The 108409-nt window shown below is 43.4% G+C and overlaps 2 protein-coding genes across 3 annotated transcripts; one reads left to right on the forward strand and one right to left on the reverse strand.

Moving 5' to 3' along the window:
• Positions 1–13962: 13962 nt before the first annotated feature.
• cux1b (cut-like homeobox 1b) lies at positions 13963–95490 on the reverse strand. Of its 2 annotated transcripts, none has more exons than XM_080732114.1 (22): positions 95423–95490; positions 72186–72296; positions 65486–65533; positions 60111–60189; positions 53155–53292; positions 51157–51280; positions 48723–48799; positions 48191–48257; positions 42724–42772; positions 40854–40958; positions 40072–40260; positions 39798–39856; positions 38340–38382; positions 37948–38044; positions 19645–19848; positions 18609–18721; positions 18400–18516; positions 17693–17776; positions 16802–16858; positions 16370–16450; positions 15515–15579; positions 13963–14916 (listed from the first exon to the last, which is right to left on the reverse strand). In XM_080732114.1, the coding sequence occupies exons 1-22, from the start codon at positions 95483–95485 to the stop codon at positions 14868–14870; spliced, it is 2019 nt and encodes a 672-aa protein (XP_080588240.1). In that variant the 5' UTR covers positions 95486–95490; the 3' UTR covers positions 13963–14867. The 2 variants fall into 2 exon arrangements, with proteins under 2 accessions (XP_080588240.1, XP_080588239.1); XM_080732113.1 differs by lacking the exons at positions 13963–14916; positions 15515–15579; positions 16370–16450; ... (3 more) ...; positions 18609–18721; positions 19645–19848 and adding exons at positions 25740–26852; positions 27344–27608; positions 29273–29461; ... (3 more) ...; positions 34185–34286; positions 35476–36270.
• Positions 95491–103429: 7939 nt separating this feature from the next.
• Positions 103430–104585, forward strand: LOC308290039 (alpha-(1,3)-fucosyltransferase 4-like; the record flags this gene model as incomplete). Its single annotated transcript, XM_080731815.1, has 2 exons — positions 103430–103562; positions 103609–104585. 2 exons carry the CDS (start codon positions 103430–103432, stop codon positions 104583–104585), a joined length of 1110 nt encoding a protein of 369 aa, XP_080587941.1.
• Positions 104586–108409: the final 3824 nt, after the last annotated feature.

Raw genomic sequence — 108409 nt, forward strand, 5'->3', positions numbered from 1 at the left:
GGATGAGGTGAAAGTAACAGGGGGTCAGAAATAGTAGAGCATCTGCAACCACTGACAGCCTCGTCCCCACCGTCTTTCCTCGACAACAGACTAATCACTGTTCAAGTTCCAACTGTGATCATAAATGGTCAAAATGAACATGGATAATGATAGACCAGTGTCAAAAAGGTGCCCAGCAGGCCAGCACAGACCTGACAGTAGGAGATGTATACAAAACAAGAGGACACACTCAAGGAAAACTGAGTCACGGAACTGATAACTATGGCTGCCTGTGTAGAGACAGACAGATGCCAGCAGTGATAGGAAGCCAGACATGAGGAAAATGGGCTTTCCTGAATCCGGACGACCATGAGTCATTATTTTTAACCCATCATACAAAGGCACGCACGCACGCGCACACACACACACACACACACACACACACACACACACACACACACACACACACACACACACACACACACACACACACCTGAGCACATTGATAAGTGCTACATACCCACCTGCCTCTTAAGACAGTTATTTAGGTCTAGAGCTTATTATCCATATTTAACACACACACACACTATGTCTACTCGCTCAGGCAAACAGCGCTCATGTAAATATTGAGCGAGGTTAGGCTTCCATATGGCTGCCAGTGATAAAGGATGAAGCGCGTGGGAGATGCACATTCCACGACTCAGTTCCATTTCCTGTCTCTTACCCACTAGGTCTAATTAATTTCACAGATGACCATGGATAAGCTACTGTGTCAAATGCAGAGGCCTCCTGAAAATAGAGCAACGAAATGGATGGTTTGTTGATGACCTCGATTAGTAATGAATGTCAATATCCTACTGTAAGTTAGCCTAGGCATAACATTGAAGACATTATTCAAACTGTTCTTTGTTCATATAACGCTGAAATCTATAGCCACCCATCACTCTCCGCTGACAGTTGACATTGTGTTCTGCATTGGGCAAAAAAAAAAGACAGAAGAGCAATCAGTAGGTCTGTTCTGCTGGCCTATGTTGGGGCCCAAATATGTTTACAGCCAACAATAACATTAGATTTTCCAGATAAAGTCAATAACATGTCTATAGGCCAAGGTGGGCTAGACTAGAGGGTAGGCCTGTGGAGTGGTGGCCTGGCCAGGCAGGAAGACCACATAAAACACTATGAACATTGTATGAATTCATGAATGGAAGCAGCAGCCTCCAATGGTGAATGGATCTGTGCTCCTCTGCTGCTGCTGCTGCTGCTGCTACTGCTGCGGCGGCCAAAATAATAGATAGGCTATTCAGCTAGATGATGAAAGAGGCCGCTTAAAGGCTCGCATCAGCCCCGCAAACTAAAGCAACGAACGACACACGAACGACCCCCGAAACAACACGAAAACATAGCGTGCGACGGTGTATAGTGACCAAACTTTAACCCTTGAAGTCTATTAAATGGATTATGGTAAAAGCCCCTTACCACGACCCCCAATCCTAGCAGGCGTAGCTTCCAAGAGCATCTCTCACAGCGCACCCAACGAACCCGTTTTCCCTGCCTTCAACGTTCAGCCTATAATAGGCCTATACGATGATCCAGTTAAGGGCCGATTTAACTTTTCGGACAATATTCGTATAGTCTTTTTTATTTGCCCATGTTCTTAATGCATTTTCGCACCGAGCTGACGAGTCAATCGGGATGGATACCAAAAACACACAACACCAGCTTTCCTTCAGCACCAGTTATCCTGGAGGCTGCGAACGAGGTCGTTATCCTATCCTTACCTTAAATCACGATGCTGGTGTTTTCCAGCACCAAGCACGTTTCATAATCATTACCAGCTCCACTTGCTTGTAAATAAGGGTAAACAACTGAAATAGTTTAGTATTAGCTCTGGTCCATAGCGTTAGGAGTTCTCATTAACGATATTATGTCACCGTTGAGCCCTGGCTTGCGCTCACACCCGTGGTAGCCCAGGTTGCATGCTCAGCCTCTCGTCTGTAGTAAAAAATAAAAAATACACTTTCGCTACTCGCCAAAACAAAGACGGTTCTAACATGTTGAAAGCCTACTTTCCTTAGTGGGAACACTCGGATCCCCCCACCTCACGTCTAAAATACGCTTTTTGACCAGAAAAGAAAATATTTCACCGGAGGTTTTCGCTACTCCACACCGCCCTCTACAGGTCTTGTCAATAGACAATTCAATTGACCAGATTTTGCATTCCGGTGAAATTCTTTTTTCTGGCTAAAAAGTGTATTTTAGACATGAGGTGGGGGGCTCAGAGTGCTCCCACTGAGGAAAGTGGGCTTTCAACATCTTAGAACAGTCTTCGTTTTGGTGAGTAGCAAAACTATATTTTTTATTTTTACTACAGACGAGAGGGTGCGCAGCGCCGCAGCCTTTCTTGAGGCTCAAGGGCTCATCGGTGACATAGCTAATATGGACCGCAGCTAGTTTAGACTACACACCCAAACAATAAAGACATAAAAGCAGGCTCACCTCACTCAGTACAGGATTCCTTTCATCATCATGACGATGATGATGTCGGTGAGACGACTAGCTTTGCCTTTGATGTACTGGCTATTGAAGATAACAAGCGGTATTCCAATGTGTCATTTCTTGTTATCCAGATGGTTCAGATTCAGATTGCTGCGGGTCTCCATCTCCCTGCTCGACGCACTGTGCTGTGCTGCTGCTGCTGCACCGTTGGCTTGGCTGATGGTGTGTGTGAGTGCTTCCACGAACACTTACTTCCCCTTCTTTGGGGGGGGGGGGGGGGGGCGGCGGCGCGGGCCCGTGTGTGTGTGTGTGTGAGTGTGTGTGTGTGTGTGTGTGTGTGTGTGTGTGTGTGTGTGTGTGTGTGTGTGTGTGTGTGTGTGTGTGTGTGTGTGTGTGTGTGTGTGTGTGCGTGTGCCTGTGTGAGTGTGTGTGCGTGTATGTGTGTGATCTATTTAACAGCCACCGCCGATGGCCCTTAAAGGGCCAGTTCACCTCTGGGACAACCAGATCTTATTTTATTGTTGTTTGGGACACGATCAACACACTCCTGAGTTATTTTTTGTGTTCAATCTGTGTTTTGAGATATTTTAGTATTTCAGCATGAAGGATGATGCATTTTGCATCATATGATGCAGCATGATGACTCATATGATGCAAAATGCATCATCATTCATGCTGAAATACTAAAATATCTCAAAACAGATTGAACACAAACAATTACTTAGGATTGTGTTGATCGTGTCCCAAACAACAATAAAATAAGATCTGGTTGTCCCAGAGGTGAACTGGCCCTTTAAAGGGGCCGCTCCGATAGTACGATGGATGCGACGGCACATGGGCTTGTATATCTGTTATTTTTGGCAAGTGACACACTGACTTGCAGCGATGGGATAAGGTATTTGTCGCCACACTGACTGACACTTGCTACCTCAGATGAGCAAAAGTAGCCTATAGGCTTGGCCTACTTGACACAGAGGTGTGTGTGTGTGTGTGTGTGTGTGTGTGTGTGTGTGTGTGTGTGTGTGTGTGTGTGTGTGTGTGTGTGTGTGTGTGTGTGTGTGTGTGTGTGACACTTGCTTTGGCAATGTAAACGTATGTTTTCTCATGCCAATAAAGCTCCTTTGAATTGAAAAATTGTGTGTGTGTGTGTGTGTGTGTGTGTGTGTGTGTGTGTGTGTGTGTGTGTGTGTGTGTGTGTGTGTGTGTGTGTGTGTGTGTGTGTGTGTGTGTGTGTGAGAGAGAGAGAGAGAGAGGGCTAGAGGTTGATTTACATTACTAGATAACATTAACTGCTTTAATGGTCCTGAATGAGTTCTAGGGTTAAAGAACAGACAACATTTGGTCATAACTAATAAGGGACAGGGTTACAAACATTCCAAACAAACACTGACTCTCAACACAATCACACAGGGCCCATACATACAGTACAGACTATAGCCTACTGTGTACATTCATGTGGAGGCGGCAGCTGGCAGCTGCATGGTCACTACAGTATAACATTATTGACTGCCTGCTGAATGAACTAGCAAGATTCCTCCTCTTGTGTTCTCATAATAATTGTTCTTTCAGAACATCCCCCCAAAATGACTAACTGGGGGCTTGCTTGCGCGCACACACACACACACACACACACACACACACACACACACACACACACACACACACACACACACACACACACACACACACACACACACACACACACACACACACACACACACACACAGACAGATGTGTTGGGGGTATTGTTAAGCAAACTAGAAGTGTAATTGGTTCAGTGTCAGTGACCTCATAAGCTTTATGCTGTTAAAGGTCTTACACAAAGTGTAAGTGGTTGACACAGGATTAAAGAAAAATCTCTGATTTAAGATTGAGTTTGCATATAGACTTCTTCTTAAACACAGCCTACCCCGTCCCACTATTTAACCCTTATCTATTTCCACCCTTGCATTGTCAGGGCCTCGGGTGGTGCAGTGGTTAATTCCCTGACCACCAGGATGGAGGCTGTGGGTTCGAATCCACGGTGGTGCAGCCGGCTTTATCTGGTGTGAACACAATTCTGGGCGGTAGGGGGATATTTGTCACTGCATGTGTTCCTACGGGCTGGGGCGGCACCTGTGTGGGGAGGAATTAGTTGTCATAATGACTAAATTGGGGCGAAAAAAGGGGTACAAATAATTGGCTGCTCTAATTTTTTATTTATTCCGGAATGGACCTTTACGACATTAAAGTTCTCAGATCTAATGATAGACATTAATCAGGTTATGATTTCTACAGAAAGGTCTGTTATTTTAAACAGCATAGGAATGTGTACGGATTAGAAAGACATGGTTACGCATGTGTTGTCCATATCATTACTTAACACGCTTTCTCGTGTCACTCGGTGATGTTTACGGTTTGGCTACACACTAATCTATTCTTCTCTAATCTTCTCTGAGAGGATTGGCTCTGGCTCTCTCTCTTCATGATGGGGTGGAAGACTAAATATACCTGGTAAGAGTTAGGACAGGTGGTATAATAATTAGATGGAGACAAGCTGCTCTGGAAAGTAGGAACATAACAAGAGTATTCATCACGTCTGACCCCTGCCACCTTTGAGCTGTGCAGGGGGCAGACAGAGACAGACTCCATTGTTTACCACATTGCATTACATACTATACATTAATAACCAGATGATGATTACCACATCTTCTAAATCAGTTTTCTGAAAAACGTATGTTTCTATATCAGTGGTGCTCAAACTGTCAAGGACCCCTAGAATTTTCCTTGGCCAATCGCTTTGTATATTGTTAACATTGTGATTTCTGTGATACATATCATCGAATTGATATAATATAGGCAAAAACAGTTACTCTTTGAGAAGAAACTGCATTGAGAAGAGAAATAGCAATCATGAAAGCAGAAAATGACTGCTATGGTTGAAAGTGGGGAAAGAAAATGGGCAGAAAAACAGGGAAGGAAATGCTACATCTGGATGATAATTCAGTGATAGACAGAGCCCAAAGAGCTATCCAGAGATGCCCAGGCCGGGGTATAATGAGCCACCGTGACATTTGGTTCTGAAAGTACATTACTGCCATGCTGTTGAGGAAATACTGGATAAGGTAGCATCCAACAGGAATTTAACAATTCAAGGACAGTGGATCCAAATCTTCAGAGATTTGTATACAAAGCTAGTAGGCCAACATTGATTCAACAAGGGTCACCATGCCGTTTCTCTGGACTGGGACATATAAAATAACAATACTGCAGGCGTCCAAAGTCACCTTGTTAATCTCTTTTTTATGTTGAGGACATTGGCTAAGGATAACGATGATCATGATGATGGTGATGACTGATTGTTTCATTCAGACCTGCAATAGAGCTGGGGCCAGTTAATTTAAAAAAAGGCCTATGCTGGGCGAGGGCTCCCTGTCTCTCTTTCTGTTCAGAGACCTCCGCTTCGTATTGATCCTTAGACACTTCCTGCCGGAAGGATGAATCAACAAGATCCCCCAGGGAGATGGGAGCCGCTCCAAACTCCTGTTCACCAACTCTACATACAGCAAAATCCCGAGTGTTAATTTAACAGAGTGTAAAATGGACCCTAACATTATGCGTTGCAATAATTAGTCTTGTTGCTATAGGCAACACTATTGTTCTAGGTCTGAGATTTGTTTGCCAGCAAAGTGAACCTGCTTTTTGTTGTCATTTGCACAACAGAAAAGTGAAGCTTTTGGTCATGCTTCACTTGACATCACAATATATAATATAAATGGTAAGACGGAATTCATTTCCCAGTGGGTTCCTCGCGACTCACGTCAGTGCAACCACACTTGCAATTTCCCAGAATTGAACCTTTCTAGTTCACTTTATCCTCATTCCACTAACAAGCCATATCAGACTCACTATTTCACATTTTCTCACCATTCAGGTTAGAATTGAACCTTTCTAGTTCACTTTATCCTCATTCCACTAATAAGCCATATCAGGCTCACTATTTCACATTTTCTCACCATCCAGGTTGAGTTACTAAAGTTTTACATTATTTTAACTACTAAATAAATAAAATAAATAACAATCTGCTTCAATTCCAAAAGCATAACAGACTGCACAAAAGATGAGGTTATAGAGGTGGTGGGTGTCATCGATCAGGACTTGAGATTTGTGTCACATATAGACTGTAGTGGTGAGAGAGCGGTGGGCGGACCGATGAAACGGAGATGGAGAGAGGGTGGCTTTTGAGTAGATTTTTCTGTGAAAGTGTCTAAAGCGGTTGAAATGGAGATTAGTCTCCTGGGGGTTGTTTTGAGGATGTTTGAGGATCAATGTGCAGCAAGAACGGAAAGTGTCATGCGTCAAAGTTAACCTTTAATAAGCCCAACACCTCACTGTATCCAGCCACTGTATTCAACAAGCGCTAGATCTAACCCCAATAATAACTTACTATTGCGACCGTAGGTTACAGTTTATTATGAAACCTGGCAGATCTTGTCCGTCAATGAGTCAGTGAGTAGGTAACGCCTCGATGTCTATAGCTGACCTGTTGTGACATCACATTGTTGACTCAAAGACCAAGACAGCCTGTTCTGGTAATCATACTGTATATGGAGATCCCTGATGTCGTCACTATTCAGCCCATAGGTTCTATTTGGCAATGAATGCCCATATATGGACGCTCCATATGGCCAAGACAGAATTCATTTGCAAATCAAGACTGCTGATCACCTGGATATCCATATATGAAGATCACGACATTGACCTCATCAAACCTTGGATATCCATACATGGATCATCACTTAGATCTCCGTATATGGAGCTGACCTCTGCATCTGATTCCCAGATGATGCCCTGTTAGTTCAACCACACTAATAGAATCCATTTTATGCCCAGCAATATTAAGCCCATATCTGGGAATGCCCATACATGGACATATTGTGTCAGTCTAACCAGTGTGGTTGACGCGACACGAGTCACACTTGCAAATTAATTCCGTCCTTGTCCCTTTTATGCCCATATGGAGATCCCTGTCCCAATGTCACCTATAATAAGCGCATATCTGGGAATGCCCATATTTGGCAATGCCCATATATGGATGCTCCATATATGGCCAAGACGGAATTCATTTGCAAGTCAAGACTGCTGACTATCATCACCTGGATCTCCATATGTGAAGATCACAACACTGACCGAATCAAACCCTGGATATCCATACATGGAGACGACTGGATCATCACCTAGATCTCCATATATGGAGCTGGTCAATACCTCTACATCTGACCTCACAGACTCCATAGCTGACTTGTTCTGACATCACAGTGATGACTCGACCAGCTCAGCAGAAGGGTATACATGCCAAAGCAGCCATATGCACGACCTCGATTCTCGCCCTTAGAGCGGACTAGAAGACTCTTAGCGTCCTTCTGCTCGGGAAGACAAAAGCTGTTTTCAGGGCCTGTGGGAGCCATCTGAGAGAAGATAATGGTTTCACAATTTGTAGAAGATCTGAGGCAATTGGAAACATTAATGACATTTATATTATTTATACTGTTGGAACAATATGATGAAGGAAGCAGGAGGAGGATTGCAGGTGTTTTATGATGTCCTCCAAGTTTTCATGATCGAACAGATTAAATTGCATCATGGTATTTGAATTAGTTTTAGTTGGACAAATACAATATATATCATGCACCCGACGTGGATTTGCACATCCAAAAAATTGATTGCACATCCAAAACGATGTGGATTTGCACATTCAAAACATTGATTGCACATCCAAAACGATGTGGATTTGCACATCCAAAACATTAGACAAATAGCACTTATCAATATTGATGAGTGCTACTAATGTTTTGGATTTTATTGTTGAAGGAGGGGGCAATTTCATTGCAGGCTCTGGTGCTTAAAATTCAGAGGCTACTGTGCAGTGGGGTTGTTAGCATTTCGAGGGTAGAGCAAACAAAGCACATTCATTATTCTTGTTGTCTCCGCCAGGCCTTAGACATTTTTCACACTGGCCTGTTCTAGCACCATCATGAAAAAAAAAAATTTGGACAGTACTTCTACAGATCTTGTCCAAAAATCACGCAAATCGGTAGACAGTATCTCTACAGTCATGTGACCAGTAAGACTCCCTAATCGGGAGATAAGCGACCGTAGGTGGCTTATCTCCACAAATAGGGCAAAAATGTGTTTTTCCCAAATCTTCCTGATCCATGTTGATGACATGAGTGTAGACATGCTGTGTAGTGATATTCGTGATTTTAGGGCAAAAACTGTAGGAGCAGTGTCCAAAAATGTGTTTTAAAAATCGGCCTGAAGGTGGCGCTAGAATAGGGCCATGTGAGAAATGAGGGGTGGGGTCTCCGCGTTGCCTTGGCGGACGAATAGGTACCGGCCCCGGCTCTCCCGGACGCTCCTAGCCCGAGTTACGGCATTTTATGTGCGCTGCAGTGGCAGGGGGTCCTCCACTGGGGGCGCCACCACTTTTGCATCCGTTCTGGAGCAGCAGGAGTCGGTGGTCCCCGGGAATTCCCCGTGAGCAGCCCCGTTGGGATGGTCATTTTGTCATTTTTGCACATTTGGTCATTTTTTACATCTGGGGGTCCCCCAGGGACCTGGGGGTCCCTGGGGCTCCGGGGGTCCTTGGAGGTTGTAGTTTGGCAGGCAAGGAGTGTGTGTGTAAAATCTGGCATGGATCGGGTCAACGGGTGCGGAGATATAAGCAGGGAAAAAGTGTGACGTGTGACGTGTGAGCACATTTGGTCATTTTTTACATCTGGGGGTCCCTGGGGCTCCGGGGGTCCTTGGAGTTTGTAGTTTGGCAGTGAAGGAGTGTGTGTGCAGAATTTGGCATGGATGGGGGCAACGGTTGTGGAGATATGAGCAGGGCAAAAGTGTGACGGACTGACTCACTGACTGACTGACGCACAGACAGCCCGTGGAGGTTTTGGTAGTAAATGCGACCTACGGTCACAATCAACATGAGTCTGTCCAATTTACCATATTCTATCCAGGAATGCTGGTCCCTCATTGGCTGTTAATGATGACGTTGCCAGAAATGCTGGTCCCTCATTGGGCTACAGGCTTAACACACACAGACACCGACATACATGAACATACACAGCCGAATGCAGTACTTGCACGCTTTGCTGGCGCAAGTAATTATGTACAAACTCATTGACTGAGCCCAGAGAGTGTTGAAGAGAAAGGCTGAACCAGTAAGACTCCCTAATCGGGAGATAAGCGACCGTAGGTCACTTATCTCCACAAATAGGGCAAAAATGTGTTTTTCCAAAATCTGCCTGAGCCATGTTGATGACATGAGTGTAGACATACTGTGTAGTGATTTTCGTGATTTTAGGGCAACATCTGTAGGAGCAGTGTCCAAAAATGTGTTTTTAAAAATGGGCCTGAAGGTGGCGCTATATGGGACAGATTCATGTTGATGGGATGAGTGTAGACATATTGTGTAGCAATTTGCGTGATTTTAGGGCCAAAACTGTAGGAGTAGTGGGCAAAAATGTGTTGTAAAAATCGGCCTGAAGGTGGCGCTAGAAGAGGGCCATGTGAGAAATGAGGGGTGGGGTCTCCGCGTTGCCTTGGCGGACGAATAGGTACCGGCCCCGGCTCTCCCGGACGCTCCTAGGCCGAGTTACGGCATTTTATGTGAGCTGCAGTGGAGGGGGTCCTCCACTGGGGGCGTCACCACTTTTGCATCCGTTCTGGAGCACCAGGAGTGGGTGGTCCCCAGGAATTCCCCGTGAGCAGCCCCGTTGGGGTGGTCATTTGGTAATTTTTGCACATGTGCTCATTTTTTACACTTGGGGGTCCCCGAGGGAGCTGGGGGTCCCTGGAGCTCCGGGGGTCCTTGGAGGTTGTAGTTTGGCAGGTAAGGAGTGTGTGTGCAAAATCTGGCATGGATCGGGGCAACGGTTGCGGAGATATGAGCAGGGCAAAAGTGTGACGTCTGACGTGTGACGGACGGACTGACTGACGCACGGACACCTGGTGGAGCTTTCTGTAGCGCAATAAATCTTCACTGGTGTTTTCAGTGATATACCGTTTTCATGTGACCACATTCTGAGTTAAATCCAGTTATCAAGAACACACATGACAATAGGGACATATTGGGTGCCATTTATAGTCTTTGGTATGACTCAGCCGGCGATTGAACTCCCAACCGACCAGTCTGAGGGCAGACAGCTACAGACACTCTAACCCCAAGGCCACTGAGCTGTACTGTACAATGGTGTTTCTCTCTGAAAATAAATGATTTCCTGTTTGTTCCTGTGTGTGTGTGTGTGTGTGTGTGTGTGTGTGTGTGCGCGTGTGTGTGTGTGTGTGTGTGTGTGTGTGTGTGTGTGTGTGTGTGTGTGTGTGTGTGTGTGTGTGTGTGTTTGTGTCACCCTGTACCTGATGCTTGAACTCCCACAGAGCTGGCAAGAGACTCTGCAAGATATTTATGATGATGTTATCTGAGCCCCCCTGAGGCAGGGCCCAAAATAGAACTGCATAAGCATCACTGTAAACAACACATGGAGAGGCTGGGGACAGATTAAGTGTTTGCATACAAATGTGAGTTGACAAAGTAAACTCAAACGAGAGACTAGTATGCTCATTATTAATATATATCAGACGCCACAAGGAAGATACCTATCCATAATAATTACCAAAGAATCAGCCTCATTCACAAATAACACATTTTGATGATGTCAAAACAAGTGTTTGTGTCTGCAGTGACAATGCAGCAAAGCTTGACACTTGTGAATGAATAGATCCATGATGCAGAATGGCACTCACCTCCCATCACCTTTTCTCAGAGAGACAGACAGACAGAGAGACAGACAGACAGAGAGACAGACAGACAGACAGACAGACAGACAGAGAGATGGCGAGTCTCTCCTTCTCCAAGAGTGGTGGATGTGGTGGGCATCAGCATGTCCAGGGGGCCTTTTGGGAAGGGGTAGAGATGCACTGTGTTTCTATGAGGAAACTGGATTGGCTGAGCTGGAATCACGTTTGACTGATTCAACCAGACGCTGTCAGAGCGAATCAGAGTGCAGGAAAGCATCCAGTATAGAGCCACCTGACAGAGGAGGTCTGTTTCCATGGCAACCTCCCAGCGAGCAAAGCAAATGCAGACAGAATGGAGGAGTGGTGTGTGTGTATGTTGCGTGTGTGTGTGTGTGTGTGTGTGTGTGTGTGTGTGTGTGTGTGTGTATATGTGTTGTTTGTATGTTGTGTGTGTGTGTTAGGCAGGGGCAGACAAACAGTTCTAAAGGGAACTTGGGAGCAGAAAATGATGATTTTGATGTATGTGAATAAGATTGACCTCATTATTACCACCCAGCACCCACCCACCCACACACCAACACACATCTTATAGGCTGAGGTGCTTAGCAACACAAAGGAAGAGATCTTGAATGGAGGTTTAGTTCAGTGAATGAGATTTTTCGCAGCCAGTGAGAGATTCATGATGCTTCTGAATGGGAAGGACCTATGGAGAGAAATTCTTACCTGCCACGTTCACAGAGCCTTGATCTAAACAGGATTCATATAGAGCTTTACATAACTCTTCTCTTAACAAAAGCCCAGAAGCTCCATTGAAAAACAACTCAGTCTCTCATTTCATTCATTCAGCAAAAATAATCTGCATGAATGATTCCAACACTGGCGATACTGTCAGCAGAGGCTGAGGGAGGGAAGTCAACAAGACTCCAGTTAATAATTCATATTTATAATAAAACATAACTCTAGTGCCCTCTACTGAATATGTGATGAAAATGAATAACATCACACTGTGGCATGACCATGGTAGAAACTCGGTTGACCTCTTTAGTCAGAAACAACTGCAAAAATTCAAGATAGCTCTTTTTCTTTAGGAACAATATCAAATAAGGCTAACCTGGCAGATACTCTCAGTTAAAGGTATGACTAATGATCAGGGGATGATGATACACGAAAGAAGAAGAAGAAGGGGTCATCGCCATGTGGACATTTTGTAAAAATATATATTTTTTTTACCACAGACATAAAAATTAGAAGACAATAATATTACCAGAAACACAAAGAGATAGCCCCGAATGACTATAACAGATATGTAACACTGTTATGGGGGTCCTTGCAAATAAAACATTTGAGAACCACTAGTACTAATGGACTCCTAATATGCCATAGTGTAGTAGTAAATAAGTGTCATACATATTCTGAAAGAAAGGAAGAAAACCTGGAGACTTGACATTCAGTAATTGGGACTTATGATGAAAATAATAATGGTGAGAAAAATGTATAATGGTGTTTAAAACAGAAAATCGAGAATTTGCCACGGGCAAGACCAAGTCTCGCCATGGACATATTTGTCTGTGTATGGACATGTTGATGACCCCTGCTAATGATATCTAAGGTCTCACCCATCACCTTTATCCTCGGATGAACCCATCCACTGCAGTGAAAAGAGGGGGGAAAAAACATCAAGCCATTACACTCAATTAGGATCTTTGTTGATTTCTCCTGATGGAAGTTGTTAATATTTATGGTCTATCTGTAGACAGCAGCAGGGGGAGGAGCTGGGACTGATGATATTCAAAAAGAAAGGAAAGAAAGGAGGAAGCTCATAGATGGAGACAAGAGAGAAGAGAAGAGAAGCGCGAGGTGTTGTGAGCTTGTAGATCTGCTATTTTTGGCTAAAGTTCTCAGAATATGGACACTAGGGTTCAAGTGGTTAAGATAAAAAAGGAGATAAAAAGTTTCTATCACACAAAGATTTGAAGGACCCCCTGTAGTAATTCTGGGGACCCCCTAGGGGTCCCGGACCCCCTGTTGAAGACCCCCGGCCTAGAGGGTCTGTTCTGACTGTAGGATAAATGGGATTAGGGTGCGGCTAACTGAAGGAGGAAGTGTATGAGAGAGAGAGAGAGAGAGAGAGAGAGAGAGCGAGAGAGAGAGAGAGAGAGCGAGAGAGAGAGAGAGAGTGTGTGTGTGTGTGTGTGTGTGTGTGTGTGTGTGTGTGTGTGTGTGTGTGTACTTGTGGTCTGCCTCTGTCTCGTTACTTTTTAATGGCTGACTGAGAGGCTATGCACTGAGGAGTTCTTTAAGGGGAGTCCACTCATGAATAATACAGTCTAATTCAGTCATACTCAGACACAGCCAGCCAGCACTGGGACCACCATGACGTGCCTCAGTAATAATCGCATTCTTTACCACTATCTGCTTCTCAATCCAGACATTAGTCAGACATGCCACCGTCTACATATTGGGTCAGCAATTGATCAGACCCTTTCTGTGCTTTGCATCCACACTGATATGACAATAAATGTGCTTATCACATACTACATCCTGAGTCAGTCAATATCGAACTTTGTCTAGTATTATGTATAATAGTACAATAGAATCTGGAAAGAAAAAGTAAACGAGAGGAAATGATGCATAGATTTTATTTGGAATATATTTAAAATGCCAGTAAATAGGATTAAGGGAACATGTAAGCATAGTAATTTTGCATGGTCATAAACAGAGCTGTTGTAAGGATGACCATTAGTATCATTTACTACTGTTAAACCCATCTTAAGCTTAAGATGGCTCATCTGTCTGGAGACCAAATGGATGTTTACGCACCACCACAACTAACTACATTGTTCCTATGCCAACCGCCACAAATAATATGCAAACATTAGGAATATAATAAAGGACATACTAGTATGTATTTTATGTCTGTACAGGGACTGTCGATCATAACATTGCCATTAATCTCTTTAAATGTTTAAGTCTCCTGTAATTAACTGTACATATATGCTTTCACAGTAAACTGTTCAGTCAAACTATGTTAACCATACCACCGACAATCTCATTATTATTTCTCCTTCATTAAAGATTCCAGTATAGGCCTAGAACAGACATTTCTATCAAGGCCAGAGTAATGGTCTCTTTACTGTGTAAGAAATTGACATTGAAACTAAATATAAATCAAGTTCTCCTTCAACAGCACGCCCCCAACACCTACAGTTTATATGATTGCCTCTCAAGGAAATTAATCTAAGAGTATAAATGGTCAAGATTTATAATAATAGCTCTGCATTAAAGATCAAAATCAAGCTCAACCAGGGAATGAATGACATCAAAACCATTTTCAAGGTGAATCCACTTTTTGATTAGCAACTGAAAGGCCAAATACTGCCCACTAGTGGAATACATTAGCTACTGCAGAACACCCAGGAAAACTCAATCTGAATAACCTTAATACAGAACCCAAACCACGCTTCACCCTCTGGGAAAGAGGGTTGTGTTTCTGCTCTAATCATAAAAGGTGGGTTATAATAGCAATGTCATCCTCTTTCTTCTGTTTACCCAGAGATGACTCAGAGACTCAGAATCCTGTATCATTGGGACCCGATAACGTCACAGTCGGAGGCAGGTTAGAGGTGGTCATCTTTCTCATGGAAACGGTGCAGGTGATCCTGATATCTGGAGATGGGCAGAAAATAGAAAGAGAAAAGCAAAGTTTGAGACAATTATTTGTTTTCAAAATGGTATAGTACGTCACATTACACAGATAATAAGGTTGACTAATGTCAACTAAGCCAGGGGTCTTCAACAGGGGGTCCGGGACCCCTAGGGGGTCCTCAGAGTTACTACAGCGGGGCAGCCAAATCCTTGTGTGATAGGATAATTATTTTAAATGAACAACTTGAACCCTTACATCCCTATTCTGAGGAGAACTTTAGCCAAAAATAGCAGATCTACAAGCTTAGCTCTCAACACCTCGCGCTGCGAGGCAAATAGGTTTGGTGTAGAGGTAAAAAAAGAGCAGACCAAATAGTGAAAGGTCAGGTTTACAAAATATTAACGATTTAAGTGGTTAAATGTCTGAAATCCAACATAGACTTATGACAGTGCTGTCAAACAAGTCTATGAATCTATCTATGAAATCGATGAAGATCTGCATCACACATTTATACAATAATGTAGTGGGGGTCCCTGCTTCATCTCTCTCTCAGCTACGGGTTCCTTGGACTGAAAACGTTGAAGACCCCTGAACTAGGCAAATGATTTGCCAACTCACTTCTTGGCACAGAATGCAGTGCAGTCCCTGCCGATGCTCTCGCTCCAAGCAGTCTTATACAACACCTGAGAGTTATATGAAGGCAAAAGAAATGGAATAAGAAAACAACGGTTAAAAGAATATGCATTTGGCCTGGTCCGGCCAAGCGGTCCTGGCACCTAGGCCAGGGGTTTCCAAAGTGGGTGACGGGGCACCCTGGGGTGCCGCGACGGCAGTCCAGGGGTGCCGCGAGATAATTTGATAATATTTGGAATTTATTTGGACACTTGAAAGTATCATTTTAAACTTGAAGTACACGGTTATTTTCAGTCAATTCTAACCAAATAGGCTATCATCTCCTTTTCCTCGCAACATAATCACTAAAATATCATTACTGTCAGACAGAAACCTCTGTCGCACAAAACTAGTGAAAACAGCCGATCTACTAGCACTGCGAGGCGTTGTGTGCTTGTAGATCTGCTGTTTTCACTAGTTTAGTACATTTTATAGATGATAAATACAAAACGAACGGTTTTGGACATACAAGGTTTCATCCCGACAACGATGATATGCTATAAATATAAGGTGCTGGGAGTGAAAGTTATAATAGGGGTGCCTCGGATTAAAAAAATATTTATGGGGTGCCCTGAGACAAAAAAGTTGGGGAAGCCCTGACCTAGGCTACTAACGCGGGTTCGAGTCCCGTTCCCGACGAACTTTGCTGTATGTCACTCCCGTCTTTCTGTCTCCACTTACTCTATTGCTGAAGACAAAAAGCCTCAAAATTATCTTAAAAAAATATATGAATATATTAATTTATGCTAAGAGCACATTGAAGCCCAAGTACGTACAAATGGTCTTAAAAAGGAGACCTACCAAGAACACCAAGCAATGCAGGAACAGAGTGTAGAAGAAAGCAATGGTCCTCGCCATCTTATTGGACAGAATGCCACGACCCTGAAATCCAAACGTGGGTGGATTACAGAAGTAAGAACATTGATAAATATCGTCACTGTCGGGCAGAAACCTCATATCTCCAAGTTTCAAATTTGTACGTTTTTTTCGCGAAGTAAAGCCCTGCTTCATCAGACAAGGCCGTCACAAAAAAGTAATGAAAACAGCAGATCTATGTGTGCTTGTAGATCGTAGACCGTTTTCACTAGTTTCATATTATTATTTTTTTGGACAGTTTTGGACATACAAGGTTTCCACCCGACAACGACGATATGGTGTTCTGTTCTGAGTGTGTGTGTGTGTGTGTGTGTGTGTGTGTGTGTGTGTGTGTGTGTGTGTGTGTGTGTTGCCTACCAGGCTAAGAGTGGCCTTATCCCAGGGACTGAGGCTCAAGTATCTGCGCTGACGTTCCTGTAGATGAGCAGATACAATCTCAATAAAACACAAGTTGTGTACTCACATTCTTTACTTAAGTAAAAGTATCAATACTACAAAGTAGAAATACTCTGTTATTACTATATTGTTAGTAAAAGTACAGAACTCAACTGAGTAAAAGCACAAAAGTATTGGTATAAAAATGTACTTAAAGTACCAAAAGTATAAAGCAGTTGTGCAGAATGTCCCATTTCAAGTTTTCAAATGTATACATTTTTTTTGAAAATGGCACATCTACAAGCTCACAATGCATTGTGAGCTTGCCGATGGGTTATTTTTCAAATGGCCGAAATCTATATAGGGCTGAAGGGGTAATGTATGTTTTGTAATAATAATACAAATCTACAAAGTAACAAGTAACTAAAGATTTGAAATAGTGGAGTAAAAGTACAATATTTGTCTCTGAGATGTAGTGGAAATTGGAAATACAAGTACAAATACCTCATAATTATACTTAGTTAAGTAGAGTACTTAAATAGATAAACATAGTTACTTTACACCACTGGCTGGCAGCATTGTGCCAGAGCATGTCAGTAATCACATTTTTTAAATCACAAATCAACATGAATCCAAAAAACACTGATGATTGTGCTGTCAAACGATGAAACTATGGAATCTATGAAAAGTTTGTGGGAGTCCCTGCTTTATCCCTCTCTCAACTAAGGGGTCCTTGCCCTGAAAACATTGAAGACCCCTGTTATAATTTGTTGTATGACAGAGTTGCATTATAAGTCTGGCAATTCATCATTATTATTTTTGCTGTATCAAAATGTGTTGCTTTGAGCTGTGTGCAATAGAAATGGTCCTCACCCGCTTGCTGAAGGAAGCAAAAGGATCCAGCCTCTCCTCGTACTGTGAGGAGTAGCGCATCACTGTGTCATCGCTACCTCCAGACTGCAGCACACAGGACCATCAAAGAGACAAAGGTTTTGGTTAACCATTTTGGCTTCTTACAGATCACAAACACAACACACAACCAGTGTTGATTTCGTCGACTAAAACTATGCCGAAAACTGTTTGTCGACTGTGTTTTTTTCACTGACGAAAACAAAATAAAAACGAAATAAAAACTAAGCTGTGATGACTAAAACTAAGACTAAATATATTGACAATTTCGTCAACAAAATAAAAACTAGACTAAAACGTTAGGGAGGGACTAGTGGAGAAGAGAGTAATTTTATGTTTGGTTGCTCTCAGGTGTTGCGTAATGAAAATAGCCGATCTACAAGCTCACAACGCGTCGCATCTACTATTTTCAGCACGCAACCAAGTGTAAAATCATTCATTACGCTGCCATCAAGGCATGCCAAAATACATTTTAGTTGACTAAATCAACAGTAGATTTAGTCGCCTAAAAACGTATGATATTTAGTCGACTAAAATTAGACTAAAACTTTTCAGGTGACTAAATTATGACTAAAACTAAATGACATTTTATTCAAAAGACTATGACTAAAACTAAATCAAAATTCGCTGTCAAAAACAACATTGCACACAACGCAGAGATGTTCACTCACTCTGCCGGGGTAGCTCTGCAGAAACTTGATCTTCTCGAAGAGTTTGATGTTGTCTGCCCTCAGGCTGTCCAACTCACTCTGAAGGGCCTGCATGGTCTGCTGCACGGAGCGACTCTCCTGTGAGGGAACAAACACAGTGAAGGACACGTGCAACATGACAACGTCTGTCTGACGTTATGGCTAAGGCAACATGCGTGTGTGTGACTCACGGCCTCCAACTCCTGGTTGCGGGAACGGAACCTCTCCCTCTGGCTGGAAATGATGGACAGCAGGGAGTCCATCTGACCTTGGGGCAGCTCAGGATTAGAAGCTACCGCTGCAGCTGAAGCAAATATTAAGAGCACACACTGAGATCTTGTGGAAATGTCTTCCTTAAAGATGACCTTCATAGGGCAGGTAGGTAGTTGAGACCCTGATGAAGGCAACTTGCTGCCTAGGCTTTATCGTTACATTTCTTATCAACTTTTCAGAGGTAGGAATGTGCAGCAGTATATACTGTACTGAATATTATTGAGTACAGTTACAAGCTCCAACATTTGGCTTTGTCCGGGACGTGAAGCGTGGCCTACATCTTGGCACAAAGCGCTCAAAGTTTGTTGTAGGAGTGATTTTGTTTTATTCGCCTGTTTCCGTGGGAATTTACTGTAGAATGATGTGTGGGACACATCCGGTATTGGTAAGCGGTAGTGTGTTTTTGCAGGTCTTTCAGTCCGAGTGTATCAAAAAAGCAACTGGGTTAAGCACCGTTGGTCCGACCAGTTTAACATTCACCAGGTTAGCATTCACCAGTGTCGGCAGGTTAGCATTTCACCAGCATTAGTTTTACTGAGGTTAGGGTTATGGTTAGGTTTAGGTGTATCTCCGTCCCCCGACTTTCGTCATCTCCGCGCAGCCAATCACAAGCTTCCGCTGCCTTAACCCAGTTTTTTTTTTATACACTCGGACTGAAAAAAAAAGAAAACTCGCCCATTGGTAAGCGTGTAGACAACAGCTGACATACAAGCTCGCGTTGCAGATGCGACAGTTTGTGATCTAACAAACACCATCCACCTAAGCTTCTTTTCTCCCCCCCACACTTGTTCATGTCCTATAGCAGTGGTTCTCAAGTGCAAGTGCATCTAAATTGACCCATACAAGTCTGTAACTCTGACAGTGTGCAAACGGAACCATTTGTACACTGTCGGAGTTAAGGGGAGACCTTGAAATGTGAAAGTTTGAGAACCACGGCCCTATAGCAGCACCCACCGGTGAACATAGCAGTGGCTTCTTTAATGGGCTCAGGGATGCCAACCATATTGCTCAGGTCTGAGCCCTCAGCATCGGGGCGTGGCAGGGAGGACATGGACTGGACGGTGCTCAGGTCATGCTCCAGCTTCAGGATCAGCTCTTTCTGCTCGGCACTGGTCCGCACCGCAGACGAGAACTCCAACTGCAGCTCCGCATAACGGCCTGCCAAGGGAGAGGAGAGGGGTTACAGACACTTGTGTTCATTTTGACAGCAAATTCTGATTTAGTCTCAAGTCTTTTGAATAACACACATTTAGTTTTAGTCTTCTGAAATGGTTTGGTCTTAGTCTAGTCTTATTCGACTGAATATCAAAATCTTAAGTCTTTTAGTCTTAGTCTTAATGCAGCGTTAGATTTAGTCTTGTCTTTTGAATAACATACCATTAGTCTTAGTCCTCTGACATCGTTTAGTCTTAGTCGACTAAATATCTAAATATTTTAGTCTTAGTCAACAGAATTAACACTGGCAGACACCATCCAAAGATACAGTAAATTCCTTGACAGATGAAGCCAATTGCATTTATTACCCACCCAATTAACGTACCTGTAAGAGCCGTAAACAACACTGGTCCAACATCGTCCCCAGAAGGCTGATTCACTCTGTCACAACTACCATCAATCCCTATAAATATCCCTGCTCGTCAACCTCCACTTCTCTCTTTCTCTGAGAAAACGTATCTTTATGTAGCATATCTTAAAAAACTCTTTGCATTAAAAAGGACAATAAAGAAAGAATCAAAGAAATGTACCACACCACACTATTAGTATTTGTATAAAAGAGATTTACTTCAATTATCACACCTAGGGTGCAAGTGAATAATAATGATGATGAATCAAATGTCAATTATAACAAATACATAGTGAACGTTTTCATACAGTGATATTGCTTTTGAATGTTGTAGAGGGGACTGTTTTACAGTGCTGAGAACAAACAACAATGATACGCTTAGTAAATAGAAAGATAAAGAAACAATGATACATAAGGGAAATGAAACAGGGAACCCCCAAGGAGAAACATTATCTCAGGAGTGACAGAAGTGCTGGGGAAACAACTTTCAAAAAAACAACGTAACCATCCCTTTATGGTCATGCAGCCTTTTGTACTACAACACACACATACACGCACACTCGCGCAAATCTGTGGGAGAAGTTATGAGAATTATTACTTCCACATTGTTGACTGGTTTGAACTTATCTCAACACACTCTGAACTTGCTAAAGCCTCAACAAGCATTATTTAAAGCTTTCCAAGGGGACAAATATCTCCCCAAGTCATTTGGTTGTCAGACTACACTGTGGTAATAAGCTATGGATGAAAAACTGTGTGGTGGTGCTAGGTAGCAACGGGAGAAAAAACCATTAGAGATCTTGCAACTTAAGTGGGTAACTATTCTTCTCTATTTGGCTTTTCACCTCCCTCTTAAAAGTAACTATTTGATTTTATTTTTCATTTCATTTTTTTTGTTCTAAGATTTGATCTCTTTTTATCTAATCACATACTGAACTACCCTAAGGATAGCTATGTAGAATAACAGAAGTCAAGGGATCCAAGGAATGAGTTTAAGACTTAATGATGTAGGTAATATGAGATAAGAGGGAAATGTTAAAATAAGCCAAGAGCACACACAGGGGCATTTAAAGGATGAGTACATTGTGCTGTATATTACGTGTGTGTGTATGTATTACTGAGTGTGCATACAGCACCATTGATTCAGAAAGTGTTTCCTTACAAAACCCACTTCATAAGATAAATTCTAAAGGTATTACAAAAAACATCTGAGGTTTTTTTCTTATTTTTTCTTTTTTCCCGTTTCCTGAATATGGTGACCAGTGCTGCTGTTCGGGCTCCATTAACGTACAACTAACACGTCCAAATGAATAACCACTACTTCAACAGATCATACAGTAAAGCTTTACAACTTCAGAAAAACATTGATATGATATACAGCATCTGTTACACCTTTACAATGTTATTCAACAGTGTATAGAATCATCTGATTTAAATTTGTAGAAAAATATCTGTGGATCATGGAAAAGTCCTGAATCGTCCCTTCTCCTCCTCCTGCCTTCAGACAAAAGCAAAGCATTCTCTGTGACAGTATTGAATCGATAGCTACTCGACCAGCTGTATTTACAGGTATCGTTTTTCAGATAGCCATAGTAAATTGGCACACAACCCGAATCAAGACCTGTAGTGCCACTTAACGTCACAGCAAACATGATGCAAACAGAAAAATACAAAATGCCCTATGAATAAATTCAGTGTTCTTACAGTGTACACCCTTGTCTGCATGCTTCCTCCTTCATTTTAATGCACTGGCCTTTCACTGCTAGTTAGCCAAGTATGACATAAGAAATGCACCATGGGGGGTGAAGAGGACAAAACAAACAAATGAAATATATATATATATATATGCAACTAAACAAAAAAAACATACAAAGTTTTCATGAATTATGACCAAGACCAAACATGGCTGCGAGTCCATCATAAGATTATGCTTGTTCAAAAGGCTATAGATCTATTATCTGCACCCTTTTGCCATCATACCGACTCCCTGTACTCTAGCAGTACACTAACCTCTCTTAGAGGAGCACGTTATGGGCTGTGACCTTTTAAGTACCATCATGTGGGGGTAGATGAACTAACTTTGGAACGCTCGCCTCAACATGGGACAGAAACAACTTGGATGCTTTAATTTAAATCTATTCCTAATGACATCACTAGTTTGGTGCCCTGCTTGGCAGTTAAAGGCACAAATGTGATGATCTCACATGGTCAAAGTGAGCTGATCTACAGACTATAAAATGGATAATGGGATAAGTGCTATTTTTCTGTACAGCAGCTATTAATCACAACAAAACACACCGTTGTCCATTCCAAACAGTCCAAAATGAGAGCGAGATGATTTCAGTACTCTGCAGACAACCAATGTTTGACATCAGCCATCAACAACAGGATGAACAAAATCCTAATCTGGGAAACTTTCATTCGAGATGCAATCGGATTTAATCTGATTTCATATTTTAGTCAATGTGGTGAAATGACAATCTTTGTATGTGTTGTCAATGTACCTGGATGTGAATGGAAGGGTAAAATAGAGACTTATTGGGGCTTAAGGGTGGGCTATGATAGCCTTAATATGTCATACAGTTCCCTGTGGCACTGCTATGAAAAGGCATGAATAGGAGCTGTTGGATAAAAGATCAGGTACAGTATAAAAACATGGGCGCAGCCATTTTGTCATTGTATTCTTAGTGTTAGGATGGGATAAGAGTCTGTGCTTGGTTCAGAACCACATTTAAAGGCATACATTTCCCAGAGATCCTGGGAGCGTACTCTAGTGTAGTGTTTACAGACCCTGTCCTGGGTTAAGTCTTCAATAACGATCCTCATAAGTGCTTTATCATGGACTGCTATATAGATTATGCATAATCATAGACTGGCTATCTCCATACGATCTGGCATAGCACACGCGCTAGCTGGTATACTTCTCTAATCTCAATTTGGCAGATATGACCGCTTTCAAGTTAACTTGTGATCTCAAGTTTAGATAATTTCATTTGACCTATTTGACAAAGTGTACAAGCTTTCTGATAATGGTGCTAAGGGAAACACATTGAACTAATATGAATATGATTCTTCTACAGGCAAACTACCGGTATGTCCAGAAAAGTAAGCTGCACAAGTTCATTTCAGTTACAATTAACAATTGGCCTGCCCAAGAAAATCCCCTAAAACACATAAGAGCAGGAAAAGCAGGTTCGGCTACTGGATGAGAGCTATGCTCTCAGATATTCAGTGATGTTGCTTCTTGATATGTCCTTTGAATTCTCCAGCTAGCAACTTGCTAGTCGGGATAAATGTGGTGGTAAAAGCGTGATGCCTCTGGGAGCATGTACTGTAGCAAACACATTTTACAAACACTATTTGAAATGACACTAAACTTTAGGATCCATGAATATACAAACAAATGAGAACTAGTACATCTCTGTAAATATTAACCAATACTGCCGGCAGTCTATAAGTCTAATAAAAATGTTACTTGCCCTCAGGTACAGTATAATCCCTTACAAAATAAACAACTCAAATGATAAGACATTAAATGAAAAATACAGCACCTATAAATAAGCAGAATAAAATCCAAACTATAAATGCAACATAGCAATAAAACCAAGCTACAGTAAATCATAGTATTACACTACTCTGTGAGAAGATTAATGATAATGGGTAACGCATCATACAGCTTAAAGAAGTGGGTGGCAGTTGTGCACTAGTAGTGTGTGCAAGTAGATACGAAATATGACCCCACTCATCTGAAACTCTTAGACACTCCTCAATCACATACTCTTATGCACATGCATATGGACATGTCCATGTGCACACACACACACACACACACACACACACGCGCGCGCGCACACACGCGCACACACACACACACACACACACACACACACACACACACACACACACACACACACACACACACACATATATAGAGGGGAGGCAGTGGGCTGACAGGCACTGAGGGCTCGTGTGGGAGAGGGAGGAGGTGATATGCCTTATGTTTTTTTTGTGTGTGTGTGTGTATACAGTAGAACTTAATGCAGAAGACCTAGATCCCTGGATACAGGAAAGACTGGAGAGTTGTAACTACTCACACTAAGGTTGGGGGTGAATTCACCTTCCAGGCAATCCATTTAAAAATGTGTACTGAAAACGCAATTCAGCATTGACTAAAAAATAAGACTGCTTTTCAATAACATCACAAGAGATCAGAATCACATCACAGCCGAGGGTTTCTCGACCGCCGTGCTTCTGAGCCCTAAATTGATTGATGGTAAAGTGAATTGACCTCGACCCGGATGCACACGTACACGTATGCAGATGCATACACGTTTTTTGCATGCACGTACCCACAAAAGAAATAAAAATACACACACATATGCATACGGTCTTCCTGATTTGGCCTATAAAAGATGTGTTGCGTGAACAACAGAGACACTATGTCGGCGACACAAATAGTCCCAGCAGGTCCGATGCCGGGCCAAGCTGTGCACGCGCACGAACTGAAACAACAAAGAGACACGTACAGAATCATCACCATGTCAGACAGCTACAGCACTACGTGGTTTTCATTGAATTAATCGTATCGTATTTGAACAACGCAATATTATTCTTTTTTTTTTCTTCTTTTTACCGTAACTCATCATTATTTGTTATTTTCTGTTCTTATTTTGTACTAATCAAAAAAATGCATCCTAAAATTCCCTATTTTGTACTCTTTAGAGTCAATAGACTGTGCAATCTCTTATTGGCAACCGAATTGCTATATATATTCTTTTTCGTTTAAAAAACAGAGAAGAGATCATCCTTCATCCTTTAAGGAAGTGCTTGAGGAGACAGAAAAAGAGGGTTCCTTCCTTGGGTCCTTCCTCGGCAGATGAGTGCGAGTGTTGTGAGGAGTTTACACATCCTTCTGGCCATCACATGGCTGTCAGCAGGATAGGATACAGGAAACAACGGGTCAAAGTTCAGCATTCTTACATCAGTAACCATGGCAGCATAGCTGACAAGGTTTTTTCCAACCACTCTTGAGTGTAGGAGTGTGATATATGTAAATATATATAAAGTATATACTGTATATATATATATATATATATATATATATATATATATATATGTATATATATATATATATATATATATATATATATACACTGTATATACTGTATATACATATGTATATATACATACATATACTGTATATATATATATACACACACATATATATATATAAAGAAATTATGCTGCCACTGAGAAGAAATCATACACGCCGACTCGGGAGCGTGCACGCTGACACGGCCCCAAACACACGCACACACAACACACACACACACACACACACACACACACACTACCACACACACACACGCAGTGAGTGAAAAAGGCAAAGGGTTTGTAACAGTCACTCTACAGTGTGAAAAATGAGGCATCTCACTGAGTGAGGGGAGGTCTGTGGACACTTGGGATGTGAGAAGGAGAGCGGGAGAGGAAAAACAGATCATCTCCGTCCGAGGAAGAGACGTCTTGCCAAGAGAGTTCCTGTCTCTATTGATCATCGATCAGTGTCTAATCACTGTTGACAGCTGCTGCGTCAGCCAGGCCTTTGCCTGCGTTACTGAGTCCATGTTTCAGCGCCCAGCCGTGGGTCAGACCCCCAGCTCAGGACCCACCAGACGGAGCAGTCTGGTGCACCAGTGGCTGGTGATAGGAGGAGATACAGCAGGGCCAGAGGCCAGCAGGACGGCCAAGTGCTTTTTCTTAGTACAAAAAAAAACTAAACTCAGTTTTTTTTTTAAAAAGAAGAAAAAAAGAGAGAGAATACTTTCATTCTCTTATTTTTGTTCTTCTTAGTATTCAGTATTATCTTCTTTCCGTATGGGTTCATCAACCACTCTTTGTTTTTTTTCCTTTCCTCTTTTTATTTGGGGGAAAGCTTCTGTGTAACAAAAATGGCTGTTGAGCTTGACTTTGGCTGTGCTCCGCTCTCTAAACGGAGCCGAGCAGGAGGGGTCCAAGGTTAAGAGGTCGTGAGGTTATGAGAAGTTGGGAGTCAAGGGGGATTAAGGAGTGAGAGGTGCATCCGAAGGGGAGCTAGAATTCCCATTCTGAAGGATCCTCCTTGCTGGCAGCCTTCTCCAGCCTGTGGATGATGTTATTGAGGTTGGCTGCTTTCTTCTTCCGCAGGTGGTTGTCCCTGGGGTTCCTCGCAGGCCCAGAGGCCGGGATGCTGTTATTGGGGGCGGGGCCAGAGGAGGAGGACGCCTCGGCGAGGCTAAAGAGCCCCAGTCCACCCTGCCCACCGCTGGAGCCTGGCCCAGCCGAGCCTGAGGTGGTGCAGTCTTCCGGGGCAGGGGAGTGGAGCGAGGCCCCCGCTTCAGACTCGGCCTCCATCATGTCCTGGTCTTTGTGTTCCTCCAGGCCGCTGGACAGCCCGTGGCGGATTTCCACCGTGCCGTCGGATTCCGTGCCATCGCAGCTATCCGCCTCTCCGGATTTGGAGCCGCGGAGGGACGGGGAGCCCCCCTCGCTGCCAGGCCCCCCTTCACGGCCTGCTGCTGCCTGGATCTCTTCTATGAAGAGCTCTCGTCGGATACGTGACCTGTGTAATGATAAGACGACTACATTAACCCAACTTTATTCCAAACTAAGCAAACAGTCTGCAGACGCTAGTGACTGAGAAATCACTGATGTTTCACTCTTTACAACAAAGAGTTGTGTGGTGGTGAAGATAAAAATCATTCTAAAAAGGAGGGACTAAGATACAATAATTTTAATAAACGATTGTGTCAGTAGTATCTATTGCAGCCTGCAAACTGTGGAATATTGAATATTTATCTAGCAAAGGAATATCTATCGGGTATAATTCCATTTACAGTGTAATAGACTTCTTGTTCAAATTCCTTTGGAAAGGTTATGTCATTTTCCCAAAGAACTTTGAACACTACAAACTGAAGACAACATGAGAATTCTGTGCCATTACCCCATAGCCAGTAAGAGTAGGCTATCTACAGTAGGCCTGACTACAAAAGATCAAATTCACATTGTAAAATGTCATTGACGTGCGTGTAGCTGATGTACTCTATACCGTACCTGTAATTGTGGAACCAGTTGATGACGGTGCTGGTTTTCAGGTTGAGCTGGGAAGCCAGCTCCTCTATGGTCTTTGGGGAAGGGTAGGGCTTCTGCTGGTAGGCCCTCTTCAACGCCTCCTTCTCCTCGGGGCCCAACACCACCCGGGCCTTCTTCAGGTGCTGCTGTCCAGGACTCTGGGAGCCCAGCAGGAAGTCTGGCCCCGCTAGGCTGCCGTCCACAGAATGGCTGTCACTCAATGAACTTAGCCGCCTCTTCATGTACGCTGAGGAGTGACAAAAGACAAAACAACAGGCCAAGTCAGCAATGAATAAAATAAATCTCTATCAGACAATCGTGATGTGGAAAATAAACCATTCATGCTAAAGGTTGCTAATGCAAGAAGGTCAAAAACTGTAGGGGGCAAACATTGTGTGAAAGTCTTTGTACTGAATAGCCACTAGGTGGAGCTGTAGGCTCACTTTAGCATTTCCTCTGTTAACAATGGAAGATGCACACCATTCATTCACTCTGGGCACCAGCAGTTGGAAAGTGAACAGTTCATGGCATCCTTTCATGTGGTTGACATTCTCTAAATCCCAATAAACGCCGCTAGACACACTAATATTACCGGAGAATAGGAGGCGCTCAGAGCAAGGTTAGGCCACAGTGAAAGTTGTGTGCTGCCTTCCAGGGTTAGACCTCGTGGGTAAGAGTTCAAATACATTTTCGCAAATTTCGCTAGCCTGGATCCATGCCTTTCCTCCAGGCTCTGCTACTGGCCAGGACTGTTCCCAGTGCTCTTTGGATTAATTACTTTGGGGTCAACGAACACAAATTAAGCTGAATGGAGAACGAGTGCCCCCTAGACAGTGGTGTAAGGTCAGAGTTATGCTTTTTCACCCTTGTGCCTCGTTTGGGATATCAAGAGTGTAAACGGATCCTGGATGCTAGTGCCTATTAGTACACGCAATCATGTGCATTCCATCCGTGCTCTCGACATGCTTCAACAGGGACAGAGGTCACACTGTAAGGCAGCTGGGAAGATGAGACCACCTGGTTTTACCAATTCTTAATCCCCCACATACTACACACGCACAGCTGAAAGACATTTCAGCAACGGAGTGGATATAGGGCTAGTGGCTAACAAAGAGAGATATATCCATGCTTATGGACAGTGATTATAATGATGAGTAGGTCGATGGTGACGATGATGAAGAGGAGTCCTGATGACTGCCGAGTAAACACACCCCTGGCGGCCCTCTAGCTGTCACATCCGATACAGCCTGTGATGTCTGTGGCTGTGATTGGTACCGACATCTTTATGAGGATGACTGGGATTTGCACAACATGTTAGCCCGTTCTGCAAAGGATATTGTGTTTGTACGTGCACATGCAATTCAAAAAGGGCTTGTTGTGCTTTATGTTACAAAATGGCTGTTTCGTTTTAGTGCCATCGCTATGCACCTGTATTCTCCAGGTATGTTTCTCCAAGGACAACTTTGTTTTTTTTACAACAAGGGTTCATATTTTAGATTGTAATTGGAAAGATGAGTGTTAGGCATTTTAACGATTTTGATTTCAGTGGGTGGGGGCATGCGTACAAGACACAATAAGCTCATTCCCAAGATGCGCCACACTCTTTCATGGGCAGATGTGACTTATGGGGGCTAGTAGTGTTACTGTAAATAGTAATAAAGAAATTGCGGTCTAAATTGTGTCTAAAAATACATGCTGTATTTAGCCACTTGTACGCATGCCCCCACGCACTGAAATCAAAATCGATAAAATCACTAAAACGATAGAAAGCAGTAAATGAAAACATTTGAACACTCATCTTTATATTCTACAATCTAAAATATAAACCTGTGTTGTAAAAAAACAAAGTTGTCCTTTAAGTACTTTAGCAAGCTGGGTTGTATTCTCTAATCATTTTGAAGTCACACATACCTTTCTTCTCCAGGCGTTTCATGTCCATGAGTTTCTCCACGCTGTGTGGGTCCTGAAGCCAGAGCTTCATGCGGACGAAGGGCTCCCTGCCCTTCAGGCTGAGCTTGTGCCAGGGTTTGGGCCTGGCCAGCAGGTCTGACACAGAACCCTGGGTCAGACCCAGGATGCTCTCACCAAACAGACGCTGGCCTGGAGAGAGACAGAGAGAGAGAGGTGGTGTAAAGGTCAACACGAAGTACTGATTCAAGAACAGAATAACTGGCACAGTAACTGTAAAATACAGTGACGGAGACACTATGAGAAATGAGTGAACCAAAATATCTAGTATAGGATAGGGCATTCACCAAATATTCAAATATTCGAATATCAAAGTCACTATAAGATGTTGTTCACCGAAATAGAATATTCACTTTTTAAATATATCTATTTCTTCATGGTTTATAAAGCTTGGCTAGATAGGAAGTCATAAAAACCCTGACAAGCACTTGGAATTGTAGGTATTACATTTAATGTGACTCGGTTCCGCAGATAAATATTGTGAAAATAGCAGATCTACATGCTCACAACGCCTCGCGTTGCGAGGCGTTGTGAGCATGTAGATCGCTGTTTTCACAATGTTCGCCTCTTGCTTACTTAATATTTGACAGTTTGGCCAGTCCTGTCGAATATTCGACTATTCCAATACTTTGAGGTCGAATAATTCGAATACTAAAAATCGCTATTCGTGAATGCCCTAGTATAGGATAAAAAAAAGAAAACAACACCCCCCAAAAAAGGATACGCAGAAAATATGAAATCCTTACCGAGGTTGTTGTCGGTCAGCACCTCTTTGACTTTCTTGGTGATGACGTAAGTGTCCAGCTCGGGAGATATGGCCACCATCTCCTGGATGCTGAGGCCCGAGTGGGGAGCGGGTAGCACGGGTTGAGGTAGGGGCGTGCCAGGATGAGACTCCCCACCCGAAGGCTCTTCAAAGTGGGTCTTGAGACCAGAGGACAGAGAGGTGAGTGGATCTCCCGCCAGGCCGTTGATGGACTCCTCCGCCGAGCTCAGGGGGGATTCTGGAGCAGGGCTGCAGCTTGCCGAGGTCTTGGGGGTACCTTCTGCTGCGGAAGACAAAGACAAAGACAAAACAACAAAATGTAATTCAAAAACTCACAACAGCTAACCAAGCATGCCACATGCCTATGATGTTATCTCTTTAGGGCGCGTGGTGATTTTCCGATGGCCTTAAAGTCCGAGAGACTTAAAATCCGAAAGGCTGTTCAACTATGAGAGCAGAGACACACACACAATCACACGCACAAAAACAATCAATCAATCAATCAAAAAAGCCGTAAAAGTAGGCCAAACCAATTAGTGCACAGAGCCACAGCTCGCTAATAACTGACCAGATCTGCTCTCCTCCAACACTCCAAGTTACATTAAACCATAACTTATGGTTCTCACTCTCAGCAAATGTATGATTAAGCCTGTGCATTCTCCATATGTTTCCACCTCAAAATGCTGGATTATAATTCTCCATGTTTCCATCTCAAAAAGCTGGATTATAATTCTCCATGTTTCCATCTCAAAATGCTGGATTATAATGGACCCGACCGGACCCCTCTCTCTCTCTCTGGGTTTGGATCTCCGTGCTGTCGGATTTTCAGGCCGTCGGAATATCAAGATTTAGCCATCTCTTTAAACTAGCTCTCTCTCTGTGTGTGTGTGTGTGTGTGTGTGTGTGTGTGTGTGTGTGTGTGTGTGTGTGTGTGTGTGTGTGTGTGTGTGTGTGTGTGTGTGTGTGTGTGTGTGTGTGTGCGTGCGTGCGCACGTGCGCGCACGCACGCACGCACACGAGTGCAGGGGGGCTCGTACTAATTCATAACAAATTTGCTTCCTATTATACTGCAAATGGACTAAAAGGAGCCGAGGCCTTGAGTTTGTGGAGTGAAAGCCTCTCTTTGGCTCAGCTCTGGCATCCCTTCACCTCCCTCTCTCTGTCTACACAGTAGTTGTACAGCTCAGCAGGCTGGAAGAGAGCAGTCATGAGGAGCTGTCAGTGTACATTAGCTGCTGTTTACACCCCCAGAGAGAAAGAGAGAGGGACTCACACACACACACACACACACACAGAGACACACACACACACACACACATGCATAGCTGCCATCTGGCACCGCAACACTAGCTTGTCTATGACATGACAAACCAGCAGCTTGCTGGCTGACATGGCCACAGCGTTGGGGATGGGGGATGGGGGTAAAGGGAGGAGGGGGTTGCGGGATGGGAAAGCGGATGAGAGGAGGAGGAGAGAGGGGGGGCTGTGTGACATGGTGACAGAGGCGACTAGCCGACAGCCGCGCTCAAAGTATCAGCCAGGGGTTATGTGTATGTTTACGGCTCGCATCAAATCCAACTTTTATCCGCTGCATTCATGCTGGGTATTGGATTGTTCTTTTTCCCTCATAAATACCACCTACATGATGCAAGTCTGACAACTTTTATTCCCCCCGCAATTAAAGCTAATTTATTCATTCATTTGTTCGTTGGAAATTATTCAAGCATATTCTCAAAGGCAATCGGCAGGTAAAATCTATTTTTTTTATTTTGTTAATTAAGTCAGTGTTTCTCCTTGTCAATTAGCATACCAAAGGGAGCATCTGTGTATTTCGGCGTTACAACCTAAGAAGTACACAAGGTTTGAATCACCTTTTATCATAACAAAAAGGTCAAATACAAAAAGAGAAAAATCAAAACAACTTGTGAAATGCTTGAAAATATAGTTCCATGTGTATTGCTGTGTCAAAGTGAGGTGTTTTGGGAAATCATATCAGATTGAAAGTCTTTAATGGTTTGATGGTGTTTTTTATGTGGCTCAGTATTATCCTAGGACATTATGTGCACTTACTAGCAGGTTTGGATGGGATGATTGAGTTTCCCTACCTTGGTTCTGGTTCTGCGCTTGTTGTATGGGAGTGTTTTGTCCCTGGTCTCCGTTGAGCCACATCTGCATGCGGAGGTATGGCTCTCTGCTTCTCTGGTTCAACTTGTTCCATGGTTTGGGCCGAGACAGGCTGTCAGACAAGATTCCCTGAAACCCACATGAACGGCAAAGAGTATAGTTCAGATATTGCTGAAAATAGAGCCATGAGCAAATATGAATACCTAAAGCGCCTTTTCGACTGCAGCTTTAGCACCACACCACACCAGACTACACCACACCACACCGCACCACATAAAAATATCTACATTTTCCATTACACAAAAGTACCCCTATCGGTAAGAAACAAACTGAACCTTTTAACTGTGATTATAATACAATATAACCTTTATTACAAATAGCCTAAATTATAATACACTATATTGGATTATAACTGTGATTATAATACACTACAAAGTATTAATGTATTACTATGATAACTATAATACACTATAATAAATTATAATAGTGGTTATAACACAATAGAATCTATTATCATGTATTACAACTATATCCTGGTGGTCTAAATGAAAAGTCAGTGAGTGATCAGTCATTATGAAGTGTTTGACCCTGTTTGGCCTAGCTCAGACCTACTCTAGATTGGATACTTTTTAGTACCACGTTTAGTACCACTTTCACACCATTCTACCCAGGTCCTTGTAGTGGAAAACCTGGCACAAGTGGGCGGTGTGGTGTGGAGTGGTGTGGAGTTGGGCCAGTGGAAAATGGGCCTAAGTAAACTTTAGTGGTTAGAATTTATCTTATTCTATTGTTATTTATCTTATTCTATTATTTAGATTAGCCCGTCTTTTTTACCCCCTTTTTCTTCCCAATTCAGTCGGCCTACCCAGCCCGTAGGAGTATGTGCAATCACCAATATCACCCTACATGTCCGGCTTCCCTCTCCTGAACATGGGCCAATTGTGTTCGCATAGACACCCGAAAAAGCTGGATGCACCACGGTGGAATCGAAAAACCCACAGTCTCTGTGGTGGTGGGCAGGGACCTTACCACTGCGCCACCAGAACGCTGCATGCTTGTTTTTTACAGTAAAGTCAAGCTTTCTTGTGTAAAGGGCCATTCACACTGAGCACTACAACTATAACTATGAAAATATAAAAAAAAAGATCGTTGTAAGCCAAGTGGATGGTAGTGTTCACACCAACTATAAAAATATACAATGGTGAACAATTTAGTTATTTTATAGCTCGGCCCTCTGCTCACCTCCTTGGAATCCTCCGGGGTGTGGTTCTCCTCACGTTCTCCTGCGCTGGTGTGCATGGGTATCGTTCTGCGGGGCTCCTGGTGCATGTTGCTCCACCACTGCTCCCTCCAGTGACCCACTCCGCCACCCGAACGGGCCGACCCCTCGGAGCTCCGACCCAGCCTCAGAGTGCCGTCGGAGTACTCCATCCCGGACGCCGGCCTGCCTTCTCTTTTCACACCGGAGCTGAAGTCCAGGATGGGTGATGGGGATGAGGGCGAGGACTGCAGGAGGGCGGAGGTGTGGGGCTTCTTCAGGGATAGGGCCAAGGGATTGTAAGGGGGAAGCGGGGCAGTGAGCGGCGAACCCAGGAGGTCCCTCTGGGAGAAGGTTGATGAGGACAAGGAGGACGAGGAGGATGTTTTGAGGAGGGGCTCCAGGGACGCATGCTGGGCCTCCATCTCTCTGCGAGCCTGCTCCAGAATGGAACGGATTGCTTCATCCGAACCGCTGCCCATTACCCCTCCTCCTCCGCCTCCTCCTCCGCCACCTCCACCCATAACCCCACCACCGCCTGCGCCTCCTTTAAGTCCTCCATACGAGGAGGGAGTGTGGGACAAGTCTGTTGAGGGAGGAAGAGAATGGCATCATCGGATGCATTGGCCACAACATATCATCTTCAATACTTTGAGAATTATTACTTTTAATTGGTCAAATCGATCAGAGAGAGTACAGCAACTCACCAGCTTTCTGAACCTGCAACTCTCTCTTGGCCTGCTCCAGAATAGACTTAATGGCCTCGTCTGAACCCGACTCTGGGGTGCGGACACGTGCTGTGATGTTTCCTGGAGAGAGGGGAAGAGAGAAAGAGAAAGGGGGAGATGACGTGTCTGGCCAGATGAAAAGGTTGAAAAACTAGCTACTTTGCAGGTAAAGGTAGGACAGCAATAAAGGAATATGGACATAAGATTATTGCAGCACTGCATAGTACAAAGAAAGCATCTCCACTCTCCACCATTGAGCTACACAAGGCAGCTACAGTAAGACCAAAGAGTAGCATCATTTCCCTGGTGCATTTGGATTTCACACATGCACACAAGCTACAGAGTTCATACAGTAAAAAGGCTCCCCGCAGAATAACAACTAGCAATAAACTCCCTAAATACACACGCTGGCTTTCCTTTGACGTAAGCCACTGTGACTGTGGTATGAGCGGTTGCCTTCTAGACACATTTATACTGTAACTGTATGCCTGCGCGCAAATTAATAACACACACACACACACACGCGTATACATTTCACCCCGACACAAACATGCCACACAGACAGAACGTGCTAGAGTCTCTGTGTGTGAAGGGGACAGACCTGTGTGCGAGGTTGTATCAGAGAGGGTTCTCCGCTTCGGAACATCCTGAAACACTCGGCTAAGCTGGGGCTGGCCTGAGCCCTCTGTTAAAAACAATATAAACACACACTATGTTACTGCCTTTGTGTGTTTTTCTCTATAACTAGTCTACATGGCACCAGGTTGTATTCTGTAGTCTACAGTGAGTTAACAAAGAACACGGGCCATCTGACTGTGGCTTTCCAGTCTTTATACACAAATCGTGGTTACTTGGCGGAGTATGCCATGTTGTTTTCAGAGGACACACCACTGAGACCTTCTTCCCTCAGACATGCACTGGTGCATTAACAAAAGCGGGCCCAGTGTAATCGAATCTACCCGTAGTTAACAGTACCCCTGCCTTTCTCCCAGTTCCCATGAGTCAATACTATTGATCTGTGAAAGGTTTCTGTATTGATCACTGATGACTAAGAAAGGCTCTTGGGGGGTCAGTGCGTGACTAGGAACTCACTCAAACACACAGGTGTGGCACAGGATGGGATTTGAGGGAGGAGAAAAGGAAAATAAAAAGCTAGTCTGTATCGACAAGCTAATCAATAGCCTGCCGTACACAGGGCTATAATCACACATGCACGCATACAGGCACACACAGCCCCCATCACCATACACATTAACATGCATGCACTCACCTCTCTGACGTCCCTGGATGCTGCGCAGCGCAAGGATGTTCTGCTCATCGGCCAGGAACTGCCTCATCTTATGGAACGGCTCCTTCCCACGGATGGTGAGCTTGCTCCAGGGTTTGGGCCTGGCCAGAATCTCGCTGACCGAGCCCTGGGACAGTCCAAGCACGTAGTGGCCAAACACACGCTGGCCGATGTTGTGCTTTATCAGGTTCTCCTTCACCTGGCGTGCAATCTCGGAGGTGTCCATGTCCTCACCATCCAAGACGCTGCCAGTGGTGGCGTCAGAGTGGCTGGGAGACGGAGACGGGGCACTGCCCACGGTGCTGCTCCCATTGACAGTAGCTATGTCCGGGCTGGCCGGAGGTGGCTGGGGGCTGCTGGCGGCCAAAGGGACCGCTGCCGAGCCAGAGCCGGGGGTGGAGGTAGGGATGGAGCCGAGGGTGGGTGTGAAGGGGGCAAAGAGCAGCGCACCGCTGGGGATGCCGGACGACTCCTGCAGGGCTTTGGAGTAGAAGGTCTGCAGCAGCTGTCGCTGGAGCAGGGAGCTCAAGGCCATCTTACTGCCCACCAAGGGGAAGGCGGGGGAATAGAAGTCCTGGCCGATGCCCGTTGGGGTGAAGGGGTGCGTTTCGTTGGCCGTGTTGGTGGGATTGAGGGGATCCGTGTGGGCATGAGACAGAGGGAGCTGGGAAGAGGAGGGGAGAGAAGGAAGAGGCGGAGGGGGAGAAGAAGCGGGGTCGCTGGGCATGGTCTCCTCCTTGGGTGTGGACGCTTCTGCCCCTTTCCGCCCGGCTGACCCTACAAGAAAGGTCAAACACACCATGCATTATGGGGGAGTCAACAAAAAAAGGGGTTCGCAAATGAAAACTTAAAAAAAAAGAAAATGTTTTCTCAAAAGTCTTTTCCAAATTAATGATTTCTTTTTTGCTTTCCTTTTTTTTTTTTTTTGCTAACCCCCCCCAGACAATATGCCCATGCATTTGTGATTTGTACCTTTCTTGTAAGGAACAGCCTGGAAGAAAACAAAAGCAAAGAAAACAATAGCCACTCCTCAGGCAGCTATGCCCAGCGGTCAGTCTGTCTCCAGCAGAATGAGGGTAATAGGACATACAGTAGGTAGCAGGAAGGTGATGACTGTCCACAGATAACCAGAGCACACTGCGAGTCCTCTTCCATGCTGCTGCAGTGCATTGCTAGCCATTGCATCATTCCATTGCAAAAGTTACATTACCATAAGTCTTTGGTCAATTCAAAATACAAAAACCACAATTGGAAAAAAGATAATGGCAGAAACCAAACCCAACACAGTTGTTTGAAAATAACAAAAAACGCCCATCTGTTTTCCATGTGGGCAAAACACACATTTATTCCACCAATAATAGAGACCGTACAGCTCTGTTGTCTGAAACCTGATGACAAACACTTTTCCTGAACCGAGTTAGGATAATCAAATTCTTACTGTCACCAGAGTAAATGTAAAATAAACAACAAGTTTCCTGGTAACGGTCTGTGGTAAACATCGCGATGATGTAGGTAATTCAGTCCAGGATAAAAAAATATTATTCTAATGCATAACCAGTTGCCGATTTTACATGATCGAGTTAGACAGTACCCCCCTCCACCTCTTACTGTTAATGTTAATCAATTCATAGCTATTCAACTATTCAAGCCTAAAGCAATTGGCCATGACATTTCAAACTCATAAATGCTGGTGCAAAGTGGAGGAGTGCTCAAGGAGAGGGCATGCTATGGTACGGTATGGTGCCCTCATTTTCATGCACTCCAGCTCTGATGTAGTTCACCATGAACTCCCATTGTGGGGCTTTATAAAGACAACACAGAAGCCTCTTTTTGTTCTGTGAAGCGTGTTAACAAGCAGCAACCGAATATAGCCACAAATACCTTATATTTGTACCACATTGTTGATCAAGGTTTTAAAGTCCTGCAATGAGTTTTAGCGATATTATCAATCATTCTGATAAATATTCCCAGAGAAAGAGAGAATACCTGGCTGTACTCTGACCCTAACATGATCTCAAGGCCTGTCTTTGCAGTCTTACCTTAGTCCTCCTGCAGACATTCACAGAGTGAGGTCGCTGTCGTCAGGGCTATTGTTCTGTCCTTCTGAGTTAAGGCTTTGTGCCAACCCACACAGTGGCCATCCATTATTAAAACATCTAGCCACCACTATATCGCCACTGTTGGGCAGAAACCTTACATGTCCACAACCGTTACTTTTCAGGAAATGGAAAAGAGATCCCGGGTTCCAATCGAGTCAACGTAGTTATTTAGTCACAAGCTCTTCTTAATTAACTTTCGTTAATTAAAATAGCTGATCTATGAGCTCGCAACTCGTTGCAGTGTGACATGTTGTGAGCTTCGGCATTAATTTATGACAAAGCATGAAATAATTAAATAGAGAGACACAAGGTTTCTGCCTGGCAGCAGCGACAGTCAAACCCAGGGCAGACTTACCGCTCAGCTCAGTGTTTGCGATCCGCAGAGAGGCGCTCTCCGACTGAAGACTGCGATTCTTCTCCAGTAGCAGCACCTCCAGGGGTTTGGATGAGTTCTGTGTCCGGTAAAAGAAAAGAAAAAGAAAACACCAGCAGAGAAAGGGGAGATTAAAATTACACCTTATGTAACATGCTCCCCTGCAACTGACAGGCGTATTTGTGTGCCTCTGCAGCTGTGCTATTCCCTTGTGTTTTGTTGTGCCTTGAATTACATTTTCTTATTGTCTCATTGTGTTGTCAGGTTTGAAAGGTACTTTCAAATGCAGTTTTATTATTACAACTACTACTACACCGTCTGTGCTGTATATTAACCCTGATCTATAGACAGTTCATTCGTTCTGCAGATTTTACCTGTGCTGAGTCCGAAGGCCCAAACTCCATAGACTTGAGGATACTGTGAGGGTGAAGGGAAATACACTTTGCATTAACATATGTATAAAGACACAGACATTGCTGGTTTGTTTGAGAGTGTGACAGATGGGGAGAAAGAAAAGAGACCTATACTATCTATGCATAACAACAGTGACACACACACACACACACACGCGCGCGCGCGCGCACACACACACACACACACACACACACAAACAGTAAGAACCAGTAAGACTCCCTAATCGGGAGATAAGCGACCGTAGGTCACTTATCTCCACAAATAGGGCAAAAATTTGTTTTTCCAAAATCTTCCTGAGCCATGTTGATGACATGAGTGTAGACATACTGTGTAGTGATTTTCGTGATTTTAGGGCAACATCTGTAGGAGCAGTGTCCAAAAATGTGTTTTTAAAAATCGGCCTGAAGGTGGCGCTATATGGGACAGATTCATGTTGATGGGATGAGTGGAGACATATTGTGTAGCAATTTGCGTGATTTTAGGGCCAAAACTGTAGGAGTAGTGGGCAAAAATGTGTTGTGAAAATCGGCCTGAAGGTGGCGCTAGAAGAGGGCCATGTGAGAAATGAGGGGTGGGGTCTCCGAGTTGCCTTGGCGGACGAATAGGTACCGGCCGCGGCTCTCCCGGACGCTCCTAGGCCGAGTTACGGCATTTTATGTGAGCTGCAGTGGAGGGGGTCCTCCACTGGGGGCGTCACCACTTTTGCATCCGTTCTGGAGCACCAGGAGTGGGTGGTCCCCAGGAATTCCCCGTGAGCAGCCCCGTTGGGGTGGTCATTTGGTAATTTTTGCACATGTGCTCATTTTTTACACTTGGGGGTCCCCGAGGGAGCTGGGGGTCCCTGGAGCTCCGGGGGTCCTTGGAGGTTGTAGTTTGGCAGGTAAGGAGTGTGTGTGCAAAATCTGGCATGGATCGGGGCAACGGTTGCGGAGATATGAGCAGGGCAAAAGTGTGACGTCTGACGTGTGACGGACTGACTGACGGACGCACGGACACCTGGTGGAGCTTTCTGTAGTAAGTGCGACCTACGGTCGCAATGAATCACAGCAGAAGTAGAGTTAAGAGTAAAGGCCTGTCCACACCAAGCACAAACATGTAACTATATCGTTGTTATACTGTCGCTGTTATAGTTGCGGTGTGGAGTCAAGAACCAGACCAAAAGGATGAAAACACTGAACTTATGGGGCAACGGCATGAGTAAAGACAAAATGAACATTTGAATGAATGAATATACCGTACACATCTATTTAAGTCTCACACAATAAGTACAGAGAGGCTTCTGCTCGAACATTAAACATTAAAAACAGAAAAAGCTTGCATTAAATAGATCACTGCCAGGAACCCCCCCCCCCCCCCCCCCCCACACACACACACACACACCCCCAAACAGGCACTTATCAGCATGTGAGCATCATTACCTCAACTCCTTCTTCACCTCGTCATAATCAGCCTGCTTCTGCAGTTTATCCTCCAGTTCCTGCAATGAGCCATGAAATGTCATGTAACTTCACTCAAAGATTCATAGATTCCAGTGACTTCAATCAAAATGTAAAAGGAATCACTGATGTGATCCGGGACAGGGGATATAGGCAGGAAAACAATGGTAATCTCCAATAAAAAATGAACGGATGTTTGTCTCCAAAATCTGAAATCAAAACAAATCAAATCGCCAAATTCCATGCCGGTTTTTACCTTGAGAATGGCAGTCTTTGTGCTGAGCTGCTGCTCCAGTTGTGTGATTTGTGAGCTGGAGGACTCTCTGAGTTTGGTCAGGCTGGCCTGCAGTCTCTGGACATCCTCCACCAGCTGGGCGGTCTCCCTGTCTTTGGCCCCTAGCTCCGCCTCCAGACTGGAGCGGGACACCCCCTCCACCGCCTGCTCCTATAGGCCAGGACAACAAGGCACTTCAAGCTATTGTTGGCTTATCCATTGCTATAAGGTCAATACAGCCATACAGGCGATCAATGAGCCAATCATATTCTTGAGTCAGATCAGCGAATCAATAAAGCTAGCCACTGCACTCAGAAAATAACGACGGCTAATCAATATGTCATTGATCATCTCAAAGTCCTGCACCTCCTATATGGATCAATGAATGGGCAATCAATCACAAGCATCTGCCAATCAGCTGATCAATAAACTGATCAATCGATAAGGCAATCAAGCGCCCCTCCCCTCAACCACCCAGCTCCTGCCGGGCCTAAGTAATCAATAGTAACAATCAATGAGCCAATCACGTACTACTACCTCTGGCTCTTGCCGGATACCATTACAGTAGTCAACCAATCAATGAATCAATCAATGGTCCCCTGGATGACCTTAAACATCAAACAGATGGGGCAATCAATAAAGCATTGTTTTAATCAACTTATCTGTTCCTGCACCTGGCTAAACCAAGCAAAAACACTCCCCCATCAATCATTACTTGGACATCAGCTGACCAGCTTATCAATGAGTCAATGGAAACATGGTACCGTGTCTGGGTCGGCCTGGATGTGGCTGGCTTGCTGCAGGGATTGGTTGGTCAAGGACAGCTGCTCTCTCAGTGAATCTGCCTCCCTTTGGGCTACCTCTGCTCTCTGGAAGGAGGGAATGAAAAAAAAGGAAAGAATATTCAGAGGAGAGTTAACCACCCAAGTCCTATTTTAGACTTCGTCACACAATGGTGTAGTGTAAGGGAAATAGCCGATCTACGAGCTCAGTCAGCTCACAATGCGCCATGGTGCGTTATGAGCTTGTAGCTCTGTTATTTTCGCTAGCCTATAAAAGCTGAGAGGCTGGGATGAAAGCATTTAATACTTAAAAGTCCACGTCCAAGCAGTAGCGATGCTGTTGGGACTGATGGGAGATGTTGCCAACTTTCTTTTGTTAAGAGTTACAGGGAGCTGTGGCCAAAGTATTCCTAATTGCAACCATATTGAAGCTTATTGAGTGGGTTGGAGTACAGCTTGCTAGTCAAAAAAATAAAAACAACAACCCTGTTTTCCATTTTCTCCTAATAAAAGCATTATAAAAAGTCTGTGTGACCCAACTGGAGGGCATGCTGTCATCCTGAGTAAACTTCACAATAGTGTGTGTGTGTGTGTGTGTGTGTGTGTGTGTGTGTGTGTGTGTGTGTGTGTGTGTGTGTGTGTGTGTGTGTGTGTGTGTGTGTGTGTGGTATTATAGTCTAACCTTTAGGCCAACATTAGCATTGCATGTCTATGTTGCCCCTTCAGCCACAAATGCTACTCTTTGGCTAATAATGAAATTTAACAACAATGACATTAACAGATACCACAGGAGTATTTCCAACTGCAGAGTCTATATAGGCTGGAGGGGTTGGGTATGTGTCAAACCAGCAAGTCAAGCCAGTAGCACCCCTACAGCGATAATCATTATTTATAAATGCAAGCTACACTTCTCCCATTCTGTATGGATAACAACAACTATTGGCCATGTTTATATTATCATCTGCTCTTAACTCATTATGGCGATGCTGCCAATAGTGATTTTCATGTGAACACCTTAACCTGATTATCTTAATCAAATCATAATGGGGGGTCTATGTAACCTTGCTGAGATATCATGGAGAGAGTTGACCCAGATTTAGTGGTGGTATGCTCGTTAACAAAAAACAACAATATGGCAGTGTAGTAGTAGTGAAAACCAGCATGTTTTAACTGTGAAACTATCTTCAACATAGGACATTGAAATGATCAAAACCAAAAGTTATTTTGTCATTTGCTGTTTTAGCTCTGCCATTATTAGAGTCACACATCATAGCCATCTGTAGCTTAAATACTTTAAATACAGAACTGTATAATCTGGGTTACATAGGGTCACTGTTACTTTCTCACCATAAACTGAATTTGAAGCAAACGGTGATGTACCCATATCCAAATACTAGGCAGTTTAAGCTACTAGGCAGTTTAAGCTTGGTGATTTTCAGGACGGCAATGCCAGGCGGAGTACGGCTGCTATGATATAATCGCCGTAGCAGTCAAAATCGTTGAGCAAACAGCCGTCGGCGATGGGGTCCCACCCCTTTTACTGAACGCCTTGGTTCCCATGGTGACGCGTCTATACAGCAGACGTTTTAGGCGCAACATGCAAAGGGAGCTTCTGGCGTAGTACAGGCGGCTGCGACGGCGGCAGGTTGATCTATCGAGCGCTGATCATTTCCGGTTACCGTTGCCATCTGCCGTAGCCGTCATTTGCTTAAAGTCGCTAATATTTTATAATAAGTACTGCCTAAAGACTACATATAAGACGACTTTAAATTGGCCCAATGAGGAGGCACACTTTTAATGGTGCCATGCAATAAGCCAGTCTGAGGATGATTCAAAGAGGTGTAGCCTTTACCTGATTGGCTCTCTCCAGGTCTGTCATCACCATCTCGATCTCATCGGCCCTAAGGAGGAGGAGGAAGTACATGTATCACACCCATGTGCAGGACAGAGTATATGACGATCAGTGGTGTAAAGTAACCAAGTATTTTTCTCCACTACAATTGTTTGAAAACTTTGGTTACTAGTTACTTTGTCGACTTGGATTATTATTACAAAACATACATTCACCACTTCAGCCCTACAGTATATACATCGATCTACAAGCTCACAATGCATCACGATTCCACGCACTGTGAGCTTGTAGATCTGCTATTTTCAAGTATCAATACATTGCCGTATTGATACTTTTTCTTGAGTAAAATATCTGAGTACTTCTTCCACCACTGATGACAAAGCTTAATCAACACCAATGTACAACGCACAATATGTCCCATTCTAAAACGTACAGATGTAAAAATAGCAGATAAGAGATTCTCTTCGAGGCGGGTACATTGTGGTGGGGTCACTGTGTGTGTTATGTGTGTGTCCATATAGAACACATGAGCAACATGCGTGTGCCGTGCTGTAATGCACGACCAATGCCGTGTCCATTAAGCTCTCGTCTAAATTTCACCTTAATCCTTTGATTGTGAACTCTGTAACCCTAGCAGCTTGTATGTGTGCATGCATACAACCGTTTGGTGCGTGCGTGTGTGTGAATATGTGTGTGAGTGTGCGTGCGCGTTTACACATGTAAGCCCCTAAACCCGGGCCACACTAAAACAGAGGGATTACACTAATAGAGCTCTAAGTCCTAATACAGCAGACTAATCTGCTATGAAGCTGTGTGATTGTGTCTGACTAATGGTCTGAATGGGGGCCATGGTTCACCTCTCGCCCACTGGATGTCAGAGAGCGAGGACACATTCCCCGTAATACCCCATTTACCGGTCTTGAGGAAAACAATTTTAATAACACTCTTTCATGGATGATATCAACCCGCTGTTCAAATGATGTAGATAGGTAGTGTGGTGACAAGACAACAATATACAGTAGGTGCACTGCACGCACGTGCACACACTTTTTTAATTTTAATTGCACACATTTAATTGTAGGTTCTACAGCACAAACTTTCTAATTACCTCAATTATGATGCCCTATCTGTTAATTAATTGTTCGTGCGCATGTTAGCATAAATATAGAATGCTTGTAACAATGTGTGAGGGAGAATTTAATAGACATTATAATAAAAGCAAACAATGTGAAAAGATGTATTAAAAATGCTAATAAAACAACATGGGTGGCATCGCGCGCAAGTGGGGCAAGAATACAGCCTGTGTGTGTGTGTGTGTGTGTGTGTGTGTGTGTGTGTGTGTGTGTGTGTGTGTGTGTGTGTGTGTGTGTGTGTGCAGGCATGCGTACCATATCTTCATTGCTGTTACTTAGAATGCTGATTAAACCTTATGGCTATAGTGTCTAGTGAGAACGTATGGTGTCCATTAAGATCTTTAGATTTTTCATTTCATTGTAATCTTTTGATAGTGAACCCACACAGGCTTTGTATGTGTCATTGCGTGAAAAATAAAAGAGTATTCTCTGTCCCATCGGCATATGAGCGCAACTGATTTGAATGTTTAACAAAACAGACACGGTTGATATTAGGTCAACACTGTGCCATGGGCAATGCAGCAAAAAAGAATCAGATGTGGGTGGGAGGGCTTTTCACTCTCTGCTTTTTATTCCTTCCTGAACATTTGAAAGGATCGACTATGCATTTAAGAGGCACAATAGCAGACGACCTCAGCAGCTTTTATCCCGTCTTAAACCGTAGTGTGCGGGACGTACCCGTGCACATGCGCGCACATTTAAGGTCAGAGAGAGAACAAGCCAGAAAAGCCAGTAATGGAGAGTGTTATGGGTAGTAATGCAACCCAAATACACCACTGCTCCATTCCAAATGTGATCATCATTTAATCAAAGTACAGATGTACAAAGTCGTCTTAAATAACCTTTGGATTTGGCTGTGTTTGGGAATTATAAAGGCAAAGTGGTCTAACCAAAGCAGATCACAGGCAAAGGATTTTCTGGGTATCGTGATACAGTCAGTTGACTGTCAGAACAGTATCTATGCGTGGCACTGCCAACGGAACAATCCATCAAAGCCTAGGAATGTTTGAGGGACAATTCTACATCTTGCTTGGCATTGTGTTTTGCCATTAGAAGGTGAAGATAAAACTATGCCCAGAGCAGCCACAGGGAGGAGCCAGAGAGGACGACGGAGCAGAATTCAATGAAAACACACACACACACACACACACACACACACACACACACACACACACACACACACACACACACACACACACACACACACACACACACACACACACACACACACACACACACACACACACACACACACACACACACACACACACACACACACACACACACACAGTACTGTAGGACTTCTGAAACAAGCTCACAGCCTATTAAGCCCATACTGTATGTCCTCCTTCTCAGCCAGAGCCTTTCATCTCTTATCTTCTTCTCTATGACTCCTTTTTGCTGTTCTCGTTCTACCTCTATCCCTTACCTTCAACTTGTTTCTTCCTGTCGCCCTACAATTTTTCCCCTTCATTTTAGGCCTTTCATCTTTCCACCATCACCATCCAACATCTCTCCCTTCTCTCTCTCTCTCTCTGCTCCTCAGCCTTCATCCTCGGTGCCAGCAGGATATCCAGCCTGATTTAGATTTTCATTTCCCCCCTCTATCACACTCTTATCCCCTCTTCCTCACTCAAGCCTCCAGCCCCCTGCTTGCTTTCTACCCTCCAGCTTTCATCACTCCGTCCCTTTTCTTTCTATAGCTTTCTCCACATTGCTTTTTCACAGTATGTTACCGTGGGGATTTGAAGGAGGCTTAAAAAAGCACCAGTGTGTGTGTGTGTGTGTGTGTGTGTGTGTGTGTGTCTGACATTTGTGTGTCAGAGATGGACACAGGGAAGGCATGCCAGAACACTGGCCCTTGCTCTTTATCCACGACTACATCGCATTCCCAAAACGCTATGCTTTTGTGCACGCCTATAGATGCCGAGGAACACAGATAAAACACACATGTGCATGTGTGCGCAGACTGTGTGTGCACACATCCAGCGCACGCGTGCACAGAGACTCCTACATGCCTGCATGCACAGGCAGCATCCTGCGAGGGTGTCGATCGATAGATCATTAATCTTTAACAGGAACTAAACGGGGTAAAACCCGTCCGGCCAAACCCTCGCAGCGCCAGTAGAGCTACGTCTGCAGGCCCACCGCTTCACCGCAGGCACTACAACATCGACCAAATTCTACAAGATTGTGTATGTTGTGTGTGTGTGTGTGTGTGTGTGTGTGTGTGTATGTGTGTGTGTGTGTGTGTGTGTGTGTGTGTGTGTGTGTGTGTGTGTGTGTGTGTGTGTGTGTGTGTGTGTGTGTCTGCATGTACTTTAAAAGGCAGATTACCCAAATGCAGCAAGAGGATGGCAGGGAGGATTTGTCAGACAATGCTTATCCTCAGCGTCGATGTGGCGACTTAAGTTCTGTGTACAATTTAGGCGACGCTTTTGAGGCGAGTGCAGAGTGTCTGGATGCAGTGTGCACTGCGGTGTGTGTGTGTGTGTGTGTGTGTGTGTGTGTGTGTGTGTGTGTGTGTGTGTGTGTGTTTATATAGGCTATATGTCAGGGAAAATGTGGCCAATGTTCTGCATGTCTGCTTTTGTAGCAAAAAAAAAAGGATTCCAAGGGTTAAAGTCATGTTCAGCCAAACACTGGCGATTTGCTCAACCAAGCAGTAAACGGGGGAAGGACTCCAAGGACTGGGAGGGTGCCGGGTTAGGAAGGTTTGTGTGTACTTTAAAGCGTTGCATTAAAATTTCAGATCACAGCACGCCACATAGTCAAGGACCCTGACTGCCTCAGGCCTGTGCGTGAGTGCGCACATCCGTGTCTGCACACATGTGTGTGTGAGGGCATGTGTTTATTAGCTGCTTCAAGAAGAGCGGCTTCTGTGATATGCGTGCTTTCCAAAGACATTTGCTTTCCAGTGAAATAAAAATGAACAGACAGAGAAGGAGAAGGTAAGGAGTGGGTTTGAACAAAATCAGACATAACAAGAGGAATACACAAGAGCACTGTCAGAATGTAAGGGTCAATCTTTACACACTCAAGAGTAAAATTAACACAAAGAATGTGACTGTGTAGCCGGGAAAGAGGATGGCGACGGGGCTCTCAGACAAACCATGTATCCAATCGATAAGAGCCCTCACACCACATGCAGGATGTTATACAGCCCCCCCCCCCCAACCACACACACACACACACACACACACACACACACACACACACACACACACACACACACACACACACACACACACACACACACACACACACACACACACACACACACACACACACACACACACACACTCAAGCGCATAAAACAAGGCAGGTAAAAGGGACAAAATGAGGGAGGTAGGAAGGTGAAAAAAGTGGATTCTGAGAAAAGAGTGAAATAGATCGATCTGTTTTGTAACGGTTAATCAATGCAACAACTCAGTTAATGGACAGGCATAGTGAGTGTGTTGGAGGATGGCTTGCGAGGGAGAGGAGAGGGGGTGTAAAAGCCAAGTTGACACTCAGCCATACTTTGTCAGACCCGGGCCATCATGACTAAGATAACCTTACATGGTTATGTAAGCATATTCCATAATACTGTCCTGAATATAAAAAAATGCAATGCCTCCTCAAAAAACGGACACAGCAATCCATTTAGTCGAGAACATCAATTCCTAATAAACGCGCTGTGAAACTCCTTGCTCTTGCTGCTCAGGATGAAGTTGAACTGGGTTCTGTTGAAGCTGTGGATCGAACATGATTCTTTTTATTGGCCTTGGGGATCTGAGGGAAGGAGGAGTGTGAACGTTGCTAAGTGCCACTTCACAGTGTGGAGTGGTGACATGGAAAAGCTTCTGTTCTCATCCTCACAGACTACCATAGATCAATGTCAATGACTTCTTCCCCAGCTAGACTATCTACGGAAAAGCTACATTATCTGACAAGACATGATCATCAGGAGGAACATTTTTGGTTTAAGACTCAAAATCTAAATAAAAGTCACCCTCATGAATCTCTCAAACTCCCCAGTCATTGGAAAGGGCTTTGCGGTACGTAGGGAAAAAAGAAAATCATCCAATGTGACTATTTTGGTGATTAGTGTACTGTAGCTGCAGAGCACAATCCAATCTCCCTCTCTGTATTTACAGTGTGTGGGCAACGCTGGGATTTGGAGGTTGTTTAAGCGCTGTGGGAGACAATCCTGCCGTGGGGGGTTTCCATGGAAGGAGATTCACTAAACAGGATGATTATGTTAGGAGCAGACTATTTGAGAGCCAGAGGGCGCAGAAGTCACCCACACACTCACTCATACAGACGAGACACATCAGCAGGAAAATACGTACTTTGCTGTCGACTCCTCGTCATACTTCGTCTTCAAATCAAAGAGCTCTGCCTGAGTTGTTTCAAGTGCTGTAAAACAAGGGGTGGGTTATTGATTATTTCCCCCCGCTCCTCTCCGGTGCTTTAGCATGTTGCATTATAATCGGACAATAAACCACACCAAATGGAGCCTGTTCCCGTTTCTGCCGTTTCACCACTTTGTGTTTACTCGGTATTGTGGTGTGCTGGTATTTAAGGACTAAGGCCTGGTTCATGGAGGGGTGTTCGCCCTCTCAAAATTACACAATTGCAGATCTGCGACCAGACATTTGGGGGTGGCCTCTGGGTTTGGCCCGTCGAGGACTGGTGCCATGTCTCAAAACAGCAAAATATTACGAGAATTTATGTGACTGGTGCGAGATTATCAAGATTGTCTGTTGATTCCGCACTTTGGTTGATTGAATAGTACAATTTCCCCCCCATAGTACCATCCCAAATACTGGAGTGCTTTATTCTAAAGAACATTAGCCATGACCCGAGCTGTGAGAGAGTTACCTGTCTGTAGGGACTGGGACTTGTGTTCAGTCTCCTGCAACTTGGAGGACATGGAATCCTGGTTCTCCTGGAATTTCCTACAGATACAGACAGATGGTAAAGAATAAACAAATATACATCAGAATGATAAAGACACTGAGTCAGTAGATCTCTGTTTTTTTATGCTCTCTGGAAACTGGAACAGTTCTCCATTTTCCCACCAATTTCTTAAGTGTTTTCCCCTCTAAAAATCCTCCCAACATAACCCACTCCTCATTAAGCAGGCCCATTAGGCAGGAATGTCTGGCCACTGGGGCACACTGCACCCAGAGAGAGAGAGAGAGAGAGAGAGAGAGAGAGAGAGAGAGAGACAGACAGAGAGAGAGAGAAGGAGCGAGGGAGCAAAGGAAACCGAGTGAGAGAGAAAAAGAGAGAGAGAGAGTTGGGGGAGAAGGGGCGAGAGAACCCATAAGGAGGAAATAGATTCTTAGCATATAAAAAGTTAGGCAGGCACTGCTGGGAAATTGCCACTGTGTGTAAAAACATCAATAATGGAACACAAAGATGGTCTTTGAGATGTACTGCAATGCAACAACCCCCCACCACCCCCCATCTCCGCCTCTCCTGTCATCTTTATTTTTCTGTCCGCTAGTACATGCTTTCATGTCTCTCTCTCTCTCTCCCCCACACTGCAGGGTCATGTCTCTCTCTCTCTCCCCCACACTGCAGGGTCAAATGCGGAGGTGCCATCCATTTACTGCCCCTCTCAGACACAGGAAGTCAGTTCTCTGCAGACAGGAAGGGGCCTATAAAACACTGACGTACAGGAAATACAGCTGGACAATTGATATTATACTGTATGTCTGAAAGGGCCGATGAGCTGTAGCATAGCTGGACATTACATAATGAGAGCTTATGTTATGTTAATCCATTTAAAAAGGAAGGGCTCGGGACAGAGATTTGTTGTATTCATCACTAACAGCACTGTTTAAAACATAATAATGACGGTGCAGCTGTTTGTGAGCAACTGTCAAAATCTCTTGTCGTTAGCATCTCTGGCTATTAGCATTCGATCACATAACTAATGCTATGAGGAAGGAGGAGTCATTATGTTGTTTGCCATTTTAAAGCCAACAACACACTTATCTAGTCAAGTTTTAAGCTGTGTCCAAACCTGGAAGGTTCGAGCAACGCCTTGATACCAACGGGAGCCTACGGGACATGATTCTTTTACCAACGTGCACCTGCGCGACCAAAGTGAAGCAATAGAAGCGACTAGAATAGAAGAAATAGCTTCAGGTTTGAACCCAGCTTTAAATGATAATAAACAAATAGTCTCTTCAATTCTGTTCCTGTATTCATTTGCAAGGTAACGACACTGGTAAAGAAAATTGCTTGTAATGATATTAATTTAGTCCGAAAAATTCATGTCAAAAGAATTCATTGCAAAATGGAATACACAATAAGCAGATTTAACCATTTATTGCATAAATGGAATACAGTTAATCTTGGCGTTTAAAGGGCTCCGCGATAGGAGATGCTCCCTGTAATTTTGTGCAAGCTTTTCTGAGCATGCTAAGCAAAATCAGGGAACGCAAGCAATACCCATAGGGATACAATAGCAGAATAATAGAAATACATTGACATGTAACTTAAGTCAAATCACAGTATCTGAGCATAACATTGACATGTAACTTAGTCAAAATCACAGAATTTAAACTTAACAACATTGACCTGTAACTTAATCAGACAATCACAAGTATTTGAGCTTAGCCAGACTGATCGTGCAAAGGTGGAGGCTGGGGTGGAGGAGGCAGCTAGCAGCGAATGATTCCGAAGCTTTGGAAACCAAGCATAGGAAGAGAAAGCAAGCCGTATTTAAAGGAGCCTTCCCTACTGATTGAGAGCTTTGATTGGAGTATGGCAGTCATGTGACGTAATGACCAACAGGTATGATAATGAGGTATGAGAACAGAGCTGACTGACATCTGACTACAGCTGCAGCGACTGGACTCCAATGTCCTGCATAAACTAACGCTGACGCTTCATTCATATAATCACTTATCTACAATGACATTGATTTTCTGATTTGAACATGTAATCAGGGGCTATTGGCAGGGCCAACCCTACAATTTGAAACCAGCAACCTCCAACCCATCATTTACAAATGAACATGAAACAAGATCTGCCTGAGAGTGACCAAAGGGTTTAATTTTCCCCCCAAAAGAAAAAGCATTACTGTGTATAAAAGTGTTCACACACATTACAAATGTGTCATTTATTATTATTATTTATGTCTACTAAAGATCAAATACTGAGAATGATGACGATATGCTGACGACTGACGTATCAAAAGGAACATGGCATCGTCGCACTTTTTTTTACAAACACAAATACATCTAAAGCAGGGGTTCAAATACACGCAACAAGGAACCAAGCACACACACACACATACCTCTCCTTCTCTGCATAGTCGTTGTGTAGCTCCAGCTGTTTCTCCTGAGCCAGGTTCTCCGCCTGGTTCTTCACAGACTGTTCATACTCACGGATCTTCTCCTTCAGGGACTTAATGGTCACCTCTGGTGACAGACACACACAGGACGAGAGAGAGAGAGAGAGAGAGAGAGAGAGGGTGTAGAGTGGAGAAAAAGAGAGTGAGAAATAGCAAATACTATAGCATAGAACAGCGTAGTATATAAACACAGTATAGCTTTCGTGGAAATGACAAATGATAATGCTTTTAAAAAAAGAGGTCATTGACCTTTGCAAAAGCAGTAGTATCCCATACCTCACATTCTCCCTCAGTCAGCATGGCTGGGGGGCCCCGGGCCCCAGTGGCTCCAATGCCTAATCTCTACCTCCTCTACCAGTATATAATATTCAACATCCACTAACGCTAGATATGCTGTATTCATTAGGAGTGCATTAGTGCTGAAACTCCATAACCTGCTGATGGCTGAGCTCTGTATGGGGGCAGTCTGAAATAAATCTAACACATAACTGGGGTAATAAATAGGCCTGGGCACGCGCACGCGTGCGTGTGTGTGTGTGGGGAGGAGAAAGATGTAAGCGAGTAAGACGAAGATGAAGAGCACTGCCGCTTGCTGCCTTTGACTGAGGGCTCTCAACACTTCATTGTGTGTCTGTCTGTGTGTGTGTGTGTGTGTGTGTGTGTGTGTGTGTGTGTGTGTGTGTGTGTGTGTGTGTGTGTGTGTGTGTGTGTGTGGGCGCGCGCATGTGATTTAAACTCCAGTCTTACGGCTCTGACACATAATCAATATAGGAGAGTCCCCTCAGAGCCCTCTTACCCCTTAACTGCTTAACTGAACTTTAAACATTTAGGTTGCGGGGATCAATGGCCCCTGCACTCACACTACATGTGTGCGTGTGCGTGTGTGTGTGTGTGTGTGTGTGTGTGTGTGTGTGCATGTGTGCGTTTAACAGGAGTGGGAGTTCCACAGTGTGTTTTGGGGTTTAAATATCCCCCATCTACTGAGGCAAGGAAGGGGGGATAAAGGATGAGGGAACAGGAAAATCAATGGCAGAATGGAACCCTGCCGCTATCGAGCTGTTCCAATTAACTCACTGCGAGGGGGGCTACAAAACATTCCCCGCTCACTCACTTTTCACTTCTCTTCCCACATCACACCATTTCTGTGGTCCCCTCTCGTCCATCTCATCATTTGTTATATATATTCTTCACAATCACTTTGTTCCCATATTTCTCCAGCCTCGGTTTTTGTCCGTTTAAATTTGTAAACCCAAGTTTCAATATTAAACTTTGACGTCTTGTTTTTGTGTCTTGTAAATGTTTCATACGCTTTGCAAGGTAAGGCATCATAGTAAATGACAGTGCTGCTTTTCACCTTCGGTTACAACAACCAAACAAGGTTTGTTTAAAAGGCTTCTCACATTTCTCTCAGTGACACAGCTATCTTAGAGCAGGGGTCTTCAACATTTTCAGGCCAAGGACCCCTTAGTTGAGAGAGAGATGAATCAGGGACCCCCACAACCTTTCATAGATTCCATATAGTTTGACAGCACAATCAGTGTATTTTGGATTCATGTCAATTTGTGTTTTCAGATATTTAACCACTTAAACCGTCAATACTTAGTAAACTTGACCTTTCACTCTGTACTTGGTCTGCCCTTTTTCTCCTCTACATCAAACCTCTTTGCCGAAAATAGCCGATCTACAAGCTGCGAGGTGTTGTGAGCTTGTAGATCTGCTATTTTTGGCTAAAGTTCTCAGGATATGGACACTAGGGTGTCCATATCACATGTATATAAAAAAGGAGAAAAAAAGTTTCTAATACACAAAAATTTGGAGGACCCCCTGTAGCCTGGACCCCCCGTTGAAGACCCTTGTCTTAGAGACTTTTAAAACCCACTCTGTTTGTTACGATCGTTGCCCCAAAAAAAGACAGTGTGCGCGGTTGTGCGTCATTCTGACCTTGGTTCTTGACTTCGGCGAACTCCTTGTTGTAGTCCTCCAGTGTCTCTCGGAGTTTGGTGTTCTCCGTTTCGATGTCATGCATCCTCTGGAGCTTCAGCTGCAGCTGCTGAGCCAGCTCCAGCACTGGTACCGGGTCTGGGACACAATACAACACGACGCTAAATTACATGAGGCACCATACAGCAGGGTTCCCCAATAGGTGGCCCGCGAGCCATTTGCGGCCCGCGGGGGGCTACTGTCTGGCCCCCACCAACCCCAGTAATAATGGTGGTATAAGAGCAGCAACAGCACTAGTATATCGTCGTTGACACCTCGTATCTCCAAGTTTGTACGTTCTTTCGCAAAGTAAAGCCCTGCTTCATCATTCAAGGCCGTCGCACAAAAGTAGTGAAAACAGCAGATCTACAAGCACACAACGCCTCGCGCTGCGAGGCGTTGTGCGCTTGTAGATCGGCTGTTTTCACAAGTTTAAATAATTTTTTTAATGAAAAATGCAAAACGAACAGTTTTGGACATACAAGATTTTCACCCGACAACGACGATATCTGAACTGTCGCTGGAGTAGCGGGAACGCTACAATACAGTATGCTGACTGTTAGACCAAGGAGCTGGGCGGAAGGATCCCGAAAAAGGTCTCAGAAAACCCTAAATCAAGATTCACAACAATCCACAATCTGTAGGTTCATGCTTTACAATAATATGCTCTATAAGAGAATACCAGAACTCATGAAACTGTCCTTTAAGGCACTGGTTCCCAAACACTGGGTCAGGACCCATTTGTGGGCCACGGACACATTGTTATGGGTCCCTTAATTTTTTGTTTTCCTACATTTTGTTTTTAATAATAATAATTATTATTATTATTTAAAAACATTTATTTAAAAACATTTTCAAAAAACATTCCCCAAAAGCTAAGAATTTCATGAATAAAAAAAATTAAATCAAAGAAGTAATTTCATTAATAAATAAAAGAAAAATCAAAGAAATTCCATAAATTAGAAAACAGACGGTCTACAGAAAAAGTTTGTATATCTACTGTTTTCACTAGTTTGGGTCCCGGGCAAACGTCTAATTTTGCTTTTGGGTCACAAGATAAAAAGTTTGGGAACCACTGGTTTGTTTCAGCTTCAAGCCTTCTTCAGTGTTGTATGAAGTGAATGCTTTACCTCCAGGCTCCTATGCAATCCCTTTAATTGAACATTTAACCAAAACCAAGTATTTACTTACAGCAGATCTATAAATAAGGTTAACTGGTTAAATTTAGGGGTGCACGATTAATGTTGATCTTAAAATGCAATATAAGTATAGAACCTATATCAAAATAATATATCGGTTTTAGCCAATATTTTAGTTTAGAATAATTATGATCATTATGAATGTGAAGCTTTTTCTGATGCTGAAGGCTGAAGATTCAATCAGTGTTTTCTGTGGAAGCTTTCAAAAGGGTCAACAAGGTGGAACATTTTAAAATAAAAATGCTACATTCAAACTCTTGATGTTGGGATATTGGAAAAAATTTCAATACGGTGCATGCCACATTTGAACTTGTTTTTATACAGATATTCAATATTGGTACAATTGGTTATCGACAGAGGTCATCAATGTGTCTGTAGACGGACAAACGTGTCCGTGGCAAATCTTTGATTAATTCATTTTTTACTGCGGCTGACTTGCCAGCTTCCAGCTATTCTTCAGAATAGGTAGGTTCTTTACTTTACTTGTTTATAACCTATTCATAAGAATTTTCATTCTTATCTCAATACATTTAAAATAAAATAAAAAATCCTTTACTCCACTACATTATCATTGGACACCTCGTTACTCAAATAAAAATATAATTGCAAGTCACTCATCATCATTGGATTATCCACACTGTTCAGGTTCTCTCATCAAGACAAGATGCCTGCTGTCCATTGTTGTATACAGATGTATACACTATAGGTTTAAAGTGGTTAAACTGATTTTGATACTATTAAGCAATTTCGCTGGGGACCCCCTGGAACCCCCTAAAGGACCCCCTTGGAGTCCCCAGACCCCACTTTGAGAACCAGTGGCCTATGGTGCCAGTACACCCAGAAACGCCACTTCTGAGAGCCATTCAAAAAAAAAAAAATCAAACCTTGGTTCGAAGTGGAGCCGTGAATTTGAGCACTTGCAGATCTATGTTTTTGATTCTATGTGTTCTAGATCTATGAATTCTATGTGTTCTAGAACTATAAATTCTATGTGCAAATTAATCGCATATTTCTTATCTGTTCTAAATCTACCTTAAACAGATATTACTACTCATAACATGGGAGTAGACAAATACTTGCTTTATGCAAATGCAGCATATTTACTATTTTTGAAATAATAACAAATACTGTCCATAATAGGCCTAACAAACATATAACAAAAATATCTGCTTCCATTAGGACAGATTAATAGTGAAAGGACCACCGCTCATTGAGGTGCTGCATGCCTGAAGAAGGTATATGACCAAAAGCTTGCACTTTATTTAACCCTTAAATCTTGGCTCCCTTATATTTCATTAGGACAGATTTAAAATAAACGTTTATACTTGGCATTCAACCATCCCTATTCTAAGGGGATAGTCTTGTAGATCTGCTACTTTTGGTGACGAGAGTTGGCGTATGGAAAAATAACTCAAGTACAGTGCAACTCAGGGGTGTTCTGTGACGCTAGAGTGCCACCCATAGGATGGAGTTCTGAACTGAACAGAACGCAGATAAACTAGCTGTTATGTTATGATGTTAACTGTAGAGACACTGTGATTACTCATTGGAGATGTGTGGCACACAAGCCATATGTGCTCGTGTACAATTTGGAGCGCTGATGTTCTTGGGAGGGCGAGTGTCATGGGGCTCGCGCTGTCTACAGATGTGCCGTTTCAACGCTTCGGTATTTGCTGCGCGCGACGCCGTCAGCGGTAATATTGTAGTTTTGATTGTGGTTGTCTGCTAGAAATATCTCTGCCGTTTTGTCTGTCTCATACATAGAGTTATGGGGTCTCATACTACTAGCCCTGCTGCTAGCAGCATCTCACACGGACTGTCTGTTGTCAGTGCATTTGCTTCCGCCGAGGCTCCAACATCACTGCGTTAATCGCACGTTGTGTGTGTGTGTGCGTGTGTGCGTGCGTGGTGCGTGTGTGGTAAAAGTCGCGCATGCGTAGAACCTGTTCGAACTCAACGAAACATCCTTTTCCCACTAGACGGGACAAAAGCTGAAAGCTGTGCACAGGGAGCTCATGTGCTCTGCACACGGCTCCAAAAAAAAAAATCTTCAATGCAAATGAATGACCTGATTTTAACTTAGTATAAGAGCTGGGCTTCCTAAATGCCCATTGACATTAACACTCTAATAAAGACACTGCCAGACAGGTATTCTAACCTTGTTAAGCCCGGTACCAATACCAAACAGTGGCGAATACAGAACGTTCCTAACTGAATACAGAACGTTCCTAACTGGGCCTGGAAAGGTGTATCTGAGCCGGAGTTTTTTAAGCTTAGATATCATAAAGATGGTGATGACTGTCTCTTATTGTCTTTAATGCTTTGAAAGATTCATAGCCATTATTTCAATTTAGACTGAAGAAAGTGAAGTAGAAAGCAGACGAAAGTACAGAGATGGCAATGGAAATAATAATACACTAGACTTTTAAAGCATTTTTTTTTTTATTAAACTGGGTTACAAATTGCTACACCTTCCCTACAACTACACCTTCCCTCTCAGCTTTTCTACATACACTCAGCTGTTCTCTATCGTGCTTACTGGACTAGTGTACATTTAGTATGTATGCTGCTAATATTATTGACCACTCATTTTATGTCTGTGGCAAAAATGTAGTTTGAAGAAAATGTCCATCTCAAGCTGACAGGATGAAGACCCCTGGTTATCGACCATAACATCCATGTTGACTTGACATCGGTTATCAGTATTGTCCAGAAAAGTCACTCATATCGGTTTGCATCTCTAGACCTAATGGCAACGTTTCCCCAACAATTAATTCTTGAGTAAAAGTTGCATCAAAAAAGGCCTCTGGCTCATGTATGCGTTAATTCTAAAAGTATTAAAACCATCTATAGCACTGCTGTGTCAGAGGAATCACAGGTGCCAAAGGCCGAACATGGCTCAGGCAGAGATGGTATGGGTTGAAGCTGAGAAGCAGCTGAACCTAACAAAACAAATTGTGTTAGAATACATTTTATTTATATTGCACTTTACATTTGAAACTAATCTCAAAGTGCTAAGTGTTGGATGGTTTGGGGGAAAACAAGATGCAGAAGAAGCTGTGTGTGAACTGTGAAACATAAAGGCTGTCAGAGAGGGATCACCATTACTTTATCATCAACGTAAAAATCTATTTGGTGTATCGTTATTGAGGCAAATAAAGAGATGGCAAACATTACCGAGTGATACAGAGAGAATGAAAAATAAAAGGCGTGGGGCAGACTTGATAGTGTGTCGACTGCACAATCAAACATATTCCCCGTTCTATTCCATCTGGAGACGTGTGTTGCATCATGTCCTTCCTCCTCTCTGCTGTCAGTTCCCAGTCTGTCTACAGTTATATACAGTACTTCGTTGACCAGGGTCTATCCTTCGCCCACTCATTGCTTCGCAGGGTTGAACTTGTAGATCTGTTATTTGTGCCAAATGTTCACTCATTCACTGCTTTTTCAAAATGGCCCCCAAGTACCTCACTGCCACATTCCTAAATTTCTAGTGCACGGATCAATTTTTAGTGCACGGATCGTACACGCCCATGCCCAGATCATGCACCATATGTGTAGTACTTTTTCACAGCTTTCAAACAAACAAAATCCGCTTGGAAATCTGTTCAGGCATTCATGAGATAGAAGCCTTCAAAGTCTTCAAATGTAAACAAAGATGGCTGCCATTTTGAAAGATGTGTTTGTTATGGGGCTAAACATGCAATTTCGCGATTGCGATCATGCCTAATACATTTTAGGCATTTCTTTTTTCTTTTCTTTTTTTTTTAAACAGGAAAACTCTGGAAACTCGGGCCGTGGCAGTCTGAGGGTACTGAAATAACACGGGGAAACTCGTGCCTTGGCTATGAATGAGTTAATATGACACATTCGTGTGGTTAAAAAATAATAATGAGACGGTGACGAGTCACATCGTAAACAATTAAAGAAGACTATACGGCGTGATCACTAGACATTTACCGTGATGGAGTGAAACATTTAAACAAAGAAGAAAGAAGAACAGTGTAAACAGTCAGAGGGACAAAAGCGGATGTGTAAAAAAAACCTATGGAGAAAACCGATGAAAGGGGGACAGAGGAAAGAAGGAGAATATTCCACAGGCGTTCTGTGGGAACAAGCGGCCATGTTTAACTGTCACTGCGATGAAGAGAGAAGCCGTCAGTCGAACCAATCACATCTGATTGAGGCTCATGGGTGGCAGACTGGTGACAGGCAGCCAAGAGATGCAGGCGACACTCATCAGCATGCCAGCTAAAAGAGCAGTTTGTGTCTGTCTCCCTGTGTGGGGTGTGCGTGTGCATGTTAGTGTGTGAATGTGCCTGTGTGTGTATGTTGTATAGATAAGAGGAACTGACAGCTTACAGCTGGGGGTAAAGGCTGTGTGCGTGTGTGTGCGTGTGTGAGTGTGTGTGTGTGTGCGTGTGTCATGTCTGACGCAGTTAGATATCTTAACTATGCTAATGAGAGATCAGCAGAGAACGATTGGGGAATTTCATGCTGATTTGGAGTTGTCAAGGTGACATGCCATGCAGCGCTACGCTCTGAGAATTACACATACGCTGACACACACACACACACACACACACACACACACACACACACACACACACACACACACACACACACACACACACACACACACACACACACACACACACACACACACACACACACACACACACACACACACACACACACACACACACACACACACACACAAAACTGCCTGGTTACTGGATGACTATCTGCTTCAGTGCACTTGAAAATCAACTTTCTCTGGCTCTTATCAAACCTTTGTCCTTCACACTGGGTCCTTCCAAATCAACTGTACAGCCTGTTAAAAGCAGCTTGACTTGTGGGCCACTGGTGCTGAGCTCTCATGGCAGACACCTTTAATCTAAAGCAGAGCGCAACTGGGGCTGACTAACCAGGCCTCCAGCTGATAGAAGACAGAACAAAACACGCTGTTTCCTCCCTCACCAATGCTGCATTAGTCAGGCTGTGTCTGTGTGTGTCTGTGTTTTCTGTGTGTGGGGGGTGTGTTTTTCTGTGTATGTGTGTGTGTGTGTGCGCGCGTGCGTCTGGCATTACATCATTGTCTCGCTGCAAGTTAAGAATAGCCCCGTCAGAGCTGGCGCTGACTTATTGGGAGCAGTACAATCCAAAGATATTACTGTAGGTCCGTCCCATATGGGAATACTGTGACCTCCTTACGCTATAGATGAACTCAACTCTACTTTCCTTCCTGCATATACAGCCCTCAAGGGCTTCAGCACAGTTGAAAACCTCCAACCAGTATCGGTGTTGAGCATGTGCTCGCGTGTGTGTTGCACTGCCGTGCAAGGCCCAATTCTCCCCCTAACTTCGCTGAACGTGATTGCTCGTGTGTGCACTTTGCGGTGGCAAGTTGTGGGTGTACTTGTCATTGGTATCAGGACACACCTTGCGTGCGCGAGCCCTCTGAAGGCTCCACACCCGGCAGGAGGCAGGAAAGGAATCTCGTGGGGACATATTAAAGGCACCGCGCACGCCTGGATGCGCGGTGAAGGAGCACCGGAGGGACTGTGTCACACGCTTTCGCTTCCCCTGTTGGTGCTGTCTGCATAGATAAAGGAGTCTCCTGATCACAAGGTTTGGGGCATACAGGGCTGGGGCCGTGCGCGGCAATGTGCACGGCATGGAAATAAAACGCAGCATATAAATATTGCACAGCCTTACCTGGGACATCGATTAGTTTCTTGTAGACGTTCAAGAAGGCGGCCTCTGCTTCTTTACTTCTTTTGCTCAAGGCATCGATCTGGGGAAGAACAGGGAGATTTGTAATTGCCAAGTTTGGGCCAGTCAGGCCTGAACGTCACGGCCCAGTGGCTCACAGATTCAAACGGCCTAAGCCAATCATAACCGGCGAGCACATATTCGTCTATCCTTGCTGTGTGGTGCCACACATGCTGCCGTCATGACAGCAGTTGAGAGGTGCTGTTTCCTTCCCATGAAGCCAATTCAGCTGTTGGGCAGATGACAGACATGGTGTGTGTGTGTGTGTGTGTGTGTGTGTGTGTGTGTGTGTGTGTGTGTGTGTGTGTGTGTGTGTGTGTGTGTGTGTGTGTGTGGCTATGAGCGAGTGAGTGAGTGAGTGAGTGAGTGAGTGAGTGAGTGAGTGAGTGAGTGAGTGAGTGTCAATCAGTCAGTCAGTGTTTGTGGGTCTGTCCTTCTGTGTTTGTTATGCGAGTGTGTGTGCTTGCGTGTGTGTCTGTGTCTCTGTGTGCGTGTGTGTGTGTGTGTGTGTGTGTGTGTGTGTGTGTGTGTGTGTGTGTGTGTGTGTGTTTCCCTTCCAGCACTGTGACATCATTAAACAGCTGGCTTGGTTCTTTCCAGCCACAGCAGGAGCAGATTATTCAGTCAGCTCTTAGCAGCAATACAGTGGATCCATTACTGGATTCATCCATTAACACAGGGAGCACGGCACGCATCCCCCCGTCTGACTATTGAAATGGATCTATTAAGGATTAATCCTAAAACCATACTGGGGAACAGTTGTCGATGCCAAAACAGGCAACAAACACGCGCACAGACACACACTCTACCATGTCTCTCTCAAATATAGGCTATAGACTAACACTTTATGGTGAATGTAGTTGAAATTTATGAAGAGAAAAAAAGCTCATTCAAGTACAGAAAAACAGCTGCCAAATAAAGACATTCAGATGGTGCTACTGCGCACAGCTGACTACTCTGGCTCTCAGACTAAACAGCCATCCGTTTCTTTTCCAAAATCATCCAGCACATTTACTGAGAGAGAGAGAGAGAGAGAGAGAGAGAGAGAGAGAGAGAGAGAGAGAGAGAGAGAGAGAGAGAGAGCGCGAGAGAGAGACAGACAGAGAGAGAGAAAGAGAAAGAGAAAGAGAGAGAGAGAGAGAAAGGACAAAAGCCTATATAAGTCCAAATATAAAGTCTTCACATTCCCAGCCAAGCCAGTAGTGTAGTTGATGGGTGGTTTAGGAGTTCTTGCCACTGTAAACAGTGAGGGCTACATGTAATACTGCCTGGGCTCCTATGGGAACCTAATAAATCTCTTCACATGGCTTTGATTCATCTCTAGTTTTTTAGCCACAAAACATCTGGCCCCGAGTAGGCTGGTGCCAGCACCCCTCCCTCTCTTTCTCTCTCTCTCCGCCTCTCTCTCTCTATGAAGCCCCCCGTCACTCTTCCTCCCACATTTTCTCACTTTTTCCCCTGTTCTTTAAGCCCCGCCCCCTCTGTCTGTTTGCAGCGTCTCTTTCCTGGATGAGAACATTTCTTCTGTCATGCACACTGACTGTTCTTCATGTGTGTCGCTGGTACAGTTTCTCTCCACACACACACACACACACACACACACACACACACACACACACACACACACACACACACACACACACACACACACACACACACACACACACACACACACACACACACACACACACACACACACACACACAATGTACTATATCTTCATTGACAGTGAACAGTTAGGACACTAATGGGTAGTGTGTGTGTGTGTGTGTGTGTGTGTGTGTGTGTGTGTGTGTGTGTGTGTGTGTGTGTGTGTGTGTGTGTGTGTGTGTGTGTGTGTGTATGTGTGTGTGTGTGTGTGTGTGTGGGTTTGTCTAGCTATACTTATGGGGACTAAACGCATGTTCACACAGTCACCTGCAGGGGACCTCTGACAGTGTGGGGACAAAATAGTAGGTCCCCACAACGGTTAGGTTTAGGGTTAGGGTTAGGGGTTAGGTTTAGGGATAGAGGTAAGGGTACTTGCATAAAAATGAATGGAAGTCTATACAAGTGATGTAAATATATAGTGTGTGTGTGTGTGTGTGTGTGTGTGTGTGTGTGTGTGTGTGTGTGTGTGTGTGTGTGTGTGTGCGCGTGTGCGCGTGCGTGCGTGCGTGCGTGCGTGCGTGCGTGTGTGCGTTACAAGTGAAAGGGCATAGGCTCACGGGTTCAAAGTATGACCACTAATAATGGTAATACAATACATTCACTGGTTCTCAAAGAGAGATGAGAGAGATACCACGCGCACACACACACACACACACACTAATGCAAAGTGATCTGCTGATGGCAGTGAGAGGAGCCAGCTGTGTGAGCGCAGAAACGTCTGGGCCAAGGTCAGTGGTACAGCAGCTTTATATAGCCCAACATGGGAGGCAGGAAATAGGCATTTAATGTAGGACACACCCTACAGTTAGAGGCAGGTTAACAGCAGGACGAGGGCCATTAGAAGAAGACCACCCAGGATCTGCAAATACCACGGTGCCGTTGTTCACCCACCGCAAGCCTTTTCAACTGAGCCCAGCGACAACTACCATTACACGGCCCCCCACACGCAGGCTTAGCCATACAAATGAACTGACACAAATGAGACTTTACCAGCATTCGCAGGTTTACCCATGAGAAGTGCTTGCAAAAATTGCATGCCGTGTCCCCACCCTACCTTAAAACACACACACACACACACACACACACACACACACACACACACACACACACACACACACACACACACACACACACACACACACACACACACACACACACACACACACACACACACACACACACACACACACACACACACAGTACGTCAGCACCTTGTGCCACCATCCGTCAGCACTGCCTCAGTCCCCTATCTGCCCATGGTGTGTGAAGGGCATCAGGCTGACCTGCGTGTGCATGCGTGTGAGTATGAGAGAGAGAGTGTGTGTGTGTGTGTGTATGTGCGTGCACGCATATGGCCTCAGTGGAGTCTGATAAGGGGTGGCTATGGGAAGCAGAGACTGAGGCCTCGGATAATGGAAAAGCTTATCTGATCGATGGACCAACAAGGAACACTGAACGAGTAACACACGCACATACAAAACAAATACACACGCGCGCACACAGACACACAGACACACAGACACACACACACACACACACACACACACACACACACACACACACACACACACACACACACACACACACACACACACTCTCTATCACACACACACACACACACCACAAAGCCATGTGGGAACCATACTGTTATTGGTAATTATTATGACCCGAGGACAAACACTTTTCAATGACAAAAGTTAAAAACAGAGATGCCAAGATCTCAGACTTCCTCCGCCAAACTGCTCTTTTTTATTATCCCCGTCTGGTTTTCACATTCGCGTGAACCCACGCTCAAGCTGTTGGTTTAAAACCCCACTTGTGTCTTACGAGTTAGCCTGGGACTCGAGTCAGGGAGAGAACATGGTTTATAGGAGGGCCGTCCTGTGCCTGATCAAAGGACGGAGGGGTAAGCAAACAAAGCCAGGCTAGAATTACGTTTCTCTGAAGTCGCTCATGTCGGGACACGCAACCACGCAGAAGAGCCGTCTGATTGATAGGCCACTCAGAGTCTAGCAGCAGCGTATGGTATCATCTCACAATCATCAGAATGTCTCTGGGAAGAGTGTCTCTATGTCGACCACCCAGGGTGAGCGTCGCCGTGCCGAGGGTGTGTGCACGCGTGTGTGCGAGCGTCTAGGTGTGTCAACATGAGAACAGTGGAAACAGCTGACAAAGCCGCAATTATATCGCGACTGCTTCTATCCTCTAAATAGAACTGTGGATCATCAGCAGAACATGGTGGGACCGCTATGAATTACAGTGTTTTTACATAACCGCCAGCTGCGGCTGCTGCCTTAGCACAAGAATATGGAAAACTAACCCAAAGTCCCCATGTTAAACTGTAATATTCTATGGCCGGTGGCAAACCAGCCCTGTCAGTATCTATTGAAATGATGTGTGTGTGTGTGTGTGTGTGTGTGTGTGTGTGTGTGTGTGTGTGTGTGTGTGTGTGTGTGTGTGTGTGTGTGTGTGTGTGTGTGTGTGTGTGTGTGTGTGTGTGTGTGTGTGTGTGTGTGTGTGTGTGTGTGTATGGAAGGAGGCGATATTGCTTGGTTGAATGTCCACCCACTCCACCCCCAAATAGTGCCCCCAGTCTAATCCAGCCGCTTCTATGCGTCTCCTTTGACTTTTGCATATGGTAGTGGAGTCAACTGGGAATGTGCATCTTGCTGTGGCTCAAGCATTGATGAAAATGGGCCAAAATAAACAGGAGACAGAGGCAGATAGAGGAGAGGTGGGCAGTTTGTGTTCAAACCTATAGAGAAACAAATCTCTCAAATGCCTTTTTATGTTATGTGGAACCAAACAATACAAATTATTTCTTAACACATAAACCCAGATGTCCCTATATTGGGCATGTCATAATAGGCAAAAAGACTTCTAAACGATTCCAAAAATGTCAAAATATCAAAACTAGCTCAAATATTTTAGCTATTCACCACATTCATCAGTATATAGGGCTTATGCGGTTCAACTACATGAAACAAAGCAGCCATGTTGTTCATTCTATCAATGTCCCCCCCACCCACCCCATTCTTCAGAATCATGCAGCCAAGCGAATTCTGAGGGAAATAGCGGGAGTTGTGATTGGCCAGAGTCAAGGTTTTGTTGTGACTTCTTTTTTCTTCTTCTCAGGATGCAATTTAAACACACCCCCGGGGTAACAGGACATCATGAATAGGACAGTGAGTCAAGAGCAGAGCAGAGAGAGAGACACACAGAAAGAGAGAGAGAGAGCGAGAGAGAGAGAGAGAGAGAGAGAGACAGAGAGACAGAGAGACAGAGGGGAGGGGAAATGAAGATAGTACACAGTAGAATCACAAGAATGTGAAGACCATTACGGGTCAATTTCTACACTCTCAGAGTCCAATTAACACTTGTATTACTGTGTGCTTTCTTCATTTCACAGCAGAGAGGGGGACAGGACAGGAGGAGTGAAGGGAGGAATGGCAGGAGGAGAAGGGTGAAAGAGGGAGGTGAAGGTGAAGAAGCAGGAGAGGATTTAGGAGCAAAGATGGCAGAGGTGGAAGGAGGGGGGCAGTGAAGGGGGGGCGGGGCAACTCAAACGGTCAATGAATGTCAAACAGGCCTTGCCACTGCATTGTTTGAACGCTCTATTTGAGCTGGCAAGTATATCACTCTGTCAATACACACAATTACACACTCACCTCTCCTTGGAAGCTCTTGAGCAAGGGAGCAACCTGTTTCCGTAGATCCTGAAAACGAGAGCAGAGAGAGAGAGAGAGGGAATAAGGTGAGGGCCATTTAGCATACACACACAGCGGGCAGACACGACGAAGGTCAGTGCTTCATTTCATGTTTAATGCTCAAAGTCGTGCGCCGGAAATAGCCGCTCTATTGAGCTTGTAGATCGTCTATCTTTGGCGCGCGACTGTATCCTATGAAAAAGTACCAGTAAGACGTAACCTCGCGCAGGACTGAATTCGCACAGGACGGAATTGATTTGCAAGTGTGATTAGAGTTGCGGATGTTCTTTAAGTTGGACAAAACGTGGATTTTTTTTCCCCAAATATGAATATGACTAACGTCTGACATCATAGATGTCTTATGTTATAGACCACATGAGACTCACTCAATGTGTCCTATATGGGCATTCCAAGCTATGGGCTTAACATTGATGACATCAGGGATGGAATTTGATGTCACAACAATGTCATGTCATAGGTCAGCTATAGACATTGAGGTGTTACCAGTCGCAATAAACTGGGCTTAACGTACACCACCATTATGCCAAAGAACAACGTGATGTCATGGACTGAACACAAACAAGCAGAATTCTGAGTGTTCATTTTACTCAGAGTGTACATTCTATACCGTACAGTTACATTTTTTACACTCTTTGAAGTCAAATTAACACTCAGGATTTGTGACATGGAAAACAAACTAAACATGTACAAAAAGAAAATAATTTTACAGTACAGTACAATACATATAGGTAAAATAATGTACATTAGAAAGGGGGAAAATAACAATGCCAATCACACTTCCTGCAAGCGGTGAGGAAGCTCACCATCTGTGAGCACTTATAGGAAGGAAGTTAAATCGGAACGCCAAATCCATGACGCCTTTAATTGAATCTAGGCTACATCATGCTCTAAAACACATCGGAAGACGGCGGAAGCCATATTGGCCCGTTTCAGTGAATAATGAGTGGTGCGTGAGTCACTGAAGAACACAAGGGTACAAGAGGACAGCCAGCTTTGTGCCCTGAGGTGCTCTTAGACTGTTCTGCATGGGAACAGGTGCAGCACCACCTGGGCTACCCAGGAGCACCACTAGTGTGCCTTTTTGTTCACGTGTGTGTGTGTGTGTGTGTGTGTGTGTGTGTGTGTGTGTGTGTGTGTGTGTGTGTGTGTGTGTGTGTGTGTGTGCGCGCAAGAACAGAATGAGAGAAAGAACGATAGTAGGCGTATGCCGATTGAAGATGCAAATTATAGCTATACACAAGGTTTTCACTACAAAGCAATTCCTTTCATCCCCAAAGTCCCATTGCATGACTGTCCTGTGCGAGTCAGTGGCTTTCGCATTAGATAGCCAGTCGAGTATGTATCAAGGGAACATGCAAATCACAAGCAGTGTCTGTTAGCCTGAGCCTACATCCTAAGGAACTGAACTGAAGCGTATTGTTCAAGTGCTGCGGAATGGGACATTCTGTACAGACACACAGCGGATCCGCACACCTCCTGGACAAATGCTCGCACACGCAAGTCAGCAACCCCAAAAATATGACTAATAAGGATGTCAAATAGATAGAGCATCTGCCTACGCCTGTCTGCGTGTGTGCATGTGAGAATCAGCACCATTAACCACAGAAACCCTATAGCCTTTGTACGCCAAATGGTGATAATAGCCAGTCTACAAACTCAAAACACTTCGCAACATGTTTTCACCGAATGTTCACCTATAATGACGGAATAGGGGCGCTAGGGTTTGTGTGGTTAACCACTTGAACCCCAGCATCCATATTCTGTGGGGAACATTAACCAAAAATAGCAGATATATAGGCTCACAACAACCCGTCGCAACGTGACGGGTTGTAGACAGACATAAAAAAGCAGTACAGATAGGCCTGTCACAATTATTTTGTCATAATCGTTTCCATGTTGGAAAATTTATTTTCAAACATTTTCAAAAACGTGTAACGATACGACTATTTCCACTATCAATGTTCTTTTTTAAGCATAAAGTTGTTAAATATTTAGGTTATGTATCATATCTGCCACATGCAACTTCAAAGCCTAAAAGTCAAACAGAAATGTAATTGTCAAGGAAAAAATAACAGTTCATCGTTAATCGCAATTATTTAATGAGTGACAATTAATGGTCCTGTAAAATGTCATAATCGTGAGGTGAAGTACCAGTTTACCAAGTCTAGAGGGTTTAAGTGGTTAAAAGGATCCCTGGCTAATACGACAAATATGCCTTAATACATTATAATTGTCCTCTATAAATACAATGTAAAATTAAAAACACTTTAAATATTTTATTTTTCCTAGAAATAGCTAATCTTTCACTCAATAGGGGAAATGCCTGTTGCAAGTTGATGATGTCATAAATGTCTTGCGTGATCTATCCCTATGGAATTTATGGCATGCATGTGCAAAAGAAAAACAACACAAACACATTTGAAATATGCTCATATTAACCATAGGAAGTATTACATTTGTTTTTATTTTCACATGCATGCCATAAATTCCATAGGGATAGATCACACATGACATTTATGACATCAACTTGCGACAGGCATTTCCCCTATTGAGTGAAAGATGAGCTATTTCTAGAAGAAATAAAATAATTTAGGTGTTTTTAATTTTACATTGTAGTTATAGAGGACAATTATAATGTATTACGGCATATTTGTTGTATTAGCCAGGGATCCCTTTATAACTGCCCAGACATGTAGATATTGATCATTGTTGAACAGAGTATCTGACCTGGGTGCAGTGTCTGGACAGAGCCCTAATCTCAGGCGTGTCCAGACAGGTCGCTTGTCTAGGGCTGAGGACAGGTCACGACCTCACTGACCCCTCTCCATTGTTACCTCATCAGGGGTCGCCTTGGCCGTTTGTCTGGGGCCAATTCAATATTCGTCCCCCCACTATGGATAATGACCCACAAGTAACCCCCCTTTCTCCGTCTCTCCCTTTCTCACACGCATTCATGATCAGCGTGCGGATGAAACAACCACATTCTCCTCAACGATATTAGCTTTGTGATTTGCCCCCAGCGTTTGTTCTTTATTTGGATTAACAGTTTAGTATCTGTTGTCAGAAGGTATTATTTGTTAATGTTTTGTTTGCCTTTGTATAAGCGTCAGTGGAGGTTTCGCTGTTTTGACAGTCAAGTTCAAGTGCAATGTGTCCAGTTGTGTCCAATAAAAATACAATTTGAAAAAGTTCTCTATCGCTTTAATTCACTGTTCTCAGTTTGGCTTTGACCTGAAAAGCAATTCCTATAGCTATTTTTCCCAATTCGTTTTTGTGCCTACATTTAGTTACCCTATAGAACAACTTCTCTCTCTCTCTCTCTCGCTCTCTCTCTCAAATAATGTGTTATGGCTGGCTCCTCCTCCTCTAAACACCAAGGTCTAAACCCCATAGTCTCCTTGGATCCCCTCCCCCCCTCCAGTTCCAAAGATTTATGACCGTATAACACAACAATGCACGCAGACACCACCACGGACAATATGTGTGTATGTGTGTGTGTGTGTGTGCACAGTGAAGGAAGGGGGTTGTGGGGGGGGGGGGGGGGTCAGACAGCGGGAGATGGATGGCTTGTGTGTGAGCTGCCGGCAGACAGCAGACAACCCAGCCTGAGGAATCCTCCAGGGAGTATGGAACTCCCATTTGCTGTCTGTCTGCCCTGCAGCTAAACACACACACACACACACACACACACACACACACACACACACACACACACACACACACACACACACACACACACACACACACACACACACACACACACACACACACACACACACACACACACACACACACACACACACACACACACACACACACACACACACGGTTGTTTTACTACCACTGCCCCTGGCCAGCAATCTTTGGGACATTTTACAACCAATCCCACCCTTGCCTCTAGAACGCACGTTGTAGCGGATTCTAGCCAACGAAAAAAAAAAGAAGAAATTAAGCACTCAATGAATAATTCAAAGACATGCGATCTAAAATTCCACACTGTGTCAGTTCTAATGAATTATAAAAACTTTGTTTTCACGCTGCATTTCTTTGCACTACTTTCAGAGCGCAACAAAGCCTTGTATGTGCACGTGTGTGAGTGAGTGAGTGTGTGTGTGTGTGTGTGTGTGTGAGTGCGTGTGTGCGTGCGTGCCTGCGTTATTATGCAGACCTTGAGTGCGGTTCATGCTAGGTAGAGCTCAGTAGACTAGACAGAGTAGACGTGAGGGCTAGTCTCCCGGTTGCTGAATAATGGATCAGAAGACGGACTCCCGTTCAGCCTAATGTGGTCTGATCTGATGTGACTGTGATCTCTGCTGACTGGCCCTGGACCACGCAGAGCTGACAGGATGGATGCTCCGCAGGCCCGCTCAGCACCACTTCCACCGTGCAACACGCAACCGTACACACAAACACACAATAGGGATGGGACGATATGAAAATGTCATATCACGATTATTGTATCGCGATAATCAAAATACATTATCCTGGGGTGGAACATTTGCCAAAAAATAGCCGATCTACAAGCTCAAAACGCGTTTTGCGACGCGTTGTGAGCTTGTAGATCAGCTATTTTTTTGGCAAAGACATTTGATAGAGAATGAAAAAAAGACTCTATCAAGTATGTATATTCTAAGTACCTTTTACCAATTATAGAGGGTTTAAGTGGTACCGGATATGCAGCTCTGCAAATAAAAGGTGAATTGATCCCAGTGCATGACGGAGGACGATATCACGATACGATTATCGCGAGTGTTTTTTATCACGTTAAAGAATAATATCGCTTATCGTCCCATCCCTAACACACAAACACACAAACACACGCCTCGGCTAACGCGCCCAGACAAGCAAAGAAGCTTGTTTTCATGGAGGAGGGGGGGGGGGGGGGGAGAAACCATTAAGAACAAAAAAAAGAAAAAAGAAGATGAATTTAGAAATGTGTACGTGCACTCGTGGACGTTAAGAGTTTTAGTGCCGATTCTCTATTGAGCCTTTTAAGCTCCTGTAATGAAGCCTGTCGCTCTGCTGGCCTGGCTTGGATTCCTCCTCCGCATACCAGGGAGATGCCAGGGGCCACACAGACGCCAGCGGAGCCTTCCTAAATCACAGCCTTGTTACACTGATGAATGTGTGTCCTGCTCTCTGTGATCTAGGCTATCTGCCTATGTGTGCGAGTGAGAGTGTGTGTGTGAGAGAAAAAGAGAGAGTGCGTGTGTGTGTGCGTGTTTTCTAAACTCAGTGTGTATGCGTGTGTTGTCTCTCCACCGTGAAATCCTGACTGTTAATTTAAGTCTTATGTGCGAGTTTACCGAGGGTCACACTCATGGGGTGAAAATGTGATAAATGAACACGTCTTTCAGGTTAATTAATTAATTAATGTGACCAGGATGTAAGCAAAAACCACATTGCCAGGCGGAAGCGTCGTCTTTTCTTTCATCCGTAATTTATTTTTATATACGATCATCCGTTTCATTAGTTAGGGTCAGTAGAAAAATAAGGTTGTTTTGACCAAAAAACCCATCTGGGATAGAGAAAATGTCTAAATCTGATAACATGGAGCCAGGCGGAGTGGAATATTTTGGGATGTCGTCATGTCCAGTTGTATTCTGGGATTTGTAGTCCTGGGATCACTCACGGGTGCGGGAGAGCGGCATCAAGCGTAAACCACTGAAAGCGCTGTTTGATGACATGAATTTTTTGATGATTTTTTAAAGACGACTTAAGTTGTCTTCTCGTCTTTGCGGTGTATGTGTTAACAGTGGTTTAGTGTGTGTGCACCTTTGTACCTCATCCGTGTGTGTGTGTGTGTGTGTGTGTGTCTGTGTCATCTTGTCTGTACCTCCCAGTAAGTCCAGAATGTCGTGCCAGCCTGGTATGCGCTGCTGCTTTTGAGATGAGATTATAGGCAAATGTGCACGGTGAAGTGAAATTAGAGTCTTTGTGTAAGGAAGTATAGTTTTCCTCTGGTGCGTTAAGGGTGGGCTATGCTCTAAAGTCAATAGACAGAATCCTAATCCTGTGGTAAATATAATAGGCCCCGCCGTCTACTCCATGGAGAGTTGACAGTTTTCTAGCTACGGTGGACTCCGTTCATACATAATTCATGCCGCCATCAATAATTCACCATGGTGACATTACCAATAATAACACAACAATGCTTTGTTTTCACCCGTGCGGTTTAAAAATGAGTGGGTTGCCTTGGTAACAGAGATGAAACAAATATTCCCAGGAGGAGGGACGGGAACACAGGAACCGGACACAATTCCCTCCTGATCCCACTTAGCAGTGTTGTCACACTTGCACCGTCTCTCTTACCGCCTTCCACGTCTCCCTTTCTCTCTCTCGCGCTCACTCACTCACACAGACACACACACACACGCTCTGCTCACATAAAAAAAAACTAGGTCACATAATACAAACTCCTGGGGGGTTTACTGTTTTGTCTCTTTAGGATTTCAGAGAAACTAATGGAGGGACTATTTTGGGAGCGAGAAGAGAACCGCGTCTCTGTGTGTTGTTGAAGTCCTCCTGTGCTTTCCACAGTGAATATTCACGGTCAGATTTATGAGAAAGACACCAGTAGTATGAATACAGAGGCAGACACTAGCAAGGGCAGAAATTCCTGCGCGTGTGATCTTCCTACCTCTGGAGTGTTCTTCTTGAACTCGCGGCTCAGGTCGATGAGTGTCTTCCTGGACTGTTCACTTTCATCCTGTCTGTTGGCTAGCTGTGTGGCGGTGGCATCTAGTTCTTTCTGCAACACAAACACATGCATTGGTTAACTCTCATCATTATCAATGATTAGTAGTAGTACTATTATCAGTCTTTTTATTTTTTACCCAAACCAAGAATACTTTAAAAGCAATAAACCATAACATACTAGTATCCGAATGGACAGAAGAACGTTCTGTACGACCAGGGACTACGCAGCATTCACCACATCTGAACCCGAATGGCAGACTGTGGCAGCATGGGCTTAGTTACAACAGAACCGCGATGTCAACACCACGCCAAGGAAAACCCTACTATACCAGTCGTAGCTTGGTTTCCCACCAGTATAAGCAATATCAGAGTAACGAGCCTACAGTACAATAACTGACTCAGTCACAGCTCTCTGGATGCAAACATAATGTACTCAAGACCACGCGTATGTACAAACGCGCGCACGCACACACACATACACAGATCAGAACAATTCATAAGTGTTTGCCCCAGCACCCCAGCCCACGTAACAACTATATAACAGCAGCATCAACAGTAACGGTGTTGCCAAGGCAGAGGCAGAACCCTAGTTTATCCCACTCCATTTTACATTGTTATTAATAGCCGTTTATGGGAGTTGTTCCAGATGATGGGCAGAGCGCTGACATTAACAAGACATTCAGGCCTTGTAAAGATAGAACCTCTCTCCTGTTGAGTGTGCGCGAGCAGCGCTGGATTACTTTGGTGTTGAATATGTTCAGACTGCAGGCAAATCCAATTTGTTTCTCAAATAATACGATCTTTAGGACTAGCTGGCCCATGCCGTTATTTGCAAGTCATCAGATCGGATTTGCGTTTTCAGACATTGACAAACAATCTGCATTCGTTGCTGTGGAAATGGCATAACTACATAGGCGTAAGTATAATGCTTAATTTATCCCCAGCCGTACAATTATGGGAGAGTAGCCAATCTACAAGATCACAACGCATTGCGATGCGTTGTAAGTTGTAGATCGTCTATCTTCAGTGAGTGTCATACAACAAAGTCAACAGTCTGGGCCAGGAATTAAATTATTTGACATGAAGTCTCCCATTGATGCACCAATGCACAACAAACCACTATAAGGACTGTGTAAAGTTCAATCAAACCATTGTTGAATTTGTAAGTGTATTTCATATGCTCAAATGTTTATAATAAGGGTACAAATGTTGGATACAGGAATACAGCAGTACATTTATTCATAACAATAATGCTAAAGATATTGAACTTCCGTAATCAATAGGAAAACATTGCTAAACCTCATACAACTCCTCTATCCTACCATAGTAATGATGACAAGTTCAACCAGCTACAACTTAATTTTCATGGGGCGCACGCTGGCCTAGTGGACTGGGCATACCACATATATGCTCTTGAATCCTGATCCCGATGACCTTTGCTGCATGTCATTCCCAATCTATCCATCTACCTACCTACCCACCCACACCCACTGAAACTGTCTACTACTACTAATGACAACTAGTACAGAATGGATCTCTCCTAACACCTCTGTGAGGCTTCTCTCTCCTTGACAATTGAAGCGCCATCAACACACCCATTCACTTGATGTAAATTTACCCGACAAAAACGTGGTTATATGGGCCGATCATCAAGTATTCTTATCCTAAATTGAATAGAGGGCAGGTATTCATAAGAAAGTATTTTTCTTCCTGCTCCTTTTCACTCATGGGCGTATTAGATGAAATGAATCAATTACATGAATTATCCTTTTATAGGAAGGTATTGTATGTATTGTACTGTGATACACAACCATGTGCGAAAAAAGAAAATGGTCCATTCACACATTGAGCAGTTAGGGCAGTATCAGACAATACACCAACTTAACTCAATGGAACTGGAAGCGTCAAGTCCATAGTAGGGGTGGGCGATATGGTGATAATTATCGTTGAGACGATACAATGTCTCCACGATATGCCTTTTCAGAGGTATCGTATACATCGTGATACAATTGAGGGAGCCTTGTAAAAAATCCTGTTTAATCGTTACCCGTAAGGGTCCATTTGGTTTCATTTGTATACTGTCAGAGTTACATACTTGTAAAGTTCAATTTAGACCTCCCAAAAGGAACCCAGAGAGTCTAGTGTTTGTCAAGTAACTTGAAAAATATCCATTAAAAAACAACTTGAAAAAAGAATCGTGATAAAATTGTGTATCGTGATACAGCTTGGGAAAATATCGTGATATTGTATTTTTCCATATCACCCACCCCTAGTCCATAGTGTTAGGTCCTGCTGAGTCAGACAGTTGTGTCCACACATACCAGTTAAATGTCTAGATCATTTTAAGGTTGAATTTCATGTGTGTCATTCTCGCACTCTGGATTTGAGGTCATCATTATGTATTGTGAAGACACAAGTGATATGAGTGGCTAGAGCGTCTCTAGACTCATTCATACCTCGTTAAATCCACCCATGAATGGTTCAAATCTGTTACCATGTGTTTATTTGCAGTTCAGCGTCAGACTTGATCACAGCAATCTGATTACAATCTGGATATGCCAAAAATCGGATTTGGCCTGCCAGTCTGAACATTCTTCCACTCCCCCAATCAACAGTACTATCCTCTCTTTCAGTTCAGTTCACCCTCCTCCCTCACACACCCCTCATCTCCCTCCCTTTGAGGCAGCCCACCCCTGAGAGTGATTAAATGCTGCTGAAGGACCGTTATGCTAACTAACACACTAATCATTTAATACACACATTACCACAGGGGCCCCTGTGGCCCAGTCTGCTGACAAGGTCCCAAACCACATACACACACACACACACACACACGCACCGAGGCATGCATGCATGCAACTAACTCCCACCCCTCCCAAACACACACCCACACACAACAAACACACCCCTGGCCTCTCTGAAGAAATTGTGAGATTAAGTAAGCTGCTAATTAGACTAGCCTTTTCCCCATAACTTTTATTCCCTGAACAACCTCAATATTGCTTTATCCATATCCATATGCAGTGATGGATGTATAAATGTATATATGTATGTATAAATGTAAGGATGTACAAATGTATGGACCGATGTATGAATCTATAATAGATAGATAACAGTGAACAAATACATCCTCACTTGCTTATATGCCATCTTGTGTCTTTCTCTGCCCACAGAGCAGTTGATGGAGCACACTGTCTGCCCATGGCCAAGGAGCAGCTGTAGTCACACTTTAGTGAACTCGAGCATGAGTTGCAACGCACGTGCAACCCTAGATAAAGAGGAACAGCCAAATATGTCTGGTTATTTTTACTTTAAAGGCAATGAATTGATTATTTTTAAAAGCCTATTTTTATTCCCCATTTATGAGTTGTGGTAAACCACAAGATTACACTGCGCATGGGTTGTGTATTTGTGACATTTGTATTTTTCCCCAGAGACAGACAGTATGAGCAGAGGTTGAAGAACCATGTGGTGGTTGTGATCATTCAGAAATTCAAAACTCAAGTGGAACATCATTTCAAAGTACAGTCTACTACAGTTGAAGCTGGCAGTGTTGATTTCGTTGACTAAAACGTGACGAAAAAAGTTTGTCGACTGTGTTTTTTTCACTGACGAAAACGAAATAAAAACTAAACAAAAACTAAGCTGTGGTGACTAAAACTAAGACTAAATATATTGACAATTTCGTAAACAAAAAAAGAAACTAGACTAAAACGTTAGGGAGGGACTAGTGGAGAAGAGAGTAATTTTATGTTTGGTTGCTCTCTGGTGTTGCGTGCTGAAAATAGCCGATCTACAAGCTCACAACGCTTGAGCTTGTAGATCTGCTATTTTCAGCACACAACCAAGTGTAAAATCAGTCATTACGATGCCATCAAGGCCTCCCAAAATAAATTTTAGTCGACTAAATCAACTGTAGATTTATAGTCGCCTAAAATCGTATATTTAGTCGACTAAAATTACACTAAAACTAATACTTTTCAGGTGACTAAATTATGACTAAAACTAAATGACATTTTATTCAAAAGACTACGACTAAAACTAAATCAAAGTTTGCTGTCAAAAACAACACTGGAAGGAAGCTGGTCATTAAGGCTACATGATGAGGAGAATATATGAAATTAAACATGTCCGATTGGATATGTGGTGATATTGTGCGGGACAATTTCTGCAGAAAATAGCAGATCTACAAGCTCACAATGTGTCACAACATGAAACATTGTGAGCTTACACAACAACAGCCATCAAAAACAATAACAGCTTAACCCAAAGACCTGAGGCCAATTCTACAAATGACTTCTAAATCAGTAGTTCACACACTTTCAAGACTTTTAAAAAATGTTAAAAAATTGCAGATGTACAAGTTGGTAACGCGTCACTTTGTGCCCCACTTGAATAGCCAAAGCAAAATCTAATCTAAAATGCTTCCCTGGTTTTATTGGGTTAAACAGCACGTGTTACTAAACATGAGTCATGAATCTAGTAAAGAGTTACTCACTATGCAAAATGCCAACGTAACCATTATATCAATTATCAACACGGTTAACGCTAGCTTTATACGAGTACCTTTATTACGATGCACGTCATTATAATCATTATTGTTATTGTCATCACCTGTGTGTGAGCTGTGTAATTTCCCAGACATTAAGCTGTGTGTGTGTGTGTGTGTGTGTGTGTGTGTGTGTGTGTGTGTGTGTGTGTGTGTGTGTGTGTGTGTGTGTGCGTGTGCGTGTGCGTGTGCGAGAGAGAGAGAGAGAGAGAGAGAAACAACAAAGCCATAACCTGAATTTGGAAGTTTGGAGTTGGTGAAAGTAATGAAAAATACCCCCTAGAATTACTCTGGATATCTGGTCCCCCAACAGAAACATTTCACCATAGTGTTATTTTAGCATAAATGTTCTTGATATTACTTTATCTAATTGTCTTCCGTTCCGATAGATTTCTAGATTGCATTGAATTCAATGCTATGTGTTGACAAGCTTGTCCTTGCAAATGTCTGCGTAGCAAACAATGCTAAGCTCGCATTGGACGATCGCATTTTGGGGTGGGGCTTAGCGAAGGGTCCATTTCTCATGTTCCGGTACATGGCCGTAAAAAGACACCTTTCTTATATTGTGGGAGGAACTCATTGGCATATCATTGGCAGAGAAAAAGTGGTAAAAAGCAACAAAAGAAATGTGCATCTGGAGCATCTAAACATTGGTAAACTAAAACCTGCATGCTGACAATCTGACATACTATGTGCATGGTCCAGATCAGAAGTATGTCTGTCAAGGTTGTCTCTATTCTTATGTTGTCTCAGGCTCCTGGCTTTATGAAATTCTGACATTCTCGCATCACTGGCATTTGGAATGCGTTTGTGGAAAATCATATCACAGTGATGAAAAAGGTAAAATGTGATACGTATTGCATCCATACTGGCAATCAGCAGCAACAAGGATAATGTTGAGCATCCTAAAAATATAACCATGTTCTGCTCTAGTATTGCAGGGAACAGTCTATTGTGCATATGAGACCATGTAGAGAGGTTTGCAATGCTATATACTTGCACTAACAAACCGTGCTTGGCTTGGTTTACTGGACTGGCCCCCAAGAAGCAGTTCCTGTCCTGGTTCGTTTGGTTGTCTGGTCAGATGTAAAGACTATTGGAACAGATTGCCAACACTCCCTAGAGAAATTGCAACACTCACTGACTCGGCCAAGAAGTCTCTCACACACTCTCAAATGCGCATAACACATGTGCACACATGGTGTTGTAGACGCACACATAGTGTGTAGACACAAACACACACACACAGAGAGAGAGAGAGAGAGAGAGAGAGAGAGAGAGAGAGAGAGAGAGAGAGAGAAAGAGAGAGAAAGAGAGAGAGAGAGAGAGAGAGAGAGAGAGAGAGAGAGAGAGAGAGAGAGAGAGACCCCTTCTACAATGTACTCTGCACTGAAAATGAATCCATGTAAAACCTTGACAACCTAAACAATGTAAATAACAGAAATAATTAGTAATTTCAATTTGGGTTCACCTCTGTGCGCAAAGGTGGAGGCGGATGGGCAAGGAGGGTTGCGAGCTTATGAGAAACAACTAAAACAAGACCTTAAAACCTGGCGAAAACAGTTGCGTGCATTAGCGGAAGATGACGATAAAGGAAATCATTAAATGGAAAACAATAAATTAATTTCTGAAAAGCCTACACATACACAGCCTTAAAACATGGCAAAAACAGTTGCGTGCATTAGCACAAGATTAGATGAGGATAAAGGAAATCATTAAATGGAAAACATAAAATTAACTTCTGAAAAGTCTTCTAAGCCTACACTATAGCCTACAAAAAACTAGTGGAACCGCAATCTTGCGACACGTGAATAATTGTGGTTGTAGTCTACTTGTAAACAATAACACTGACAATATAAATCCTTAGTCTAGTTGTGGGAAGAAAAGATTCATGGCCTCAAATAACTTTTAAATATCTTGCAATTGGCGACGAGTCTCTTACTAAATCGGCAAGAGTGCCTCTCATTCTCAATACATAAAGGCTAAGCTATATAACCTCTCCATCATCAGCAATAGACCATATTCACACCGTGGCCATCTTGGATCACATGACTTCCTGGGGTAGCAGCCTGCACAAGCCTGCATTACAAACCATTGTGAACAATAGAGCGATGATCCCAAAATATGACTTATATTCAACCAATTTATTTTTACCAAATTGACAAATGGGCAGATGACAAAATCAACATCCCCAAAATTATTAAATAGAAGGGTATTATCCACAATATTCATGGTAGTTAGGTTGCAGTGTTACTCTGTACAAAGACTTGCTACAGTATGCAGACTAGTGCTTGCTCTGCCTTCATATTGTTAATATTACAACCTTTTCTTGAAAAACGGATGCTGAAATAAAAATAATGTTTCGAAAATATTTTATAAAAAAATATTGCTTCATACATGTGTTTCTATTCAAAAATGACCACAAAAAGCGTAAAATAATGATAAAATAATCATTTTGGCCGTTATCGGACCGACACTGTTTACATTCTAGTCTTTTAGACTAGCATCCTTTTTTCAAGAAAAAGTTGACTATAGCTCCTTTAATATGATAGTGGAGCAAGCACTGCACAGATAGCAAGTCTTTTTTACACAGTAAGGTTGCAGCCTAACTACCATGAATATTGTGGATAATACCCTTCTATTTAATCATTTTGGGGATGATGATGTTGTCATCTGCCCATTTATCAATTTTGTAAAAATAAATTGGTTGAACAGAACTCATATTTTGGGACCATCACTCAATTGTTCACAATGGTTTGTAATGCAGGCTTGTGCAGGCTGCTACGCCAGGAAGTCATGTGATCCAAGATGGCCGCGGTGTGAATATGGTCTATCCACAAGTTTCCGCGGGAGTTTACTGGAGACCATCGGGACCAAACTTCCGGGTTTAACAGCAGACATACAAGCTCACGTCGCGTCGCAGATGCAACCCGTTGTGAGCTTGTAAATCGGCGCCGGAAGCTCGATGCAGACGTCTGCGCAATGCACTATGGGGCGTTGGAAACTCGTGGATAGTCAGTGGTGCGTGTTCCCACAATCCCAAGCCCCCACCGTTGCGCTTAGGTTCACCGGGAAATACGCGATCGCAGGAGTGACTCTCTCCACTCCACCAGTGAGGTAACAATACCAATCACTGAAAGCATTCACAGGCAACAAATCCCATTACACTCACCATCAGAATTATCCGTGGTGGTGAGCCTTCATAATGTCTACATCAATGTGAACGTTCATCTACTTCCATCTTAAATTCCTACCACGTGTGCATGTGCAGACAGAGAGAGAGGGCCCTCTATCCGACTAATTCACTCTAATTACTCTAATGAGCCACAGGTGATGATACATGAGATTGATTAATTAAGAAGGAGGCTCCAATCAGGCGTGACTGATTATGGTGATCACATCCAGGGCGGACTAAACGAGATAACTGGAGACGGGTGCGCTTTAATTGAGGTATCAAAAACTTGTGGTGGAATTCCTCGAGCCCTCCCCCCATCGCCGATGCAGAGATAGATAGGCTGCGAGGAATGACAACAAAAAACCTGTTGTTGTGTATACAACATTAAGCTAATCTGATAGCCTCCCTCGGCTGCCAAGGTGAGTGGGAGAGAGGACAGAAGACCACACACGAGTTTAGCCACCTTACATTACAAACAGGGCATTTGATACATGAGAGAACGCATCTATTAGCTGCTCTCCTTGAGTCACACAGAGTAATCTACTACATCCCTATAGTCCATAATACACAATGTGTTTTAAAACGGGTGCATCCCCCCATTCCGACATGCTGCCATTCCGACATCCCCTCATTCCGACACTAACCCTATACCTAGTATATGGAAGTGCCGCCACTCAGACAATTAGAAGTCAATGTCGGAATGGCAGCATGTCGGAATGGAGAGCAGCCCCCGTTTTAAAACACTATTGAATGCATGTAGTACAGTAGGATTGGGAGCATACCAAGTACCTATGTTTTCTTCCAGAACTCTGTTCCTTCAACCCGACATATGGCTGACAGAACAGGTGTGAGGTGACATAGGCAATTAGGCATCACCCTGTGGGATTATTAATCCAAAGAAAGGAATCGTGCTCTTAAGGCACCTAGGCACAACAGTGCATTGCGGGTTTGAGTCCCGTTCCCGACGATCTTTTAATGCATGTCTCTCCCCGCCTCTCTCCCCCGGTTCCTGTCTATCTAATCTACACTATAGACCCCAAAAATCTTAAAAAAAAATAAAAATAAAAGAATTATAATAATTTAGCTGTGTTGTAGTAAGAACACTAAATTCGTCTGTGTGCACTACAGAATGAGAGGGGCTTTTTTTCTTCATAGCCCCTGCCTGCACTCAGCGGCGTGACACAAATGCTGTCGAACGGATGAAGTTTCCGTCTTTACAGTGCGGTCCCTAATCTCCCCCTTTATCTCCGACAAGTCTGAAGCTGTTATGTGGTTATGATAGTAAACAGTCAAAAGGCGTCTGGAAAGAGGTCTTATCTACAATCTTGGAGGCCCACCTTTCACAAGCCCCCTCCACCACCTCCAGCCTCCCCATATCCCCTTTCCATCTCCTAGGCAGCCGTGTGCCGTGCTCTGTGTGCCCAACCCGCTCGCTGTGTGTGTGTGGGGGGTGGAGCTGTGGCGGTGGCAGCTCAGTCAGGAGCGACAGCCACGCTTGCTACAATGACACGGTACATGATCACAGATCACAGGAACGCCCCCTCAAAACACAACACAACGGCAGCGAAGATAAGAGACTACAATCCTGCACTGCCGTGCCTGCCTCCCTGTCTGGCTTCCTTCCTCTAACAACGCAGGGTGCACGATTCCAAAATGTGCCAGCAGGAAGACTGTTTACAAACCTCACGGGGTTGAAGAAGCACGATGTACCCGAGCTGATTCTCTGCCTCTGCGTTGCTTCTCACCTGGGAGGAAAACCAGCGAACTTGTCCTTCTACCGCAACTCCGCAAGCATTCACAATTGTTATGCTGAAACAGTTTGATGCGTTTAGGTGCATGTTGGGGTGGAGCAGGGGGGGGGGGTCATTTCCCCGATGTCTAACATGACTCTCAATGGTCCCTGAACATTTTGAAGAAAAATAAATATCTTCTACAACAGATCCATATCTACCAGCCGCCCAGGAGATGTAAAGACTCACCTCAACAATGCCATTTCAAACCCAGATCAGATCTTACTTTTTTGCTTTTTACACACACACACACACACACACGCACGCACGCACGCGCTAGTGGTCGTTTTATCTCGCTAACATTCAAGCCCTAACTTCACTGAAGCCTGCTAAGGGCTATTAATTATTTTTTATGCCTGAGCCATTCTCTGAGGAGAGGTTGCAGAGGCCTAAGCCTTGGCCCAACAACAAACATAATACGGAGAGCGCCTGTGGTTCGGAGGAAGCATCTTTTTTGGGGGGTTTAATATTACCTAGAGGCCGGTGTTACCAGACGGTGAATGGTGTGTGGAGTGTGCACAGAGAAGAGGGGAACAGCATGGCGATATGCTGGGGTGTAATGCGTTGGTGAAAGGGCAACATTTTTCATCCCTGCGTTTACAGGGTGGAACGGCTGGGATATTGAGATCTGAGATAGGATCAGAGGGTAGTGAGCTGTTTCAGCTCCGATAAAGGCTGTGCATTACAAAACAGAGCACAGATAGAGATGGAGAAAGAAAAAGAGAGCAAGGCCCCCCAAAAATTACAAATCGCACAAGAGAGAAGGACAGAGGGAGTGGGGGGTATCACACTTCTCATCCCTGAATTAATGCCTCCATTCTGCCAGGAAGCTATTCGGTGCCACCGAGTGGAGATTGGGGGATGAATGCACAGATATGAGGCAAAAAAATGGAAACTGCGATCATGGAGGGGCAATAGGGATTAATCAGGTCTGGAAGAGAAATGGCGCTCTCAGGGAGCTAGAGCACACAAGCCTGGGTCCAAAACGACTCAATCATCCAATTGAAATCAGTGGTATTAGCCTGCATGTTATCAGAGGTACAGGCAATCATCACTGACAAGAACACAGGTGCAGGGCTGCAGGCTAACTCACTGCTTCCACTCGTCATTTATCTTTTAATGTTTTACTCTTAATGTTTTCTCTAATAAAGTTGTTTATTCTTAGTTTTCTCATTCTCCCATGTAAAGCGTCTGGGTACTTACTTTGAGATGTTATTATCATCCCAAATAACAGCAAGCCTACGTGACTAGGTATATAGATCACAAACCTCTGCATCATACAAATAAAATCTGACCGAAACTGACCCTTGTTAACCTTTAACTTTTGAAGATGTACCAGTGACTGAAATTATTATTAACTTCTTCTGGCGTCAGTGTGGTTGTGAAACTGCTACAGGAACCCAGTGTAGCCAAATGTATTCTTTGGGAGTACATTATGGAGACCAGCATCCGCCACTCTGGTCAGTAGGAAAACTTAATTTCCTACATGCACTGGAGAGGTTGGGAATACATGTCCCTGTCCCACCCATTGTGCAATACCCCTTAGAACGGGTACACATTATGGTGTATCATTATTTTATGCTTTAACTATTGAAAAATAGCAGATATACAAGCTCACGGTGCCGCGCTGCGAGCTTGTAGATCTGCTATTTTTGAAAAATCGTGAAAATTAGAATTTTGACCCGATTCTATAAGTGTCTTTTGAATCCTTCTAAGATTTTTAGAAAAACCTATGTTTCTATGTCAGCAATCTGGCTTAGCCATCGTCAAAGAAAAGGTCCTTTTCACTTAACTGGAGCTCAGTTAGTCTGTTCTTGAGAGACTACTATGTCAGTGGTACTGGTTCTCAAACCTTTTCATGTGAAGGACCCCCAAAATTATATTTATTTGGCCACGGACACCCATCCCAAAACATTTAGTTCCAGGGACCACCCAGAAGCAAAATTTGAGTTCGCTTTGAAAATACATATATTCAAAGATTTGCACACATTTTCACGACTTTAAAAAAAATAGCAGATCTACAAGCTCGCAGCGCAGCGTGAGCTTGTAGATCTGCTATTTTTCACTGGTTAAAGCATTCAATAATTCTAGGCCTAAATGGGTTGAGATCTAGATCTAGGCGCATCGCGTTTCAATTTGTGCCCCCACTTTCCTTCGCTTCCTTCACTCTAACTCTTGACTAACAGCTCTCGTCATTTGTTCCTACTACTTCTTCATTGGGTTTTTGGGCGGTTGGCATCCTTATTTCTTTCATTACTGCCACCTGTTTTGAGTGCCACTACTTACAATATATCCAACAAACAAACATTTTTTTTATATAAATATTATATTCCAAGTTCTCCCCATGTTATCCTCTGCAGCACTAATTATCTTTTTAAAAGTCACCTCTTCAACCCCCAACTCATGCCATGCCATTTCTTTCCCTTTGGTAGCAGCTAGTCAGCTACACTTCATAATAGCATATTCCACAGACTCCTCCCCTTGGCAATGATCACATAAACCTGTAGGGTGTTTGCCAAATGCCAATCAAACAGTGTTTTATTTAATGCCGTTTCTCAGTCATAACCTTGTTATGATGATGACCTCATTCCTGCTTACCATACTGCACCTTCTGTTCTCACTCAACTTTCTTTATTAAATTCAATGAAGAAAAGATGACTTACTTCTCCTCCATCCCAACATTACAACCATTGGTCCATAATATGGCAAAACCCATATTTGTCCCTTTGATGCTCATAAAAAGGGGTTCCCTGATGTCATCAGCATATGCCCATATATGGTGTTATGGACAACTGGAGTGAATCTCTATATACGGGTGCGTATGGATCGGCGGTTCTGGACAACCGCCTATCCAACCGGATCGACACCGGGCACCACACTCCCTTGGATCCTCGCAGATGTGCACGCCGAAGCTGAAGTGGGTCGGTCTTGTATGGGCATGCCCATATTGGGCATAGCAGTCGGATGGGCAGTTATGGACAACAGCCTATCAGACTGACTTGACCACGGGTAAGGCACTCCCTCGGGCCGACAGCGAGTTTGTCTGTCGGTCGGATGGTTATTGACATACAGTAAGTGTACTACAAACGCACAAACACACGGACAGAAAGAGAGATTTCACAAATTTTTGTAAGATATTCTATCTATATATTTTCTTCTTGCCTTTTTTTGGGAGGGGGGAGAATTATTTCTTTATTTAGGCAGGATAGCAGAGAGAGGACATTGAGGGCAGAGAGGGGGAAGGGGACATCAGGACATTGCGATTGTGGTCGACTCACTATCTGGTCAGCCAACACCGTTTCATGTTGATTTTAGACGATATGTCAGAGAAACAGTGAGAACAAGATGAGCATAGCTAATCCAAACAGTAATGACAGAATAATTAGCCAGCAGCGCTGGTCCAAGTAATGAGTAATAATTATATCATTTATTCTGTGTCAAGAGAATGTGATATGAAGCCCGCACAATGAAGAAGATGAATTGAGCACGGAGGGAAGTAGGCTGGAGCATGTGTAAGGGCTCAGTCTCTTGTCTTTTGATTGATCCAAACATCAAAGGGACCACTAGAGTAATGGGGAGAGAGTGAAGGACAGCTAAAAGCTATTCAGAGGCTTCGCTGCATAGAATGACTTGACCTATTCCACACAGCCTACGCAAGTACGCATCAAAACCATCAAAATCACAATCAATAGATATAGACCAAAATGGTCAACTCGACAAACCGCGCTGAAACGTCAAACCTCCTCAAAACTCCCGGCCGAGTGTCAGATGATAGGCTAGTGAAGGCTACACACAGCTTATCATTACCATCAGATAAAGAGAAGCTAAAACACGGAGCCCAATCCTTTCATGTCTCGTGACAGTCACCGCAGCCTGTAAAGCAAGGGTCTTCAACAGGGGGTCTGGGACCCCTATGGGGTCCTCAGAGTTACTACAAGGGGTCCTCCAAGTCTTTGTGTGATAGGATTGTTTTTTTCTCCTTTTTTATATTAACCACTTGAACCCTAGCGTCCATATTCGGAGACCTTTTGCCAAAAATAGCAGATCTACAAGCTCACAACGCCTTGCGCTGCGAGGCGTCGGCAAAGAGCTTGTGTAGAGGGGGAAAAGAGCAGACTAACTACAGAGTGAAAGGTAAAGTTTATTAAGTATTAACGGTTCAATAATCCAAAATACACTGATGATGGTGCTGTCATTGTGCTCTCAAAAGATGAAACTATATAATGGAAATCTATTGACAGGTTGTGGGGGTCCTTGCTTTGTCTCTCAACTAAGGGGTCCTTGGACTGAAAACGTTGAAGACCCCTGCTGTAAGGCATTCCTTCAGTCTGCCGCTCAGATAGTTTTATGGCAGAAGGCGGCCAATCAACTATTCAGGGCTGTTCTGCAGTGTTTGTCTTATTTCACAGTTTACACACTGTTTTATAGGTAGTCATTATGGTCACCATGGTGATGCCATACATTTTTTATGGTCTTTTGGTCTGAGGGCAGCAAGTGAAATAAACAAAACAAAACACACACGAAAACAAAGACGCACGAAAAACACACTCCTGTGAAAAATTCCCTCTCCCCCTCCCTCCCTCCCTCCCTCCTTCTCACTCGCTCTGTCTTTATCAGCCTCTCTGCGTGCCTGCCTATCTCCCAACCTTCTACTTCTATTCATGTGAAACGAGGATAGCCAAACTGACTCTGGTCCTCTCCCATGTTCCACATCTGGAGTTGATCAGAGGGGCTCCTGGACGTTCAGGCCTCTAGGCCTATTAATAACCATAAGACTGAACCCAGGGTCAGACAGCAGTCAGCGGATGGGCCCATGTCTACTAAACAGATAAAACCAACAGTCCCCTCCCCCTCGCCTACGTTGTAGACAACTCTCACTCGTGAAACACTTAGAAGCGAGGGTGGAGAGTTCAGTGACGAACGGCGAATAAAGTGCTTTTAATCTCTGGGGCACTCAGCATTCCATATGGAAACTAGTCACCTTGCCCCCTTTGCTGACACAAAAATCAGGAACACAATTGATTCTCAAGACGTGAGAAGTCAAGAAACTCAAGATCTACAGTTCAGCAGCCTTGTACAGACATCTGCAAAACATTTTCTTCTTTAAAAGAAAAAGAAAAGTGTTAAAGGCTATGGAGAAGTGCCTAGGCTAATTGTGAAACCATTTTCTGTGTCAGGGCTTCTTTAGCTGCCCGCATTCTGTATCCCTTCTCTCAATGTTCTGTCCACACAAGTTCAAGTTCAAGGCAGCTAGTCCTATTAAAGAGAAGACAGATGGCAAAGTCATCATCTGTTTGCTCCAAAAGGTTAGCCCAGTCAGACAGTTCAGGTCACACCAGGGTCTGAAGGGTCAGACCACCTCTGAACCTTGGCTCTAGTCTGACAGCTGTTCGGGGTCAAAGGTCAGGGAGGGGTTAAAGGTATCGTCTGAGGACATCAAACATTAGAACAGAAATTAGCACTGCGTCATTTCTAGATAATTACCCATGTATCGAGTGGATATATATAGGCCTCCTAGACGCAGATCAGCTAGTCCAGGGGTGTTCAATAGGGGGTCCAGGACCCCTAGGGGGTCCTCAGAGTTAATACAGGGGGTTCTCCAAATCTTTGTGTGATAGAATGTTTTTTCTCCTTTTTTATATTAACCACTTGAACCCTAGCGTCCATATTGGGAGAACTTTAGCCAAAAATAGCAGATCTACACTGCTGCGAGGCGTTGTGAGCTTGTAGATCGGCTATTTTCGGCAAAGAGCTTTGGTGTAGAGGGGAAAAAGAGCAGACTAAGTACAGAGTGAGAGTGTATTAAGTATTGACGGTTCAAGTGGTTAAATATCTATAACACAAATTGACATGAATCCAAAATACACTGATGATTGTGCTGAAACTATATGAACGATGAAACTATATGGAATCTATGAAATGGTTGTGGGGGTCCCTGCTTCATCTCTCTCTCTCAACTAAAGGGTCCTCGGCCTGAAAACGTTGAAGACCCCTGAGCTAGTCCTATGTACTCAATGTTGTTTGAGGCCTGGGCAATAATAATAGGAGCAAATGTATGTTAGTGGTTTTAATGGTCTAAACTTTAATCTACAGACTAGTATAAATTACATTGGGGCCATTACACTGAATGTGAAGCTAGTTCGCCGATGCAAATTAGGTTAATGAAATGTGTAGGCCTCGACTTCATATCAACTATATTTCCCCACAACATAAAAAAGGTACATATAGCCTAGGTATAACCTCCTACATCACTGAAAAGTAGACCAAGTTCACGCTGAATGGCTAGACGACTACAGCCTATACAATTATAAGCAAACTCCAGGAGGATTTTTAATGCAGACACACACAATTTCCATTCAATACAAAACATCCATCCAAATTAGAAGACACACACACAAACACACACACACACACCTGTGCATACAGGGCAGTTGAATCATCATAATCGGCGGTAGTTTTCTGCTGAGCCCAGCCAGCAGTCTGTGTTATTTTTAGAGGCTCGACACAGAAGCAGCCAGTCCAGTTACTCTGTGAGTTGGCAGCAGGACCATCGTGGCTCTCACAGCTTTTTAACAATCAAAATGGGAATGAGCTCAGTATAAACACTGAGGAGGTGGGGCGACGGTGACAGAAATAAGACTAGCTAAGATTTCCAACTCATTACAACTCCATTACTTAATATGAGGCTCTCGCCATTTAAGTTGGCGTGTATAAACACCCTCAGCAGCACTTAAAAATAGGAACAGTAAACTCACTGTTCAAGATACACCAGGATAAATATATCATGATATTTAACAAAGATCAGGCACTGAATACAACTCTGCATAATGGTATTTGGTAGTCATCAGATACAGACATGCACTAAAATCACTTTATGGCAATTTGCCATTTTTGCAGGGCTATTTATTTTGTATTTATTTGTCTGTTACCTGTTTTAATTTGTTACCGTTTGCTTTGATCAGGCTATTTACTTAAGAAAATTAAGATAGACTCAAGGTGACATTTAACTCCCAGTCCTTTTCCAACCTAGGCTGATGGTGAATAGCCATGAGGTGAAGTGAAAGACTAAAACTGCCAGCCTTGCATTATTAAAACAAAATACAAGCAGTTGCAAAACTGCAAATATCACAAAATGCCAGACAGGACCTGGGCCACAGGGGGAGGTTGTTCCCATCTTATTTGATTGATGCGTTGAGCCTAAAGGCCGGTTATGGATCCAGCAACTCAAGCCATGATTGGCATTGAAAATTACCCAGTGTGAGCTATTAGCAGATAGTGAGCCATATCATAATTCAATCCCTACGCCATCAAAGTGCACCAATATCATAATTCAATACCTGGACCATTAGCCTGGAGTCACCAATATCATAATTCAATCCTAAGGCCACCACTCCATGCCAATATCATAATTCAATACCTGGACCATTAAAAGCACACCAATAGGACTATTAGAATTCAATACTTGTGGTCAATGATCTAATAGACGGTGACACTGGAGTCGCAGACTGACATGGGATAAGGTCTACAGAGAACTAAATACTCAAGCCTTATTTAGCCAGATAACACTGAGATAAACAGCACTAAAATTAGGAAAGGCAAGCGGTTGACCTAGCGAGCTGAGCCAAAGGCATGGTGTCATCATGAAGTAGAGATGGAAACAAATGCACAATGACATGGCCTCTCGTGGGGAGATGTGCATATACAAATGTGCTGTGGTTGAAAGTATATGCATTAGTTTTACCTGCCAACACTTGCCTTGTACGGCTGAACAATACGTTAGGGCTACAACAGTTAACTGAACTAATCGGTTTGATTGATTACAAAAATCATTGATTTGAATAAAATAGATTTTGTTAAAGTATTACATTATTATGTTTTACAGGAGTACATACTGTATGTTGTGTGATATGGAAGTTAAGCTTATCATTATATAAACACAATAATTGTTTAGCTAACATCACTGACTGTCTTCTATCCTATGTCTGGACTCAAGTTTCAGTTGCTCGTCAATCTATTATTTATTAATTATAGGCTTGTCTACAAATAATACAATAATAATAAATACAACTTTTACAGGTCTTTACAGTAGTGTAAATTGGCTGTTAAGTCCTGCAACAGTTAAGGTCCTTCCTTACACACACAGTGGAAGTGTTTATTTTTATTTCAAACCCTTGTGTGAGTCACAAGTACACTGTATATAACATGAATATTACACACCACGACGATGGTGACTCATTTTCTTCTCTTTTTTAAACAAGTTGATTCTTCACTCACCACAGATAAAAGCATCAACCACCTGTATGAATGAGGCATCACAAACACATTTTAAGATTATATATTATATTCATTACTTTCACTTTAATCTGAGTGATCCATTTGAATCTACAGTATTTTAATGTAATAATAGGCAAGACAATAATCAATAGTTACACCTACACTATTTCATATATTATGGTAAGCTACATGATCGGATGTTACAAACAAATTTACCAACATTTCATTCCCCAATATTTCAACTTAAGTTCAACTTCTTTCAGAAAACCCCAGTTGGATCAGATACAGGACAATCACAGTATTTCCACATCTAAAATTCACAAGGTGGTTTATTATACAGAGGTGAAATCAAATAATTTTATCCCCTAATCACTTACTAATAATTGTTTTCACAATATTTAGCTAAATAAACATTTTACCCAAAATTGAGCAGCCTTAATGCCTAAGAAACTTTAATGTTGGGTTGAGTCTGATCTGACTTCAGACAGGCAAAGCTATTATTTTCCTACAGGACTACAGGCCTTTTGTTTGTGGAATAAAAGTATCAATTGGTTGTTACTCGTGCCAACTACAGTAATCTGAATCATGGCTCATAAATTAGGTTATACACGCCTAATTTATGAGCCAAAAACTCACCTAAAATTAACACAAAATATCCCTCTTTCCATTTAGACAAACATGTCAGTTAAATGTTTCTCATCTTTCATTTAAACATCAAGTGACATCCATCAAAATTCTATTCCCTGTAATAAAGTTTGTGTATATAAAGGGAAAATAATTACAGTTAAGAAATTCAGAGAATTATATTTTCTTGCAGATTTTGCGTCATATCACATTCACATCTACTACAGTAAGGAAGCCTGGCTCAGGCACAGCAGAAAGCAGGAGGAGGAGACTGAGCTGTGAGTGTGAGTTGAATCCACAGGGGAACATGGGCCTTCACTGTGTACCAGCGTTATCAGTGATGAGGTATAAGAAGTGCAGCTTATTTGGGTTTCTGGAGCCACAGCCTACCTCTCAGCCTCACTTGAGTGTTGTAACCTTCATAAGGGAAAAGTACAAGCTCTTTAGAAAACAGCATGACATAGTCTCAACCAGGCCTCAAGTAGACAGAAGAGAGAGACCAAAGACCTGACATGCACTCTCTCTCTCTCTCTCTCTCTCTCTCTCTCTCTCTCTCTCTCTCTCTCTCTCTCTGAGTCACGCTTAGTCGCTCACCAACCCCCCAACACACAGTGAAACCTCAGTCCCCATGCCAGGTTTTGTCACTGGGCAGAGAACTGGTTGGCTACAGTAAAACCATGACGTGATGCCCCCTTCCTCTATACTCCCCAAGCCTGTGCAGCAACAGAAGGGTAAAAATATCCCACCAGTGAGTCCAGACAACCAGCTCATAAATTAACACTAAAACTCCTGCAGACAACAGCGGCGACCAGCCGCTGAGAAATGTAAACTGCTCAGGTTACCACTAACCACAGATCTGGAATCAGCTTTCAAAACGATCCCTAAATTTACCCATTAGGACGTAGTGGATGAATAAATATAAATATAAAAAACGCAACTCTATATCTAGTTTTCATCCCAGTGACTTTTTAGCCATCTGTTGCAATGGTTAACTCTTTTTCTTAAATGGCTCTGGCGTGGTTTGTTCCAGGAAATATTATGAGGTGAGATGCAGGCTATTAGGCCTAAATTGGGAACAGGGACCAAGAAAAGCCTGTTTCTAATTTACGCGGCTTTCGCAAAAAATATAAAGTCTAGGACAGCATTCACAACCTGTGGGCCGGGGGCCGGGCCGCCGGGGCCCACTGGTGGGCTGTGAGGATATTGTAAGTGGACCCCCAAATAATAGCCAAAACACTACGATTTTAATGACATATAACATTCATATTTAAAAGATTTATGTACAAATAATGTCATGGTATCGTTTTTGTTTTTTAAATACAGATACATTTAACGTACACTATGTAAGTTCCATTGATCCAAAGCAGAACACAATCGATTGATTGATCACTAAAATAAAGATGCTCTGAAAATGCACACAGCGTCACAGCCCACCCATCTGACCACTAAACACGGCAGCTAAGTGGCCAGATGGGTAGACCGAACACTTTTGAGATGTTCAAGTGGGCCCTGATGATGATCCAGAAAATGTTGGGCACCACTGGTCTAGGAGTCACTGTGCTCGCCTTTTCATGAATGTGAGCCTGTTGGACTATATGAAGAGTGATCATCATTTCCAAATGGAAACACAATGTTCCAGGAACCTGCTGGACTAGGTCAAAGAAATTACAAATAATAATTTAAAAAATAAAAACAACAGGATAGTGAATGATGATCCCCTCTAAAGAAACTCAACGGTGTAATGGACAGACAGGGATTAGAGACGTTAAAGCCTCCTCCATCTGTAATTCACTGTCACCCTGCCATCATCTCTGATCCATTTTCTACTGAGTGAGACCTTGCTAAAAGCATCACTGTAACTCCCATTTGGGCATGTAATGGTGAAACACAAGCAAGCACACACACACACACACACACACACACACACACACACACACACACACACACACACACACACACACACACACACACACACACACACACACACACACAGTCTCTCTCTCTCTCTCACACACACACACACACACACACACACACACACACACACACACACACACACACACACACACACACACACACACACACACACACACACACACACACACACACACACACACACACACACACACACACACACACACACACACACACACACAAGTTGACAGCAGTTTCAAAGCACTCTCTGTCCTGCAACAACCATCCAGCTAGTTTCTTACAGAGGGAGCTGGTCCCAATGATCAAATGGGATTTTAATGAGTATGAGCAGTTTAAGCCTCAGGAATACACGCTACGTTGGCTTACAGCTATTGACATCTAGGCTGTGTTGGATTTTCATCATAAGAAAGAACAAACTAAAAGAACCTCTCATTTGCGGGCGCCTGTTACACCCAGAACACACACACAGACGTACAAATAAGCACGCACATGCTGTCCATTTGGTCAAAGTAAAAAGCAGCAGAAAAACAAGTTTGCAATTGGATGACAAACCCGTGTGCAGAGCAGACTGTGATGATCATATCATACCAGCCCAAGATTCTCCTCAGAAAACAGATGATAAAAAGAGATTATTCTCTGAAGGCTATCCTCTAGGAGCCTCTCGGTAGGAGGCAGAGTAAATAAGATGTCATCAATAATAGACAGCGAATGTTCTGAGCAGTGCTGCGCATACCAGCACACACACACACACACACACACACACACACACACACACACACACACACACACACACACTCTCGCACACGCGAGGAACATGTGCACGTGCACACACATACTTGACTGATTCCTATCCTGTAGACGGGCCTGCCAACCGCCAGCCTTTTCGCACACGCTCAGATTCACTGTCCTGACTAATCGCTTGTGATAGGGGCCTTTGCCATAATTACCCAGGGCCTTATCACAAACTTATGTGATGCATTTTTCATGTCTAGGCTGCTGGCAGTGCCTTCACTGCTCTGGCAGTCAATCTATGAAAATGCCTGATCTCAGACAAATTTACACACACCAGTTCAAACAGGGGGAAGCGGGTGCAAGCAAGCTAAAGGTCCATGGAGGGGAGAGGGTTGAGACTAGGCATCAGAAAGAGAGACAAGACACACAGTACACAGATAAGTCCCATATTTCCTCATAAAGCATTATTAAAAAGCAAGGAGGACAAAGTATAATCAAATAAATAGACCCGAAGCCTTGATGATTGTGGTGTTAATGTAACACTAATAAGACTGCTGACAACACTTGTTAAATGTCCTTTGTCTACCCTCTGCTGAGGCCACCATGACCCAAATAAAAGTTCAAATCCTACGCCCATGGAATTCACAGAATAATGTAAGATTAATGAGGCTACCCTACATAATACAATGTAATGTTTTGACAATAGAAACTGGCCTAAAGCCCCTAATATTCACAAATCGAGCCTCCCAATGCATTATGCAAAGTTGAAATGTCAGGAATACACAATAGATCCACTGTGTACAATTCTCTGTTATAGGTCACTCAAGCTATTATATATACAGTAGCTATATTATTCACATAGTGAACAGGCCTATTCCTTATAGCCTTTGCTGGGGCTATGGGATCATCGAGACGCCTCCGTGCATGACGTGCGCGCAGTGCCGGAACATTTCTTTGACTTCTTTATCAAAACAAGGTCGTGTTCTTTCTAAAAAAACGCTTTGTGTCAGCACAGTGGCTGTCCCGTCCACCTCCACTCAGACGTGGCACCGTCTGTAGAAACGTTAGCACCAAAGTGTATAATTGAGCGGTGCAAAAGAAGCTGCTTTGGCGAAACAACACAAAAATGGCTGTTGATAAAACCATCGTCACCATTCCGACGTAAATATAAACACTTATTTAACCAAGCGGTTCCCAATCTTATCAGCTCGAGACCCAAAAGAGACATTATTACTAGACGCTTGCCCGGGACCCAAACTAGTGGGTATAGCAGATCTACAAGCTCACAGCGCGGCGCGGCGCGACGCACTGTGAGCTTGTAGATCGGCTATTTTCACTACTTCTTAAACGTTTGTTTTCTAATTCATGGAATTTCTTTTATTCATTCGTTAAATTACAGCTTTTTTGGGAATGTTTTTTGAAAATGTTTTGAAATAACAATTAAAACAACAAAATGTAGGTAGCAAAAAAATTAAGGGACCCATAAAAATGTGTCCGCGAGCCACAAACGGGTCCCGACCCAGTGTTTGGGAACCAGCGCTTTAACCGAACGTTAGCCAACTAATAGCCCGCTAATGTTTTCATTTGTGGCGACTAAAAACTTGAACAAATTGACAGTAAAAAGCAACAACACAAGCAGAAAGCAGGCATTGCAACGTCCTGCCTGTCTGTGTGGACGGTGTCACCACAGCGCCACCGTAATGAGAGTCGCACTTATTTTCCCCCAAATTATCCAACCTTGCAGCGCTAAAGCGTCGGGCTAACTACGGCTACTTGATTCTGTATAAAGTTAAACAAGATTTCCCCCGGGTAGAAATCATCAAAAACGTCCACAAACAACAATCATTCGCTCCGTGTGGCGCATCCCCGCGGCATCGCCCCGGCTGCGAGTCGTAGTGTCCGATCGATGTGAATTGAACAAAGAGGATCAATTTCTGATCAGCAAAGAGAGCCACTTTCATCAATGTGAGGAGAGCTCTTGAATTCTCTTCCAAAACACCCAACAGAGCGTCCACCGAAAACGCAAAACACCGACCGCGATCGACAAAACACACCTCAACTAAACACAAAGCGGACGCTTAGAGAGGAATGCGACTGACCTGTAGTTGTTGTAAATCAAAACGCTTCCAATATTGAAACATCGATCCTGCATTGGCCGCCATCTTGAGACATATTGAGACAGGAATGAGATGCTGATAGAGAGCGTGAGGGTTGGAGTTCAGTGGAGAGGACTGGGCAGGGCACAAAACACGAAGCGGATCGCCCCCACAAAGCCCCTGCTGGTGTGAACACACGCACGGAATGGAGTTATTATCGAACATGCGCGCTGCCTCAATAACGCTACAATAATTGGTTTAATAGCTTAGTTTATATCGACTTTTGGTACAATACAGACAGGAGGCAAAGTGCAATGGCTTTATATTGAATTATATTTGACCCACTGCAATTCGGTGCTGTTATTCTCAAATACAAAACACGAGAATATATTTGTGGTCTATAAAATAGGATATTAACCATCCAAACTAGTTTTGGGGATTCATGGTGCAGTTTTTTTATGTAATAGACCTAGGTTATAACCAGCCTACAAGCTAAGCATATTAATTACAGCGGACGTGGGCTGACCATTAAAGAATTGGTAAAAGGTGGAATGGACTTCTTGGCTCATGATTTGTGAGTGAAGGCATGTTCACTCTATGAATGCTCTTGTTGTTACCATCCATGTACTAATTCACATTAATTAACGAATTAATTAACAGGATAATATAAAAGTAATATTAACAATATATTTTCAACTGAATGTTTCTTACATAAAATTGGTGTTGTAAATAATGAACATTTCAGGTGTTAATATGGCCCTATAACATTTTCACACTGATAGAGCAGCGGGTGCCCTAGCTTGATATAATAATTAATTGTGTGTGTGTGTGTGTGTGTGTGTGTGTGTGTGTGTGTGTGTGTGTGTGTGTGTGTGTGTGTGTGTGTGTGTGTGTGTGTACAGTATAGGCTACATGCGCGCGCGCGCGCGCGCACGCACGCACGCACGCACACACACACACACACACACACACACACACACACACACACACACACACACACACACACACACACACGCGCAGAGAGAGAGAGAGAGAGAGAGAGAGAGAGAGAGAGAGAGTATTTATGCTAAATGATCAGGGATATAGGCCTATGTGTCTGCTGTATAAAGTGTTTTCTTTTTCTTATCCAATTGATCTGTCAGTGCTTGGCCAGACTGAAGAATCTTGGACTGTGTCCACCACAGGTCAGCCTACTGAGAAGAAAATATTTAACAGTTTTATTTTCAACGTTAATAATGGTAATTTATTTCACAGCAATTACACTTCAATTACATTCACTAAAAATAAATCCAGAATTTGCCATAGATGATGGTGCCTCTTTCATTATATTTAGATACAGATCTCAGTATATTTTGATTAACCTTTTCTCTGAGCTCATTACTATTTATTTGATTTGAGATTTTATATAAGAAGTTTATTTCTGAATGTGATTTAGTTGCTAGATTATATATATATTAAATAACTTAACATAACTTTTGGCCATAATTAACATTCACATGGTGGCAATTCTGGTCCTATACGTATACGTCATACTCAGTGCAGGGGTGTGAAACTCCATAACCTCATTGTTGGTTGTCAAAAGACAAAAATCACACCCGTGTGAACTGAGCGGTGGTTTACCCACCTCATAGATCATGTGTACCGATTTTTGTGACATTTGAAGAAAATATGTAGGAAAAGGAGCAAAAAGTGTGTTTTGGAGAAAATTCAAGATGGCGGAAAATCTATCCTGGCGCAAATGGGCGTGGCCTATATGGGGAGATGCGTCTTGACCCAAGGAATCCAGGGAAAAAAGAATTACGGGGCAAAACGTAAAGTGGGCCCGTATAGCGCCACCATGAGGCCGAGTGATGTAATTATTTTTCGATTCATTCTTAAAATCATTATCCGAGGTTTGAAACTGTAGCTCCTATGGTTTACGAGAGAAAAATACTTGAAAGTGATTTCTTGCATTGTCCCATTATAAGTCAATGGGGACAATTAAGCGTCGTTTTTTGCCGATTACGTCGGCATGGTAAGGCGGATCGGAACGAAAGGTAATAGCACACCATTCCCGGCCGAGCCGCACATTTTGATGTATATATTGCGCGAGTGGCGTAAATGGTGCGGCACTAGTTACGCTCCGAAGTTTAGGCTACACACGGACGGAGACAGACCCACACACACGGCCACGTATAGGAGCGTTGTGACCACCGCTCAAAAATGGCTACTGTATGAATTTGTTCAATGAGGAATTGAAGATTCAGTTTGATTTCGTCTACTCGTCCCTCACTAATGACATGCTTTCAGCAGGATGTAGTGAATAATAAATATTATTTTACAGATTCAATAACACGATATCATAAATTGGAGTTGCTATTACAGCAAAGTCTGATCTCCTCTACAATCAGTGTCTGTTTGTATTGTAAGTATTGCCACACCTACATTTTGTTGTACTAAATAATTGACCTGTGCACGCCATGATCACCCTGATGAAAAGGATTACAAAATATGTTTTGTCATTTCCGGCAGAAGCCTGAGGAGCCTTGTCATTAATTCCTTTAGTTCAAGCCTTATTTACCCACCTTCGTTAGTGTCTCACAGGGATCGGCTTTGTGAGATCAGATGCTGCCTGTGATTAACCCAAACAAGAAATACAGGTTTCACATAATACATACTGGTTCACTAACTTTACAACATGTCCATCATGGTGTGTTTATTGTTGTCTCCTGCCGTCACACAAAGCAGCTTGATCTAGAACGTGATAAGCTGCTGTCTACTCTTGATGATAAAATCATCATCATTCTATGTAGAACAAAGCAGTAAGTGAATTCTATGTAGGCCTATAGTACCATTATTTTTACCAGCCAGATCCTCTGTGTGAGCTTTTATGCAGCATGCGCCTCTGAATGTCTTTTGATAGAGATCCTTTGATGTTTTTGAGTCATACTGTACCATTTAGTGTCCTTCTGAGAACTGGTACAAAGACCATTTACTTCAAGTACAGTGGGCTTTAATTTGAATACATAATTTGCTATATCCAATGAGCTTAAAGAAATATTGTATTATATATAGCCTATATTATCCATTTATTAATATTCTCTATATCTTATTGTCAGGTTCAAGTTTAAGACTAGCTGTCACCAGTCACCGCAGGGGGTTCTAAATTATTCTACATGGAGTACTCGAAACATGACTGAGAACTAGTAAATATGTCCACTGTTCATGCCAGTCTTGACTTTGTAACATGATGGAGTTCACAAACACCAAAAAGCAAATATACATTATAGCTTAGGCCTATAGGCAGTCACAATGCAGTGCACCTTTTAATCCAACACAGCTACAAGGAATCAAAACAGAATATAGGTTCACCCTTATGTTTCCATTTGTGCACTCTTTGATTTTACAGTGCAGCAAACCTTCTGTGGCTGCTGGGAGGGGTGTGTGAGGAGATGGATGTGTGGCCCATTGGGAGCCGAAGGCAGGGAGAAACACTGATCATGTCAGACAGGCTGGGGAGGCTGCATAAGATCATCATCACCCTGCAGTGGAGTGAATCGCCACAGCGCCACTTTCACACAACCTCTGACCCCCAGGGTACCCTCTAAGGTCATGATCAAGGTCAAGGGTCAGTGAGGGCCTCTGTGATCAGGGTCCTCTCAGAGCCCCCCCCTCCATCCACAGTTCCTAGCTTCTTCCACTCACTTTTTCTTTCTTTTGTATTTATTTTCTCTTTTGCTTTTTTTCCTCTCTAGATGGGACCAATTGAGACATCCCACCCCCTGGTAGAGAAAGTCAAAGAAAAAAGAAAGCCATGGAAAATCGATAGGTAAGATGAGTGAAGAGCTAAGGATTCCATCAAAAACTGTCTCAGTCACTCAGTGTGTGGGAATGAATCAAGCACACACACGCACGCATGCCCGGATTGCCCGCACACACACTCATGCGTGCACACACACACGCACAGAGGGATTACCGCCGATGGACATGACAGCGTCAATAAACAAAGTCCTGTCCAGTGAACAGAGTTACAGAGGAAGAGGTGTAAGGTCTACGGTCAGTTTCAGTTTCCTGTACATTCCTCCATTAAGTAGAGTCATCCTTATGACATGGCTGACATACTAACAGTGGTGTCAGTTCAGCAAAAGCTAAGGTATGGCAACATGACTGGTGTTTTGCATGCGTGCAAGACACCAGTCATGTTGCCATACCTTAGCAACAGGCATGATGAATTTATTTAAAAAAAAGAAAATTGCCATACCCAATTGACGCCTCTGATAGCCTACTAACAGCAGTATGACAAGAGCTGTGATGATCAAGATGAAATACAAGTTTGTTACATCTAATTTCAACAAGAGTGTGACACACCCACATCAGGCAACTTCAAAGTATTGACTTTATGAAATTAGGACGATTTCATTTTAATTTATGCTTCATTGTTGACTCTGACTCACTATATCTCTTTTCATTATAATATGTGTACACATGCTTTTGTGTGCCTTACTGTTGTGAGGTGATAGGTGGGCGTCTGAACAAGAGGAAGATGCCGTATTGATTGTTTCCTGTGGATCCAGGGTCTGTCATGTGACTGAATGCTTTTGATAAGGAAGAGATCTTCTCTAAAAAGAAAGGAAGGATGGAGGCCAAGATAAAAGCCCAGCTTCATGTGTGTTGTCTTTGTTTGTAAGATGAATGATGGTGAACTACGAGACACACTATATTACTAGTCTGACTGTATTTACACTAGTTTCAGACTAAAAACACTTTAATCTTTGAGAAGAAGGGGAGGGGATACATTAAAAGGAAAAACATTTGAGAGTATTTATGTGGACCCAAATCAATTTAGCTTTTATTTGCAAACACTAAAATGAATACATTGCTATTTGGCATTAAAAAATATATATAATAGAAAAGAAAAAAACACATACAGTACACATACAGTAAAACATACAGTACATGTGTGCATACGGTATGTTGAGTCCAGGCATATACAGTATGTATATAACTTAGGATGACATCAGATCAGAATGTTCAGTTTCTAATTCATGCACGTCATGGGAGGACAGTAAAATGATTGGCTCAAAATAGAACAGTTGAGATGAAAGAGGGAATAAATAATGCAGAAAGAATACAAAGCCTTATGGGGATAACTATATTCACAAACACACACTCACGTGAAAACACACACACACACACACACACACACACACACACACACACACACACACACACACACACACACACACACACACACACACACACACACACACACACACACACACACACACACACAGCTTTTCCTCTGAGTAGAAGAAGAGAGAATAGATGTTACAGGAAGGAGGAGGACCCCCATGGAGATATACAAGCTTCTTGCTTCATCTTGTCCCACCTCGGCTCTTCTACCACCTTTTTTTCCTCACACAGGGAACCACAGGGACTGTCATTCATGACACTTTCCATATCTGTGGTGAGAAATGTTTTCCCACTGTTCTTATGTTTTTTCCAGGCCACTAGAGCTCAGACACAACACAGAGCAAGATTGTCAACCTCCCTCTCTCATCATTCTTTCATAAGATAAATAAGATAAACTTTTATTGATCCCTAGAGGGAAATTCAGGTGTCAGAGTAACAACAGTACCGGGATTGAAACACAGGACAGGAACAGGTAAGATGAAGAGTAAGAGTTAAAAACCAAATATCTGCATCGCCGAATGAACATAATGTACAGTCTATCAATAAATATATACAGTATACATACTGTATGTATTGAATAGACTGTCTGCCTAAATAAGAATCAATATACATCTATTGACAGTGAAAATACGAATAAGGTATGTTTAGTCTATGAACAATTTGTAGCCTATACGGATGGATATGCATGGTCTTTTGACAGTCTATCCACACAAATGAATTTAAGTTCAGCCTATCAACAATCAATATGCATGAAGGAATTATGTAGGCCTACAGTCTATCAAGAATTTAACAATGGATACGGTCTATCAACAGTGGAAAACAAGAATGAATATATGCCCATATTATGGGCTGTCAACAGACCTTCAACAGTGAGTATCTGATGCATATCTTAATTTTGGTAGACCTATATAATTATAATAGTCTATAAATGCATATGAGTAAGAGAGAAGAAAGAGTCTTTCAACAGTTATCCTTAAAGTTTGACAATGTACATTCTAATAGTCTACGTGCAAGTGTGCCAGAGACTGAGAGTAGTCAAAAATCTGTAACACACAGTGCAGATCTTAGTGGATCGTGGATGTCAAGCTTGTGAAGCCTGATGGCAACTGGGAAGAAAAAACTATCCATGGCTCTTTATGGTGTGTCGAGGAGGGACGAGTCAGTGGCTCCTCATCTCCACAGAAGGGATGGGAGAGTTTCTCCAGGATGGGAGGGGTTCTCCAGGATAGCAGCAGGTTCCTCCTTATCCTACCCTCCACAACCACCTCCAGATTGTCCAGTTCATCTTTTACTGCCGAGATAGCCTTCCCTAACAACTTCTTTAAAGTATGCTGCTGCTGTAGATACATATTATTTAGATCAGTGGCTCTCAATCAAAGTGGGGTCCTTGAGGGGTTTCCATGGGGTAGAATACTGGAAAAATGAGGAACAGCTATTGCTATCTTCACTGGCTAGAAGTTGACCCAATATACTGTATTAGAATGACTATTCAGATCAGATTTCACTCTCTCCACTGTTATCCCACCCTATAGGCCTAGTATACAGTTGTAGAATAGAAGTATGTAATTCTAGTCTTTTAATATAACAAATCGGGGTCCACAGCCTAATATACATTAATTTGGAGGTCCTTGATCATGAAAATTTGAGAAACACTGATTAGGATAACTGTCCATTTATGGCTCAGGTATCAATATGCTTAAAAATTATGACAATTCTGGGTCTAAATGTAGATCTAATTAACAAAACATTCATGCCGCTGGGCGTTGTCTAGTTTGCAACTGAAATGTTTATTCATCACATTAAAAATGCAATAGGCTACTTCAGATTATGCCACTTCTCCACATAGTGAATTTGGCAGAGTTGAGCGTTGTGCTTGTGTAGGGAGACACCTAGTGGACATTGATCTGTTGAAAGCCTAAGGACTTGATGCATAGCCTATATTAACATAGTAGCCTAATTATTAGCCTACATTTTTGTTATGCATAGGCCTATAAGCTTATCGATTTATAGGCCATTGCACTCTTTTTAATCCACATGTCTTGCCTTGGCCTCTGTCTGTCCTGTCCCCCAGCCAAAATAAAGGAACATGCTGTTTTATTTACACATTAGACTAATTAAAAGTAGTTTACTACGCCCATTAATCCCGACCTGTCGAATAATGTTGCTGCTTCCCTTGTCTAATAGGCTACTCACGTGTTATGCAATCGAATACAGGCTAGGCCGCTAGGCTACTTGCTCGGGACCAAGGTGTTTACACTCGAGCTAAAAGAGCCTCTGAGGGCGACCGACAGTCAGCAGGCCCCACAAAGGCCCCATTCAACGGTAACGAGAACCCAGAGCAGCTCTGCCACGTCAAATGTTTGAGAAGTGTGTTTTTGTGTTTGTGCCTCGGACGACAGCGGACACCACACTGAACACTGACTTCACTCACTCGGAACAATGCAGGTAAAAACCAGGACACAGTCCTATTGTTGGTTACTAAGGTTGGTTACCTGCGCATTATCAGCACTCATTCTTATCTTACACAGGCCTACAAGAACAATAGCAGGAGGAAGCGTTGAAGTAGCAGGCAGGTTGTAAGAAGGGAGGAACAAGTTGTGGGATTAGCGCTAACAGCATCCTTCCTCATTTGATTGAACCATGTGAAAGGATTGGACTGTGTTTTCATAGTTGAGGCAAACGGAACGGGTGATTTATGGGAGTTATTAGACTACTACTAGTTGTGAAGACCGGGCGAAGTAACTGAAGAATTACAGGCTCCTATGGATGATTTCTGAGAGTTAAAGGTTTGTGAAGAGCCGCTGAGGAATTGGAAGAATAGCTACAGGCTCCGATGGAATGTGGTACTCATTGGAAACTAGGACGCTCACCACGCGCAACACACAGAGCTGTCAGGAGCCCCGGTGTGACCCGGCTGAGATCCCACGCTGTGTTTTTGAAAACACCTTGCTCCTGGATGACTGTGGCATCTGTAAGTTTTCTGTTCGTCTTGACGGCTTGTCTCCTCTATCTGCCAGATCCGTTGTCTCAAACGTATATCTCTACCAGTGGGGAGCCCAGCCCGGTGACGCTCCTGATCTGGACGCATCCTTTCAGCAGGTACCACAAACTCCCAGACTGCGAGGCGCGCTACCAGATTCGCGGATGCACGTTGACAGACGACTGGCGCGCGTACCAGCAGGCGGACGCCGTGATCATCCATCACCGGGAAATTGCAAATGACGTGTGCGAAGTGCCGCCGGATCCACGCCCCCGTGCCCAAAAGTGGATTTGGATGAACTTTGAGTCCCCTGTCCACACGCCCAGGCTATGGCGGTTTGAGGGAGTTTTTAATCTGACCATGAGCTACCGGGCAGACTCAGACATTTTCCTGCCCTATGGGTACCTGATCCCTCATCCAGTTAGATCAATGGGGCTTCCGCATGTTCACGTCCTGCGTGGGCCTTCACGTCCACGACCCCGCCTTGTGGCCTGGGTCATCAGCAACTGGTCGGAGTCCCAAGCCCGTGTGGCATTCTACTATCAGCTCAGCCGGTATGTCCATGTGGATGTATTTGGGGGTGCGGGGCGCCCATTACCTGAAGACAGCGGGACGAACAGTGTGGTACAGCTGGTCCAAAGATACCAGTTCTACCTGGCACTGGAGAACTCTGCACACACAGACTACATCACAGAGAAGGTATGGAATGCTGTGCTGGCTGGAGCCATCCCGGTGGTGCTGGGTCCCTCCAGGGAGAACTATGAACGCTTTCTGCCGCCAGAGGCTTTCATCCATGTGGACGACTTCCCCACGGTCCGAAGGCTGGCCCAGTACCTGTTGCTGCTGAGACGCAACCCAGACCGGCTGCAGTACCACTTGGATTGGCGGAGGGGTTACGCTGTCCACCAGCCCACTTTCTGGTCTGAACACTACTGCACAGCCTGTCGAGCTGTAAGGCATGCCAAAGGCAGGACTGATGTGGTCACAGACCTTACAGGTTGGTTTCGCTCTTGAAGTGTCAGTGACTCCTCCTGACCCCTACAACTCCAAAGGAAAATGGTACACTCACTTCACTGAGTGATGACAGCCATGGGGTGATTTGTTGACAACACTAGGCCTACTACACCTCAGAGACAGTGACGTGAAGGAATATGCTTACTGAATCACACCCTGGAGACAATGTGATTGTTACATTATTTATTGAGAACTGTGAGACTTTAATTGTCTGCATTACAGTAACTGAGATTACTTTATACTGTGTGTGTGTGTGTGTGTGTGTGTGTGTGTGTGTGTGTGTGTGTGTGTGTGTGTGTGTGTGTGTGTGTGTGTGTGTGTGTGTGTGTGTGTGTGTGGTCTTGGTTGAATAATCTGAGAGATCATATTTTTATTTGGTTACACCCCGCCACTCCGACATGTCTCCTTTCCGACATGTCTCCAGTCCGACACTAACCCTATCTCTAACACTTACCCTAAACTTAACCTCTATGGAAGTGTCGCCACTCCGACAATAAGAAGTCAATTTCGGAGTGGCGACATGTCGGAATGGAGAGATACCCCCTTTTTTATTTTGGGTGGGTAATAAAAAAGACCTCTGAAAAGACCTGTATGAAAAAGGCAGAGATATTGGGAATGCAAGTTCAGTCACAAAACTACCTGGTTTAAGCTGTATAGACCAGCTTGATGGAAAGTGTGCCTTTCCATCAAGCAAATCTATTCACACACCCTAATATCAAGCTTTTACATGGTTTAGTAAACCATTGTTATGATCCCACTCTGTCAATGCTGCGGTCCTGCTGTTGATCTGTGTATCATCAGAGTTTTGCTGCTTTATTGACCACATCACCTGCTTAGATCTGCTTTTATAGCTAGTATTCATCATTGGAGGACTATATTACTCCAGTCCTGACCAAAGTCTATGCACATAAAAGCATATCTAGTCCGCCAAAACCAAAGCTATTGCCATGTTATAAACATCATTAAACCAATACATTATATCAGTGAGTTGACTTGACCGAACTATGTTAATCAGTGCATTGGCTTCTGTTTATGTTATAAACCTGGATATACTTGCTCAGAAGAGTCCAACTGAATGACATTATAAGGCCCACTAGGCCTCATTATAGTTTACACACACTTATGAACAGTTTTAGCCACCAAACAATCAAACAACTATTTCCTATTTTATAGATCTTGAAAAAGAGAGGGAGAGAGATATGTTTTGATAAAGGTTTTAGAAGTAGGCTAACTATTACAGTATGTTACTTGACATGACTCCTAAGCCAACAATGATCCATCTCATTCAAATGTACACCTCTGTTAGGGGCATGACAGAGTTAACAACACTTCACAATGTCAAAGCAGACATTACCCCAGGAACAAGGGCAAGAAACTACAGTCCCTTACACTTGAGGTCTTGAGCCACTCTTGCCCAACAACTGTTAAAACTGTTGAAGTCATACACAATATTTCCCCAAATTATTCATCCATGCACTATATAGTCTGTCTGTGAGCCAGTAGTATAGGGTTGGTTTAGGGGTGTCCAAACGTTTTTCAAAGGGTGCCACACTAGAACATATTAAAACACGCAAGGGCCGACTACATCTCCTGACATGATGTACCTTCAGACCATAATAAAGTCACATACATATGTATCGCATTTAAACCATTTATTTAACTATCATCATCAATATTAAATATATCAATGGTCTTTTGTCAGGTGTCTGCTCTGAACAAAACACAAATAACTCCTTATTTCACATCACCAAATGTAACCAGACATTCAAGGTACAAAATGCGATAAAATAGCCTGAGACGATACGATACGATAGACTTTATTGATCCCTCATGGGGAAATTCATAGTTCTCACAGAAGCTCAAACAGTAAGGGAAACACGATAACAACATACATACACAAAAACAGTATCAACACACGCTAAGCACATCACTAAAACGGCTAAAAAGCCATCGCTTCCCTAGAAAAAAACACTTAAAGATGCTACCAAAATTCATTGCCTGCTAACCCTGTTCCAACGTCCCATTAGTCTGACGATACCTAACCCTAACCTTAACCCTAACCTCAGTAAAACTATGCCTAAACCTAAACCTAACCCTAAGTCAGACTAATGGGACGTCGGACTATCAAGATTTTCCCGTTATGACTTACACACCTACATTATATTTGATTTATTGAATTTCATAATACAATTCCTTATGCAATGCCATCACATAAATTATTTTCCAGCAGGGGTGACTGTATACCTTTTCAAAAATGAGAATTCCCCCCCAGAAGTTGGGTTTGGGGTCCTGGCACGTATGTTGGGGCTTGAACCTACAGGATAATCGATTCTTACTATTTACTCTGTCAAGAATGAATGAGCGATTTTGCCAGCCATAGAGGTGCTTTGCATGTAAAGAAAACTGCTAGTGAAAAAAGCACCTGCAGCAAATGTGATATATTCATATACAGTATGTAATTCAATCCCATTCCTATTGTAATTCAATCTGGGAAAGCATCCGTGTCATTTTAGACTACTAGCTATATATACACACACACATATAGCAACATATGTTTTTCAGAGAACTGTTAATAATAAATAACTGACTGAAAGTTATTTGGGGTTTATTGAATTTCATAATACATTTCCTTAGAATCTATGTACTGTATGTAATCATGGTATTACATCTTACAGAGGAAACCTTTGTGTAACATCTTGAAAACAAGTATATCTTGTGTAATGTATAGTCACTATGTTGTCAGCTATTGCCAGTGACAACATGGTCACACCACCGATTTGATATGTCTGAGTCATAGCGTCGGGAGCTTTGTCAGGGTATCCGTTTTACTGTCTGTCCCTTATTTTGTGCCCATACATTTTATGCCCATATATGTCATCAGTATATGCCCATATTGGAATGGCCATATATGGGCATTTTGGTTGAATCGGTGGTTCTGGACAGCTGGATATCCAAACTACTCGACAGCGGGCACATGTGCATGGGGCCTGCCTGCCAATTTTCTTTCATTTCAAATCTTTTTTAATAAGTACAGTGTCATAATGAGGCAGGTACATACACATATTGATGACATCCCAAGTCCCATTCCCATCACAGTAGTCATTGATATAAGTTAGCACGAGATCTGAGGCCCTCACGGTACGTACACATTTAGTATAAAAAAAGAGAAACCCTGCCCATAGAAGATAATAAAAGAAAACATTTTCTCCCCTCCATATACCCAATTTAGTGTTAAGCCAATTCCCCCATTCCCCATACTCTACGCTAGACCCATCCCTGCTAATCCCCATAGTACTCATTGGGAGGGTGAAGACAACAACGGGTCTCCTCCGATACCCGATCCGTCATGCCACCATCTTCTATTCACCTGACATTAAGGAGCATCACCGGGGGGGCGTAACGCATGCGGAGGTACACGCTATCCTCCCCAGTTCCACCCCTCTCTGAGCAGGCGCCCTGACCACTGTGGAAACTGTTGTCTGCCTGCCAATTTTAATCAACCATATCCACACAGTAGCCATTTTGCCCTTTCATCATACAGTAGTCAGTACCAAGGGCTACCTCACCCCACCATGCAAATATGGTCAGTGGTCTAAATCAATGGTTCCCAAACACTGGGTCGGCAGTCACACTAACAGAATACCTTTTATGCCCATATATGGAGTTCCCTGATGTCATCAATATTAAGCCCATATCTACCATATCGACTTCATATGGGAATGCCCATATATGGAGGCCACATCGGCCACATACCACACTAACAGAATCCATATATGGCCAAGACAACCCAGCCCATTATCTGTGTGGCTGGTCCTACAGACAGG

This window comes from Nannobrachium achirus (assembly GCF_963921795.1).
Source record: "Nannobrachium achirus genome assembly, chromosome: 8".
Classification (NCBI taxonomy): domain Eukaryota; kingdom Metazoa; phylum Chordata; class Actinopteri; order Myctophiformes; family Myctophidae; genus Nannobrachium; species Nannobrachium achirus.

Excerpts from the sequence above, each read along its gene's own strand:
- cux1b (XM_080732113.1), bottom strand. The coding sequence starts at position 95,485 with ATGGCGGCCAATGCAGGATCGATGTTTCAATATTGGAAGCGTTTTGAT. Across the intron at positions 53,293-60,110 it reads GAAACTAATCGATGTCCCAG|ACCCGGTACCAGTGCTGGAG; the intron begins GTAAGGCTGTGC and ends ATTGTGTCCCAG. Across the intron at positions 51,281-53,154 it reads CGCCGAAGTCAAGAACCAAG|AGGTGACCATTAAGTCCCTG; the intron begins GTCAGAATGACG and ends GTCTGTCACCAG.